At 32.7% G+C, this 144,179-nt stretch overlaps 8 protein-coding genes across 12 annotated transcripts; 5 read left to right on the top strand and 3 right to left on the bottom strand.

Annotated features, from left to right (window-relative positions):
• Window positions 1–296: 296 nt before the first annotated feature.
• Window positions 297–1,937, bottom strand: LOC140435489 (dnaJ homolog subfamily C member 9). The gene is made up of 3 exons (XM_072524222.1): window positions 1,723–1,937; window positions 1,116–1,628; window positions 297–565 (listed from the first exon to the last, which is right to left on the bottom strand). The coding sequence occupies exons 1-3, from the start codon at window positions 1,814–1,816 to the stop codon at window positions 405–407; spliced, it is 768 nt and encodes a 255-aa protein (XP_072380323.1). The 5' UTR covers window positions 1,817–1,937; the 3' UTR covers window positions 297–404.
• A 912-nt stretch (window positions 1,938–2,849) lies between these two features.
• On the top strand, window positions 2,850–31,248 carry LOC140436437 (uncharacterized). Of its 2 annotated transcripts, none has more exons than XM_072525260.1 (6): window positions 2,850–2,977; window positions 12,909–13,233; window positions 20,236–20,446; window positions 23,132–23,315; window positions 26,759–26,914; window positions 30,627–31,248. In XM_072525260.1, the coding sequence occupies exons 2-6, from the start codon at window positions 12,998–13,000 to the stop codon at window positions 30,944–30,946; spliced, it is 1,107 nt and encodes a 368-aa protein (XP_072381361.1). In that variant the 5' UTR covers window positions 2,850–2,977; window positions 12,909–12,997; the 3' UTR covers window positions 30,947–31,248. The 2 variants fall into 2 exon arrangements, with proteins under 2 accessions (XP_072381361.1, XP_072381360.1); XM_072525259.1 differs by lacking the exon at window positions 2,850–2,977 and adding an exon at window positions 3,176–3,292.
• Window positions 31,249–63,461: 32,213 nt separating this feature from the next.
• Window positions 63,462–93,299, top strand: LOC140436449 (trypsin-2-like). Its single transcript, XM_072525279.1, has 5 exons — window positions 63,462–63,564; window positions 65,085–65,172; window positions 88,667–88,894; window positions 91,127–91,373; window positions 93,103–93,299. The coding sequence occupies exons 1-5, from the start codon at window positions 63,534–63,536 to the stop codon at window positions 93,247–93,249; spliced, it is 741 nt and encodes a 246-aa protein (XP_072381380.1). The 5' UTR covers window positions 63,462–63,533; the 3' UTR covers window positions 93,250–93,299.
• LOC140436448 (uncharacterized) lies at window positions 75,917–77,624 on the top strand. The gene has a single exon (XM_072525278.1). It carries the CDS (start codon window positions 75,997–75,999, stop codon window positions 76,933–76,935), a length of 939 nt encoding a protein of 312 aa, XP_072381379.1. The 5' UTR covers window positions 75,917–75,996; the 3' UTR covers window positions 76,936–77,624.
• Window positions 93,300–94,487: 1,188 nt separating the features above from the next.
• Window positions 94,488–95,062, top strand: LOC140435488 (translocon-associated protein subunit delta-like). Its single transcript, XM_072524221.1, has one exon. The coding sequence runs from the start codon at window positions 94,514–94,516 to the stop codon at window positions 95,006–95,008; it is 495 nt and encodes a 164-aa protein (XP_072380322.1). The 5' UTR covers window positions 94,488–94,513; the 3' UTR covers window positions 95,009–95,062.
• A 3,701-nt stretch (window positions 95,063–98,763) lies between these two features.
• On the bottom strand, window positions 98,764–126,117 carry Rilpl (Rab interacting lysosomal protein like). 4 transcript variants are annotated; one of them, XM_072525254.1, is made up of 7 exons: window positions 125,638–126,117; window positions 124,152–124,397; window positions 118,688–118,885; window positions 117,074–117,249; window positions 116,754–116,849; window positions 116,529–116,624; window positions 98,764–108,108 (listed from the first exon to the last, which is right to left on the bottom strand). In XM_072525254.1, exons 1-7 carry the CDS (start codon window positions 125,950–125,952, stop codon window positions 107,997–107,999), a joined length of 1,239 nt encoding a protein of 412 aa, XP_072381355.1. In that variant the 5' UTR covers window positions 125,953–126,117; the 3' UTR covers window positions 98,764–107,996. The 4 variants fall into 4 exon arrangements, with proteins under 4 accessions (XP_072381355.1, XP_072381356.1, XP_072381357.1 ...); XM_072525255.1 differs by having other exon boundaries at window positions 118,694–118,885; XM_072525256.1 differs by lacking the exon at window positions 116,754–116,849.
• Window positions 126,118–126,491: 374 nt separating this feature from the next.
• ND-B17.2 (NADH dehydrogenase (ubiquinone) B17.2 subunit) lies at window positions 126,492–127,705 on the top strand. The gene is made up of 3 exons (XM_072524220.1): window positions 126,492–126,698; window positions 126,756–126,875; window positions 127,423–127,705. The coding sequence occupies exons 1-3, from the start codon at window positions 126,604–126,606 to the stop codon at window positions 127,628–127,630; spliced, it is 423 nt and encodes a 140-aa protein (XP_072380321.1). The 5' UTR covers window positions 126,492–126,603; the 3' UTR covers window positions 127,631–127,705.
• A 3,487-nt stretch (window positions 127,706–131,192) lies between these two features.
• LOC140436433 (uncharacterized) lies at window positions 131,193–143,911 on the bottom strand. Its single transcript, XM_072525253.1, has 9 exons — window positions 143,632–143,911; window positions 140,675–140,813; window positions 140,361–140,619; window positions 139,602–139,993; window positions 135,417–135,759; window positions 134,678–134,879; window positions 133,272–133,426; window positions 131,901–132,158; window positions 131,193–131,770 (listed from the first exon to the last, which is right to left on the bottom strand). The coding sequence occupies exons 1-9, from the start codon at window positions 143,737–143,739 to the stop codon at window positions 131,638–131,640; spliced, it is 1,989 nt and encodes a 662-aa protein (XP_072381354.1). The 5' UTR covers window positions 143,740–143,911; the 3' UTR covers window positions 131,193–131,637.
• Between the last annotated feature and the right edge of the window lie 268 nt (window positions 143,912–144,179).

Here is a 144,179-nt window from a genome sequence, read left to right as displayed (position 1 = left end):
ACACCACAGTGTTGACGTTTTTCAATGTAATTTGGGCAAATGCCATGTCTTACATTTTAAATATCCTTCATTCTACTATTTACATTTTGCTGTTCGGCAGAATAACATCATTAATGTGCAACTGGAGGAAATAATACTTATAAACATGCCAGAGAATGGATTTTTTGTCTATGATGGAGATAGCATACTTATTTATAGCTGAGACGGCATAAAACACAGGCGATTTTCTTGAAATGGACTATTTTGAATTAATCAGTCTCTTCACCAAACCCACAATATGTTAAAAAAAATGTCAATCACTATTAATTAAATTTTTTTATTGAAATACAAATACAGATCATGTATACCAAATATGGTTTATCAAATAAGCAACACAGTTACAATCTAGTTATAAATATAATATATTATTTAGTTTTTCTTTTCTTGTTAGACCTGCTACCATCAGTAATACTTTTTCTTTGTTTACTTTTAGGAGCATATTTTGCTTCCAGATCGTTCATGAAGTTCTCAAAATTGGCTGCTCTTTCTTTCATACTTTTGTCCATTTCTTTTTCTAACTCATTCACTGCAAAAAATTACATGTAGGAGTGATACGAGAATAATGTAATAACAAATACATATAAATATAAAATGACACATTATACATATTACAACATAAGTAATTCTGATTTGACTTAAATTGATGCTTTAATTTTTAATCAAACAATATAGTGCTCCTTGACTTTCAGGAAACATTCCCACAGAAGTGGTTTACAATAAAGCACCTAATATGGTGAACTATAAATAAAACACACCAAAAAAGCAATTTTTTTCTCCAAAATAGAATAGTTAACTATAAAATATTATTAAAACAAATACTAATTTAAAAATGTATTGATGTCAACAAGGAAATAGCAGAAAAAAGCCTTTGGAATGTAAAGCATGACAAGATGGTAGACCTTAAAAGAAATATTAGACAAAAAGACCTTAGATTAATATATTATAAACAAAGTGTTATATGCTAAAAACTGGAATTGACTGACAGATAGGAATACTTCAGTTCATATAACGGATTTCAAAGATCTAGATTAGAATACTTACAAGGTTTTAAAGTTGAATTGTTCACATATACTTACTTTCAACTTTTTCAGCTTCCTTTTTCTCCAATTCCCATTTTCGTCTCCTTCTAAGCTTCCTTTGCTTGCTCTCGTTAAAGAATGTGTTATAACTTTCCACCTCACCATTGTCAACCATCTTCTGAACAGTTTCTATGATTCTAGGCTCACTGTCACAACTGCTGAAGGGTACCATTTCCAAAATAGAATCCATGTTTCCTCTGCTACCTTCGTAAGCTTTCTTTATATCCCTATATTCAGTCTCGGAGCCTACATATTCTTTTTCATATTCTTGAATGTCTTTAAGTTCTATCTTTTTAAACATGTTCCTCCAATAATCCATCCAATTGTAGGATGTATCCAAGTCATAGTCAAATTCCCCAACATCGTCATAGAGCTTGCGTTTTTCTTTGTTTTGTAAAATTGAATGAATTTTACCCAGGACTTTAAACTTCTCTGTTGCTATTTCCTTTTGGTCATGTGTAACCCTATCGGGATGGACATGAAGGGACAATCTATGATACGCTTTTTTTACTGGAAAAATCATAAAATATTAATACAATAGCGAAATATTAATAGTTATAGTTATTGAAAAACAATTTTCCTAATATAATATAAAAATACTTACTCTCTTTTTCAGAAGCATTTGACTTAATTTGAAGTATTTCATAAAAATTATTGCTACCAAAATATTTTTCGCAAAGTGACTTAAAAGACGCCATGATTTCAGTGAAAAAAACAGATCAAATTAGAAACAAATCTGGCATAAAATGAGTAATGTAAAAACGTCCCGCTAAAATTTGACAATATTGTTTTTATACAATCAAAAGTATGTAATCAAGGCTTTTATGGCCTACGATTTCATCAGCTACCAGCTACTTTACTAGAAATGTCATGCATGCTTTCATTTTGATTGAAAAAGTTCCTTCTAAATCCGTGTCTACGTTATATTATTAATAATATATGTATTACATTACTGTCGATTTAATAATACGATAACTGTTTATTTTAAGATATCTTTTGAATTTTCATTATTTTTTTAAAGATACTTTTAACTACAGAACAACTTTCTTACAGTACTCATAAAACAAATATACAACCGGCAACTTCGATGTTGTCATTGTATCTCCGAGATTAACCGATAAAAGATTAATTTTAATCACTTTTAAAATAGGTTGACCATAGGTTAGGGGAGCTTATTTTTAAATTATTGACCTTTAATTGTTTATGAGCAGGAAACGAATCTTTCAATATTTTCTATTTAATATATTTTATATTTGTTAGAAAAAAACTATTTTTGCTGTAAACGTTAATTAATTTGTTTTTTTAATTATTAATAAAGTTTTTTTGTTTGTGTGATACATATTAGTTTGTAAACTCATAAGTTCCCGACAAAATATTGTATATTTTCCAGTTATAATAAATGAGAAACTGCTCAAGTATTTTCAATTACTTTCATGACACACACCCTAATTTTATGTAAATTTCCCGTTGCCACCCCTAAAACAATTGTTTACAGTACAGTCTAAGTCAAACATTCATATTTCAAATAAATGCAATATTAAATGTACGAGATTTTCAGTGTAACCTTCAAATTCTTATGTTGATACTTTTTGTTTTATTAATTTGTACAATAAACAAAAGATTTACATTCCGTTTCATTCAGGCAACAAAGACGAAAATGTTTTTTTCTTATTTTTAGGTTGGTTATGAATGTCTATAGGTCTATACTCCAGACTGTATCAAGCCGGCAGATTGCAAATGGCGGCAATGAAAATCTATAAATAAATATCGTGTTTTCAATCCTTAGAAAGTTTTTATTTAAGAAAAAATTGTGTTTGGATTCGTTTTTATACAATTTAATACGTTTTATGCAAAAATCGGTAAGTACTTAATTCTTCTGTCTTGTGAAATATGATTAAAATCGGGTTGTTTATATTTTAAAATCATTTCTACACCCCCTGTGAGAGCAAGTAAATATTGTATAACGCCGTATCAAGCTAGGACATACGTTTCGTTCCTTACATGCTTCTAACATACGTTCTTAGGCGCACTTTACAGTAGACTCGAGTCTTAGATGAGTTCTGTTAAGCAATATAATTATTTAAGTGATACATTTTGCATTAAAAGTTTTTATCGATCTTTAAGATTTTTTTTCGAGTATTTGAGTGTTTATAAAATTCTCTGTGAATAACGAGGTAATAATATTAAACCGCTATACGTAGAAATAATAAAGTAATGGATTGTTATTGCTGTTATTGTTTTTGTTGTAATATTTTTTCGTGCCATTATTTAAGGGTTAACCAAAATGGCGAGGCGTGCTTTTATATAATGTTTATTTTAATAATCGTTATTTTTAAACACCATACTATCTCTGATTCATATTTATGTGTAATCTTTTGAGCTTGTTTTGTTAAACTTATTTTGTTGAAATGATGTGCTTGAGCTAATTTTAACTAATTAATGTTTATTTTTGTGTTGCTGCGCGGCTTCGCGTATGCCGTGCAAACAATTTATTTAAAACTTGTCTAGTTTTTGTAAACCATATTCCAATATCTAAGAGGTTATGTTTTGAAAAAAAAAATTCAGGTATACCTAGAGTGTTTTTTTTTCATATCTTATTTTGTGTAATCTGTATCTTGATAAGCAGGTACTGCACCCCATGCTAAGAATGATAATTATGGTTCTATTCAGCGAAAGTGTATAACCCATTATTGATTATTATTACTATATATTTTTACAATAATTTTAACAATTTGACTAATGTTATAAAAAATTCCCCACATGTTAAATTGTAAAAGTTTTAGTCAAAATCATAATTTAGCATTTGTATTCATGTATATTTAAAATTTTCATTGATAAATCCACAATTTACAAAATATTTAATTCAGGATTTGCAATTTATTCATATTTTTCAATAATGTTTGAAGGTGAACATTTCAATTATAAAATATGAATGACTTTTTTTGACTTAAGTACAAAATATATGATTTTTACATGGGTATAATGTAGGGGAAATAAAGTAATATGTAAAAGATCTCTTCTGTTAATTTCTGTAATAACCTGTGAGTCATGTTCCATACTATTGAATACTACTGTTAAATTTGGTATGAATTAGAACATGCATAAATGTAGGTTATTTGTGTCAAACTACATTATAGATTTACACAAAATAGAAATTAAATATATCAGCCAGAAAAGAAACATTTAACAAGGCTTATATTACATTATAAAAGTAGCAGATAAAACCAATATGTTGATACAAGAAATTGGTAACAAATCTAATATAATGAATGTAACACTCTTTCAAAACATAAAAATGTACAAAATTGCATGAACTAAATAAAAAATAATTATACTTTTATTATCAATAATTCAAGCAGTTACTATTTGTGGATTAAAATTGAAAAATGACATCTTTTCAATTCATAAAATCATAATAATCAATGGTGCCACCATCTTTAGAATTTTTTTTTTGGGAAACACCTGTTCCAAGTGTAACCCACACATACCAGTCTAAACTATGACATACCATATTACATAAAACTATTAATAAGATCATTAGGCACATATATTGTGGTACATATTGGAAAATTTATTTTTTGGTATTGTTACTTAACTGAAATACTCACCAGTTTACTATTGGGTTTTAATATATAGGGTGCTATACAGGGTGTTTCATTAATAATTGGAAATATTTTAACTAGATTCCTGGGCTCAATATATTAAGTTAACCTAAATCACTTAAATAAAATGTGGCTAATGAGTTATAAGTTAAAAACTATTTGTATCCAGTACTTTAAAACTATTTGACATATCCTTGTCATACTTGACAGAAAGTGTAGGTACTGTTGTACTAAATTATGTTAAATAAACGTTTCTGGCTACTAACAGAGGTGTATGACAGGGGAAAGTGAATGGCTGACCCTTCCCAAATTCACAAATTTTATTCCATTGGTGGAATTGCTATTTCAGTACAATTTTTCTATTCTCCAATAGTTTTTATATTAATAATATCATCATTTGTAACAATAAAGTCATTATTTTTCGAAAAATTTGAAGTTAAAAATGAAGAGGCACAGTTATGTTGAATAGTGTATTAATTATGTCAGTGTTTTTGGGCCATAGGATTGCATTTATTACGCAAATGAAATTTTACTCGCTATTAACAAAAAACATAATATTATTTATTAAAATTTCTTGAAACAAATACACATTTAACATTTGAAAACAAATTGTGATGCTAAAAAGAATCATTTTGTTATAATCTAAATAAAAGAAAAGTTTGTAAAATATAAATGGGTGTCACATTAAACATTTGTTATAAACGATTTAGTTAAAATGTGATTTTTGATATTTTCATGTTATTGTAATTGTTCTTTTATTTCGATTATAGCAAAATTGTTTTATTTTTAGAACCACAATTTGTTTTTAAATGTTGAGTGCATCTATTTGTTTCAAGAAATTTCAATAGACAACTTGTTTTTTTTTGTTAATAGCGATTAAAATTTCATTTATGTAATAAATGCAATCCTATGACCCAAATTACTAACATAATTGATACATTAAGGGGAGGTACGGTTTATTTTCAATATTTTCAACATATTTTTAAGATTTTTTTTTTGAAAAATTGTGTAATAAATTTATTTATAACATTAGTACATTATAGTACATTTCAAGAGTATTATCTAAAATTTTCGTACAAAAATATTAAAAAAGAAAATGAAAGCTAATTTTCCAAGATGAAAAAAAAAGTTACTTTGAAGTTTTCATCGTAACTTATAACTGGATCATCTGTTAATAAAAAACTAAAAAGATTTAGTTACTATATAAGTTTCCCTAGGTCTCAACGTCTAGATATTGTTCATTTTATCATTTTTTTTCAGATTTTAGAAGTAAAAAAAGATTTTTTTGAATATTTGAAATTTTTTGCTAAAATTTGGACAAACAAAATGGACAATATTTCGACGCTGCGACCTAGTAATTGATCTATAAAAGAAGCGTCCACAATTTGAGAAGGATCGAAAAAGTAGTCTTTGAGATACAGTAAACACAGACTTAAAAAAAAAATTAGTTCAAGGAAAACGTGTTTAAAAAAAAGCTTATTCTTTTATATTCATACAGTATGGTCTATTCCGGGCCCATATAGCGACCTGCTTCCAGCTAAAATGTGTAGAGCATCTTTTTGCTCCTGCTTTCGAAAACTCTGTCTTTTTTGTTGCACCTGCAGCCATTATAACCGCTCTAGTAATGGACTACCAAGTCTGACGTCACAATGGGCGGGGCTTTTAAAAACCTTTCTAAAAATTTTTAATTTGTGTGTATTTGTCCGATAAAAAACTGGAAATATTGGTTTTTTAATTGTTTGAAGAATAAATAAGGACTTTTGGTTATGAACCTTCATTCTGTGCAATTGGTATTATTTGTTGTTCGTGAATTTGTGAGGTAAGAATATAAAAGTATTAAGATATTTACTATGAATGTTCATATTTTAAGGTTATGTTATTGTATGATTAAAACTTTAATTATTTTTTTTTACTGTATTTCTAGGTATTTTGTTGTTGTTTTTATCAGGCTTAGTTCAAAATAAATGAATAAATCATTGAATTTATTTATGAAATTGAGAAATACACCTTGAAAATTATAACATTACAACATACAAATTGAATTGAAAATTGAAAGGGACATTACAGAGATTCTGGAAGAACATGTTATGCATACCATGCCAAGGCTTGAAGACGTCGCTTTTATGCAGAACAACGCGCGAACGCACGTTGCCACGATCAGTATGCAATACTTGGACGAGGTTGTAATCACGAGGTTACCCTGGCCAGCTAGGTCTCCGGACCTGAATCCCATCTAACATCTCTGGGATGATTTGAAAAAACGTATTCAACCCCTAACATCTCCTCCTAACGACGCACAGGAGCTTAAGGATCTGTTAGTGAGAGAGTGAAATAACATACCACAACATGTAAAACCGGAGAAAAATTAAGAGTATGTCCCGTCGTCTGCAAGAGGTTATTAGAGCAAGTGGAGGCAATACACGATATTAGTCATTGTAATTTCACTGACATTTTACCACGTTCTGTATTTTCCATTTTTTTCGTATGTCTGTTTCATCAACAATTTGGTTTGTTTTCTGCTATTTCAATAAAAACAATAAAAAACCGTTTTTTTTTTCTTTCCAAACAAACATTGACGACAAATAAAAAATACGTTAGCCTAAAAAAAAAGGTTATTACTGCACCAGAGTTAAAAAATTCAAGAAACTTGAAATTTTCAAGGTGACCCGGATTTTCGCGAGTGTCTTTAAATTAATGTTTAATTCTTTTTTTGTTGCCAGTAATTTTATCCTGTTAAATACTAAAGATATTAGTTTTCTCATAATTTAAGTTGTAATATAGCATTATAAAAATGTTTTTTGGAAGTTGTAATAGTTTTTGAGTTTATTTTTTAGATCTGGACATATAATGGCTAGTAAACACGTGTTGAAGATATCCAGTATTACTGAATTTTTCTGTAATGACAACGAAACTACTATTAACTATTTAAACTATGAGAAAACGAATATATTTAGTCTTTTAGGGGATAAAGTCACTAGGATTTAAAAGGGATTAAAACATTAATTTATCTTGAAATATGAACATTCGTAGTAAATATATTAATCCTTTAATATTCTTACCTCACAAATTCACGAACAGCAAATAATACCAATCGCACAGAATGGATATTCATAACAAAAAGTCCTTATTTATTCTTCAAACAATTAAAAAAACCAATATTTCCAACTTCTTATGGGACAAATACACAAAAATTGGAATTGTTTGGAAAAGTTTTTTAAAACCTTGCCCATTGTGACGTCAAAGCTTAGGTAGTCGATTGTTATCTGCCGCGAGTACACAATTTAGACACTGTACTTATTCAAATTTTTACGTGAGTGCTCACTCACTTCACTCTCTCACTTCACTCACTAACCAAGCTCACTCACCTCATTCACTCACTCCTAAAAGCCTATAATTCCCATCAATTTTGCTCCGATCACTGTGAAATTTTAACTGGATACCCTTGAAGAGTTATACTATTGAATAAAAAAAAAAAAAAAAAATAAAGAAACGCCTCCATTAAAATAACTGCGCCGCTTCATTTTTAACTTCAAATATTTCTAAAAATATTGACTTTATCTTTTTTTCTTTATCACTTTCTTCTGTCGTACGCCTCTGGTAGAAGCTAGTTATGTTTATCTAACATAATTTAGTGGGGGTGTACACTAGTGTACAGTACCTACATTTTCTGCGGAGTATGAGAAGGATATCGCACCCCTAATAATAAAGTGGCACAACTCAAAAAATACGATTTTGCAGAAAACGCAAAAAACGTTTCTATAATTACGGTTATCTCTCTTTTATCGTTGTTAGTGCCGAACCTATAATACTTCTGAGACAGTATATTTCACCGAAAGGAACCTTTTAGGTTTCAGTGTAATCTGTGCAAATTTCGTGTAATGTAATACGTTTGTTATAATTGAAATTTTGATATTTTTAGTAAAAAAAAACTTGTGTCACTTTAGTACTAAAAATTTTTTTTATATGAAAGTATTATTAACAAATGTGTCAATTTATGATTGAAAGTAAAGCTACAACATAAGGACGGTTTCGAAATACTGATGTTTATGATTTTAATTTAAAATTATCTATTGTTATGAAATATAATGTGTCAGTTTACTACTACATCAATGCACTAAAATTAATGTTAGGTTTTTAGTACCTACAAAAATTAATAAAGGTTTTATCATAGGTGCATAAAATAAAAGAAGAAAAGGTTAGACAAACAAAAATTATTTATTTCTGTAGACTAAATAAACATTGGGCATCCACGAAAACAGTGTAAAAAATTGCCAACAGTAAAAAAATTTATAAGATTGTAAAATTCTGCATAATAATTTGGAATCAGATGCTTGGAAATTAACTCTCGGAGATCTTTTTTCTAATAAAACGCAGATATATCACCCCTTGGGCACGGAAGCACTGCCTGCAAGTCATAAATAAACACTTTTTTATTGTCTTCAATATGAAGACAATCAAAATATTTTCCTTTCCTACACAACTCTTTTTCTTCAAGATGTGTTTCGTATTGTTGAAGTATTTTTTTTTTCTTGCTTCCCCATTTGTATTATTATAAAGAAAGACACAGATCACACTGATCTTTCTTGGGCTTAAAAAACCCTATATTAAAAAAACCTTATATGTACAGTATTTGCGTCGCATGTTTGCAGTAGAGTCGATGGCAAAAAAGGAATAGGTAGAAAGATGAAGTCATGGCTGCGAAATATTCGAGACTGGACAAACATGACTGTAGACGAATTATTCCTCGTTGCAAAAGACAGAGAAACTTTTAAAAATGTGGTCGCCAACCTCCGTTAATGGGGATGGCATAGGAAGAAGACAGTATTTCAATGATGTATTTTTCTGTATTTGACTCTCTTTAAAATCTCTGAAAATTTTCTCTGAAAAAATCTCTGAAAACTAATCTCAGAAGACAACGCCCTAACAGCCCGAACAAACAGTTTAACAAGTTAGACGATGGCCGTGAAAGCCTAACGCATTTTACCGACCAATTGATTTACTGAACGTAACATATAAAGTAATGACTGGTATAATTAGAGAAAGACTAACAATATATACAGAACAAAGCATAGAGGATTACCAGTACAGTTTTAGAAAAGAAAGATCCACGATAGACGCTATACATACGCTAAAACAAGTGATACAGAAAACATACGAGTACGACGGAGAAATACATATACTTTTCCTAGGCTTTAAACAGGCGTTTGACAAAGTAAACAAAAGAAAAATGATCCAAGATTTACAAGATGACAGTGTGAGATTCTTAAGCAATAATAGACAGCGGAAGAGAAAGAACAGAAATAATAAATATAAAAATGGAGTAAGACAAGGAGATGCGCTCTCCTTCAGAACAAACAAGAATGCAGTACAAATAATAGCGGACGATATAAATAGTAACAACAGATAAAAAGGCATTAAAGAAAAGCTTTAAAAAATAGAAAACGAAGCCAGACTGAGAGGATTGGAAATAAATGAAAATAAAACAAAATACATGAACGTAAGCAAGAAAAAGAAGACACAAATGACAGAACTGACCATAGATGCACAGTTTCGAAGAGGTTGAAACATTTAAATATTTGGGAGTACTAGTCAACAGAAGAAATGAAAATGTAGATATAAAAAGAAGAATTCAAGAGGGAAATACAGCGTTTTATAGAAATAAAAAAATGTTTAGAGATAACAAGATAAGCCGAAATACAAAAATAAAAATCTACAAAACAACCATAATACCTATAGTAGTATATGCTGCAGAAACATTTACATTAACAGCAAGAGAAGAAGAGCAATTGAAAGTTTTTGAGAGGAAGATCATAGAAAACTACTGGAATGAATCACGAAATACAAGAATGGATGGGTCAAGAGAACATAGAGCAATAAAACCACAAAGAATTAGATGGTATGGACACATAATGAGAAGAAAGAAGAGCAATCTATTAAGAGTTATAACGGAATGGATACCACCAGGTAAAAGAACCAGAGGCAGACCTAAACTGAGATGGAGACAACAAGCAGAAGAAGACTTAGGAGTATGGAAATTAGAAATATAGAAAGGACAATTAAAGAAAGAAAAGAATGGAGAAAAGTAGTGGAAACAGCGAAGCCACACCAGAAACTGTAAAACCAAACCCAGAATGGGATGAAAAATCGAAAATTGTGAAGAACTGGCAGTCGGAGAAGATGAAAATGAACTGCCTGACTTTGCAAGTTTAGTGAACTCAGTTCCTGGGGAGAGAATGTAGACGTAAAAAACTTGCAAGAGGAGTTAGATTGCGACAATTAAGACATCCTCAGAAAATGCCGAGAGAAAACGAAGAGGAAAGTGATGAAGGAGAAGAAAAGTTTGCACCTGTGCGATGGGTGATTCACGAAGCCGCCTTGTGTCACGCGAATGAATTCTAGACTACCTAGAGGACAGTGTGGGTGTAGTTTTAGTAGGGTTAACTTTAGTAACTTTAGTAATTACACTGTCCAGCTGTGGAGACCTGGACAAAGAAGTGAGAGATCAAGTACAAAAAGCAAATAGACTGACAGGATGCCTTAATAACACTATATGTGAAACAGACACATTAACACTGAGATGAAGTCAATCATTCATAAAGCTAGTGTAAAACTATGGTTTGTTACAACAGTGAGCGTCGCATAACTCACAGTCAGTCGAGCACCGCGCACGTTCGTCAAAATCAAAGAAATGGTTCTCTATGAGAACGGTTTGTTAGGTTCTGCTGAGCTGCGCGCACTGCAAACCGATAGCCGTGTACGTCGACTGTCGACGGTGTGCGCTGGAATCAACTGCGATTTGATTTGGACGCAAACGTTCAGCTGAGCTAACAGCGTACACATCTATACCGAAATTATAATTATATTTTTATGTAGTTATTATTATTGTAATAATTAAGTGATGTCTACTAAATTCTCTCCCGAGGAAGATGAAAGACTAGTGGATCTAGTACAAATCCCTGGAAAGTCTAAAATATTCTCGAAATTTTTCCTCGTTTTGAAACAATCTTTCTTCGACTGTTAATTTAAAAGCACTTTCTGTATTAAGACATGAAAAATTTTTTATTTCTGTTATTTAAATTTAACGTTATCAACTCTTCTTCTTCCTCCTCTTCTTGGAGTAATAAAATTATTGCGTTAAGTTTCCGAGAATTCATTTTTTTAAACGTACAACCTTTGAGAGAATAAAATGTGAAACTAATTTCTGAACTTGTTTTCAGAGCGTCAGAATATTTATGCGAATTAATCTAAAGCCGGCCACTCACGATACTGCGACGTCGTTCAATTTTATCGAATTCGACTATTTGACAAACATTTTGATGGTCTGTGACCGTGCATCCAATAAAATCGTTACAATTTTACCACAGAGAAACTGGTTTCTATGATGCAGTACTGCAGAATTGATATCATCGACGATTTTGTCGAACGACATCGCAGTATCGTGAGTAACAGGCTTAACAAACCGACTCACCCAAAACTGCCGTGAGTCGAGTAGAACAGATTCTACTGTACGTATATGCTGTGCGCTGTGCACGGTTCTAACAAACCGTAGCTTAAGACCAATAATGTCATATGCCTAAGAAACAAGACACGATACAGCCATGACGCAAAGGCTACTGGAAACGGCAGAGATAAGAGTACTGAGAGGAATTACAGGAAATACGCTGAGAGATCGAAAGAGAAGTGAAGACATTAGAAGAAAATGGTAACGTACAGTGAATAAATGAATGGGCACAAAATAGCAAAAAAGAGTGGAATAACCACATAAGCAGAATGGAGGAGACCCGTGTCCTCAAAATAGCAAGAGATAAGTCACCAATCGGCAGAAGAAGTATCGGACGACCGCGCAAAAGATGGACGACTGACAACCTTCCATAGATGTATTAATCCCGCCAATGAACAAGTAGATTTGCTTATAAAGAGGAAGAAGAAGAAGAACTTTAGTAACACATACATAAGTTCCACAAAGTGCAGATGTTCATAGTTTGAGTTAAAATTTTAGTTGAAAATAGATTCGATAAAACAATGTCGTGTTTTAAAAGCGTTGACGTGTGAATACATAGTTTTGTTTCGTTTCAATACTTTTTAACAGACATTGATAAATGGTGTTTCAAACGAGGTCTAATATAAATATATAAATTTTAGACATTTACAATTAATAGATAAATTAATCTGATTGCATGTGTTTTAGGTTTGGGACAGTAGAAATCACTCGTATTTTTTAGACCAAGTTCTTTTCATAAATGCCACACTAAAGACTATCCAGAAAGATATTGAAATATGGTTACCACGCCCCCACAACAGTTCTGCGTTCGATGGAACAGTTATCAATCGAATCTACAGAATGCTTTTCCGAAGCTGCTCACATCAGAACATTTTGTAGACGTAACGTTAGCATGCGAGAACGAAATGCTGAAATGTCACAAAGTTGTACTCTCGGCCTGTTCGACGTACTTCGAGAAACTGCTATTGAATAATCCTTGTCAACACCCAATTATTTTTATGAAGGATATGAAGTAAGTCTTGAAACGTTTTATTACTTAATATCGTCATTTATTATTGTGTCTAAATCTAATTTAACTAACTTACTAATTTAAACATTATTAAATATTATTTTTATTATCTATAAAGATAACCAAACGTGAAAACGCTGTTCATTACAAGTAGAGACGTGAATATATGTAACAGAAAGCACAGCAAATATGCGCATATATATGCAAAAAATTGGCGCAAGTATGCAACATTTTTAAAAAATATGTGTAATATATGCAAATATGCAGACGTCTCGTTCATAAATTTTATATTTAAAGACCAATTTATATGATAATAATTGGTGTGGCAAAAGCTAGTTCTACAGGGTGTTTCAAAAAAAGGTAACCCCGTCTCTAGGGTAGGTAAAAAAACTGAAAAATAATTGGGGTTTGCTTAGTAAAAAATTTTTGTAACTCCATCCGTTTTCAAGATACAGGGCGTTGAAGAAAAAAAAATTTTACGCATTTTTTACGATTTTGTCGAAACTACTGGCAACATTGTAATGAAATTTTATACGAATATGTTTTGGAAGCTGATAATCCCGCGGTTCGTAGATTTACTACGGTTGCCTCTTCCGACTGGGGTGGGGTTGCTTGAGTTACGTCACCAGAGTACACAAGAATACAAAACCCATTTATTCGCGATTGAAACTGAATGTAGAGAACAGGTCGATTGCAGTGTTGATTGGTTGAAGGGGAAGAATAACGTCACGAGAGTACAGTTTCGGGCTTAATGTTCATTGGTTAGGCGTAAGAGGCAACCGTAGTAAGTCTACGAACCGTGGATACATCCCATGAATTTGATTTTATATCTGATTCTCATAGAGGGCGCTAGTTACACGGATCATAGTAAGTATTAGTCAATATAACTTTTTTAAGAGTATCATTGTTAATCAAAATTTCAAGTAAACTTAAACATCATTCAATTTTACACGAAAAAGGTACTCTTGGTAAAATTCGATACTGTGTACCGTTTTCGGAATATTTTGATTTGAAAATTATGAAGTAATAATTGATGCTGGTATAAAATAGCTAGTAATTAAACAAAACTCACAAGAAGAAAATTAAATTAATGACTAAGAACATAAAATAAAATTCAATTACAGTAAGTATTCAAAATGCCCTCCGTTTTCGCGAATATTCTGTTTTCTAAAGATTCTATTAACCTTCTAAACGGTAGGGGATCAGCTATGATGTCATTAAATTGACGTTGAATTCTTTCTTCCAATTCTTGGCGTGAATTTACCTCTGTAGCATAGACTTTTTCCTTAATATACGACCAAACTGCGTAGTCCAAAGGGTTAAAATCGCATGACCGAGGAGGCCAATGAATCGGAGCTTCTGCACCTCTACCAATCCATCGATTCGGAAAATGATTATTCAACCAATTACGACACTTTCTATCAGAGTGTGGTGGAGCTCCATCGTGCATAAAAAATAAAGATCTTCGCTCGTTTAGCGTTAAATCTTCTAATATCTCGAATAAGGAATTGTTTAAAAAATCAAGATACATATCACCATTTAAATTTCCAGATAGAATATGATAACCTATTAATTTGTTACCTAAAGTTGCTGCCCAAACATTAACTTTAAATGAATGTTGGTAATGTGATACCCTTTTGACTCGTGGATTCTCATCACACCAGTAGTGTGCATTATGGGAGTTAAACATACCTTGTCGCGTAAAGGTGGCCTAGTCCGTAAAAAGAATGCATTTTAAAAAATTTAGATTGTGGGCTGTCCTTTGTTGCAATGTTTCACAAAAATCCACTCTAACCGGTAGATCATCTGGCAAGAGCTCTTGGACTTGTCTGTAATGATAAGGATGTAATTGCTGTTCTTTCAGTATCCGCCAAGTACTTGAAGAAGAAGTATTTGTTTGTCTTGCTATATTCCTTACGCTAACTGTTGGATCTTGATTAAGTAAATTTAAAATATTATTTTCTTTATTAATTGTTCTTGTTGTTCTTGGTCTACCAGAATTTATTTTATTTGGTCTCACATTCCCAGTTTCTCGACAACATCGTTCAACGGCTCTAAATGTTTTTTTACTTGGTAAGTTTCTTCTAGGAAACTTTTCTGCATAACGTGTTACAGCTGCACTAGAACATCCTAAACATTCGCCTAAGGTTAATAACATGTCAGTGTATTCAACATTTGAGTACATTTTGATTTGATTTTACCAATAACAAGGTTTCAAAACTCTAATTATTGTTGATTTATAGTCATAACAAACAATAAATGTCAGATTTCTATGGCACACTTGGAGAAAATAGAGGTATACCTATTAGAACTTTATCATTACTACCAGCATCAATTATTACTTCATAATTTTCAAATCAAAATATTCCGAAAACGGTACACAGTATCGAGTTTTACCAAGAGTACCTTTTTCGTGTAAAATTGAATGATGTTTAAGTTTACTTGAAATTTTGATTAATAATTATAGTCTTAAAAAAGTTATATTGACTAATACTTAGTACGATCCGTGTAACTAGCGCCCTCTATGAGAATCAGATATAAAAACAAATTCATGGGATGTATCAGCTTCCAAAACATATTCGTATAAAATTTCATTACAATGTTGCCAGTAGTTTCGGCAAAATCGTAATGCGTTTTTCTTCAACGCCCTGTATCTTGAAAACGGATGGCGTTACAAAAATTTTTTACTAAGCAAACCCCAATTATTTTTCAGTTTTTTACCTACCCTAGAGACGGGGTTACCTTTTTTTGAAACACCCTGTATAAAACAAATTTTAAAAGCCGACTGTAATTATATATACAAAATCTTACCTTGTTAAGTGTACTAATAATGGGTACCTCAGCAAACAAACTTGTTTTTCTCGCCTCTAGGTAATGTTGAGGTCTTGATTTTTTTTATTTATTAGATAATCTTTACTTTAAAATATTATGTGACTGCAGTGGTAAAATATTGTCTGATTGATATTTTAGAAAAGAAATTATATGTTGCTCTCATTGTCCCAATAATAGGCATCCAATTTGTCACACCACTATGTTGAGCACCCCTATATTGGGCACCTATAAAATGTAATTAAGGAGGAAATTATCTTATATTTTAATAATACCGAGAGAAATAAAGTATTAAAACAGAAATATGTATGTTCTTGAAAGTTCTTAGATAAAACAATTATCTATTTTTAACTACTTAAGTACACTCCGCGTCATAGAAAACGGCCTACCCCAAATATTTCAAATATTTTCGAAATTATTATTTAATGGGTTGTTGCGAAAGGAAACCGACCTTGTAATTGGATTGAGGATATTCGTAGAACCTATAAAACAAAACAATTTTGAGAAAAAGTTGTTTACAACTTGATCAATTTTCGAGGAAGCGATTGTTTTAAGAAATGTATGATATTGTAAAGGGTTCTAATGAGTTTTAAACGCATCTTAGTATTACAGTAACCGACTTAGTGTGAAGTAGTCTTGAGTTATAACGATGGAGAATTTTCAAAAATCGGTTGAAATTTTAACGTTACTGGGAAGTGGATTAAGTCAAAAACAAGTTGCAAGACAATTGAATGTTAGTCGTTCGACAGTACAAAGGACCAAGCAACGATTTATTGTGACAGGATTTCACCAACGACGACCTGGTACGGGTCCAAAAAGGAAAACAACCGCTAATAGGGAAGACCGCGTCGTCATTCTTGCTGCATTACGGAATCGGACCCAAACCGCTAGAATACTTCAAAGCCATTTACAGTAAGTTCAAGGACCAGCAATCAGCCTTTCTACTATTCGGCGAAGATTAAGGGAGCAAGGTTTGACAGCTTGCAGTCCAGAAACGGGGCCCTTACTTTCCCCAGCTCACGAAAGACGAAGACTCGATTTTGCCCGTGAGCACATCAATTGGACAGCAGACGATTGGAAAAAAGTATTGTTTACGGATGAGTGTAGAATGGCTATTTATGACAAAGTCGGACGCATTAAGGTGTACAGACGGGCTGGAGAACGTTTCGCTGGTTACACCCGGGCACCACGGGTTGCTTTTGTTGGTGGTTCAGTAATGTTTTGGGCAGGGATTTATTTTGATGCGCATACGGATCTCATCGTGATCGACAGAGGTGCGTTAACAGCAGTAAGATACATAAAGGAAATCTTACAACATCATGTGATGCCCTATGCTGGATTTATTGGCAAAAAATTCCTGCTAATGCAGGATAATGTGAGACCACACACGGCAAGGATAGTAACGGAGTACCTTGACGAGGTTGGTATTCCAAAAATAGACTGGCCTGCTCAAAACCTCGATTTAAATTCTATTGAGCATATATGGAGCCTGCTAAAAAGTCGCGTTAGGCGTCGCATACCTGCTCCAACAACACCTGTAGAGCTTCAGATGGCACGCATTGAGGAATGGGCCACTTTTCCCCAAAGAGATATCTAAAACGTTATAAATTCCATGCCAAATCGAATGAGGAGTGTCATCCACAATCTAAGTGGCAATACCCATTACTGAAAATGGATACCAGCTTTTTTTTTAATATACAATTCATTGTTGTTTTAAAAACTGTAAGTTGATTTTTTTCAATAAATTTCCTATTTTTCTTAAATTTTTTATTTTTGATTGATGTTTTACGATAATGATGAAATTTTAGAGTTATTGATTCAATATACAAAAAAATAAATGCTTAATTTTGTAGCAATAAATAATAATTTCGAAAATATTTTAAATATTTAGGATGGCCCGTTTTCTATGACGCGGAGTGTATTTGAGTAAATCATATTGTTAAATAATAATAGACAATAAAAACAAAACTTATTAATAAAGCTATTTTTCTAATACACTTAATTTTTTCTTAAAAGTGATAATCAAATGTCTATCTTTATTAATAATGTCAGAAGTAGAGATTACTCTAATAATTTGTTTAATATTAATTGAGGAAATGTCTTTCTCCACAACCTTAAAAAGTTTTTTAGTTTCGTCTGCAGACCTTAAGCCTTGAACAACAAACTCTCTTGGTTCAGGCCCTTTTTGTTATATTATTCACAAGTATACAATTGCCCCCCGCTTACCCCCTCAAAACTGACCAATTACAAAGTTTTCTTCCTTAATTCGACTCTGGCTGACTAATTCAGCATTTTTGTCCGCACTACTTTCTGAAGCAAGTGAAAACATTCCTGACTCTTCATACATAATTGATGCAGAAAAAGAACTAGAAGGTACTATAACCTTTTCTACCCCTAATCTTCGCTTTTCTTCTGCTTCTTTCTTTTTGGTTTCTCACACTAGTTTTCTCCTTTGCTTCTCAGCCTCTGAGCTGTTTATCTTCAACCTTTTTTTACAAAATATGCAAGCATCTGAGGGGAAGTAACTACCGCTGGCAGCTTTTCTTTTTTCGATCGTTTTTTTTTTAATTTCGGAAGTCTCTCAGGCCAAAGCAGAGTTCTTTTGAATGGGGATGGAATGGGTCTACTTTGGATCCAGATGGGCGAAGGTGTTGACGGAATCACATTAGCATTAATCAAAGTATCTGGTGCTGTAGAAAGGCCCGCGCTAATTGATCATTCTGAACTGAGGATAAACTAGGACCACCTAGTTCCTCCTGTTGTTCGGGATTTCCTTAACTGTCATACATTCCGTAGTTTTTTGAATGCTAGATGTTTTTGCGGTAAGCCACAAGTTGTGCAAAGAATAATCTCTTATATCCCCTCGCTGGTCTCCTACATTTTTTTCAAATTCTTGCATTTTAAAAGGTCCTATTTTTTTCTTAAGTCTATTAAGGAATTTTCATGAGGTGCACCAACGGGCTGTGACTGTTGAACTGGATGCTGGGCCTTCTGTTGTGACACTCCTGGTATTTTAACTACCGCTGGGTCCCATGGTACTAGACCACATGCCTTAAGACCGTTGTGAATGGTTCTTGGTGCAAGTTTGAGTAACATTTGAATTAAAATAGTCAGAAAATTATGTTTTTCTGCTTGTCGATCTTCATACGCCATGCGCCGTTCAGCAACTTCCTGTCTCCATCTGAGCTTAAGGGAATGGAAAACGGCCACGCCCATAGGTTGGAGTATATACGTGGTTTTTGGTAAAAGTGATATTATTTCAATCTTATTGGCTGCACAAAATGTGGCCAATATAACTAGTTTAGAGTAAAAATAAACCAATGTTCTTCTTCCTCTTCTTATATTAAGCCTTAGAGATCTATTCATATCCGATCCTTAGGCTGTATTCGTATGTGTGACGTCTTCCTGGTGGTCTGATGCCCCTTGGTTTTAAAACTCTTACAATTCGGATTAGTCTCTCACCATCCGTCTTCTCTATCTTCCCCATCGTACATATCCTGTCCTTTACAGAGATCTTTCTTTTGGTTATTTGGTATTCTACGTCTTAATGTTTTTCCAGCAATTAATCTCAAGGGTTTCATTTTTACTATTTTTATTTTTTTGTTTTTTACATTTACTCCAGTCGTCAGAGACGAAAATGCCACTGAATCCCTAAAATCATACAAATAAGCTAAATTTTGCTGATAATGTCATTTTGTGATCCCAAAAAATATGCAAAAAGTTTGCCACTCTTACCATGGGCTCCCCCTAAACACTGGGGGAACGAAAAGCATTGATTTACTAAAAATATGTACACCGTAGAAAATGCTTTTAGCACTTTTTCTATAGAATGAACCGTTCTCTCAGAAACAATGATTAAAGCGACCAGTGATTTTGAATGTTAGGTACTCGCGCCCAATCAATTTTTTAAATAAAATTTGTATCAACTCGACTCGGCGAAATCGTGAATAACTCATTCACTTACATCAAGCATGTTTAATATTGCCACCGCGTTCGATTAGTGATATTACTAAGATCGCTCCGTAACGTAAACTGCCCGAACTGCCAAATCGCGAATTATCTTGTCACGCTTACACTCGATGGCTCACGTTTACAGGTCATGTCGTAAATCCCGTTGTTTCACGTAACGCGTCCAACATTATTACAAATACGATTTAATGTAATAAACTTTTTTAGATTTTCCGAAATGCAGTCGCTGGTAGATTTTATGTACAAAGGTGAAGTAAATGTGACTCAGGACGACTTGCCTTCATTACTGAAATCAGCAGAAGCTTTACAAATCAGGGGTCTCTGTGGATCAGATCAGCTCCTCAATCCGACTTACTTTAGCAATATAACAAAAGCTGCATCTTCACAGTATCCGGGTAATCCACCCACGCCCACAACAGTGAGTAAATTTCTTTTATATTCTTATTTTTATTACAAAATGTATTCAAATATTAACATTGTTAATTATTGTTAATTATTGCCACCAATAATTGACTTTCCAATAAAGTCGTCCCAGGAACGCAACTCAAAAATATTGGCAATATCATTTTAAAGTCATCTACTTTAAAATTTATAATATATGTCTGAATTGTCAATATGAATGAGGCAGATAAAATTAAATTATTAGAAGATGTTTAGATTTTTTTTATATAAACAAATAATATATCATTGATATACAGTGGAACTTGGTTATAGCGTCATTGAAGGGTCCAGTAAAAAAATGACGCTATATTAGAGTGAAGTTATAAAAGGGGTAGAAAAAAATGAAATTTTAATGAGGCAAATTTTATTACAGCATTATTTATTATTACAGCTATATTTAGGATAAAAAAATTAAGAAATAAAACATATGATGTATATGAAACTTTCATTTTTTATGAAAAAAATCTCTAATGCTGAAAAAAGTCAGTTATTTTCTGCTGCGCAGCCCTTTCTGAAAAAATAAAGTTTTTGGTGTAGTGTCCTTAATAATCTGATAGTTGTGGATGCCTCACTGAACTGGTAAAACATGGATATGGTCTCAGCAGCTCTCATTGCTTCTTTGATTGTAGGACAATCAACGCCGACTTCTTCTTCTCTTCATTATCTTCATCAACATCCATTTCCACATTTTGCACTTGTTCCACAGTTTCTTTATCACTTAAAACTTGAAATGTTTCTACCTATCGTCTACTGAAATGTAGGAGTCAAGATCAGTTCCAAACTCTCTCTGGTTTACATTAAATTTTTGTATCCACTCTGACAAAGACATTTCGTTATCCCCGTCAACATCCTGAACATTCTGAGAAACTACAGTCAATTTAGCTTGACGAAAGCACTTACAAATTGTCACTGACGTAACCGCATCCACGCATTGTCTAAAAACTGAACTTCATCAAGGATGGTAATGTTCAACAATTTTGCCTCTCCAACAATTTTCGCGAAGGAAATTGAGTGCCGGGCTTTAAACCGATCTAGCCAGGCGTTAGGGCATGTGAAATCTTCACCAAACAGTTTTCCGAACTTTATAGCTTTCTCCTTTAAAAGTGGCCCGGATACAGGAATATCAGAACTGCGACACTGCTTGAACCATTTGAGTAGAGCTGAATCTACATCACCACGAATACACTTCCTAATCTTTTTAACATTTTGTCCCTCCTCATTAATTAAATGCTTTTAAAATTTTGTCCTTGTTTTTTAGGATTGAGTCCAAATTGCCGACTTACATCAGCAATTTTTCGACCACTTTCAAATGCTCTTATAACTCGCACATTATGTTTAATAGGCAAAGCCTTTCTTTTAGTACTACAACTTGCCATATTAAAAAATAAAAAGTTAATTACTAAATTAAAATCGAAAAACAAAACGACCCGAACACAATTTGACGCTAGCAAAAATTTCTTAAACTGACTGTTCTGAAACAGAAAATTTGACTGTTAGGATGGCACTGATAAATGAGAAATCATAGAACTGTCAAGGTCACATAACTGTAATACACAGAAGGGATAATCGGGCTTTCTCACATTCTTGGACGGAACAATGCCACAAAGCCGGAAACGCATTGCACTTTATTCTTCACAAAATAAAAAACGACAACCTACTGTAACATTTTATGACGCTATAGATGCGGATTACTTTATTTTTAGCCGATAAAACCGGGTTTTTACTAATGTTATCGAATAGGTTTTGGTACCGAATAGTTACCGAGGCCGTAATATCCAAGTTCCACTGTATTCCTATTCTTCAAAACTACCATCTGAACTACATATACGTCATGCAGAAATTAGTGTAATAAAAAAGGGATTAGTGTGTGCCTAGAAAGAAATATTTCAAAAGGTATTCTCTTTAGTGATTCTATGAGTGCAATAGATAAATTTAAACAAATTAGATTGAGTGCTGAAATAGATTATGTCACATCATTAACCCGAAGAATAATAGAGGAAGCCAACAACAGCGGCAATACATTCAAACTAACTTAGATCCCAGGACCTAGTGGCATTAGGGAAAATGAATTTGTAGATAAACTAGCAAAAATTGGAAGTAGTCTCAAAGTTATTGCTAGTATAATAGTAAATTATAATGACATACCTTCAAAATTGAAAACCAGGATCGAAGAAAATCACAACAATTTCTGGAAAAACTTCATTCAATTGAAAAGGAAATGGTATGGAAAAATAAAACAATTGAATAATTTGAGAACAGCATTTGCCCATAGATATGTTGATTTAAAAATATAATGGTGATGTCTAAAGATGCTTTTGCCAGTTTTTTTATGTATTTGGATATTTTTTCGTACCAGGGGACTATGTTTTGAGGTGTTTGAGGTTCATTTATTGTGGCACGTACCAGGAATACCTAATAATATATTATTATTGATACAAAAAACTAAAAAATATTAAGGCTTATTACATAAAATTAGCTTGGGACAGGAATTTTCAATTTAGTGGAGAATTAAATAATAATATTTAAAAAACTGATATTTCTTAGTAGACTCGTTTTTACTGATGTCTAGTACTCTCCAACAATCTCCAATACAGATTTTTATTTATAAAAGCGATAGATCATACCTAAAAGTCAACACATTATCGCTTATACATTTTTCTAGCCACAAGTAGGATCTCCCGATCCACTGGAAACCAAATTACAACCAAGCCAGGTTCCGATGAACAAAAGCTGTGATCTACTACCGGTGAAGAAAGAGCCCAACCAGTTGATAGAAGGTTCTGATAGTGGAAACAATCATTCTTCATCAGAATGTGATTCAAATGACGGGATGTTACAAATAAAAGGTGAGATATTTTACTCTATTTTTCTATATAAATTCATCTAGTTATGTACAGGAAATGGTGTGACTATGAAGACTCCGTAATTATGGTTCTTCTTCATCTGTAGTCAGTATTATTAAAAATCCTGTAAGACTCATATCATCTTTATTTTTTATGGTTTTTAATAACTATAATGGTATATAATATACAGGGCGTCCCCGAAAATAGTGCGTTCCTTTAAGAATGGATATAACACACAAGTTGGAACAAAAAAGTCCTCTAACACTTTTTTCTAAACTTAATGTAAAATTTTATTTTCAGAAAATTAAATAATCTGGCAACATCGTACGCAGTGAAAGCGACTTTGAATAAAAACTCGTTTGTGACTTAGGATATTTAACATACCAACCTTTGTTTATTTACTATTCAAGATTTAACTGAATTACATAGTTTACAGTGGAAATCCAATACAACATACACCGTTCAATAATTTTAATTTATTTTCCCCCCTTTACTCGGACTATCAGTAATTTGTTTACTTGTGAACTAAAATTAAATTAGATACTTGTACTTAATCGCGAATTAAGAGTGTACAAGACAATAATTCGTCCCACAATAACGTATGGAAGCGAGACATGGACTCTGAACCAGCGGGAAACGACAAAATTACTGATTCTGGAAAGAAATATACTGCGGACTATCTATGGGCCTTGCAGAGAAAAGACAACAGGAGAATGGAGAAGAAGACACAATATGGAGACACCAGACACCAGTTTTCATCTCCAGACAATATATGGAGATGAAAACAAAGTACGCTACATTAAAGCAAACCGAATAAGATGGGCGGGCCACGTACTAAGATCGAGTGACGAAAGACTCCTGAACGCCACATTCTGGGAAAGGCCCGATGGCAGAAGGTCACTTGCTCGCCCAATAAAGAGATTTTTTTTTTATTAAAAATCGTCTTTGCTTTCTTCATTTTTTTCTGTTTGCATACTATACGAGTTTTTTGTTTCTAGTGGCTTTTGCAGCCAATATTCACTTAATTTTATTTAAAAATTAATTAAAATCCTTTGTAAAAGGTATATATTTAAAAACCCAAACGGGCTATGTTAGACAAAACGTTTTCGGAATCCATAAGAGTTGCTTCCATAAAGTCCTCGTAGACACACCGTCTCAGGACTAGCAACTTCAACGTGGAGTCATATGTCGCCATATTACCTAATCCAATGGTAACTTTAACATCCTAATAATTTATAAGAAATACTGTCAAACAAATGTAACTAATTATTTGTTAACGGGTTTTTACCTATATATTTAGTGGCTACATTCATGTACTCCTAGACACTGATGATGGAATGATGGATTCCGAAAACGTTTTGTCTAACATAGCCCGTTTGAGTTTTTAAATATATACCTTTTACAAAGGATTTTAATTAATTTTTAATATATGGTATACAGCCAACTACAGGAACGTAGATTCCTTGTTAATTTTATTTGTTTCCTGGATATTTCCACTTCGGGACTTCTTATTCTTTTTTTATTTGTTACTGTCTTCCATTTATCTTCAGATTCAGAGTTAGGACCTGCTTGTTCATTCGTGTGTTAGACTACCTGTGGATTTTGTTGATTTTGATATACTAAGTGTGGGGGGAGAGGTAACGGATTTGGTTGTGAAAAATTTTGAGGGAAAATTGGCTGCATTTGAGTAGATGATCCTGGCATTTGCTGATATATGGTCTGTTGATTTTGATCATGGCAACCCGTTTGGGTCTGTGACATTGACGTAGGAAAAAAATATTTTTGATAAGACACATTGTTATTCACCTGGTATCCGGATTGATGAGTTGACACACCATTTCATTTGATATCCCTTTTTAATTCCACTCCGCTGATATGAATTTTTGAATATTTTCTTGTCACTAATTGCCTTCTGATAACTATTTATCGATTCCAAAACACTTATTTACTGTTAAAATGTAATTAAAAATAAAAACTGAATTTGTTTATGAGAACAAGTTTATGGAGATGAAAACATAGTACGCTACATTAAAGCAAACCGAATAAGATGGGCGGGCCACGTACTAAGATCGAGGGACGAAAGACTCCTGAACGCCACATTCTGGGAAAGGCCCGATGGCAGAAGGTCAGTTGGTCGCCCAAGAAAGACATGGAAGGACGCAGTAGCCAGTGATCTACGCAAAATGGGAATACATCAATTGGAAATAGCTGCTCAGGGCCGACAACAATGGAGGGAAATAGTAAACGCGGCCAAGACTCACATAGAGTTGTAGAGCCGAATGATGATGATGACTTAATCGAGAATTGTGATTACTTGAGAACTCCACCTTGCATTGATACAATGAATCCAATTGTTAGTAATGCCATAGTTAACTAAATTATGTCGGATAGTTTCTGCAACATCAAAAGTTCGTTCCCGTAATTCAGCTTCGTTTCGATTTCATCTCGGTTATCATAAACTAACGATTTCAGATGTACCCAAAAATAAAAATCCAGTATATTGCATTCGAGACTTCGTGGTGGTCACAGAATGGGCCCATTCCTACCAATCCAACGACGAGGATAAGTGGTATCAAGAGGATTTTTAACAGCTCAGGTAAAATGCGCTAGGGCTCCGTCGTAAAGAAACCACATTTCACGGCGTGTTTGCAAAGGCATGTCTTCAAGAAGTACCGGCAAAACATTTTGTAAGAAATTATAGGCCTCTTCATTTAGTGTTCTGGGGAATTTATATGGTCCTATCAAACGATTGTTAATTATTCCAGCTCTTAAATTTATGCTAAATTTTCGTTGAAAATCTGTCCTACGTATTAAATAATGGTTCTCGTCACCCCATATGTAGCAATTATGAAAATTATACACATCGTTTCTCGTGAAACATGCTTTATCCGCACATAGCACTTTAGATGGATTCAGGTTCTCGTATAGGATGACGAGTGTATCGTGAAACCACCTACAAAATGTTAATTTTAGAAGATCACCTTGTTGTAAATCTTGTACTCTTTGATAGTGGTATGAATGTAAAGTTGTTCGCTAAATGTTCTATGAACAACGTTTTTTTATATTGCAATATACATAAATTCCAGACATAAATTTAGACAGCTAAATTACTGTTACACTGCGCTTCTCCATAAATAATCAACATATCATGGTACTTACGAATCGAAAACATTTTCGCGATGTTGTTCCAAAATTTCTGTTTACTAAAGTTGTTTACGTTTAGATTTTCGTACTGCACGTAGTTGACAGATTTCTTTTTGCATACCAAATTGTATTTTGGTCAAACGGTTGAATTTAGAAAACATGGTATAAGATTTTTTTTGCTCTACATGGTGCTTTAAGGAACGCACTATTTTCGAGGACACCCTGTATATCGCTTATTGTGGTTTAGTATATACAATTGCATTTTTTTGAAGATGCCATATTTATATTTTTATTTATTACAGAGGACGGAGAAGAAGAAGGAGATGACTCATTTTTCGAAGGTGAAACCGAACTTATGGATCAGGAATTGACAGAAGAAGAAGGAACCATAAATACAGATATCAAACCTCAGTTTTCAGCCATTGCCAATGTTTCTTGCCAATACGATTCATCACCAGGTAATGCATACTCGAATGTAATGGTACTAACACGAAACAATAACATGAAAAAACAAACACATATTTTTTATTTATTGATCTGTTTAAACACTTTATTTATTTAATGGGAATCAATCCTAATTTTAATTAAAATTTCTGCATTTACATTTCCATCTTTTATTGGCCCCAATTTTTGATACTATTTTATTATATTTTGTTCTTACTTTGTCTTTTTAAAACCTTTGATTTCTTCTATTCTGGTTCTTTACTTTTGTTTTCATTTACCATTTATGATAGTAACAATTTTTATAGTTATTTCGCGTCATTACTTTATTTTCTACTGTGTGCATAATACTTTGATATTGTATCACATTCTGCTTATCACTTCAATTTAGATCTCTCCTCATTGCCACTCCAAAGATCATTTGTATACATACATGTATATTTGTGGCTTTTCAGGGTCTCTTTTGGGTCGAGGCCTTGCTTAAACAGGTACTAAACCTTCCTCAGAGCCGCTCACGCTCCCTCGCTAGACTTTTTCGGTTCTTGTTGAGCTACATCGTGGAAATATAGCTTGTAACATAATTTTGAGGCTGAGTTGTTCCGCTTCATTGTTTCCCCTGTTCATGTTCGATTCTTGCCTCACCAGAAGCAAGGAAATATAACGGTGACTGAACACGATTTTCTTAATTTTTTCGATAATTTTGAGGTTATGTGAGAAATGTTTATAACAAAAGTTCTTGATTTTTATATTATAGACAACTTTTGTATTTGAAAATTTCGCTGGAAATACTTACACATGCACAATCGTTTTTTTCTTCTTCTTAAAGTGCCTATCTGTTCCGGATGTTGGCGATCATCACGGCTATCTTTACTTTATTTATTGCAGCGCGGAACAGTTCAGTGGTAGTCGTGTTATACCACTTTCGCAAATTTTGAAGCCAGGAAATGCGTCTTCTTCCCGGTCCTCTCTTACCATTCACTTTCCCTTGGAGAATCAGCTGGAGAAGGCCGTAACGTTCTGGATTTCTCATTACATGTCCTAGATATTCCAACTTTTTAGTTTTGACGGTCATGAGAATTTCACATTCTTTCCCCATTCTACGCAGGACCTCCACATTAGTAACTCTGTCAACCCAGGATATACGTAAGATGCGCCTATAACACCACATCTCGAAAGCTTCGAGCCGATTCATAGATGCAACAGTCAGTGTCCATGCTTCCATTCCGTAGAGCAGAACTGTGAATATGTAGCAGTTCAATAGACGGCATTTTGTTTTTAATGATATGTCTCGACTGTTGAAAATGGTTCTCATTCTAACGAATGCTGCTTTTGCTTTTATTATTCGCTGTTTAATTTCTGTTGAGTGGTCCCATTGGCTATTTAAATTGGTGCCTAGATATGTATATTGCTCGACTCTTTCGATATTCTGTTGGTTGATTGTAAGTTGAGCGTTTAGTATTGGTTTTTTACTAATTGTCATAAATTTGGTTTTCTTTATGTTAAGAGCTAGTCCGTATCTGTTGCTGACTTCTGTTATGCGATTTGTTAATATCTGTAAGTCATTCAGATTATCGGCAAAAACTATAGTGTCATCTGCATATCTAATGTTATTCAACCATTCACCATTTATTAGTATTCCTTTCGCACAACCGTCTAAAGCTTCCTTAAATACCCATTCAGAATAAATGTTGAACAACAATGGAGACAAAATACAGCCCTGTCGTACTCCACGTTCTATTGCAATTTTATCAGTTAACTGGTCTTCTATTTTGATTTTGGCCGTTTGATTGTAGTAAATGTTTCTGATAATTCTAAGATCTTTGTTGTCAATTCCAATTTCTTGCATTAGTCATTAATTTGTCATGTTTTACTCTGTCAAATGCCTTCTGGTAATCTATAAAGCATACGTATATGTCACAATTCACATCTCTGCATCTCTGAAATAGCACCTGTACAGCAAAAAGGGCCTCCCGTGTTCCCAGAGCATCACGAAATCCGAATTGTGTTCTTGTTAGTTGTTCCTCACATTTTGTGTATATTCTTTTGTGAATGACCTTTAGAAATGTTTTAAGTAAATGGCTCATAAGGCTTATTATTCTATAGTCTTCGCACTTTCTCGCGTTGGGTTTTTTTGGAAGATTTATAAAAGTTGACACTAACCACTCTTGGGGAACCACGCCCGTATCATATATACTGTTAAATATATTTGTCAACAATCGTTTTAACCTTGTTTAAGCTTTGTGCTTCGTCAAGGTTGGTCGCTGGAAATAAAAAAAAAAACGGACGTGGCAGTCCGGTGGGACTGCCGGTAGAAGTTACACTTCTATACACGCATTCGCGCTTACAAATTTATTTGGGAGTCAATCTGCACAATCATTACATATGTAATGCTATAGGTAAGTAAGGCATAGCAGAAAGAGAAACAGAATTAATAACAACTTACTAACAATTAATAAACAACATTTGACCTGTAATAGGAGTATAGTAAATGAAGGATTGAATCAATATTTTGATGAAAATGTATATTTTTATTTTCATATATGTATGAAAGGAGTTGAATGCAAAAATTTTTTTACACATACTCTGCAGAAAAATTCATTGTTTATTTTGTTATTAATATAAAAATACGATACAATACACTGCAACATAATTCAATATAATAATACAATAGAAATTAAAATGCAATATTCATAAGTATTTAAAAATGATAATAATATACATAACTTTTCTACTTACGCATATTAATTTACCATGTAATAATATTAATAAAAAAGTCCTCCCCGACTGGGAATCGAACCCCGTTCTCCCGCGTGACAGGCGGGGATACTGACTACTATACTACCGAGGACATGACACAAACGTATTTCAAAATTGACAGTTCTGGGCCATACAGTGATTTATTGAGATTATTATTTTGAAATACAAAAGACTAATATAATTATGAACATTTAATAAATAATACAAAATATATCACATAAGTAATAATATTAATAAATATTTTATTATATATACATAATATTATATGTATATATATATATATATATATATATATATATATATATATATATATATATATAAGAGAAAATTACTGAGTTCTCGGGAAGAACCGCGTTGAGAATTTAAAACTCGACGTTTCGGCACCCATTTTGGAGCCATTATCAAGAGTGATACGGTTCGGTTCGAGTTCGGGGTCTCAATCTGCCTACTCCCCTCACTCGAGACGTACCAGTATCGTGTTCTATATTGCAAGAACTGTCTCTTGGCACTGAGGTCTCAATCTGCCTACTCCTCAGTGTCGAGTGACATAATATATATAATATTAAATTATATATACAAAAGGAACATTTTTATATTCGAGAGAGGAAGAGAGAGAAAATATATCTTCTGTCTCTCTCTTACTCATTATCTTACATATGTAATGATTTCACAGATTCACTCCCATACAAATTTCCAACGTGGAGCGCGCGTATAGAAGTATAACTTCAAAAAAAATTTAACCTCCATTCCCCCATCGCTCACGAAACTTTTCATTTAATTTATTTTTATTTTGTGTATCATACCTCCACCTACCACTTTTTCATCATAAAACTTTAGATACCATTTTGTTCACCTTTTTATAAGCAAGGAAATGATCAATAGCTTTGTGTAAACACAAACTTCTCTGTTTTTGAGTTTATCTGAAGCACAAAAGTATATAACCTGAAAGTAATTTACTATTTTTTTGTTTAGGTTCAGCTAACAGACGAATCCGCAGATCAGATGAAGAGTTGCGGAGGGCGGCAGAATGTATCACACGTGGACAGACTTTCCAAACTGTAAGCGACCAATTTAACATACCTATTTCCACAATTCGATTCTATATGGCTCGAAAAGGAATCTTACCAAGGCGCAAGAGGGGGCGTGCATGTGCGGGTCCTATGGGCATGGGTATGGGTATGAGTGGAATGCCTATTTCTACTTCATATACGTCTCCCGCAAGTCCCATAGGCCCACCTTACCATATCGTCCATTATAAGTTACCAGCCTTAGGTGTATCAAAGTTAAAATAAGTGTAGATCTTTCTACACCCAGTTATCTTAATTTTTCGATTCTATTTTTTTTTGTATTATTTTTAAACACATCATTACTAGATTCGAGAGTATTTTTACCATTGAGTATATAAATTTAACTTGCAGAATTTTATTGTCTGCAAAACTCGAAGAAAATCTCAAATACCAGTAACTTTTAATTTGCTTATCACTTTTATGAACAAATTACTGTATATCAGCCACATACATGAAACAGCAATTCAATTGGGTAATATTAATTGGTTTGGTGGTCTTTATTAGGCTCTGTAGTTTCAAAAACTTTTTATAAAAACTTTCAAAAAATTCGTGACAGAAATTTTTATCACGAATTATTTATTACTTTGGGAATAAAAGACACGTACATTGTGAGTTATACTTAACTTGGTTTTCGCTCAAAACTACTAAAACAGTAATTTGGGGTCAATAAGCCAGATTGTACAGTGTGAATCAAAAGTAACGTGATCTGCTAGTTCAATTTCTGATGATATATAACAAAATTACTAATTAGAGTTCAACTAAGTCAACCAGAAATATGGCGGGTATCGCATTCCTCCACAATAAAGTAAAGATATATATTGTTCTCTGTATATTTATACAATTTTTGGTTGAGTTTACCGAAAGTACAAGCTGATTATAGCCGCAAATGTCAAACATGGAACAAAAAATGTCGGTTTAGCAGTGTTGCCATGTTTTTATAATGTATACACTGTATGCTTCAAATATAAAGAGATAAAGCTTTAGAAAAGTACATTTTGATTATATTATGTTATGAATTCTGCAATTTTTGATTTATATAAAACAAGAATGAGTAAATATTTGTTTCTTTGGAGATTAATTGCAGTTAATTATTAGAATTTTTTTTTGGCAATTGCCCTTTGATAGATTAGGGGATAGATTTAGGGGAATCAGTAGTTGCCAGATTGCAACATATGTTTGCAATTAATCTCGAAAGAGACAAATATTTAATCGTTATTGTTTCATACAAATTAAAAATTGCAGAATTGCAATGTACTTTTGTACTTTTTAAAAGCTTTCTCTCTTTATATTTGAAGCATACAACATACGTTTTATAAAATCATCCAATACTTCCAAACCAAAATATTTTATTTCATGGTTGACATTTGCGGCTATATTCAGCTTGTACTTTCGGTAAACTCAACCTTCATAATCTTAAAATTAAAAGTATGACATTTAACTTAGTCACACAGTCCTAAATTGTTCTTTTCGATGTTATTGAAAAGAGTTTTGCCATAGGAACGTTTTTAAGTCTAAAAATTCTACCTCGGAACCCAACAGACTGGACAAATGGTGACTTTATAGCGACTACTGTCATAGAATTTTATATTTGATCATGGCTGACTTAGGAAAAATATGTATACAAGACATCGAGCAAAAAGACAAAAGAGGGAATCTAATCGTTATGAAAAGGAGACCAAAAAAGTGGCCTCTGATGGCGGACATATCCGGAAATGCGAATGCGCCAAATTTAAATTTCATGACACTTCACAATAATCATACAGTGGTGTAGGGGTTCTAATTTATCTATTTATTTGTTATATTACATCATATTAATATTACATAATATTAATACATAATATACTTTTTTAACACTAGAACATAATAAAGTTTTAATTAAATAATAATAATAGTCTAAAATGTGAAACAATTGTTAAAAAACTTCAATAGAAAATACAAATAATCTTCCATGTGACAGTTGGGACAGACAGTAACATCAGCAATAACATAACCCAACTAAATTTGATTTCTCAAACAAGGAAAGAGTCTCTCTTTCCTTGTTTAATGTGGCCTCTCAAGATGGCACTTCCTGTCTAACAATATTTTTGCCCCCACTACCTTTACATTCCCTCTTTTGTCTTTTTGCTCGATGATACAAGAGCATTTTTATTATAATTGACACTGAACGACTGAACGAATCATCCAAATAGTTCTATCTAAAGGTCAAAGCTTCTCGATACCCACAGCTTTTGTCAGCGAGATAAATCTTTCTATGATGCATAGTTGTCGCCGGTACACGCTATTTTTATGAATGTTACATCCCACATTCTGCTTCAAATGTCACATAAAATATCACGTTTCATATAAACGTCAATTTCTGTGTCAAATGTGACATAAGATCTACATTCTATGTCAAATGTCACATAAAATATCACGTTCCACATAAATGTCACGTTCTGTATCAAATTTAGCCAATAGAAGCGAACATGCGCGGCCCCTTGGACATTGTCTCTGTAATCGTATTCTATTCGTTAAATCCTCTCAAGTGACACCTCGCACGCTCCTATCCGTTGAGCCGTTTGGACACTACAAGTTAAAGACTTTATGTCACGCCGCCATCTTGGATTTTTCTTTGTCATCGTACTCTACATCGTGAAAAATCCTATCTGAAGGTATGCCGCATGCCCTGTAAGTTAAGCCGTTTATGTACAATTTTTGGACTATACCCTGTACATCTAAAAGCAGTGCCTTCACCAAAATACAATTTTCCCAGATCTACTGAAATTGTGGCGTCATTTCCTATGCGGATGCTGAACTGTGACAGTCGGTAGGAGAGTTGACATGTCTCTGTATGATTGTAAATAACAGATATTAAACCAATAGATAAACAACTCATATCTAAAAGGTACAGATTAATTGAAGCCGAGTCAGCCATTTCCATTGAATGTATTGTATAGTTCGTCCCAAACCCTTCTTTCAGTGCGTCATAGTTGATCGAATTCTCTCTAACACATTAAGCTAGAAGTGACAGAAAAAAACGTGAGTCTGTGATTATTATATATAGAACTTAGAAAATTATTTATCGTAAAGCTGGTTCTACTTACGGATGTATAATTGGTTGGAGTTTAGAATACGCTAAATAGATATCCAATCAATGGATCGCATAAATATAATTTGACGCAGATTGTCTCGATCGTGATAGTGCTTTCACAATGTCAACTGATAAAATGATAATTGTCATTCCAGGTTAGTATTATCAGACATTTTACAGTGAAAATTTAATTTTGTATTTATTGTCATAAAAATATTTTAAATGTGCCGAGAAATATCGAGAAAGAACAAAGTCTAATATTAAAATTATTAAATTATTTTCAATTAGATTACGATCCTGCAACTGTCAAATTTAACTAAAATGTCATGCAATAATTCTCGACATTCTTAAAATCCTATATGACGTCAAAATTAGTGACGCACTGAAAGAAGGGTTTGGGACAGACTGTACTTATATTATTTTCAACAAGAAATTAACAAAGTCGAAAAATAATATATTTAATTTTTTGTAATAGAAACAAACAAATTAATAAATAAACAAACCTTCTATATTCAATGAAAATGGCTTCAAAGGTTTCAAAAAATTTGTCAAGTTCGACTTCTATTAGTATGATTGGACATTTTTCACATTTGGTCCTAGTGAATATAGCCTCAAATGAGAGCTGTCAATTAAATTTGACAGAACGAAATATTGTGTTGGCAGTATTGCCATGTGCGTATAATGTATATGTTATATGCTTCAAATACAAAGAGAAAAAGCTTTTAAAACGTACATTTTTATTATATTATTTTGTGGATTCTGCAATTTTCTAACTTATAGAAAACACGAATGAATTAATATTTGTTTCTTTTGACGTTAATTGCAGTTAATTATTAGAATTTTTTTGGCAATTGCCCTTTGATAGGTTAGGGGATACATTTGGCAATAGAGTAAGAACCTTTAAATTTAAGTCAAACCAGTTGACAGATAGCAATTTTTAACTTTATTATTTATAATGACATTTTACCATTTACTTTTAAAAACTGTTTTAAAACTATTTACTTTTTCTTTTTTGGTAATTCCAAAGTATTAATTTTTAAATATATTATTGCTTTTGATTGCATATGTTTCATTTGTAATGCAAATTTTAACACTGCCAAACACAAATATTTCGTTCTGTCAAACTCATTTGAGGCTATGAGAAATGTCTGTTTGATTTCTTTGGTAAATTAATAAATTATGTGGATGACTGGTGGTTAATAGTAAAACTATGGCAGTGTTCCTGACAATGCATATTCGTTATTTGACATGCATTATCACTCAAGCACACGCACTCGCTGCTCGTCTTACTCTTACACGTATCGCATATGTCGCTTTCAAATTTCCCTATATCTACTGAAATTGTGACGTCAGCTATCATCCTTTACATGTAATTGATGTCACAATTACTTCTCCAGACTGCGCCACGGAGCCTGTTGTCTATCTACTACGTGATCAGCACTCAAGATCAAGATATGTAAAACATGTAAATTCTCAATTAGCGGATCAGTTCAGGCGTATCCTCCAAAGTATATTGTAGTCATTTACTAATAACTTGCCAGTTCCATAACAACTGATATCTCTTAGAAACAGTCACAACTAACTTTTTTTAGAATATAAGTAATTCAAATGTCACTTTTGAGTTGCCAAATTAGAAATTGGAAGATATCTGAATAACTTTAAAAACGACATTTTAATCGTTTCTATTTTAGTTTGCAAAGTTCTGGCTGGAGTATCGGTCTAAACAAATAGACATTCTTATGAAACTGTGGCCGCTCGTCCACTGAACCATTGAGCCGACCTAACAGTCTTAATATGGCATGGACTCCTGTAGTTCCATCTAAGAAAGTACCTTTTTTGTGAAATAAAAGTTACTGGTACTTTTTTGAGACACGAGTATTGCTATACAATTAACAATGGTATCAACATTCATTATTTCGAGATAAAATGAACGGTTGTTTTTTATTTTTACTAGGTAATGTTAGTGGACACAAATTATTTATTTTTACTCTTATATGTGCAAAATCAGTGTTAGTACTCTCTTTGATTTTTCGTTTTATTGAATTTTCATGGTATTAATATGTATTATATCGAAAAAACAGAAAAGAAAGCTTAAAAAGGAGAAAAATATTCTTTTTTACGTTTCATAAATTACGAATAAAACATTTTTGTAGTCTAAGGACAATAACTGCGTATTTAAATAATTTAAGATTGATATTATAAAAACTAATATCTTTACTCAGTTACTATTTTAGATCATGCCGGTTTTTAATGCATTAAGCTTTCGATTTGGTCTTTGGAGTCATTTGTTCTTTGGCTGGTGCTTCACAAGTATTCTACGTTTTTATATCTCGTACTACTAGAGTGAAATTCTTAAGAACGGTATTGTGAGTGACGTTCTTTCAAAAAGGCAAACAGTAGTTATTTGCCATAAAACAGTTCAAACTTGAAGTTGACCGAGATAAAGCAGGCAGAGGTAGTTACAGAATACAAGAAGCTGGTGGTTGTGGTCAAATATACCTAACGAGGGCTGTTTCCACACAATCTGATAAAGTTAAGTATTGCAGATAGACGACAGTACCAACATGATACGAATAGCCAATTGCAGCAATAAAAGATAATATGTTGCACGTTGGGCGACAGATAATCCCAATCAGAACGACAAGCAAACAAATGGAAACAAAAGTCTCTAATAATAACGGATAATTTAAATTAGTGGGACGGTTACTAGATAGATAGATAGATATATGGATAATATAACTAAATAAATTTACCAGCCTAGTCGGACTGGCTTGTTCAGGAGCTGCTACATAAGTGAAATAATATCGATAATATTTGGTTAGGGCTTAAATTTTTGTTCAGTTCCGGTGCTCACGCAAGATTAGCCCTAATTATGGGTTAGGACAGCGAACCGTTTCGAATCAAAGTGTTTTTTTAGAAAACGATACATTTGGTAACATAAAAAGATTTAGCAAATGTGCGTTTCGTAATTTGAGGGGCAGAGAATTCATTGTATTAAGTTCTTGGAAGACAAAGCAAGCAAGCAATTTGAATCGTTTATGAGAAGTCAAGATTCTTTCGGACACAATGCGATGCCAAGCTTCGGTTATTTAGAAATCGAGGATATGTGGCGCCCTATGGATTTGTTAGCCATTGGTGTAACAAAAAAAAGTTTGGAAGTACATAATTATGATACATTGAACATGCTTCACTAGAAGTAGTAGTTAACTGAACTAGGGACTTAAGGGAGTGAGGCTCAGGAATAAATACAAGTCCTGAATATGACCCCAGAGATATAGTCGAAAACTCGACACATTAAAAACTGTAAAACTGAGTAAGTTTGATATTAACTTTTATAATATCAATACTTTTAGTGTAAATTTGATTTTACTAAACGTGATATACTTTTCGAACATTTTACTGCAATGAAAAATGAGGTACTAAGCAAAACAAAAATATTTACATATGCCAAATTTAACAAATCGATGAACGTTATTGAGATGTATGTGTACACAATTACGTTAGAAAAGGGAAAAATACCATATTCCTAAGGTTTTTTTTTGTAAATGTACTTATTTGTAACTTTGTGATCTGAATTTGGGAGATCATTATTTTGTGCCTTGGTTTTGGATGGTTAGACTTTCTGCTTAGGATTCTTTTTCGTATATTTGCCAAACTTTAACATAATATGTTTCTTGGCAGCTTTGAACTACTTTTTTATGAATATACTATTGTTTATTTTATTAATCTACTCGAGAATACTGACTTTGTCACAATATGTAAAAGATGCCATTCGAGAATCTAAAATTCGGCAGCTGCTGTGGGTCAATAAATGGAGAGATCAATTTTAAAATAATCAAGAAGGTTACTTAAGATCTGTACATATAGTCGACTCTTCTGATTTTTGTGATACAAAATTATTGATATCTTTTTTAATTTTTTTTATTAATAGTTTTTCTATGCTTTGCATAGCCAAAGAACACTTTTCGTTGCTGTTTAGAATTTGTGGTTTTTCTTCTATTTACAAACTGCTCCAACTCCTTTTTTTTCTTTACAACTGTACAGTTTGTTTATTATAAAAAAAATATTACTAATTTAAACCAATCAACAATTAGTTATAGGCCAATTAAGTTGGTTTTTTACTCGACACAACTCTATAGACGGTTTTGACAGGTAACATGAGATATTACAATAAGACTCTCATCTAGGGATTCATCAATTTTTTAATGGAAATACTTTTAAATAAACAATCAAAACGTCAACTCAATATTTTGCGCATAATTTAAAAACTTGTCTATTTAGAGATTTGACCTCAACAGACGACTTTTTCGGAAAATAAAGATACACAAAATGAAATATGCTAAATTAAAATGAAATATGCGATAATATTTCCCAGTGTGATGTTAATCACATCCTGTTTGGATGTATTAAAAATAAAGTACTCTCATCTACGTTTTATGAAAATCTAGTTAAAAATAATGTGCAACTTCCAGTAAACATAACCCACCTACTGTCACTGAATCAGAAATCTGTATACGAACTCATATGTAATCACTTATATGCATCCGGATATATAATATAAATTTAGTACAGTCAAGTTTTTAATTGATAAACATAACATAAATCATTTAAAAATCTGTGGCAAAAGGACTAGTTTCCATGCCAAACACACTATCATCATCATCATCATAAATTAAAATCCAATAATAAACAAAAAAGTTATTTCAAAATGAACAACAAAATCGCTGTTTTTGAATATTCCTAATAACTCTTTTATCATTTATTAAATTTTGTTTAAACGAACCTGAACTTGACTGTCTTATTCTGTTTGAGTTGTGTGTAAAAGATGAGTCAGATCAGTTGAATAGTTTTTTTCGATTATTCTCGATTATTTATTAGAAAAAGGAATACTTGGTATTGGTACCATTATATATAATCGAATTCCACGAGTACTTAGGAGCAAAATAAAAAAAAAGATTATACTTTACCAAAAGTAAAAAAAAAAATCAAAATAAAGGAAAAAAAATTCAAAGTGCATTCTGCTCCTTGTTCAAATACAATTGCTAAATATAACCAGTCAATGGGAGGCGTGGATTTGTGTGACAGATTTATTTCATATTATAGGATCTGTATGCGCACTAAAAAATGGCCTGTGCGTGCCTTTTGGCACTTTATTGATCTTGCATTGACCATTTCATAGATAGAGTATCGTCAGGATAGTACAGCATTTGACGATAAGAGATCAAGGGTAATACATTTACTGGAATTTAAGTTGTACGTTGAAAGGTCACTAGCTCTAGGTCTTTCTTGCAGTACCGTCTCCTATCGGAGGTTGGCTACCATCACAGCATACTTTACTTTGTTGGCTGCAGCTCTGAACAACTGTATTGAACTGCACCCATACCACTCCCTTAAATTTCGCAACCAGGAAATCCTCATACGTCCCACATTTCTCTTTCCCGAGATTTTTCCTTGGATTATGAGTCTAAGCAGAGAGTACTTTTCTCCTCTCATTATGTGGCCCAGATATTCCAGTTTTTTCGTTTGTATGGTTTTTATGACTTCGCATTCCTTCCCCATCTTCAGCAGAACATCTTGATTTGTTACTCTTTCTGTCCATGGTATTTTCCACATTCTCCTGTAACACCACATCTCGAATGCCTCAATGTTCTAGTAGCTCTAGGTAGTAAGTTGAATAAACTTCTTATATCCATGGCAATCGTAATACTTAAACATGGACTCGTCATAATTTAGGTTCTTTTTCGGAATAAAGCAGTTTAAAAATTTGTTTTTAGTAGATTCATTAGATGTCTTAGTTTATAAACTTTATCAGTTACATACATGTTTTTACTATCTGCACAATGGATGTATTTCATTATTGCAAAAAACGGTTTCTTCTAATTGATTGACTAATAGCCTGATTATTCAAATCGGGTCGTGAATCCCAATAAAATCTTATACCTGGATGTAGATTATAGCCAGACACCAGTAAGATACCCAAGAAACATTTTATTTCATCCTTGGTTACGGCAAAATCAGGTGCATTTTTAGAAGAAACATACCAGATTGGATGAATACCAGAAAAGACATGATAGTTTTAACACACATAAAAAAATTAAAGAATTAACTCACAACAATAGAACAAGAAAACCGGGAATACTGAAAGATGCAAATGGGAAACTTGTGTTGAATACTAACGACAAATTAAAGATTAAAATTGGCAGAATACATCAATGAACTGTTCGAAGACAATAGAACAGAACAGATAGAGATATAAGTAGAAGAGGATATGGTTTTAAAGATATTAAAGGAAGAAATTAAAATGGCATTAAAAAACAGCAAAAATGGTAAAGCCGTATGTCCAGACCAAATCCCTATAGAAACCTTAAAATGCATAAATGATGAAACCTTAGACATTATAGTAGACTTATTTAACTCAGTGTACAAAACAGGATACATACCGAAACAATGGTTACTCTCCACCTTTTGTGCTATCCCTAAAAATACAAACGCTAAATATTGCAGTGAATACAGAACAATATCACTAATAAGTCACATTCTCAAATTATTCCTGAAAATAATACATGGTCGTATAAATAAAAAACTGGAAGAAGGAATAGATGATAGTCAGTTTGGGTTCAGAAGCTAACTAGGAACCAGAGAAGCGTTATATGCTTTTAATGTGTTAGCTCAAAGATGCATGGATATGTATGTTGATGTGCATGTTTGTTACGTTGATTTTGAAAAAGCATTTGACAAAGTAAGACATGAAAAATTAGTCCAAATTCCAAAGACAAAAAACATAGACCATAGGGACTTACGAATAATAACAAACCTCTACTGGAATCAAAGAGCACAAATCGTAATAGATAACAAACCCAGTCCAGAAATTGAAATCATGAGAGGAGTTAGGCAGGGATGTATTATGTCCCCATTAGTATTTAATGTATATAGTGAAGCAATTTTTGAAGAAACATTACTATCTCAAAGTGAAGGAATAATAATTAACGGAAGATCTATTAACAACATAAGATATGCAGATGACACCGTGATTATGGCAAGTTCTGCTGAACAACTCCAATTACTGCCAAACAAAACAAACAGTTTCTGTGAAAAATATGGACTAAAAATGAATATAAAAAAGACCAAATACATGATAACAAATATACCAACAAACATACATTTGGGAAATGTACCGATAGAAAGGGTTGATAAATACAAATACCTAGGAACCTGGATTTCACACAATAATGATCAAACAACCGAAATAAGAGCCAGGATAGAAATAGCAAGAAATGCGTTTGTAAAAATGAAAACAATTCTCTGCAACAAAGACCTTAGATTAGAATTGAGAGTAAGAGCACTGAGATGCTACGTGTTTTCGATACTGCAATATGGACTTGAAAACAGTACATTAAATCAAGAACACATAAGTAAGTTACAGTCCTTTGAAATGTGGTGTTACAGGAGGATGCTTAGAATAGCATGGACACAGAAGAAAACTAACACGGAAGTATTGGGCAAAGGAAGAGAAATGGGCAAAGAATGCGAAATAAACACAATAAAAATAAGAAAGTTACAATATCTGGGACACGTAATGAGGGGACAGCGATATGAACTGCTAAGGCTGATAATACAGGGAAAGATAAGAGGAGGAAGGAGTATAAGAAGAAGGAGAGTGTCGTGGTTGAAGAATTTAAGCGACTGGTTTAAATGCAGTTCTATAAAACTCTTCAGAGCAGCAGTAGATAGAGTAAATATAGTGATGATGATATCCAACCTCCGATCGGGAGACGGCACTTAAAGAAGAAGAACTTGATTGGTATATTCTTACAAACTATCTATGACATCTAAACTAGAACTTACGTGCAAGCACAGAGAATTTGCGACTATTTTGGATTAGAGATGAATGCTTTGATTTAAACGGTCCGCTGTGGTAAGAAAGTTAATAGCAAAGTCTTCCAATATTTGAAGCACTGTCGAAGACAACCAAAAATACGGTTATAACTAATAATGTATTTTACATTCATTTAGAGAAATTGCTTATGAAAAGAGAAATATCTACGCTTATGTTAATCTCTCAGAGCTCACCGATTAGAACTACATTAAATTCATGATAATAACTAATCTGGTTGTAAATATTTTTGCATCTAAATATAAAATAAAAATATGTTTCAAAAATCTAAATATTTTCATAACCTTGTTAATTAACATGGAACTGTCTTTAATGTTGAACAAAAAAGGTTAAACTGCTCGCTGCTCGGCAAACAAACATTTGCGCGTAAAATATGCAGTGTTCATGAAGTATATCAAAGTAAATAACCTCTTATTAATACTGTAAAAAAAGATTTAAAAAGGATGTTTTTTAATTTAATTTATAAATTACTTGGTTCATAATTTCATGACTAGAGCAATTGACTTTCGCATTTCTCATGCTGTTTAGTAGAGTGGACCATTGGCTGTCGAATATGTAGCGATAATCCAAAACAGTCACAAATGTGAAATATACTATACATCTCATTCATCACCTTGACCGGTATCGTCATTGCAGTAAGTTTTTTGCTCTTCGTCTACTTAATTTAATTTAAAACATTCGTACTATGTGCATATACAGTGCTAGTCAAAAGTCCGTTCCCCCCTCGTATCTTTTGAACGGTTATTGTTATAATAGTGAAATTTGGAGGAAGGTAATAAACAGACGTAGGATTCTCAACTAGTCATAGCAGGTGACGTAAAAGTGACAGATGACGTTACAGCGCCACTGTGACAGATAATTTTAAATAGGACCTTATGGCAAGTGATACTGCGTTTAAAAGGTATTAAAAATACCTATTCAGTCATAATAATTTTGTTTGAGTTTAAGCTCATTTTAATAAATAAATTAAATAAATACTAAAATTGTAGCTTCTCAGTTAATTGATAAATATTTAACAACCAGTTCTTATATATAAGTGTTCAAAATGTGCTCCATCTACTTCCTGACAGTAATGCATCCTATTTTTAAACTCTTGCCATACTCGTTCAAATGTGTCGGGGGAAATTGCCCTACATTCTTCAACAATTCGTTGTTTCAAAATGTCAATATTGTCGGTTGCTGTAGCGTAAACTTTAGATTTCAAGTATCCCTACAGAAAAAAAATCTAATGGTGTGAGGTCCGGTGACCGAGCTGGCCATTCTATCGTACCTTGTCGTCCAATCCATCTACCACGACATTCCTCATCTAGGTAATGTCTTAGTGCACCATAATGGTGTGCAGGAGCACCATCTTGTTGAAACGTTATTTCCAAGCTGCCGAATTCATCTGGATTATCCTTCAGATTTTTCAAGTATTAATGGTTCAATTGCATTTTGTAACATCTCCAGATACACTTCATCGGTTAAGTTAGTATTGAGAAAAACAGGCCCAACTATGTGGTTTTCTAAAATACCTGCCCAAACATTTATTTTTTTTGGAAATTGAGTATGTGTTTCACGAAAGACGTGAGGATTTGTTTCATTCCAATATCTCACATTGTGTGTGTTAACATTTCCATTGAGAGAAAAAGTACTTTCATCACTAAAACAAATTGTTTTTATGTAATTGGGCTGTTGGTTAATTTTATTGGACATATTTTCACAGAATTCTAGTCTTCGGTCGGGGTCATCATCTTAACGTTGGTGCACAATTTTTAATTTGTATGGATGAAATTTGTTTTCAGCCAACACTCGGTGTACTGTCTTTTGACTGATTCCATAGATAGATGCAACTTGGGCTGTAGAAGAAGTAGGGTTCACTACCATTTCTGAAATTATGTTAATTTTTTTGTCGTCACTAATTGTTGGTCGACCATATCGTTTGACATCTTGAACACTACCTGTTTGTTTTAACTTCCGAAGAAGCTTCCTCAAATAAGCTCTCGATGTACGGCGATCGGGGTACCTCGCATTAAAAAGACGTTCCGCTGCATGGAAATTATTTCCACATTCACCAATTATTAACACAGCTCCTACTTTGTCGGCTACAGTACGTACCATTCTGCCTTTACACAAACACACAAAAATTTAAACGTCTCGTTAAACAATATTTAAACTAAATATTAACTAAAAACAACTTGACTAAACTTGAATTAAGTAGAAACAGAAACTAAACTAAACTAAGTAGAAACAGAAACTAAATATTGAGCTATAAACGGTTTTGCAAACTAAAAACAACTAGAGAATTGACAACCGTCAAATTTTTGACAAATAACCAAAGGCGGACGTTAGAATTTTTATTAATTAAATGTCAAACCAGAATTTTAATGTTTATTTTCTTTATTTATTCGCCAAAATCATCTTAAATCCAAACAAAATTAGAATGATTGAATAGGTATATTAAAATAATTGTAGTTTCGCATTTAATTAATAAATATTCTAACGTTCGCCTCTAATTAATGGTCAAAGAAGTTGATGTTGACGTACAATTAGAGAAATGAAAAATGTCAAATTTTTGACAAGTAACCAGTGGCGGAGGTTTTAATATTTATTAATTAAATGCGAAACTACAATTTTAGTATTTATTTAATGTATTCGTGAAAATGAGCTTAAACTCAAATAAAATTAGTATGGTTGAATAGGTATTTTCAATACCCTTTAAACGAGGTATCACTTGTCATAAGGTGCTATTTAAAATTATCTGTCACAGTGGCGCTATAACGTCATCTGTCACTATTACGTCACTTGTAATGACAAGTTAAGAAGCCTACGTCTGTTTATTACCTCCCTCCAAATTTCACTATTATAAGTAAAACCGTTCAAAAGATACGAGAGGGTGAACGGACTTCTGACTAGCACTGTATACTTATAAATATTGTGTTTCTGCGTAAAAATGAATATTTTTCTTTTTTATGATTATATTGTTTCGATCGTCTTTTTTTCTGTGTCCCCTACCGAGACGGCATGCTTTATTTTTTGCTCACGGCTTATTTGTTTTAAGCGAATTCTTGTTGGAATGCCAAGAAATGCCATTCTTTATTTATTTAAGTTGATCTCGTTTTTGAATAATTTTCTTTATACATACATCACGCTAGAAGGTAAGTATATTTATGTTAAGAGTTTATTTATTTTTCGTTTCGGTCCCTGAAAAATTGTCTTCTTAATAAAAAATTAACAAAAAATGGTGTTAGAATGATAAATAAACGTAGTATGTGAAATTAGCGAATATATGAATTCAGGTGATTACAAATAATCACTACGATAAGAAAGTATTTGTACAAATTTTGTCTGATATTATACTTAAACAAAAATCTCAATTTGAAACCTGTACTAGTCTATACAATGATTTTTTTTGTAATGTCTTAGAATTTTTGCATTGTACGTTATTAGTTTTTAGATGTGCTGCCATTCTTTAACTATATTATGTAAGTTTTTCTTTTTTTTTTCTTTTTGGATAGCAGATGTATCATTTATATTATTTTGATTTTTGAACTCTACCATTTTATTTCAATGAACAAATACTATTTTAACAACTTACCGACATATCCTATTGAAATACGGACAGATAGGATCGCTTCGTCGGCATATTTTTATATTTTATTGTCGCTAAAATAGAACATTTTAGAGCCTAAGCGACGAAACCTCGCCATAAGTAACATTTTCTATATATAAAGTTTACTAATTAAAGATAAAAGATATTAGAATCTTAAAATAAATACAAAAGTAAATAATACTATTCATAAATAAGCAGGAATTGAGTAACACATCACATACTTCAAACTTTAAAACCCAACTATACATTTTTATACATAATTTAGTGATTTTGCCCATCGCCGTCGACGGGGATCCAATCAATTGCCATTCACTGACAATTTTGTCTGACTTTCTCCTATTTTAACGCTAGGACGACAACAAAAATGATATTTTAGTCTGTTATACAACTTTGGTAACAAATACGTCACTTTTGGAGAATCATTATGTACAAAAACCAGCGTAGCTCGAGTTTGGCAATTTATTTGTTGGGAAAGCTCAAGTTTTGTATTATATTTTTTATGTATCACCACATTCGCTGCCAATATTTTCGGATCAACAAATTTTCAAAAGAATTAAAAAAGTAAACATAAACTAACAAAGCTTTAAATTATTTTGTTTAATAAATCTTAACTTAAAATTACAGCAACCGATATTTTTGACAATTTTGCGAACCAATATTTCGACGCTGTATTGTCGACATATTCTTGGCTGATCTTATTTAGATGTCGCCCATGGGGAGGTTTACTCATCCAGGTGCGTATTTTTCTTGCTTAGTCAGGGGTGGTTTATGCGCATTTCTTGGTTCCACAGTTTAAACGGCGTTGTATCGTCTACTGTGCAAATTGCTTGATGTAAAGTAGATGTTTCAGCCTGCACCTGAAAATAAGTTCTTAAGTTCTTAAATTAGCAATCTCTTTGTCCCGTTGCTCACATATGTCCATAAGTCCTCTTCCCCTTGATACCGCGGCAATGGTGTTCTCTCTACTGCACTGAGTGGATGGTGTTTTTGTGCCTTTGTGAGAAGTGTTGTTACTTTCCTTTGAAGACCCTCTATATCCGTTTTTGACCACTTTATAATACCAAATGAGTAGTTCAGCACGGAACAGACGTACGTATCAAATGCCTTAAAAACAAATTTTTGCATATCGAAACCTCCGGGCTGAACCTTTCCTCTAACTATATTTAGTATACGGCAGTCTTGTCTAGTCCAAATTCATACTGATATCATTTGAGAAAGTTTCTACAGTTTTTAACATCTGATCTAAACTCTATCCACCGAGAAGCGATAGTGCCAGTAAACAACGAAATATACGCGTGTAGGGTTATAAACGTTTTAATTGGCTGGCGTTTAGATCTCTCTCCGCCTATTTCAGATCTGTATTACGAAAATTAAGTGATATTTATGAATATATATTTTTAAATAATAGAACATCTTTGATTCAATGCACATACAAAGTCGGCAATAAATGTTTTTCTCATCCCATATATCATAAAGTTGGGAATAGATATTCATTATACAATTTTTTGTTTGTATTTTTAAATTAAATACTAATACTAAATCAACTGACAACACTGTACACAGCTGTACTGCTGTAACTTCCATTAAATTAGTATTTGAAGAGAAGTCGAACGATAAAGATGCATCCCTAGCCACAGTTAGACGATACTTCTGTTATTGCGCTGTTGCCAATTTGTTATATTTTATTGTGCTACATAGATTTTAAATCCATTTGTTGACAATTATGAAAAATGAGCACATACATTTTGCAATGAATATGGAATGACATTTAAAATAACTTTTTTTTTCAAACCCTTTATATTTTGTGCACTTATTTCTATTTCCGTTAATCAGTCTGGTAAAATTATAATAAATCAAACTTGAGGAAAATGTATGTTATGCATTATTCTTATAAAAAAGATTTACAAATAATAATAGAGATTAGTGGGATAATTATGAAAATAAATACAAACAAACGAGGCTTACATGCCAAAAAAATCGTTCGCCTTCCGTTTTATAGCTAACTTGGGAAAAAAAACGTGGCTACTAAGATGGCTTACCTTGTCGTTAAAAACAATTAGGAAAAACTTGAACTATCACTATCACCATTACTACCAATTTCTATAATAAACGGTTCAACCATGACCTCAATAATATGATCAAGTTCCCAGAACTTTTTTTCTACTGTATTCTGCACATGCTTCACACAGTTTTTCCATTTCTCCTGGGTAATGTTGTTAAGGGCATCATTTAAAAGGATTTTGACATCTGCAAATTTGAAAGTCTTGTTGTTGGCAGCAACAAAATTTTTAGCATCAGCCCAAATCAGCTCAATAGGATTGAGCTCACAATGGTAGGGTGGCAAACGTAAAACGGTTTTATTTTGAGCTTTTGCGAGTTCATCGATAACATATTTGTTATATTCAGCCTTACGCGGTGCCACTAATTGTAAGAGTTCAACTTTAAGCATGTCCTCATCGAAGTCGATATTTTTTGATCGTAACCAGTCTTTTATTTTTTGCTTTATCTATGCTGTAGTCGGTACTTTCTCACTTTTTCGCGAATGGTAAGGAGCATTATCGAGAACTATGACACAGTTGTCTTCTAAAAGGGGCAAAATATTTGCAAACCACTTTTCAAAACCGTCTGAGTTCATTTCCTCGTGATAGTTGCCACTCTTTTTTGATTCAAACGTCCATAGGCCACCTTCTACAAAACCTGTTTCACTCCCAATATGTGTAAGAATCAGTCTTTTTCCTTTGCCAGATGGATTTTTGAGACCTGCTGAGAGACCTGACAAAAACGCCTGCCTGGAAGATTTCACCATTTCGTCAACCCACACATGAGATTTTGTATGTCCTGCATTTACCCACGTTTCATCTAAATAATAAATTTTCCTGTTTTCCTCCCGAAATTTTTTAATGGATTTTAAAAAATTTCGCCTCCATAAAATAATCTCTTCTCGTTCTAATAAAGCACTGTTTCTACCCCTACGTACGTATTTAAAATCTAATGATTTTAGAAATTTATGGAAAGTACTGCGTTTAAAATTTGGCAAGCTTTCGTCGTCGTTAACAGCTGCAAAAACTTTGTCTATAGTTGGTATTTCGTTGCGAAAAAAAAATTGATGTACAATTCGACGAATAGCAGTTTTATCAAAATCGTCTATTTTGTGAAGTATGGTTTTTCTGGGTTTGTTCTTTTTCGGTGAAGAAAATCCTCCTGTACTTTTCTGTTCCCTAATAATTCTGTACACAGAAGCTTCACCTACTTCGCTGGTAAAAGCAGTTTGTTTAATTATTTCCGATATTAAAGCTTCAGGACGCGATTCCGTTGTCGATTTATAAATATTATATATAACGCTTTTTTCCGTACTACTAAATGCACGTAATTTTGAACGCTTTTTTGGAGTTAATTCCTCGGCAGAATCTGTAGAACTCGACATTGTTTGTAAAACTGAAAATTAGACAGCAAACTGTAAACAGTGTAAAAAAATAAATATAAAAGCAAACAATAGAAAGCATAAATAAACACCCACTAAGTTCGATTAAACGCGACGAAATGTACAATTATTACCACGAAAGCTATTTTATCAACTGAACTTATAGCGAGTTTATACAAGCAAGAATTTGCTGACGACAGTATTTTTTGGTTCAAACAAAATCAAACAGTAACTGATGGCAGTGTTAACAGTGGCGGTGTTTTATTTCATTGTAAATAGGAGCGTGTTACAAATTGCTATTTATTTTTAAAATGGAAAAATTTCTTTTGCATAAAACCAACAAGATGAATCCAGATAAGTACAACATATTATTAATTTTGGATTTCCGATTTACCAAAAAAATATGTTTTAAAAAGTATGTATTAGCAAACGTTAAATCCGGACCTGGCAAATTTGGCAACGCCTTGTTGTTTTGGCGCACTATCTCTTCTCGTTGGATAGAGTTTAGGTGGTTTCGAGTGGAAGCCATTAATTTCAAATCATCCATATACAACAGATGATTAAGCTTCACCACAACAGTATTATTATTTTTGATGCTAAATCAAGTGGAGTCAGTGGAGTTTAGCAGCGGTGAATCAGTGGAGTTATTAGTATTATTAATTAAGCGTATGGTTTCAAGAACAAAATATGATAGCTCGTCTGTCGTCCTAGCCTTTTATTAGATTAAATTTGTTTTTATAATTCATTGATACATTGTTTCCCGTGTTTATAGGTCTTGGTTCGAATGATTCTTCCGCAACTGTGCATTATTAAACACAAATCAGAAACGGTTGTAACTGTCTTCCGCTAACTGAGATTGCTCGTCTTATATTTATAGAGCTCTGACAGTTGGAATGAATTTGGAGTAAAGTTTCGTATTTCGTAGCGCCGAGAACCATATCTTGTTAGATGCAGATCTTCTTTACGATTAAAGTATGTTGGATGATCTTACATTTAGATGGCCACTGTGAACATCTGTGGCTAGGGTTTTTTTTACGTTTTAACTTACATTTTTCATGAAAAAAGTTATTTTATACTCTAGTTAAACTTTTTAATATATTTTGGCTTCATTTTTGTCCTGTTCTTTTGGCCGAATTATGCCAGGGAAACTCAGGAACGATTGGAATACTACAACTACTCGCGGTGTACAACATATGATGTCCTTGGAAGATTTTCTTCAGCGATCGTTCTTGTGGAATTCTTTTATCTTACATTTATCTCCGCTACCACTTCAGGTTTTCCATATGTCGTGGCCAGCGTGGTTACTTCTTATATGCCTTATTTTCTTTGGTCATTGACCATTTCGTACACCTTTCTTAAAAATTTTCACTACTAAACTGATTCTCAGCCTTACCTGTAAAGACCAAACGCCACATGTAATACTACTACTATCAATCGGCTTTTTAATACTTGCGATTAGACACCGACGCCAAGCATTTGCTTTTATTTTCTTATATAGTACTTACTCTTGCTGTACAAATGTTCCATAAACTTGTCGAATCGAAGAGTTTTAGTCGTTAATTTTAAAATTGTCAAAAACAAAAATTGTATCGCGACATTTTAAAGTAATACTTAATTGCTGTTGCGTCTATATACCTCATTCGATGCCCATTTCTTTCCTCAAGATTTGCTCAATTATCTAATCGCAGGGCTTGAAATATCCTTACGTAATTATATGGAACTCAGTGAGTATTATTTGTACCAGGAGATCATAATCCACCCTGAAATATCCTAAAAGCTTAACAACTCAAATTAAAGTTCTTGGTTACGCTAGATTTTTTACAAAACATGTATTAGTGGAAATCAGCTTCGACTCATTCACATTTAATAATGACTACCGCAGTCTCAGATAACGTCCGAGAAAGAGACGATTTCAGTTAACGGTCAACCTAGCAGAGCCAATCAATGTATCATTAAAACACACCGGCCATGAAAGTCTACAGTCCTTGATGTATTGAAACCATAGACATATAATACAAATACTGTTGCAATACAGGCCTGTTCCCCCAGTGCGTCAGAGAAAACTGACGCAAATCAGTCGCTGCATCTCTTTCTAATTTGCCAAGTTTATCGACCACGTGATCTAAATAACCAATGAGAAGGTCTCGTGGTCGATAAGCCAGTCCCATTAGAAAGAGATACAGGGACTGCTTTGTGTCAGTTTTCTCTGTCGCATGGGGGAACGGGACTGTATGGCACCAGTTAGTCTATTTGTATTATATGTCTATGATTGACACGGTTATTTAAGGTTATCTATTCCGTTTTGGGAGTGACGTTTTATATTACCTGAAGTTGTTATTTACTGAATAAATTTTGACGTACCTAAGCTGTAAAGCAAAGCAACCTCTAGATACTAGAACGTTTGTCACTTTAGAAGTTCCATTTCATATAACCATAATTATTCTTCTTAGCTTGCCTTTTCGAATCAAACGTTGCTACCAACAGTATTTGGACTTTTTGAAAAGTGTTGAAAATGTTCATTTCAAATATTAGTCTGTATATTAAGCTGAAGCATTTCATCATCATCAGTGGCATTACAGCTCGTTATGAGCCAAAGCCTTCTTCAGAACAATCTTCCATTCGCCCCTGTCTCTGGCAACTCTTCTCAATGCTTTAACTCCGATGGATATTAGATCATCCTCTATGTTATCTTGATACCTAAGTTTTGGTCTTCCTCTGGCTCGTCTTCCCACTGGTCCTCTTCGGTCGAAAATTTTTCTAATCGTTGCATCTTCATCTCGCCTAATTACATGTCCTATCCATCGAAGGCGTGCTAATTTAATACATTTTACAACGTCAGGTTCCCCAAAACTTCTTCAAAGTTGTAGCGCCTACGCCACAAACCCTGTTCTTGGATTACTCCATATATTTTCCTTAGCTGAAGCATTTAGTATTTTGTATTACGCTCTTTGCTGTTGAGTATGATTTATGTTTGTTTGTTCCGTTTTTATATGTGATGTGTATGTATTGGTCTATACAGTTATGTCTTGGATACCGTCCCAGTTTTCACTAAGTATGCAGCCCAAACATTTCTATTACTTAATGTATACTACTCTTCTTCCCACTTCTTTTCTACTCTTGTCGGGCTCGCAGTTTAACAGTTCTTGTTAAGTCTTCCAGTGTGTTCCTTAGACGTAAAATACAGTATGCGTATTTAATGTTAGTTATAACTGTACCGTTAAGAGTAATACTTTGTCTTCTTTCTGAAATTTCTTCAACTCTTCTTACATTTTTATGTCTGTTGTCACTTTTACTGTCTCTGATGCCAGTTGATATTTATTCCTACTCTCATATGTTGTTTTCTTAATATTTCGATCAGTTTTACGAGTTGGACAGCTGCATCCTTAACAAAGCCTCAATATTCTATTTCTGAAACCTAAATGTATAGTGTCTATGTTCTCTTCGCATTTGCCGTACAATTTTAAATGATTCAGTGATACAAAGCTACAAATTTCAGAATCTTTGGGAATTTTATTACTTCGGTAGATCAAATTAAACACGCTCACTACAGCATTTAGTAACTGTTCTTTTAGAAGTAGTTTTAACAGTCCAGAATGTATATATAACCATCCTGTTAAATTATTTCCATATACAATCATGGAATAGTATAATGACACATCCGCTATCCAGTGATATTAACTATAAATACTTTAAAAAATTTATATTATACACAATCAAAAGACTAATTGGGTATCCGTAGAGGTATTCTTTATCAGAAACTATAAATACGGAACATATTATATTAAGGTATTTGATTTAAATTAAACTGTTTTATTATACAGAGCTTATCGAATAAATCCGCGTTATATTTATCCAAATTATACTTTTAAACACCAAAAATTCAACGAATATATATAATAAAAATGTTCAATATTATTTCTTTATGGTAAAGTTTTATTTTACAAAGCCGTACAGTGTCACAAAGCCTCATTTTGAGGTATATGAAATTTTTGCTTGAAAATTTTATTTGATTATCTCTGTATAATTATTAAACACAATAAGGAGGATATTTCACATGCCTTTATTTTTGAGAAACTTAACTAAAATATATAAATTGTACCCTATAAAAAGTATATGAATCGTTTCTACTAAAGTTGGAAACACGGGGAAGAATTTTTCATCATTAATTTAAAAAAAATATTTTTTAAATGTCGTTTGTTCTAGTAGACATTTCTACACTGCAACGTGATATATGTTTTGCATAAGCTCTAATATATTTTTGTATTTCATTGTGGTTTTCTACGACCTTGTCCTAGTCTACTTTTATCTCACTTGTCATTCAGATTATATGCTACAATTAGTGACGATTACTGAGCATGAAGAGCTACCAGTGTCATATAAGTCTACCACGCAACAAGGTCTCACAGCTCTTGGAGGAGTACGAAAATGTAAACAACAGTTAACAAATTTTGCTTGCTACGAAAATTTTCTTGTTACGTGTTTGGAATACAATAAAGAGTTGATCTTTTCTGAATTTGTGGTGTAATTAGTTCTTTAATATAGCATGAAGAAGTTTTCTTCTCATAGTAACGTGCAAAAAGCGACATTCTTTAATGATTTTCGCCTGGTTTGGTATGTGTGCCGGTAAGTTTTAAGCCACGCCCATTGACGTCACGTTACCAATCCAACATGGCGGCTGTCATGGGGGTGTCAACATAATGGCTGTCAGCTGTCAACATGGCGCTTCAGGCTTTCTGCTATTGATATCAATTTTATCATCTGAATGCATTGTCGATAATATCATTACATTTGTCTTTCTATTTGGCACAAATGAAACCAACGTGCAGTCTTTATTGATGTTCTATAAACAACCTCCTTCTGGTATTTCTAGAGTATGGATCAACGCTACTTTCTTATTCATCTTCAGTCTGTAATTATTCTTTAAATCTATAACCAACGGGATACTATCAAACCAGTTATTCCTAGTGATATTTCTGTTTAACAAGTCTGTGGCCATATTTTGCAGGCTTGAAATGTATACATTGCTAGAATTCACAAAGACTAAAGAATTAAATAGTTGTTCGTGAATGTTGAGATAACCTGGCGTTACATGTTGTCAAATCGCAGGCAATATGGCAGAAATCGGAAACGATTTTATGACATTATACAGTACATTGTTCTACGCACGTACCAGTGGCGGATCTAGACATTTGCCTTGGAAGAGGAACTTCCAATGAAACACCGACCAAAAGATATAAAAAATATAAAGCCAAACTACATAAAAGAATAGGTTTTCTTTTATATTGGTCCTACTTGGGGGACAGGCCCGTACCATAAATGTTTCAGAGATCTAATATTTTCTGCCTGAGATTTGTATGTTCCAAAAATATTTTATTTGTCTATTGCATCTCCTCCTGTGCAATATTTTGACTGTATATATTGTATGTAATAATTGGTAGAATCCTTAATTATTTCAATAATTTGTTCAGAGAGAAATCATTCACTGAAATCTCCCTGAGAATTCAGAATTCTGAATTTTCAGTCCCAACCTTTTCTTCAAGTTCTTGTCTGATTTAGAATCGTTTACTCTTAACTACGTTATCTTCGTGTTTATTTTCGTCAAACTGCCATAACACCTCATCTTAATTTTCTTTTAACTTCTTCAACCAGCTTTCTTAAACTTTTGCGCCTCTACTTGCCATTATATTCCTATAAAAGACGCAACTATAGGAACCGAAGACACACGTCGAAAGGAGTAAGTGCCTCATTTCTCGAGTTTTTGCTCGTCCACGTAATATAGGTTAAACAGGTCTTATTCTCAGAAGAGACTTGTTTTATTCTCGTAGAAAAAAACAAATTGTATATCTGAAAATTGTTAGAGATTATATCACGCAGAACTTCATATGATATATATTTAATTTAAGAAATAACATGTTTTTCTTAAAGTTACTAATGAAAAAGTTTTCCGCCCATTCCAGCTGAAGTAGAGACGATATAAAAAGATTCTTAACATCAAAGAGAAATGTTAAAATGAAATATCCCGTGTAAACGTTGGCTTCCATGACTTAATACTTTTCTTCACAGTAATCTAGTGTAAATGCCTTCGTGATATATATAGGTATATTTTTATGATACTCGGTATGTACTTACGTATAAGCGAATGGACTGATCGAGTGGCAGCATTAATCCCTTATACTAGCTGAATAATTATTTTGAAGGTATATTGAATACGTACAGTAGACTCAGTATAGTAATATACAGTTCTTTTACATCACAAATTTGGCGATGCTTTTAACGAAACTTAACTGATCTGATTAATATTATTTTGATAAATCTGAAGATGAATTTTTCGTGTTTCCTATTTAAGACTACTACTATTAATTCAATTGGTTTCACAAAACAATAATTGTAACTGATTGTATAATGCCCATACTTTTTGACGAGCTCCACAAAAACATTTTTTTTCCTGTTCCCGTCTGATACCAAAGATCTTCGTTATCACCGAAACTGAAGCTTACCAGCTTTCAAAGTTTCTGATTCCTTATTGCAGAGTCTGTAGTTAAGGTATCCATTGTAAATGCCTATTTTATTTAGAAATTCTTTTAGTGTTGCCTGCCCAGTCAACATTCCTGTTACTGTTCTCAGTTTATTCCTACCCACATGGAGCAGCTCCTCTGTTCTTTTTGTACATGGTCCACCAATGAAGATTTTCCCATGTGTTTGTTCTGGGATTCTCTTGTAATACCGCTCATGACCGGTTACTGCAGCCTTTGGTACTCACAGGTCACATTTGGCCCTTTTCTCCATAACTACATACACTATTTGTAGATTTTTGTTACTTTCGGAATGTCTTTAGTTGATATTCCTCGAATGGCAATAAGCTTTATTCTTGGTTACTAAAATACAATGTAAGGTTTAGAACCAATCATTTCTCAAGGCTTTTTTAGTAGTATGTACTAAGAACTTTAAACGTAATTAAGAAAATGTTTATTTAGGATGCACTATATAAGCAGTCAGTTATTCTAAGAGACCCGAGGTTTTCTGGCAATATCGTAAAACGACCAATCTTGGAATCAATGATTTTTAAATGGTTTTTAACGCTGTCAAAAGCATTAAGTCCTGAGTCTTTCCTCTTCTTGGCTGCTTCAGTATCTGTCTCAGTGTAGTAATATTATTGGAGATAACAAGTGCATCACCCCCAAAAATCTATGTTAATTAACTTGTAGAGAATGATGAATAGTTTTCTTTTATTGCAAGGTGCGCATTCAATGCATACATATTAAAATAGTCATTCCAATTTTCAAATGTCATATATTCCAGCCCGCTTCATTTAAGTAGATAATATTATTGCTAATTTTTTGTATTGTTTTGTACTCTATTCCCAGTCATATACAGGAAAATCAAGAAATTACTTTATTTTTCTTCTTCTAATTTTAATATCACCATTAGCACATTATCTTGAGAATACACTGTTACAATGTGATAGATAGCAACTTGCAATAATAGTGAGGAAGTCACTGCCTCTGTTTTGACATTGACAATACTGTCAAAAACCAGTGGCTGTATAAACTCTATATTGAAATTTACAGTTAAATAAAATTTCTCATATATTACATTATTTACAAAAAACAGTTCTCTAACAAATAAAATACAAATATTTAACTAAATTCAATGTATCTTTTAAATAATCGTTCATGGCCTAGCTCGAGCAATATACCTGACAGAACGCTTAATGGTTTAGGTGGTTAACCTGTGAATTATTTCCTAGTTTTAAACAAAACTTTTTGCCAGTGATAGACATTATTTTTTGATCTGATACATTCTAATTTTTCATAGAACCGCACTCACCTCATAGAAACAATACAAACTAGTTCTCGTATAAATGTTTTGTCTCAAATACGTACACTTATAATTCAGTTTTATAAACTCTCTCTCTCTCTCTGTCTTTACATATGTACATAATATACAGAGTTGGAACACCAAGAAATGAATATACAAACTATAGATTTTGCAACGTCACACTAATTTGCCTATTCCTATTTATAGCTTTGGCTAGGTCACTGCGACGCTATTTGGTGAGTCGTTCACAAAATATCACAAAACACAACCTTTCATGTTTGCTGTTGATAGATTATGCTGAGAACGATGGATATGATTATACCAATATCCTTTTTTTTTTTAACTCTTCATAATCAACGTGTACAATCGAAATATCCATAACCAAAAATTTTCGATCTTGTATGTATTTGAATAATCAGCGGCGATCGTAACACTCGATAATAATGTATATTACTAACAATTGAATAAAAATACATGATTCGGGCCTGTTTTTTGAACATATGTTTTTGTGTAAGTATGTTATCCTATTTGAAGATATTTTGATCTTTTCCTTATTTGGTACGGCAAGTTTGATCCCTAACTTTAGGTTTAGCAACATCATTATCATGTTTTTGGACATATCGGTTTGTTTGGATATTCTTATATATATTTGTGTATCGAAAATCCGCATTTTTATTTATCTTTAAATAAAAATTTCATTCTTAATTTATTTAGATTTTGTGTATTTGTTAATGTTGTTAAACAATTGGCGCCCAACGTGGGGCCCGTCCGGAGATTACCATACTGTCGTGAAAGACTGACAGGACGCCAGACTATGGGATCCAGTAACCTCACACTATGTGTACTGACAGGAACAATGCTTGATTCACCTCTTCTACCTGAGATGTGTGGATCGAGAAACACGTTTAGACCGGTACGTTTTGTCTAGATAGTGTGACGTTACCGGATCCCATAGTTTGGTAGGTTGTAGTCTTACGCTACAATAATTTTTGTTTTATTTTTGTATTAACACTAATTTTTGCGGTTAGATTTAATTATAGGAATTTGTGAAAATTATTTTTACTCGCTGCATTTAATAGCATAAGGCTTTCGTAGAAGATCTATTAGTTTGTTCCTAATTTTGACATGGATTTTGTTTCTGCTGTATATATTTTTAGTTATGTATGAAATTTGACGGTACACTTTGGTTATATAGACGTTGGTTTACGTTGTTAAGTTCCAGACGGTCATATGCTTTTTGTAGATCTATAAAGCAACAGTATATGATCCATATACTGTTTCTATGTTGATACGTTATATGCCAATGATTTTTCATGATTTGTCTCACGACAAAAACCGTGTTCTTGAACAATCTTCCATGTTGTTCCGTTTTGTTCATTCGCTAGTTCAATTTCGATGGTAATTTTATTATTCTGAAACTATTTTCTTGTGAGATTTTTATATTAACTATTATTTTTATAGGAATAAATCACAATGTTCCCGCACTTCACCATATCTTCCTATCCAAGCATTGATATTCTTCTAAATCTCGGGAGCTCATTCTTTTATCAATGTTTTGTTTGCATGTCGTCCTTGCTGCTTTTCATTTGTTTCTTGACATATATTCCAGTCTTCGACTATCGTTGCAGTTTTGCTCTCTCTCTCTCTCTCTCTCTATGTATATATATATATATATATATATATATATATATATATATATATATAGATTAATATATCCGTGATTGTGTTCTTAATGTAATTCTCAGTGACAGAAGGTGAATATATCTATGTATGTTTCCTTTTTCTGATGATTTTTGGTATTTTTTTTATTATGATTTTGTGATCAATGCTTTCACAAAAGAAAACAAGAAAACAATCACACATAACAACTTTTATGAAGTCCCCAAAGCGTGGTAAACAATTTGAGGGGATTCATTGACCTCTCAGTAGAGTATGAATGACTGATGTAGCGCGATACTTAAGAAAATAGGAAGGTCATAAGTGTATAGTATATAGAGAGTGTGCGAACTGAATTTATTTTAAAGCAACAAACTAATTATGTTGAATTCAACGAAGAAAAGACGCATTTATCATTTTGCGTCGGCCCTTAACTCATATTCTAACATGTAACTAATTATTTTACTAATTTGTTTTTGAAATACAAGATATACAGTGTAAATTATATAGTAACTTACTGATAAGTACATAGAGGCAAAACTATTATATGAGAACTATCAAATAGTAAAGATAATACCACATAGGTGCCAGAAATCTAATCTTTTTAAAAAATAACAATCGTAACGTATAATTAAAACAGAGATTATAGAAAAAATGTTCTTATAACCAAACATTTTTATATATTTTCTGTAATCTCCGTATTCTATAAGACTTTAGCTAAGATAATAGTTTAGATAAATTTTTGTCTGATTTTACTGTGTTATTTTTACATTTTTTTTTAACTTTTGAACAATTTAAGTTATTTTTTTAGTTGTTAGTATTATGTATTGTAATGTTAGTGTAGGTTCCCTATTATTTTTTATTGTAATTACCATTTACATTTTTGTCTTACATTGTGTGTACGTTGGATTTTTTTATTACGACACTTTGTTTTCAGCAGCTCCTTAGTTCCTTTAACTTTGTCCCTTGTAAAGTATATTATGTGTAAAAGTGCCATTTACAATATATTTTTCTAGTTAAATAGAGCGCTTATGTCTTGTGACTTAGACACTATATACAGTATTCAGTCGTAAATATACAAGTATTATACAAAAACTAGTGTTTTTTCTTCATTTCCTTTTCTAGCACTTTTTCCTACCGACGAGAGGACGACACCGCATTAATCGCCGAGACAGAAAACGAGCTCCAAAGATTAATACACATCTTCAATACAACAGCCAAGAAATATAATATGATAATATCAGCAGAAAAAACTAAATGTATAACAACATCTAAATACCCACCCCACTACGATATAAAATCGAAATTGATAGGATGGGAAAATAATAAAGCAGGAAGCAAGGTTTGGATATCTGGGAATAGATATAACTAGTTACGGAGATGTTGAATAAGAAGTACGATAACAAAGCTTAAAAGCAAGGAAAACGGCGGGATCTCTTAATGACACAATCTGGAAGAACAAACTCCTAAGACAAGACACAAAAACAAAAATCTATAAAGCAGCAATTAGGCCTATATTAACATACACGGCGGAGACAAGCCTGACACATCTAAAACGAGACGACTACTAGAAACAACAGAGATGAAAATACTCCGACGAATATCAGGGAAAAGTCTGTTGGATAGGTAGAGAAGCGAAAACATAAGAAGAACATGCAATATAGAAGACATAAATGGATGGGTGAAAAAACGGAAACAGGAGTGGAACGAACACGTTAGTAGAATGGCAGAGGATAGGATAGTACGAATAGCACGAGATAAGTCACCAAATGGACGAAGAAGTATTGACAGACCAAGAAAACGATGGTGCAATAATTTAAACAATTTATTAGCACTTTTTCCTGAATTGAAATACTGATTAGATAAAGAGAAAATAATTAAGTATTTCGATAAATTGTACTGACCAAATTTTAATTTGCTAAAACGTATCGTAAATACCTCTGTTGTTACAGTTGGCTCACTGTAAAGTAGTGACAGATCTAGATATTTGTCTTGCAGCGAGAAACTTCCAATGAAACACCAACCAAAAGACATAAATGATAACTTACATGCATTCAGTTCCCCTAATTTTCCCAACTAGCTAGTTGGCTTATTGGGTTGAAGTTTTTTTTTAATTTTGGACCTTGTTGGGGGAGGGGGATTCCTCCGTGTATTTTCCGCTGCTGTAAAAGACCGCATATTACCCACTAAAATGAACTGAGAGCTATTAACCCGGTATCTGGTTTTGATGCTCTCAGGCAACATCGTCGTTATAAGCTCTTAAATCAATTTCTACTTCATATAGCTGTTATGTGACAATGATAATTGTAAGCAACAAGTCGTGTTAGTTATATAAAACTGGTGGCGACATCTAACATTCAATAGAGATATTTGAAAAAAATAATTTTACTAGAGAGGATACCAGTAGAGACCTACGTGTAAGTGGGTGTGTCATAATTTTTATTATCAACCGTTTGTTAGGAGTACTATGAGGTTGAATTTTTATTTGGTATATAAACAAAGGTTGTTTTAGTGTAATTCTCTGCTATTTTTTGCTGTATACGGTAAGTAATGATATTATTTTGTTGAACAAACATCATGTGGCTCTGAAGCAACATTGTCAGTTTAGTAATTGACTTTTTTTTTCAGTATAAGATTTCAATATGGAAAATTTAAATGAAATATCAACTACCTCCTTTTATGGAAAAAAGCCCAAAATGTCGTGTATTGTTCCTGTTAACCCTGATCTCTCTGATTTGTCTGATATGGAGGAGTATGATGAAGAAATTGAAAACATCAATATAAATGAAATTGCCGCAGAATCAGATGAAAATGATGCACCTCATAATCATCAACTGCTAACTGAAGAGGAGGCTAATCAAACAAATGAAGAAGGCGATCATGAAGAACCACCAAGAAAACGTAAAAAATTAGTGGAGTCAGTAAATTATAACTGGTCTGAAAGTGACATAGAAACCATTCCGTTCGAAAATCCAACTATAGGCAATAATGCAGTAGAGGTAGCCTTGCCTCTTAAGTATTTTACGAGGTTTTTTTCACTAAATCTAATAGAGAATATTGTATACCAGACGAATTTATACGGTACTCAAAAAACTGGGTTAAGTGTCAACACAAATACTTCCGAAATAACAGACTTTTTCTCCATTTTGATTTTTATGGGGGTAATACAGCTGCCAGCAATAGAAGATTATTGGGCTACTTCTTCAAGAATTCCTCTTGTTGCTGATGTTATGTCCCTAAAAAGATTTCAAAAACTGAGAACACTGGTCCATTTCAATGATAACTTAGAAGCAACTTCAGAAAGGAAAGACCGCTATTTCAAAATTCGTCCCCTGTTAGATCATACTTCTACAAATTGTTATAAGTATCAGTTCGAAAACCAATATTCCATAGATGAGGCTATGGTTGCATACAAAGGTACATACAGTGGCAATTTACGACAATACATACAAAATAAGTCTCATAAATGGGGTTACAAGTTCTTTGTAAGGGCAGGTGTTTCAGGATATATTTTTCACAACTACAGGGAACTATCAATCAGATTTCTGAAGAAGAACAATCCTTGGGTGTCGGTGCATCTTCAGTGATTGCACTATGTAAAACATTGGATGACCCCCAGAATTCAATGATTTGTTGTGACAATTGGTTTTCCAGTTTGAGACTATTTGATTACTTGAAGGAAAAGTATAATATCCTTAGCTTGGGCACTATTCGCTCAAATAGAATAGCAGGTTGCACCTTGGATACTGATAAGGTTTTGCTAAAACGTGGCAGGGGTTCCTATGTTTATAAATCCGATGAACAAAAGAATATTATAGTTGTCAAATGGGCAGATAACAAATGTGTACTTCTTCTAGCACTGGTTGTGGGATTGAGCCAGTCAATCATGTACAAAGGTATTCTAAAGAACATAAAAGAAAAATAAACGTGCCATGCCCAAATCTAATCACGCAATACAATAAACACATGGGTGGAGTGGATAAAGCTAACTCTTTATTGGGTCTTTACAGAAGTCCAAGTCGTAGTAAAAGATGGTACTTTCCAATAGTTACCTGGCTCTTAGATGTCTGTATTACAAATGCTTGGATATTATATCAAAATGACAGTAAAGCCAATAATATAAATTTTATGCCTCTCAAGAAGTTTAGAATGGAACTAGCTAGGTCTTTGTTTAACACTGGAAAGAACAAAGTAAAGCGAGGCCGTCCATCAAGTATAGAAAATACAGATAACATTATTCGCCACCCTCCTGTTGTAAGACCTGATGATGCGACCAGAACAGATGCGTTAGGTCACTGGCCACTTTATACCGCTAAAGGAAGATGTAGATTTTGTAAAACTGGCTATACAACTGTGCAGTGTGAAAAATGTAACATGCGGCTTTGTTTTACACCGAACAAAAATTGCTTTTTATCATTCCACCGTTAGAATTAGGCCTATATTTATAATTTTTTAGTCTTAGGTACTTTTAATTTTTTTATTAAATCAATAAAATGTCCTTTAGTTAAACAGTTTTTTATTTATGATTAACAAAATTTTGAGATCTTCATTAGTGAAGTTATCAGTATCAAATAGTGTTTCTTGACTGGCAATGTTGCTTGTAGGCAACGGATTCAAAAACCACTTTCCCCTATCTCCTTCCGGTTTTTTTGTACCACAGTGTGTTTTTGAGAGTTATATAAGATTATATACACAATAAAATAATTTTGCGACATCTATTTTTGGTGTTGCCAGATACCGGGTTAAAATGTTATGAACCGATATTATTTTGATTTTCTACATTCTTACATCTATGATTCACCCTACCCAATTTCTTGTTAAAATAGTTCTGCCAAAAACTGAGCCTAGAATCGACTAAATACCCCTGAGTTTACTAAATACCAGAAGAAAGTAAAAAAATTACTTGAAACGAAAGCTGACTCGAGCGTGAAAGGTGAGTTCCATCTCTTGACATTGGTAAAAATTTTGGATCAAATGATTCTTGCTTGGATAAAGTCGTCTTGCTATCGATAGCAACCTAACAATAGTTGTGGCAAAAATTTAGTCTAGAATCGATTAAATACTCCTGAGTATACAATCACAAGAATCTTACTAACAGTCAAATCCATAAAAATAAATTAGTTCAATCAAAAAAGCTTTAAATCTCTATTTAATGTAATTTTATTTAAAGTTTAAATTTCTCTTGATGCACTTTACTGAATACCGAAAAGGACAGAAAAATAAAGACATTATTTTAAATGTATTTGTATATAATCTACAAAATTATTCATTGATAACAACAACTTGCACGTTTTAACCAAGGTAATGTGATAAAATATATTAATAACCGAGCAAGTATTTGTTAAAAACTTACTAAACGGTATGTTTGTGTTGGTGTTATTTATTTTTCTAAGTAAGTAAGTTATAAATAAGGATTAATCGAATCTTTTGCATTGTATAGTGTTCAACATTATCGTTTAAACAAGCAAAAATTAACACTTACCATATAGTACGCGTTAGGTAATATTATCTTATGGAGACCGGCTTGACTTTTTAAGTCATCTGTCTACTTCATTTGTAATAATATTATGGCTTTTTTATTTACAGGGTCTCCAGTGTAACATCTATCATCTTTTTGTCTGTCTGTCTTTTGGCTTCTTATGCGAATATAACTTTTAAAGCCCCATATTATCCTCCTAAAAGAAACGTGGCTTAATTCTATCCCCGATGCTATTGTAAACAGTGACAATTTTTCTATATTTCGTAGAGACAGTGGTACTCGTCTAGGAGGAGGAGTATGCATTTATTTAGTAAATGAAATTACTCATAGGTACTGTTTCTATCAGCAATAAAACAATAGATATTACGGGTATAATTATCAACTTACTGATTACTGATAAATCTTTTAGATTTAACATATTACATATACCGACCTCCAGATGCAGTAATTACTCAGGACAACATCCTTATTGACAAACTTGAGGAATTATCATACTTTAAAAATCTCATTGTTGTCGGAGATTTTAATTTTCCAGAGATTAGCTGGTCTATTATTTCCAAAACTGATACTACCAATTTAATAGAATAAATTCAAGATTTGTATAAAAACTTTATCATTAACTCAAATTTAATGCAACTGATAACTGAACCTACAAGGTTTAAAGCCAACAATTATCCTTCAATTTTATACTTATTTTTTACAAATGTCGATCAATTAATTTCTACACCTGAAGTGTCCTCTCCTGTGAGCGTTTCTGACAAGTCGATAGCTTACCTATTTTTCTTAATCGCTCAGATCTATCGTCAATGTGGGATCCCTTTGTTCATACTGCTATTACAACTATTTCTGATCGTACAACCCAGTGGCAACTACACAGAAATCGATTAAAACCTTGAATTAATTCGACATAAGCAAAAGCTTTGGTCCCACAAGGATTAGTTCTTCGGCTACTACTCTTTTGTATCACACTTATTTTATCCAGTAAGGTTTCCATTTACAAAAAAAAGGGAAAGACAGTTAAGATTTGATTAAAAAGGAAAAGGCAGTTAAGATTTGATTTCACGTACAGGGCGCTTGCGCATCCGCTTATACGTATTTCGGCCTAATAGGCCTCATCAGAACGGCTTTCGCAATCGCTCTGAACGTGAAAATAAATCTTTTCTGTCTTAGGAAGCAACTCTAACATGGCTTCGTATAGAAGCAATGTAGCGACATCTGATAATAAAATTGTAAACTAATTTTCGAAACCAAATTAGTTTAACCAAAAATTAGTTTACGATTTTGTTTCCATTTACGTTGATAATACCAAATCATATGTGAATCCGATTATTAACCAACATGTTCTTCAACACGATCTTTTATTTTGAGTATGGTATAAGACCGCATTAAGATGTTTAAGTGACGTTGATTCATATTAAATTTCTTCTTTTCAGACATTTTCGACGATTGCTTGGCTCGCGGCAGAATTGTGGGTGGTCGAGCTGCCAAAATTGAAGATTATCCTTACCAATTAAGTTTAAGGTAGGTATATCTATTACATTTAGCTACATTGAGTGTTAACGCTAAATAAGTTACCGTTAACGCTAACTATTCTAAAATTTTATAAAATTATTAAAAAAAAGAACTTGGCACTTGTGGACTGCCCACAGAAGTGGCCCCACCTTCAGACGGGGAATGGGACAGCTTCAGACACGATTAGAAAAATGACAACCTCATATAAATGTTTTAGAAATTATTTATTACAATATTTAAAACTATTAATTTATATTTAAATGGGAATAAGCCACAATTAAAGGTTAAAATACGTTTATTGACGTTTCAATTTCCACTTCGGAAATCGTTCTCAAAATTTTTGAGAACGATTTATTTATTTACTTATTTCGTATTTTGAGAACGATTTCCGAAGTGGAAATTGAAACGTCAATAAACGTATTTTAACCTTTAATTGTGGCTTATTCCCATTTAAATATAAATTAATTTAAAATGCCACAAGAAAATAGCTTCAGAACAATATTTAAAACTATATTATGATACTTAATCAAACCCCTAATGCATATTGAAGTTTTCTAATGAAACTGAAAAAAAAAACAATAATAATTTCTGTCGCTTTGTACCCTGCTCAGAAAGAGTTGGCAAAAGGGCTACAATTTCTGATAAAGAGGCGCTAGAGATATCTGGTACGATGAGGTAGAAAAATTTATAATTTACTTTAGATGACATCCTCATAAATGAAATTTCAACATTCCCATCATCACATTTACCAATGATTCTCCCAACATAGTACACATCTTTTTGTTTTACAGTCCCAAATTTAACCAGCACAAAATCTTCAACTTTCAATTCACTCCTGTCAAAATTTTGCTGTCGTTCTTCTAATACTTTATCATCAGAGTTTTTGCCATTTTCATCATCAGTTGTCTTTTCATTCTTCTCATTTTCAAAAAGTAATTTTCTTTTTATAGATTTAGTACGTTCAGCATTAGAGTTCATGGTTTTCTTTGTTTTTTTATTTGAACATAACAGTGTGCGTTTGTAACTTTCATAGATTCGGCATCGAAATTTTCTTTTGTTTTTTCTTTCTTCCTATTTCTTAACATTTTCAGACAATCTGCAACAAAAAAAAACCCTTTTTAAATAACTAATAATAAATATATATATATATATATATATATATATATATATATATATATATATATATATATATATTGTTGTGATCTGCTTTATGATGTTTTATTATTAATTAATACTAATTTAATTAATCCAATTATTTAATTAATTAATTCACTAATTTATGCAAAGTCATACAATTCAATTACTATTAAAAATTCTCAGGGTGCCTTTTTAATTTTACTTTAATCAGTTTACTTTATATATCTCTTCTAGTGGGTTCAGTATCTCCTAGTTGCTCATAATCGGGATAGAACAGGAAACGGAACTAACATTAAAACAACATAAATATGCACACAAATTATTATTTATTTTCAATAAGCAATACGATGAATGTTAATAAATAACTTTTTGTGGGCAATTATCTTTCCCAACAAACTCCTATACTCTAAATTTAATTTTAATTACAAACTATCTATTGATCTGTTTTATAATAATATCTACTAAAAAAAATGACCATATAAAAATATAATTTATTCACAAAAAAAAATAACTCTTTGAAACTTGGAATCTTAGTTCGTATGCTTATATTTGATTTTATTTTTAGAATATCTTAAAATTTTCTTTCATTCAAATTATTTGACTGACCTTTATTTTTTTTACACTAATGATGTCTCCTCTTGATCAAAACCACAGTTCCTTCCTTGATTGATTATGTCCGGCTACCATCAAATCTTTCCCGTTCTCAGCATCGATCCAAACCGCATACCAGCAAACTACTCCTCCGAAAACACAAGCCCAAGCCTCTTTTGACCGGTATTCTTTATTTACAAATTCTCCTTTCTTTCTCAATTATATCTCGTGGACTATGCAGACTCAAAAGAGGTATTAATCTTCTCAATTTTGATCTGCTCTCAGCTTCCACCTTTTCCACTAACAAACGAAAACACTGGTACTCAGATTGACTACACGAAAACACGTCTTCTCTTCTGGTCTGCCGGTAACATAATAATTCTTTCAATCTCCCCAGACAACCTTCTCAACTCTTTCATTCCCACCATTCCTTTTTAACCAATCATAAGCATTCATCTTTCCCACTTATTTTCGATTTAGAAAATTTCCAACATGATATTTAAAACAAATAAACTACTTTCACTCAAATTACTTTTCAGAAACCATTAACAATTTTACCTTTTTCAACAGAAATTTCCAAATTCTTGTTATCTCATATCTAAATCTAATTCTTATTTACTTTCGAAAAATGCCCAACGCAAAATACAATTACAAAGTTTATTCCTTAAATCTATAATTATACGGGTTCCATTGTCCTTTCACTATTCACTCAGTCTTTCACGGAACAATGTTTTCTCTTATGGTCTATTACAAATAAGTACAGGGTTGTATTTTAACTTATATGCCCGCGGTATATTAAAATAATAACAAAACTCTTTATTCTATTTCTGATCGATAAACTAATCCATAATAATATATATATATATATATATATATATATATATATATATATATGTATATATATATATATATATATATATATATATATATATATATATATATATATATAACTAAATATATATAACTTTTAGCACGTTATTTCAAAAAATGTGTCTCTATTTTACATTGCGTTTATCTGATAGTGCCCCATACCCTTTTGTCTGAAGTTGCCCCACTCGATGTGTCCAGATTAAATGTAAAAATATAACATTAGAGTGCCATCAGTAACAAATGTGAATATTACAGGTTATACAGTAATAAATGGACTTAAAACTGGTAGCAATGTTAATTATGCTAAGTCTTATCTTCTAATAAAAAACTCATCTTACCTTCAATTCAAAAATTTGACTTTCAACCACCAAAAACTAACTTTTCACTTTATGACATGATTTCTTTACTGCACTGTTCTACAGACTGAACTACAATAGTGTGAGTAGTGTGGTAGTAATGGAATGTTTTGATGTCAGTGTTGCCAACCCGAGTCCTTAAATTTACCCACAATATCAATGTCTGAAGCTGCCCCCTGTCTGAAGGAGCCCCCTTCTTCCCTAATTCAAATTTTATGGGATCAAAGGCTCACATCAGCATACCATATACATAAAAGTTTAAGAGTGTGTGAATGATGTATGACTGTGGCACACCCAGGGGGATTTTGGGGGTTAAAACCCCGCCCAGGGCATATAAAGTAAAAAATATATAAAGAATAGTAGTAAACTGTAACTTGTCTTTCACATACAATACAAAAAATCCTAAACGTTAATTTAATAATTAAATTACTACTTTAAATATGTAGAATACAATAATTATTGTATAAATACACAATAATTAATAATACTTTTCTTTATATTTAGATATAGATACCTAATATAAGGCTCATTATAAAAGTAGACAGAACGAATATGTTCTGTCTACTGTAAAAGTACAATTAACTAGTCATGCGAGTAGCATGCGCCTACAGGACTGTATCTGCGGCGGCCTTGTGGACTGTCACGGGTTGTGTTCCTCTGCAAGTGTTAGCAGTCCCGTCATCTTCACGATGTTAGCAGCATCGTGAAGATGACGGGAAGTATGGAGGGATGGAATAGTGTACACAATTACATCTGAGCAGGCATTAAAAAGAAAGAAGAACAGAAATACCAACCGGACCAACGAAAGAGATAAGAGAAGGAAGTGTTCAAAAAATGTCGTCAGCCTTACAGCGGCCATCCCACTTTCGGAGTAAGGTAGACAGTCAACTGCGCACAAGTAGGAGAGGGTGGTTTTAGTCGATAGGCAGGATAACACATACCTGAATCTTTGGCACTGCTATTTTTAATACCTTAAATTAAACTAAAACCCGAATTTTAAGGACTCAAAATGAAGGTAGCATGAAATAAATTTCGGTGCCCAATCAAACCCCCCCAGGCAAATTCTAGGTGCGCCACTGGCATGTGTACGTGCCGATAAGAAATTATGTTAAGATCATAGAGCCATGTCATAGAGCATTGTCTTTTTGCTCGATGGTTAAGATGTTATGGTTTAGGTGTCAAATTACAATTACGAATTTCTGGGAATTCGAATATAACACAAACATATTAGAAATACTACCGAATTTTTTTTATTTAAACAGTAGATTTCCGAATAGAAACAGAAGAACAGTAGATTGCTTTTAAAAACAGTAGATCTCCTGTTAGAACAGGAGAAGTGGTAACACGAGACTAGATCACGTAGTTTTTTAAGAACAGGTCTTTTTTATTCCAACATCGACGAGTTGGGGCGGTATCAAGAAGCAATATTGTTTTCTCTATTTTGCCATTTTTTTATTGATGAGATTTAACAGAGGATATTATAAAAGTTTCTATAAACTATTCCATGGAAATTGTACTGTACATCCAATATCTTTTACGAAGTGTAAGCGATAGGTATCTCAAACATATTTAATGTGTTTGAAACAACGTGGTTTCTTGCTTTTACCAATGAAAACCATGGGTAATCAGTGGCTGCCAGTCGCATTAGCGCAATATAAGGCAGTGATACGATCCTTGCTTATTTTAGGTCCAGGTGCTGCTAATTCACGACGTGACACAAGAGTTTTTCGTGGCAAAGCTTTCCAGTTGAGCCCAGTTTCGTCTGCATTGTAAACGTTTTGGAGGGCGTAATTTTCGTTCTTCAGTAACTCCCTTAATTTAATCTGCTGCTGATGAATCAGCACAGTTTTTATCTTTGTATTTAAAGCTCATGAATGACATGTCTCGACTTAACTCGTTTTAACCAGCCTGTGCTTACATTCAGTTTTATTTGTTGATTTTTATGTTTTTTTTAAGCATAACGAGGATGAAAATGGAAAACTAATGATAAACTTCTGCACTAATAACGAACTAAGAAAATAACTCCATCGAAAATAATCGATGTAAGATGCCTCAACTCAGCAGATGTAGGATTTAAATACTTAAATACTTCCCATCCAAGAGTTGGCGCCAACAGAAACAAAAATCAAAGTCGAAGGAAGGACTAAATACGGAATCCACCGAATACTTATACATTAAAAGAATATCAGAGAAGATCGCTGGGAATGAAATAATAGAGAACGATAACATCGAGGAAAGCTGGAAAAAACTCAAAAATAACATAATTAACGCAGCAACAGAATCACTAGGAGAGAGGAAAGTAACGAACACTAACATATCAAAAAAGACAACGCCATGGTTTAGAGAGGAAGTGAAGACAAAATGTGAAGAAAAGAAAAAAGCCTTTTTACAATACAGAATACAACAAAAACAACAGGCATACAATCACTATAAACTAATCAGAAATGAAACCAATACTTTAGTTCTTCTTCTTTTTATGTTTTTCAATGTGCCTCCAGTAAGTTGTCGTTCCATCGTTTTCGTGGTCTTCCTACTGATCGTCTTCCTATTGGGAAACCGTCTCTTGCCGTCTTTACTACTCTATTTGTTGTCATTCGGCTTATATGATCGTTCCATTCTACTCTTCTATTTCTTACCCAGTTCTTGATGTTCTCCATCTTGCATCTACGTCGTCTATCTGTACTTCTAACTCTGTCTCATAGTGTCTTACCATCAATTTTTCTAAGTGTTTTCTTCTCTGCTTCTTCTAACATCCTTTTTGTCCTCTCTGTATCAGGTCTTGTTTCTGCCGCGTATGTCATTATTGGTCTGATGGCTGTTTTGTAAATTCTGCCTTTCGTTTCTCTCCCGATATTTTTATTTCTCCATATTGTTTCATTCAGTCAACCTGCGGCTCTGTTTGCTCTATTCACTTGATATTTCACTTCCGTTTCGATGTTTCCGTAGCTAGATAATGTGATGTCTAGATATTTAAACTCCATCACTTGCTCTAGTATCTGACCTTCCAGCTCTAATTTACATCTTAGTAAATTTGCTGTTGTAACCATGTATTTTGTCTTTTTTGGGGAAATTAACATGTTAAATTTTCTGGCAGTTATATTAAATTGGTGCAGCATACATTTGGTATCCTTTTTTAGTTCTTACTTTTTTTATTATTTCATCCATAATTAGGTTGAACAATAGAGGACTCAGGGAATCTTCCTGTCTTATCCCATTGCCAGCTTCAATAGGATCGGTTAGTTCTTCTTCTACTTTTACTTTTATTGTGTTCTATTGGTAGATATTTTTAATCGTTTTGATCATTCCTAGAGGTATCTCTCTTGCGTACAATAAGTGGATAACGTCTTTTGATTTGACCCGGTCAAATGCCTTCTTAAGGTCCGCGAAACATAAATATGCCGGTTTGTTGTATTCTAATGATATCCCTTGCACTTGCCTCATTAAAACCTTGTTGTTCTTCTGCTAGTCTTATAATTTCATTAGGTTTATTTGTTGTCACTTTGGTTGTTAATTTTAGTGTTATGTTTATTAAATTAATTCCTCTGTAATTTTCCGTGTCCGATTTGTCTCCCTTTTTGAAGAGGGGTATTAGGATGCTTGATCTCCATTCTTCGTTTCGTCATATTCGTCCGTTTGTCTGTTCTATGTATGTTCGTGGGCAACTGGAACACAGTATCTCATAGACACCATAGTCTTCATTCGTAGACACCATGGTTTTCACCATGTTCTGGCTAGATTGGACAACTTGGAGTGAGTAGTGAAGATGGTTTTGATCTTTAGAGGGTTAAGAGTACTACTGATCTTACCACTGACACCTTTGATAAAAATGTAGAAAGATTTTGGATTAAGCGAACTGCACCAACTTATCTGTCAGCAAAATCCACAGCCTCCTTCGAACCAACAACCTTCTACTATGGTACGCAATTTCTCAGATTTTTACATATCTGATTCAGCTAACAAAGCTCTGTCAAGAAGCTTTAATTTTTCTGTCACTCCTCTTTCCATCCCAACTGAGAAAATTATTTGTCAAACTGAAGAAGCTATTTCTCATCTTCCTTCCAAACCGAAGTTGCCAGACAAGATGTCGCCGGAATTCTCCTTACTTCCAAATCCCCACCGTCAAATATCAGTCTTTCAGAAAGAAGTGCTCTCCAACAACCTTATAACAACGCTGACATTGTCATCCTTGCGGCCGACAAAGGTGATGCCACCGCCATTCTTAATTCTTCTAATTATTTCAACAAAATGTTCGAACTTCTCAATTCCACAAAATACAAATGCGTCCAAAACGATCACACCAACTATCTAGAAAAAACGACCAAATCCATCATAAATAAGTCTACTCTACCTCCAGATATCAAAAAATCTCTTATACCCAGAGAAAAATCATCTCGAATTCCAAGAAAATACGGCCTGCCAAAAATCCATAAGCCCAATGTCCCCCTAAGACCCAGCGACAGTACATTCAACTGCCCCACTTAGAAATTGGCAAAACATCTCGCCTTATCCTTACAATCATTAGCCGAAAACGCCTTGTCCTTTGTCAAAAACTCTTTCTACTGCATCAATCTTCTGAGAAACATTTCTATTTCACCCTCAGATATACTAGTTAGTTTCAGTTAGTTTTGGCATTGTTTCTTTATTCACCAACATTCCTTGATGAAACCATTTCCATCTTGGATTCTAAACATCATATCCCCAAGACACATTATCTCTTATAAAACACAGCATGTCTTATACATACTTTTCGTTCCAAAATCAATCTATCGTCAAATCAAAGGTGCCCCAATGGGATTCCCCCTCTCTTCCGTAATAGCTGATATCTACACGGAACATTTCGAAACAACAGACCTGTCCTCATTAAATCTCAAACCCACCTGCTGGTTACGGTAGGTTGATGACACCTTTGTCATTTGGGCCCATGATAAAGACATGTATTATATGCATCGAGCAAAAAGACAAAAGAGGGAATGTAAAGGTAGTGGGGGCAAAAATATTGTTAGACAGGAAGTGCCATCTTGAGAGGCCAAATTAAACAAGGAAAGAGAGTCTTTCCTTGTTTAAGAAATCAAATTTAGTTGGGTTATGTTATTATTTGTCCCAACTGTCACATGAAATCTTATTTATATTGAAGTTTTTTAACAATTGTTTCACATTTTAGACTGTTATCGTTAATATTTAATTAAAATTTTCTCGTCTAAGACACATTCTGAAAACTATTTTATAGCTACTGTTAATAAGTGTCGGAAAATTTAAATTTGGCGCATTCGCATTTCCGGATATGTCCGCCATCAGAGGCCACTTTTTTGGTCGCCTTTTCATAACGATTAGATTCCCTCTTTTGTCTTTTTGCTCGATGATTATATGTCTATGATTGAATTATAAGTCTTAAAATTTATTTTATAAAGCAACAATACATCGAACAGACGCATCAGTATCTACATAAACGAAGTAGGTACTGCAGTAAAAATAGCATAAAAACCAAATATTACAACCTTGTTTAAGCATTCTTTAGAAAATAATAATTATATCAATATTGAAAATATACAGATTTTGGAGAGTCAAATTATAATAAAAGATGACCAATGGTCCAAGCAAAAAGAAATAATAATTAAACTCTTGTTAAAACATATTTGCTACGGCACTGACATCAACTGTACATTAAGTGAATCCATACGTATTTTGAATGTTCACCATGCCATCTGCATTTTATTACCTGCGTAAAAACTGTTGAGTTCTTTTTACTTAACAATTGTGTGTAATTGACAATTGACAACTTAACCATAAATTTCATTTGTTTGTAAAGTTCTCAGTTCCCAGAGTAAAGTTATATTTTTTTAGTGTTGTTTATCATTTATAAAATGGGTTTACCAAATATTTCCACAGAAAAGCGATATCACTTTACATTGCGCTGGAAGGATTTTCTTCTCAACATGGTGCAGATATTTTCTGATTTAAAACATGAAGGACAACTTGTAGATGTGACACTTATGTGTGAAGAACAGGAAATTAAAGCCCATAAAATAGTGTTGGCGGCTTGCAGTGACTTTTTTATGAACTTGTTTAAAAATATAAGTGAAGTTCATCCTATTATCAAGTTCTCTGATATCTCATTTTCACATTTAAAGAAGATGATTAAATTTATTTATGAAGGAGAAGTAAAAGTTCTTGATAAAGATTTACCTGCTGTCTTATTGTTAGGTGAAATGTTTGGAGTCAAACATTTTCTCAACATGGTGCAGATATTTTCTGATTTAAAACATGAAGGACAACTTGTAGATGTGACACTTATGTGTGAAGAACAGGAAATTAAAGCCCATAAAATAGTGTTGGCGGCTTGCAGTGACTTTTTTATGAACTTGTTTAAAAATATAAGTGAAGTTCATCCTATTATCAAGTTCTCTGATATCTCATTTTCACATTTAAAGAAGATGATTAAATTTATTTATGAAGGAGAAGTAAAAGTTCTTGATAAAGATTTACCTGCTGTCTTATTGTTAGGTGAAATGTTTGGAGTCAAAGGTTTGTCAGCTCTTAAAATGAAAGATCAAGAGAATTCCTCAAATAATCACGTAAATAAACCTGTGAAATATACAATTTTAAATGTATCTTCAGCATTGAAGCCCATTAAAGAGCATAGGCCACCTAGTTTAGATGATCAGATAAATGAACCAACACAAAAGAAAATGAAAGTAGAGTCTTGCGAATCCAATCCAATCCCTATGGAGGAGTCAATTATAGTAAGAGATGATAGTAACTAAATGTTAAAAAATAATAGTGCCTTTCGAACTACCACTGCATATATGGAAAAACCACCAATAATTCAAGCCAACAAAAAAGTAATTATTAGTTGTTAGAACACATTTCCTATCACACTGACATTACAGAATACATACATTTAGCGAATTGCTTTTTTTATAATTCTAGTTTGAAATAAAATACTGTTAACATATTTTTAAGTTATAACGTAATTATTAAGTGTTCATTGAAAATGGCAAATTTTGAAATTCCACATTTATAATAAGTACCTTTTAAACCTTTGTTTATAAAATCATAATTTTGCGATATTTGAAGTTATCACTACAATGTAAATTTCGTTAGTAATAAATAAAAAGAATAAAAAATTAATCCCTACGTCCGCAAAAATTGTAAGACGTTTTTTCTACTCATCAAATCAAATTCTTATTCTTTGGACAAAAGTGTTGGGATAATTCGAATTAAAAATAATCGACCATTCGATTATTGAAATAACTCAAGATATCTCGAGAACTTGAACAAGATCACTCGCATATTGTATTCGGAAAATCCAGTTATTCGAATGGGAAGCGAGCGAGGTGTTAGACGAGTAACGATCAAGGTTAACGATAATAAAATTTATATCGAGACGTAGACAGAATGAAACATTCGGATTATGTATTCACGCATTCCGCGCAACTACACATTAGAAAGGAACAGGAATATTGGAGGACTTCAATTTCAATTAAAAATAAAACATCTGTAAATAAAAAATATGAAACAGGATCAAATTGATTTAATATTGGACAATAATAAAAACAGTATTAAAAATATAAAAAATGACCATGCAATGTTTATTTATAGCATACGAGTGATGCATATGCATAATTCTAATGATAACTCGATTATTAATATCACTCGAACACTCGTTATTCGATTCTTAGATTAGTTCGATTATGCCTATCACTAGGGACAAACATTTTGAGTTCCAGACCACAAAACTTAATTTATATTGACATTGACAATATAGCACATAAACAGAACAAGAAGACATGGACAACTTAACCCTAAATTTTGTTTGTAAAGTTCTCAGACGTCATAATTTGTATTTTTTCAGCTGATAGTGGTTTTAGTGACTTATAGAATGAGTTCCTCGAAAAATTCCAAAGGAGAGCAATATCACCTGCGCTGGAACAATTTTCTTCAGAACATGGTGCAGATATTTTCTGATTTGAAACATGAAGGACAACTTGTAGATGTAACACTTATGTGTGAAGAACAGCCAATCAAAGCCCATAAAATAGTATTGGCGGCTTGCAGTGATTTTTTTATGAATGTATTTACAAATATAAGTGAAGTTCATCATCCTATTATCAAGTTCTCGGATATCTCATTTTCACATTTAAAGAAGATAATTGAATTTATTTATCACGGAGAAGTAAAAGTAGTGGATGAAGATTTACATGCTGTATTAGCGTTAGGTGAAATGTTTCGAGTCAAAGGTTTATCAGCTGTTAAAATGAGAGGGCAAGAGAATTCCTCAAATACACATGTAAATAAACCAGTGAAATATACAATTTTAAACACACATCCAACATTGACGCCCATTAAAAAGCCTAGGCCACTTAGTTTGGATGAGCCTACAAATGAACCAACACAAAAGAAAATAAAAGTAGAGTCTTCCGAACCAAAAAATATAGAAAAGCCAATTATAGTCATAGATGATAATAAAGAATTGTTAAATGATAAGACAAGTAGTCAGACGCAATTGATAAAAAAACCAACAATTTATACTCATGTACAAGGTATGATTAGAAGTTTTCATGAGGATAACTACAAAAATAATGAAAACGAAAATTCTATGCCAATTAAACATAAGCAAAATGATTCAAATGTTAATGAAAAGAGTAAAACTGAACGACCTAACCCATTTATATTATTTTGCAAGGATTGGAGGAAGAAATTAATAATTGAGCATCCAGAAGAAGATTATAAAAGAATATCTGTTCGTTTGGGAAGTTTATGGAGGACACTGACAGCCGAAACTAGAGAATCATACTATGCACTTGCTCGTAAAGCTTAGGTTAAACTATATTAATTTTACTGTGCATTGAATTTTACTATTAATTAGACTGTGTTATTCATTATTAGAACAGCCCCCAAAACCTAATATTTCAGACAACCATATCAAAGTTTAAGATTTTTCATAAATTGAGGATGATATTGATTTTTTTCAGACTTACTGAGATGTTTAGATGTAAGAGGTAGGTGTTTTATTCAGTTTATCATAATTATTGACTATCACAACCATAGCTCACAGGCAAAGTTACTGGATTAACAAACTAGAGCACTCAGGTTCTATTGCTGGCACAGACAAATTTTTCAATTTCTAATTTAACTGATCCACCACCATGCTCCGGAGGGCACGTAAAGCCGTTGGTCCCGGCTACGTAATTGATCGTTGTCATGTTAGGGGTACTTGCGCGACCTAAAATCTTACACCAGACCCTAGTCAGAAAGTTACAGCAACTGTACATTCGTTCCCAAAATACAAACATTAGTAAATTAAATTTGTTTTTTTGTTACTTGGTGAAAAATTCTTCTAATTTTATCTGACTCATTTATATTGACAATTCAGACATACATTATACATTTTAAAGTAGATAACTTTAAAATGATATTGCCATTTTTGTTGAGTTGCATTCCTGGGACGACTTTACTTGTAAGATAGTTTATTCAATTACATGAAATCAACTTTAACTTGAGAATATCCATCAGAAAAAAATCATAGCATGTAATACTTTACTTAATCAGTAGACCCATTTGTACCTTTCGGTGTTGGGCATAGCATGTAATTCGTCTTTAAAAAGACAAACACATGCCATGATAACAGTAAAATTCTCCTATTAGTGATTCCATAGTAAATCATTTAAAGATTGTTTAACAAGTTATCAGAGAAGGTTAATTATACCCCATTGCAGTAACAAAAAAACAATTTTTTTTAATTTACTACTGTTTGTATTTTGAGAACAATTTCCGAAGCGGAAATTGAAAAGTTAATAAACTATTTTGGAAAATAAAATAAGTTATTTAGTTACTTATACACATATTATAGCTACCACATGGTCTTCTGTGATATATCTTCTTCTTTTAGTACCCTATCCTATTATCCAATGTTGGTGATCATATTGGCAATAATAATTTTGTTTACGGCAACTTGAAATAAATTAGCGGATTTCTCTTAATACCACTCTCTGAGATTTCAGAGCCAGGAATTTTCTTCTCTGGCTTGGGCCTCTTCTTCCTCTTGTCCTGTATTATGAGGCATAGAAGGTTATACCTCTTTGGATGTCTCATTACATGGCTGAAATATTATAACTTTCCATTTTTTATGGTTTTTTTTATTTCTGTGCTCTTTTTCATTTGATGTAAAACTATTTCATTTGTTATCTTTTTTCATTTGTGTGGTATATACCTGTTGTAATTTAAGGACAGACTAAATTTAGCAAAAAGTTGTGACCTGAAAACAGGTATTTCATTGTTATTTCAGCTGGCAAGTCCGTTTGAAGAGGTCTACCCTCCGGACGCTGGTACTCACGTGAGGCATGGTTATATGTTGCCTGAAGTTAAATCTAATAAAATCTTAAACATCCTTCATTTTTAACAACAATATGTACATTTTTTGGCAACTTTAACTTCTGTAAAGGGTTTTACCCTAATATTTTGGTGGCTCAGACATGTTAACCTGCTTTTAACCTGATGATGGAATTATTATTCCGAAAACGTTTGTTATTTTAATGTAGCCCTTCTAAGGGTTTTTTAAGTATACCTACTTACAAAGAATTAAACCTCTTTTTTGATCACAATGTCAACAAACAACAATGTCTATGTATGAATCTGAAAAATTTCATGCCAAACAAGCAAACAACTGTCATTGCTCAAGAATAACTGCTTGTGTCCTTTTTCAGCTTTTATGCTTTAAATTAAATTTACCCTAAAATGTCTTTAACTAGAAAGAGATACTAGATTGTCTATATCTTATAATAACACTTCTGATGCGAGATTAACTTCCAGAATTTTTTTATTTATTATGTTTGATGACTTGCTGAACATGTTTTTCGTCACTTTTCTTATGATCGGATCAAATAGCATCGTAGCTACTGAAGGAAGGGGAGACGCATTACTAAAAACAATACATGACCTGATAACAAAGATACGGTTGAATAAGCAGTTACCAGCGGAATGTAATGGCGGCAATATTGTACCATTACACAAAAAAGGAGACCAGTTAGAATGTGGAAACTACTGTGGAATCGCGCTGTTGAACGCAGCATACAAAATAATGTCAGGTCAAGAAGAGAAGTGATAAAGACATTCAATCAAACAAAATGAGCTGCGCAAAATAGTGGCCTTAAAATTAATCAAGCCTAAACAATGCATGTAAGTAAAAATGCAGAAATAACGCAGCTACAAAATCTAACAATAGGAGAATACAATATTGAAGGTGTAAAAAACTAGGATCCCTAGAACAATGTTGCAGAGGATGTGAAGAGGTGAATATTTAATGACAATAAATATTACCATGACTTAATAATTAGACAACTAAGATCAGATATTGTCGCCAGAAAAACAAGGTACCAAATATACAAAACCTTAATCAGACTGGTACTCACATATGGTTTTGAAACCTGGACACTCTGTAAAAGCGAAGGAAGATTATTAGCCACCTTTGAACTATACAAAATATACCAGGATATGGATATCATAACATTGATTAAAATAGGATGGCTGCATTGGATGGGACATGTGAAAAGAATTAAAGGAGAATAAGAAGAATACTGAAGCTTAGATACATAAAACAAAGAGAAAATTATATAACAACCTTAAAAATAAAACTGAAGAACAATAGCACCAAATAGACCAGAACAGAGACGAATCCTGGAACAGGCCAAGACTCAAAAAGGGTTGTCGAGCCAGTGGTAATGATGATTTGATGATCTCTTGCATATGCTCCGCATATCTCAGATATTACAGCTTGAAATCCTGAAAGGCAGCATGAAAAAATCTTGCAAACCACCACACAACAAACTTGATAAATTCTGCTTCTCTTCTTTTAAGTTGTTCACCGATTTTCATTTAATTTCTACTTCTTTAACAACTGTACCAATTAAGACAATCTTGCTTAAGATGTTCTTCACCTATTCTGACAAAACAATTACATTTGCATAAATACTGGAGAAATTTCTTCCCTTTTTGTAATTTTGCACGTTGGTCAACATATCATTTACATATATTTTTTTTTCTTTGTTCACGATTTTTCCTGGAAACTTTCTTTTCCAACCATTTTTAGGTTTTTATCTTATTAGTTAGACACGCACCAATATCTTTGTCAGTTCCTTTTGGCCTTCATAATGAATTTGATCATCAGGTGATATCTCAATAGCTTTGTTATTGTCGCCATGAAGCTCATGGGGTTTCTTATTTTCATGAGCAGTTAATTCAGAAATTTCTGAATTGGAAATCGAAACTTCAACTTCTACATTTTTTAAGCTTTCTATCGACATATTATTAATAATAGTTTTAATTAACTGTATGGCAGTAGTACTCAGGATAGGAGAACTATTTTCCGCCCTCACCTTTACTTTGCCTCGATGCCACATAATATGCTCAATAGGGCTAAATACACAATGGTACGGCGTTACCATTACACAAAACTACTACAACATTTTGTTATAATGGTCGAGCTGTGATTTGAAAAGCGAACACTACCACTACAATCTCCTTCACGGTTTCCGTTTTCCTCTCTTTCTCACTGCTTCTTCACCGCTACAAACATTCGTGCCCATTTTCCAATTGGCTGCCTTCCATTAATTTGTATTCCAATGTTATTAGAGATCTCTCCGTCGGATTCTGTGGCGCCTAAGTGAATTTTTTATTGTGGGAACCTCCTTTTAAACTACTTGTTATTTGTTTTCAAGTCTATATACATGTTCTGCCCATCTTAGGTCGTTGCAATTAATTCTCCTGGACATTATCGTTATAAAGTTCTTTTATTCCTATATTTGTTCTTGTGGGGTGAGATCCGAAAATGTTTCTTTCAAATCACTGTTTTTATTCATTTGCTTTGGCCATTATCAATGCTTTGCATCTAAATGTTAATAAAAAGTCTGACAATGGATGTATAGATTTGGCTTTTGATATCCTTGTTAGGTTTTTCGATTGTATAAGCTTTGAGAATTTATATTTCTTCTTCCTCTTTATAAGCAATTCTGTTTGTTCATTGGCGGATTAATACTTCTATGAACGGTTGTCACTCCATCTTTTGCGCGGTCGTCCGATACTTCTTCTGCCGATTGGTGACTAATCTCTTGCTATTTTGACAACACGGGTCTTCTCCATTCTGCTTATGTGGTTATTCCATTGTTTTTTTCTATTTTGTGTCCATTCATTTATACATTGTATGTTAAATTTTCTTCTAATGTCTTCACTTCTCTTTCAATCTCTCAGCCAGCGTATTTCCTGTAATTCTCCTCAGTACTCTCATCTCTGCCGTTTCCAGTAACCTTTGCGTTGTGGCTGTATCGGGTCTTGTTTCTGAGGCATATGCCATTATTGGTCTTACATTGGCTTTATAAATTCTTGACTTCATCTCAGTGTTAATGTTTCCTGTTAATGCATCCTGCCGGTCTATTTGCTTTATGTAATTGATCTCTCACTTCTTTGTCCAGGTCTCCATAGCTAGACAGTGTAATTCCCAGATATTTTATTTCCATTACTTGTTCAATACTGATGCCATCAATTTCTATTTTACATCTGGTTGGTTCTTTGCTGACTACTATTGTTTTAGTTTTCAGAGATGAGATTGTCATATTAAATTCTTTTGCTCTTGTGTTAAATCTGTGGACCAGTCTTTGCAGACTATCTTCATCTTGGGCTATCAATATTGCGTCGTCTGCGTAACATAGTATTTTTATTTCTTTGTTTCCCATTCTGTATCCTCTTCCTGTGTTAACGCTTTTGATGATTTATATTTCTTCGTTCATTATTATTTTCTACAATTCAATGTAATAAAGACATTAGTTCAATAAGCAAAAATGTAATATTATGTAGGTATTATAGTAATTAAAATGTATGTATATATTGTAATAAATAAATACAATTTAATTATAAATTCAATAAATAAAATTTACAAAAAACTGTTTTATATATATTTATTTGTTCTGTATATAAAAATCTATGGTGTGATGGTGACAGAACAAGGATTTAGGCATCCAAATATTTTTAGCTGCTGAAAAACTTGTACTTGAACCAAAACGGCAGAACAAGGATCGAGGGTTCCTCATTCGCACAAATGAAACTAGAAGAGGGGTCAGATAGGGAAGTGTTTTATCACCCCTACTGTTAAATGTATATTCCGATTTCCTATCTAAAAAGGCTCTAAGGACGGAGTCAAGATGAATGGCGTACAGATCAACAGCAGATTCCGACTTAGGTCTACAATGACTCATCGACAGAGAAAAACTTCTAGAAAAGGTAATGCATGATCTTCAAATAAATTTCCTAGATGATGGGTCACCTACAAGATTGACCATCTGCACTGGAGAATCCTCCGTGATAGATTTAAGTTTGTGCGATCGAGGTCTAGCTCCACGTCTCTCTTGGAATCTTCTCGAGTATCCTTATCGTATTGACCTATATTATCATTTAAAATCTCTCAGGTCAGCCTTGCCCAAATGGAATATAAATGCTGCTAAGTGGGTCAATTTTAAAAATGATATAAAAAGGGCTTTGGAAAATCTTGTAATGAACGATATTATAAATGATTCTTTGGTGAGTGCTTTTAATAGTTTAAAAGCTCTTCATCAGAAAAAACAAAGCCCATCAAAAATTATGTTCCTAAGCCTTGGTGGAATTTGGAGTGTAAAGAAGCCGTACGTACCATCAGAACAGCTTTTAATAGATTTCAAAAGCATAAAACGCTCGAAAATAAAATTAACTACAAAAAAATGAAGGTTGGAGCTCAATGTTTAATAAACCAACCAAAAAAACCAGTTGGGCCCAATATGTTTCTAGCATTAACAGTTCCACTGTTAGTCAGTGGAACTGACTAAGATCTGGAAAGATCTATAAAAAATTATCAAGTCAAGGCTGATTTGGCATCTAGAAAATTTAAATTTACTTATAAACGAACAAAATGGATTTTGACAAAACAGATCTCTGATAGACAACATATTCGACCTGGAAAGTGATATTCACGAATCACTGGCATCAAAACAACATTGTATCGAAGTATATTTTGACTTAAGAAAAGCATTCGATACAATGTTGGAGATATATCTTAAAAAAGTAGTCATGGAATATTCGTGGACATTGCTTTTATTTTATTAAGAGCTTTCTAGAAAATAGATCATAACAACTAGGTACTATTCCGAAAAATAGGAGGGAGAAAATGGGACCCTCAAGGCTCAATTATTAGCCCTACATTCTTCTTAATCGCCATTAAAGACATTTAAACAAAAACCTTTAAAAACACGTTTAGATGCAAATGACTTTTTTTTTTCAAGTTTTTACAAAAACTCAGAGTGGTCTCTCGATACAGGTTTTTAATTTTAGGTTACAAAATCGTAGGTATGGTGTTCTCTAAGAAGAACTTTACAAATAATCCCAATTTCAAAATTTTTAACACATCGCTATCCTTCAAATTATATGTGAAATTCTTAGATATGTAGTTTATCAAACAGTTTACTTGAAAAGAATACATTAGGCTGTGACGGGTAGCTCTTTCGGGGCGACAGACTCAGTAAAACACAGGTTGAACTAAAAAATAAATCTATTAATTTAGCGTATATACAATAAATAAAATAAAATGAATTCTACGCCGCATATACAATGAATAAAAATGAAGTGAATTCTACGTCTCCGTCTGCGTCCCGCGATGAATGAACTCCCCGGCGAACGTCTATAAAAGAAAAGAAATTAATTATTACTCATAAAGAAATGAAATAGGTGAAGTCGATCATACGCAGACTTATGCTCGCTTCCGCTTCAATTCAGCGGGAGCTCCGAACGCACTCGCAAATAAAATATTCGGCTGTGCAGACACACGGTAATGTTCAATGCACAATACCGATGGGTTCCGCTTGGTTAAGGACAGAATACGATCCTCAATAAGGAAATCCCTCTGTCCGGGTTGGCTCGCAGGTTCACTACACCGGCGAGTCAGGGAGCCTAGAGCGCTAGCTACAAGACTGTCTAATTCCGCTACTCACACGCCTTAAATAGCCGTTCCGAATCCCACTTCGTCGTCTCGTTGTAGAAGTGGATGCGCAAATATTGACACTCCCACGGTTCGAACTGTTAAACGATCAGAACATCGTTACAAGGCAGTTAGTATTGACAAGTAATAAGAAACTTAATCTAATGAGAACATTGTCAAATTCTTACTGGGGCTCTGATTGCTTTACCCTGCTAACAATCTACAGTACTTTAATTAGATCAAAAATTGATTATAGATCAATTACTTACGCCTTTGCATCTCCCATGTTGTTAAAACAGCTAAATTCTACACAACACAGCACTTATAACTAGACTTCGGCAAATATGCAAATAAAAATGTAGAAAATATGCGCATAAATATGCACGTCTTTACCCGAAAATATGCAAATATTTTACAAAATATGCATACAAATAAATAAAAAAATCGTAAAATAGTAACAATTTTATTTAAAAAAAAAAGTGTACATAACTAAATATTTCCTACTATTCATTAAGATTTACATTTATTTTAAGTAACTACATCATTTTTAAGTATGAATAAACTTATTTAGAATTATGGTAACAATAAATGACCAAGTGGTGTTCAAAATTTTCTAACAAAAACTTGTGGCTTCTGTCTGAGTACATATATTTATATATGGAAAAACTTCGTTCAACATCAACTGATGTAACGGGAGCATTTTTCAAACTAACCAAAACATTTGGTTCTAAATTAATTGTTTCCGAAATATTTCCAGCTAGAACACTGACTACTTCAGAAAGAATATGGTAACCTTTATTTTTTTCCATAGTAGCTTCAAATTTTTTTAAAATATCTTTTCCAATATTACCTCTAACGTTCCGACAACATGACGCAAATTCTTTTATTAATGCTGTACTTTCGAACAATGACAGTTTTGGTGATTCTAACTGAGTAATTGTTTTTTGAACAAAACTAAAATTTGATTTTATAAATGAAAGTTCTTGTTGAAGCAAGTTACTCTGAAAAGTTTGTTTAGAATCCAAAAGAGATTGGGAACTTTCATCTGTTAACGTATCAATTATGTTCTTTATTTTAACAAAATGATCTGCATAAAAATTAGCTGCTTCTAACCATGTTCCCCATCGCGTTAAAATAGGTTGTGGTGGAAGAGGAATGTTAGGTAGCATTTCTTTATAAAGTTGAATTCTTATAGGAGATTTAAGAAATACTTTTTTGACACTGGATATCATGGTATTTACAAGAGGAAACTTTTTTCGTATTTCCTCTGCAACTCTGTTTAATCCATGCGCTACACAAGTAACATGTATTAAATCTGGGAAAAATATTTTTAAATTTTGTCCTGCTTTCACCATATAAGGAGCAGCATCCGATAAAATAAGCAGTAATTTATTAGAAGGAATAGTTGTCGGAAGAAAAAAAGTTGCTAATGTTTCTTGTATAAAACGCAAAATTGTTAAAGCATTTGTTTTCTCAAGTTGCTGGCATGAAATAAGATGAGATTTTGGTAAGGTATCTTCTTTAAGAACACCAATCAATAAATGAGCAATATACTTTCCTGAGGAATCAGTGGTTTCGTCTACAGATATGTAAAAATAATTATCTGCAATTTCTTCCTTAATATTAATTAACACCGACGAGTATAGCCCGTTCACATTATTTCTTCTTAGAGACCGATCACTTGGAACATTAAGTTTGCAATATTTTTTTAGAAACGAACTAAAATTTACATTTGCTAATTTTGAAAGCGGTATGTTTGCAGACACTAATGCGCGACACAAGTCTTCATTAAAAGTTTCTTGCTCATCTAATTTTTTTTGAAGTAGATTGGAAACATTTAGCCATTGAAGTTTGATGTTTTCCTCCTATTTTTCCTTTTTTTGCAATGTGTGAAGCAGTTCTCACATGTTGGTGTATCTGAAATTTCTTCTCACATGCTATCTATAAATAAAAATAAAAACCTTTATTTTAACCCAACCTTTAAAATATAAAAATATACAAGGTGTTTTTGGTTAATCAAATAACTGGTTTGGAAAAAAAAACACTCGCTAAGTGTTTTAAATGCAGTATTAATCCACAAATTAGTTTTTGTTACTAACCATTAGTACATCATATAACTTATTTTAAAATTCAACAAAAGTTTTTTTTTTTGTTAATTCAATTACAATAAAAATAATTGTGTTTTAGAATAGCTGACTTCATAAAAAAAAGTAAAGGTGAAAAATTTTTCTAAATACACACCATTGTATTGTACCATGGACAATTTTTTCTCACTAAAGGAAGCTATTTTTCATTTAAAAACAACCTACGAGTACTAAATTTCAAGTAAATACGTTTATTGGTTTTAAAGTTATTGTTGTTATTAACTAAAAGAATTTAATTTTTTTTAATTTTAACACCCTGTATCTCGAAAAGTAAATAAGTTTGACCCCTCATTAACTATACCATTTTGTTCAATTTTTCGAGAAGTATCTACAGTCAAACGTTGTAAGTGTCATTTGGAAACACCCTGTATGTATGAAATATTAGATATTTAATAGAAAATATTAGATACTTACAATTTTGCCACAGACTGAACAGTAGATTTTTCCCATATCCATAGACAGCTCTTTATAAGGTTTAATCCAAGTTGAAGCACTGGTTGTTTTAGGCATTATAAAATCACAATCTTCCTTTTTGTTACGCACAACGAGTGTTTACGCTTTGAATATCAAAACAAAAATGATTTACAAATCTGAGCATCAAATTAGAAATGTTTAGGTACCTAATTCAATAAACTGGGAGATTTTGGAAAATCACTAAATTAGGAACAAAACTATTAGCCGTTTACCTGCTGTTAAGATACAATAAATTGTAGCTAGATTTGGGGATTAGATCATAAAATGCAAATGAGCGAACCCTTAGCGATTATCCAATAACTGAATGCCTCAGTGACCGAGACTTTCTAAGAATGTTGAGGGCTACTTAAATTGATCTTCTTTGAAATTGTAAATGTTTTGTACCTGTAGAGATTACGTACTTAGATCATTTCTTGATTAAAATGACTACAAAATTTTATACAAGAATTGAAATAAATTGGCATGTTTAAAAATTTTCAAATACAGTATAAAAATCTGAACTTTTATGCACTTTATGCAAACTTTTATACAAATATGCCAAAATATGAAATATTTGCATAAAATATGCACAATATGCATATTTGCCGAAGTCTACTTATAACATTTCAAACATCACCTGTAGAAAGTTTATAGTGTGAAAGAGGAGAGCCTTCATTATATCATCGTCGAATTTCCTTAACACTATCACATGCTACTCCTATAGTTTCAAATATAAACACACCTCTATTTAATAACACATTCACTAATAAATATGTAAATCTCTTTAAACCAATAGTATCAAATATAAATCTTACTACGAGCGAGTACGGTGAGATGGCTTGACATCCAATTCCCAGATACGTTTCCAAACAATATTACAAAACTCCCACCTTGGATAATTAATAGTCAAATATAAATACTGGCCTAACCCAATTTGACAAACATATTCATAGTAATGCAGAGATCAAGCATAATTTAAATTTAATTCTCAGTCAGCGATAGGAGTATTGTTATAAAATGTTTACATATGCATTCTAGAGGGACAGAGCTGCATTCGTTACCCCAAGCGATACATATCAATTTCGTCTCCCAACCTACTTCACGATTTCCTCCGCTGAGTTTTACACGGTGTTCAAAGCTATACTACATATCAATTCTAATAACATTCTTAAGTCACTCACTAGCGCCCTTGAAACCCTTAAACAGATCTATCCCAAAGGTTCCCTTAAGAAACTTATAAAACTCAAACGCATGCAGGCTCAAGAAAACTAGACGATTCAGATTTATATGAATACCATCCCACATTGGCATTACAGGCAACAGGCAACGAAAGAGCTGACCAATGCGCGAGTAAAATTGCTGTATGTGCTGATATACCGCGAAAATACCGCGAGTAATACAAAAGCTTTCATTAAGAATCGAGTTTTATGCAAGTGGAAAAACGAATAGCAATCTTCTCAAACGTCACTAAGCAAATTAAAAATGACGTTACATCTTGGTAACCATCAACTAGTAAGAGAAAAGAACAGCTGTTGATAACTCGATTACGAATTGGACACAAGAGAATTTAATTTTGTATTCCGAAATCGCCGCTAATAACCATTATGGTGCATGCGGCTGTATTTTCTAAATAAAAAAACCTACCTCAGATCAAAGGACTCAAAAGAACTAACCGTTTGAGCTTGTGTGAGTAATAAATAAGTAGGTGGCATAGAAGTGAACAATTTTACTGGTGATATACAAACGATTTTTTTATAGATTAAAATATGGGATAGACTTAAATCTGATATTAATAGTATTTCGTTTGAATTTGTTGAATAAAAATAGCTTAAAGCTTTTAAATATTAAATAACTGTATTTATAAACAAAATTACACCGTAATCCTAATATAACTGATAAATTCTTTTATCATCTTTAAATCATAATTCGTTTGAAAGTAGTAATTTCAAATTTCGTTTCAGATTCCGGAATATACATATATGTGGAGCAACTCTGATAGACAATAACGTCGCAATTACAGCAGCTCATTGTATTCAAATGTCTGGTTCCTACACAGTGAAAGGTGGATCGACCAAACTTTATGATGGCGGCGTAATAATACCCGTTAAAACAGCTATATTACATCCAATGCACAAGTCGGAAAACGAGGATTACGACTTGGCTATTCTTAAACTCAACAAGCCTTTTAAGTAATATACAGAGATACAGACAATGTCTTATATGTCGCTACTTCTGCACCCTAAAAATAAACAAAACTGACTAACTAAATTTGATATTTATGCACAAAGTATCTATGTTTTTTTATTTATTTGTTCGCTGCAAACACAGGGGTTATTATTGACATAAAATAGAATACAAATAATGTTATAACAACTTATATAAACCAGTGTCTTCAAAATAACCTCTTGTTTTTTGAACATTTATGTTTTCGCCTAAGGCTTCCTTTATATACATTGATTTGAATATATGTCGTATCGTTTCTTCTTCTCATGGCGCCGTCTCCTTTCTAAGGTTGGCGATCCAAATGGCAATAGTAGTTTTGGAAACTGCTGCGCGAAAGATCTCTGCGGATGAGTGGTCGAACCATCTCCTCAGGTCTTACAGCCACGAGTTCTGGCGTCTTCCTACTGATCTTTTGCCATGTACTTTTCCTTCCAGTATAACTTGAAGTAATTCGTATCTTTCGCCTCTAAACACATGACCCAAATATTGCATTTTCCTCTCTTTGATTATTTTTAGTAATTCTTTTTGTTTACACATGCGACGCGAAGTACCTCAACATTAGTAACTCTTTGTACCCATAGAATCCTCAACATTCGTCTGTATAGTTTACACCCAGTTAATATAATATGTTTCACGGAAAGGGTTGTTTGGTACTCTTCGCACTTCGCACATTGGTGACAGTTCACATAAAGAAGTAGGTACAGTATTGCCCAAAATAAACACAACTGAAACATAGATGTCTCTTTGTGCGCGCTGTCATATTCAAATTAACTAGTATAGACCTGTCAAGTAATCCTTAAACAATTAATTATTTAGGCCTAATTGTTAAAAATGGTTTGAAATACAAAGACGAACGTGTTTCTTGTTGAGCAATATTTTCGTTCATACGGAATCGGCCGACGTAATAGTGCAAGTCTGCAATACGTGTGTGATCAATTGTGACAGTCCAGCTTCCTCCTGAAGTTCGTAACTTAGTGATTTTCTGTGATTCGTGTGGAGGCCAAAATAAAAATTGGACGGTATTCTGGTTTATACATTATTTAGTCCATAAAATAAACAGATTTGACTCTATTTTAGTGACTTTTCCTATAAGAGGTCACTCCTACATGGAGACGGATAAATATTTTGGTATAGTTAACCAAAAAAGTGCAGTAGAAACCCCAGAAGATTGGGAAGCAGTGTTACGATTGGGTTGTCAAAAACCAGCGACTTATAAAGTAGAAGTGGTTGATAACTACTTGGTGCGTAGCTGCGACACTTTTCTTGCATCTATGTATGCTACAAAAGCACCTTTTAAAACTAGACCAATAAGAGAATTAATCATTTCAAAGAAACATCGCAGACTAATTTATTTCAGAGACACCTACAATGGAACAATGGTTTCTGCTGTCATTACCAACCACCGTATACTGGAAAAGAATTCGTTTTTCCTTCTCGATCCTATACTCAGTCACTGCCCATTCCAATGGCAAAATACAAAGATCTTCAAGTTTTAAAAAAATTTTGTTCAGAAAAAGGAAGAATGTATTTTGATCAGCTAAAAAAACATGACTTATTTTTTATCTTAAGAATTTTACGATGTTATTGATTCATTTGACAGATAATATTAATGTTTTCAGTTTTAATGTTAAGTCAAACAAGTCTAGACAGCGTTTTTGTCTTTTTCCTCCAGACCTTTGGTTGTTTTTTTTTTTAATTTCTCTTGTTACCTACTGTACATGACAATTTCAGTTTTATATTATCATACTCTGTATATATGAGTTGTCAAATACTCAATACAACAGTGTTTTATCAGGGCAGTCGCTGTAACTTCTACCTAACATTTATTTTAGATTCCATACAGCTGGAATAACAAAAGTTATGGAAATTCATCCAAATTTTTAATGTTAAAACTATATATTTTGTCAAAAATGAAAAAAATCAGTTAGTTGATTGAAAAACCTTTAAAATGAGCTATGGTAAAAGTTTTTTATGCACTTATTGATTAATAAACACGTAAAAATTTTAAAATGGAATAAATTTGCAGTTGAAATAAAACGTTAATTCTATACAGAAAAGTATAGTTAAAATAACAAAAGAAGAAAAAAATAAATTTTCATTTCCCTGAGCTAACATATTGTTGTTTTACTATTTACGCCTTTTAATAATGTTGTTTTTAAAAAACTATTAGTATTAATAATTAATTGTTTTTCTTTAAGCTTATCGTCATCAATTCAACCTGCAAAACTACCAAAAGGAAACGAACGGCCAACCGTGGGTTGGGTAGGTACTGTTACCGGTTGGGGTGCCATTTCTAATAATTTCCCTGATATGTCAGATACACTTAGAGTGATTGAACTGCCAGTACTACCGATCGAATGGTGTCAGTCGAGATATATTAGTGTTCCATTAACCCCACGAATGTTTTGTGCCGGGTTCAAAGAAGGCGGAAGAGATTCCTGTCAGGTTAGTAATGATTTAATGAAATAATAAAAGATTGTAAAATAATTATAACAAATTTACCACGACACTAACAAGGAATATCTTGAGCAACTTTTGCAAAATACAGAACAGAGCGAACAGCTGCTTACAATGTTAGATACTGATATCAGTAAATATATGAAGGGTACAAGGAAAAAAGGAGGTATCTCAGAAATAACACATTCTGAAATAAAGCGATTTTAATACTTCAAAACGGCACAAAGATTATAGTCTTGTCATTAACATTGAGTTGTCTTGTCATTAACATTGTCTCCCAAGTTCCATTGAATGTTGTTCTGTAGTACAAAAAACGAGGATGATCTCTAACAGCTTTTACTACGCGGATGGGAAAGGGCATTTATTTTTATAATGCTTGCGTAAATATTCAGTCCACTTTCGAAAATACTCTTAAGGACTTTCTTCAACATGGAACGGTGATGGTTTTAGTCTATCGTTTTATACACTTCTGTCCAGTCTTGAAAAAGTTCGGTCTTTGATTTTTGATAGACATAGACAAGTCCAAAATTTTTGTCACATTCAAGGTAGGAATGTCCCCTAACAGGAAAAGTTATTTGGATAGAGTCCAGTCTCTTCTCATTTACAACTTGATAACTCTCCTTTCAGGTTCAGTAAACAAACATACATATCTCTAAATACCTCTGAACCACGTACAAACTAAACGTATTAACCTCTTCGTCGGGATCGGTTACATTGACATCCCTCCTTTTTTCCCTGTAGCGCTCGGACATGTCTCCTTTTTTACTCTGCATAACAAACATAAAAATATGTGTTACGTTCTGATTAACCTCTTTCATCAATCTGAATTTTTTACATGAAATAGTATTCAGTTTGTGCCACTATATGGTCTAATTATCTCATTTTCGCCCGTCATTTGGCATACCTCCTTTTTTCCCTGTACCCTTCATATTAGCTAGAAATACCTGAGTTAGTACACAATAAAAACAGCTGTACAGTGGCTTTGCAATATTAAACAATTTGGAAAGAATATTTTATATTTAAAACTGAAAAATATTGTAAAATTCACAAAAACAATAAATGAAAGATGCTTTTACAAAGATTAAATAAAAAATAAAAAATATACAAAAACCTAAATACAAATAATGACTAGAATGATTAGAAACTATTTTATAGAATGGAGACGACTGTTGCCATCTAGAATCCATTCGGATAAGGTCTGAGAGTCAGCAACAACCCCTATTGGGAGTCTTAAGTTGCCATGCAGGGTATCTGTTAAATACTTAAATAACATCACAACACATTTTTAATAAGAATGTAACACACAACAAACTTTGTAACTTTTTAAGGGTTTTTACTCAGATATTTAGTGGCTTGGCCGATGTATATCTGGTAATAATACATGGATGGTGGACTTTTTAGTCCGAAAACGTTCTGTGATGTAGCCCGAAAGGGTCTTTTAGTTATATACCTTTTATAAAGGATTTTAAAATAAAACTTTTTAGAGCAGAAGGGTGTAACTACTTTTGACGAAGGATTATGTTCAATACTGGATGCAACAGGCTGAATAATGATGATGATATAATTTATCGCATATTTTTACCTGCCATAATATTAGTAATTATAGTAAGATTACATTTTGACAAAATACCTTTATAAACTATTTAAGAATAATTTCTAATAATTTTTAGCAATTTCTAACCATATACTCAATTATAACTTATATGTTCAATTTCAGGGCGATTCCGGTGGCCCTTTCGTAATCAATGGAACCCTTTATGGTGTGGTGTCCTGGGGATTCAATTGTGCTACGCCCGGTTATCCTGGAATATACGTAAATGTACCTGCTCTTCGGGATTATATACACCAAAATTCTGGGATTTAAAATAGTTAAAACAAATTTGGTGAATAAAATAAAATTCTTTTTTTAATGTGTGTTATGTTTAACTATATAGTATTAACATTAACTATAACCTTAACTATAACCTTTACTATTAACCTTTCACAAAAATTATCAAAAAAAGAATGGACGCTAAATTAGACTTCTATCAGCCTAGAGAACAAGCCCAGCAGTGGATGCATACAGGTTAATGATGATGATAACCTTATGATAGTAGATTCAGACTATGAGAGAAAATTCTACCTATTGCATTAACGTTCATCAACTGAACCATAATTTGATACAGTCTTTTCATGCTTACTTTACGTTTTCAATATTTTTAGACATTAAAATCTAAAACTAAGATATCTGAACAAGAAACCCTAATAATTTTTTTGGGGGTGTATACGAAAATAGTGGATGCCATTAAAGCACTGAAGAATATTAAAGCTCCAGGCACAGAATAAATAACAATCAGAATGCCCACTCTCAGATGCCGCCTTTGAAGTTTGTCAGCACGCCATCGCCATATTTTAAACGGAAACATAGACTCGAATTGAGAAATTTGTGACAAGCTACGGCAGAACTGTAATTTAAATTTTTTGGAGATTAATAATTTAGTACATTTGAAATAATTTAATCTATTCTTCAACTAAAAGTACGAATAAAATAGTGCATATTATGTCTATAGTTGCCGTAAATAAATTAAACCGGGTTAATTTTTCTATGCACACCAGATAAAATGTCACTGAACAGCACTGGTTCCGTTTAAAACAACGGATTCCGTCTGCGCGAACGAGATGCGCGTACTTATTTTTTCAAGCAGAGTGGACATTCTGATTGTTTATTATTCTGTGTCCAGGTATTGATAACATATCAGCCAAAATTTTCAAAACTGGAGGACACACATTAATAAAATTCATAAAATACTAACATAATAAAAAAAGAAACAAATCACCTAAAAATGAGATGTGGGATACAAAATATCAGGAAATAGACGGATATTTAATTACCTATTTAATTTTGACAGAAAAATATAGGTTTTTATTAAAAAAAACAAGCGAATGGTGTCAGCTGATGTTATCACAGTCGCTATCCAAATATCCAAAATAAAGGCAAAACTAAATTTAAAGATCATTCGTGTGTTTCTTATATTCTATCAAAAATTGCCTAAATAATTGTATCTGCGCTGTATTCGTCTGCGCATCATGCGTCAAGCTCAAATATTGATCGCGGTTAACATTCAAATTATAGTGAACTGTTAACCTATATGATGTTGCTATTATTCTTAAATTTACTTATTGTCGCAATAAATGGACAACACTGTGATAGTCCACAAGTAATATCAACACCTTATACTACTCAAGATGGAACAATTTTAAAACACGTGGCTTACATTTCTAATTTCTTTGTAAAATGTAAAGACGGCGAACCTGGACATTTATACGCTTTATTAGGTGAAGGTTTGTCACCGGTGGCCTCCGTTGGACCCAACAAATACCAAATTAGTTGGACTGAAGATGTGAAAACCGCAAAAACGGGCAATATTGCTATAAAAATTTATAACGAAACTGGATACATTGCTTTAAAAAAGGCAGTACGAGCTGGTGAAACGTTTGCTCATGTTCCAGTGTTTACTATAATAAACATTAACCACACTGGTGTATACGGGGGACCTTGGATATCTTGTGAACTTTTAGCAGCAGTATTTTCAATCGTGGTGGCTTATATTGCTATTCATTTTAGAACTAAACTTTTAAATTAATTACAAATATAAACGATTTTATATGAATTTTACAATAAAAATGTAATCTTGAAATTGCTTTCATTCAAATTCAGCAAATAATACTGTCATTGTTTTCTGAATACTCTTTTGCATTTTTTTAAATCATAGCAAACTCGTCTTGATAGTTTCCCGTTATTATGATAGGTATTACTAATAGTGTTTATATGTTTTCGTTTGATGTTTGCTAGTTCTTTCTTTTCTATTTTAGTAGTAGTAGTTTCTTTTTAGTAGTAGTGTATCTATTTATTTTATCAAATGCGTTTTTGAAGTGTAGGAAGCCAATGTGTTTCTTGATTGAATTCCGCCGGCGGTTTTTATTACCTATTGTAATGCAAATACCCCATCAATATCAATAGTCAATCTGTCCTTTCAGAATGTCATGTTTTCTTTCATCGTCGATTATTTCAACGTTGAAGCCAATTAATTCTGTTACTTTTCTACGTTTTGTAGAGCTTGTTTCAGTTACCCTGTATCAATTTTCTTTAATTCTTTTAGCTGGATTTTTCCTTGTTTCTATTTTCAATAATTTGTATTAGTATATTGCCAATTCTGGTATTAAAGTCTGCGATTAATGTAAGGTAATCTCTTTTATTTATTACATCTTGTAGATCTTCGAAAAAGGATTTTAATTCGCCAACTTTTCCTACTGCAGCATAGACGGCTATTATAGTTCGACTGGTCCAACGAAGGAGTAAAACATATTTAAGACAGAAATGGTCATAAGTGACTGAGTTACTGAGTTTCCGATGGAGATATTTTTAAAGTAATAAATACCAGAATTATTTGCTTCTTAACTTTTTTATATATAATACATTTTGAAGAAGTTACTGATCTAATTTGTAGTTTTGTATTTTAATTCAATTTTCCTCCTCTGACTGTTCTTCGGTCTCAACTGATTCACGTTTAAGATTTTTATATAATCCATGGTACGTTGTGGGTAATTTGCCGGTATTACACAGCCACAGTAATCCTTTTAGCTTTTTTTCTTCAATTGGTAATGGTGCATTATACAGTTTCGGTGGAAATTTGATGATAGTGGAAGGCCGTCCTCTTTATTTTCGATTTAATTTTATGTCACAACTTTTTAAACCATCATCGAATTCGTATTTAAACATTATAGAATTTTGGTGTTCACGCGAAAATTTTATTTCTCGTATTTTGCTAATTTTTACTGATTTTTTTCGTTGTCAACTTTCCAATTCTTGGTATCAGTCAGTTGTAAAAATTATCTTGGGACATTTTCGTAATATCATAAACTCTTCCTGTAATTTTATCCATTCTGATTAATGTGACTCACTGTTCTGGCACATATGCAACCGATTGCCTTTTATTTGCATTTTCGATAACAGCGTGCATGTCACCTTTCTTCTGAGTGTGGCCTTTTTCCAGAAATCTGTGAACAATATCAATGTGCAGCAGCAAAAGCAAACATCGAAAACACAAATCGATTCTTATTTTATCCCCCACAGTTTTCTGAGTAGAATATTATCGTTTTAATACTATGTTTTGCCTTGAGATCTAAAAATAGGCAACTGGCAATTTTATTTTTACCTCTTTTATGTCAGATATAGCAGTAACCCTGATTATTGCCAACAACATAAACTGTAAAGTTATATGTAGAGTATTTGCTTTTGTAGTAAAAATCACTTACGTTAGACAAAGGGGTAGCTAAAACCTTTTGAAGGTGAAAGCAAGCCACACAAAAGCTCTTATCATTTAGTGCAAGCTGTTTGCTTATGTCTTTTAAGTTTCTGATAACTTCTTTTTTTTTCATATGGGACTCAAAGGTTTCGAGCAATTTTGCTTTTTCAGTATCTCTAGCCAGAACAAAAGGTACACTGGCTCTTTTTTGGTTTAAAGAAGCCAATATTGAACTGTTCATTGAAAATATCTCTATACTGGCGTGACATGGCAACTGTAGTGATGTTATTTTGTTTACAATACTCGTACAATCGGTACATTTTCTGGATATTTAGCCCTTCTTCAAGGTACATCTACGTCGCATTCTTACGCGTATAATAGGAAGGGACTACAGGATACTGATTTATGTGATTTTTTACGTTGTCTATAAGTTGTGGTAATAGTTTATGTGGTCTGTTCGTGTGTTTTCCACGTTTATCTTCCTCTAATGATCCACCATCTTTCAGTTTTCTTAATGCTGTAGTGATCCAAGTTTTTGAAACGTTAAAGGTTTCCATGAACATAGTTTTGCAAACACCTTGTTTTTCATTGCGAATGTAGAAGTAATATTTTCGAGAGTAATTTCTTCAAGACCGTTGTTCTGCACTAATACTTACTTGTTTTTTGGCAACCTGTCTCACATGATGAGCACTAAATCCCACTTTTTCATAAATATTGCATAAATGTTGCATAAATATATTTACTGGCATACGATTCTTTTCTGGGGAAGAGAGATCATGTTTTATTGTTTTTGCTGTCGTAACTCATAAAGTGGAAAATTTGAGTTACTACAGTTTTCCTTGGACCCTAGTGAGTATTAGGTACCTCACAATGTGCTCGTTGATCTATTCATAATCTTTCTACCATCTTCTGTGTATAAAGAAACCTGTTTATTTTTTTAACCTCACTATACAGAGTGGAGCAACTTAAATAAATTCAAGTAATTGTACAGAGTAAACCAAAAGTCTGGAAACGCCTAATTGTGTCTTAAATGGAAGGTCCGAATTGTACAAAAACCGGAATACGACTATTCTGTAATATGTAGATTTCAAATTTGATGCTTACAATGTTGCCAAATTTACCATTTTCTGATATTTTTCGAAATTTCTGACACTAGTCACTTTGGTTTTTTTAAATAAAACACCTTGTATATTGTACCTTTATTGAAATCTCCACTTCAATACCAGTTCAGCGTATACAATACTTTCGATATCTAATCAAGAAGTGTTCAAGATGTCATCTGTTGTTAGTTTGACAGTATCTAAAATGATAGTAGAATCTATTATATTTCCCTATGTTTCTCTATAAATTAGTATTAACGAAATTGAAATTTAAAACTGTTTATTAATTAATAATGGCAATAATATCACTAATCCTTTAAAGACGAGAAAGCCAAGATGATATATTTTGAGACAAGCTCCACCTTTTTCATTTTGTTAAACGCATTTATTGCCATCTCATTTTTGCATTAATTTCTTCCGTGTCCTTGTTATTTTCATTAATTAGTTATATTTATACTTTCTTTATTTGTTCTCCATGTATTCCTAAACTACCTAGATGATCATCATAAAAAGAAATGTCTTTTTATTCACTGACTTTTTTCACTTCGGTAACCATTTGTTGTACATCCTGGGCTTTTTAGGAATCTAGTAATTCTTTCTTATTAATTATTATTATAATAATATTAATTTTGCGATAGCTGGTGAATATATGTTAAAAAGTATAAAAGATCTCACACAACGCTGCCTGAGAACCTTTAAATCTTCATTTCTACTGAAAATTCGTCCTCATTCTTTGGCACCGCTTTCTGATTGTAATGGCTAGCTGACGATTCGAATATTTCATTAAGCATGTCTTTATAAATTCGTTGAATGTCATTCAATTTTCACATTGTCACTTTCCCAGAGTTCTCGGGATAGTTCACAGAATTATGAAATAAGAAAATCGTTAAGTTAAGGTTACTATTTGTCACTTTTCTCACAGCAGACTCCATCGAAAAAAGATTTAAATAACCAAAGAAGATAATTTGGGTATAATAATACAAAACGAACAAGTACAGTAACGTAAGTAATATATTTAAAATAAAAACAATATAAAATGAGTATAAAAGGTAATAATACAAATAATGTTAATATATCAACAAAAAAAAAACATGTTATATCGAATAAGGGCCAAAGATCTTTAAACAAATTTGCCTTCTGTACTTCAGATTCGAAAAAGATACAAAATAAAAATGAAATAATATAAATAATACTCCTAACTAATTAATTATTGGTATAAACATTATAATTAATCAAACTAATACAATCAGTTCCTATTTGTTTGAAAATAAAAATAATGTCACTCAGAATAAAACGATGTTTTAAAAAACATGACCACAACAACTAGTATGGTGACACGGCAAACTGCTTGAAAATTATATAAACTAAAACAATATAAATTGAATAACTGGAAGTACGAGCATGTTTTTAAAGTATGTCAAGTTTTAAAAATATACCGTTGTAGCGCTGCAGTAGGTATTTGGCGCAGGCGCAAAATGTAACTTGACTTGCGATTAAGAATCCTCTATGATTAAGAATGCTGTTCTGTTAGTGTTAAAACGGCTGATATTTATCGTGACTAATGATGCTGATCGAGAAATCACTAAGGGTAAAGAAATAGTAGGTAAATAGAAAAAAAGCTGTTCAAAACAGTCGCATGAAGACGATAGAAGCGGACAATGTCCTTTCATGACAAAAAAATTTGTTATTGGAAAACAAAACAGTGGAAAGGAGCAGACAATAACACGCTGCTCAATTTCCTCAATCAGTATGCTCAACTCTACACAGTTCCGTTATAGCTCCACCATAAGAGTTTACTATATTTTATAATAAAGTCTTTAATACAGTTTGGCATAGAGAAGTCTTGTACAAAAATCTGTTAATCAAATAATTGTAGTGCGTCACTCTTTCTACTGGGGTTTGGTTGACGTACAGTTGACATAATCAAAGAACGAAGTGTCAACCATTATGAGAGACTCTGTTTCATCCCAATGTCCTACTGCAATAATTTCTAGGACCAAAATAGGATAGAAGACCCAAAAGTCACTGGATAGCAGATCTCAGAAGGGTTTTTTCATTGTGAAAGTTACTCATAACGCCACTAGGCAGACACAGTCTTCTTTTAAATCAGAAAATTCTGATTCACTTTTTCAGACATCTCTACGCTTGAATACCTAATGAATAGATAGTTAGGGCCAGTTCTGGATCACTTTTTAAGATGGCAGCCGTGACATCAGCATAATGCAGGTTTACGTATCCTCGTGTCTCAAAGCCACGTCCCCCTGACCAATGTTGACATGTGAACATGCCCCTGAACAGTGGTGAGATAACACTTCTGACAACACTTCTTTCGAAATGCTAAGAGCGTTAATAAGGAGACAACTCTTTTTTGCGGATTTTTAACTGGTTGAGAATGACAATGACTCAAGATAGGCATTCAAATTTGGCTTTGTTGTATATAGAAAAAGATATAGACATAGACTTGGAGAGTGTTGTAAATTCGTTTAGTGAACAAAGTAGTAAGTTTCTCTTGTAAGTAATATTTTGTTTTTGTAAATATTTATGGCAGTGTATATTATATGTATCAGGTATATTAAAAAAATAAAACCAGTATACTATTATAACGCATTTTTTCTATTTATTTTTTTATTGCACGACAAATAAAAAAAATGTAATCCACCGTACACTAGGGCCTAGGCCCCCCTGAAAACTGAGGCTAGCTACGCCGATGGAGCCGGTCCTACGTCACCATTGTAAGGGGCCGTGGCCTTGTGGCACAATGATAAGAAGTAAACTTGTATTCTGCTGATGTCACGGCCGTTATCTTGAAAAGTGGTCCAGAACCGACCCTATCTATCTACTCTGATGACATGAGTATAGGTCTTTTATATAGTGTCTTTTTATTCTGGTCTATATTCAGATGACCCACCATTATAGGTAATAAAGTAAACCCAGAGACTTACTTTAAAAACATGCCAGTACCATGTGTATAAAAAATTCAATCATATAGCAATTGTGCTGCAGCCAAATGATATACTAGGAAGATATTGTAGCCAGCTTCTTGACTGGCTCTTACTACTCAATAGTTTTAATTTCCGGTAATCGTTTTACCGAGTTGAGTCAAGCTTTAAGCTATTCTAACATTTAGTAGACCATAAGACTAAACTTACAGACTCACCTAATTTGAAATGTATAGATTCAAACAATGAAAAAATAAACATAAACAAACTATGATGTTTCAAACAAAATAACACATCTAGTTTTGATAGTAATACTTATAAATATGTCTTCATCAAACGGCACTAATGTTTATTACATACAATTCTTAGTGAATAGTGTTTCTTTATAAAATTCCAACTTTTCTATAAATATTTTTATAATTGCCTTCCAAATATTTCATAATCTCTTCGTTAATATGGATAATATATAACCATATAAATATTTACCAATGCTTGGCATTGTATTTTGGTGAAATCAAGTTTTAACAAAACAACAGGAAAGATTGTTTACCTAATCATCTACGAAGACTGATTTTAAGTTAAAAAACTTAAAGAAAAAATGGGTTTGGCTGTCACCTGATGGGGGTTGATCGAATTACCGAAACTTTCCGAATTTTGTTTATTTTTAAAATAAACGAATTGACTTTTTACTCTCACTTTATATGATTTATCGTTCGTATACAGGGTGTTTCAAAAATAGGTAACCCCGTCTCTAGGGTAAGTAAAAAACTGAAAAATAATTGGGGTTTGCTTAGTAAAAAATTTTTGTAACGCCATCCGTTTTGAAGGTACAGGGCGTTGAAGAAAAAAAAATTTTACGCATTTTTTACGATTTTGCCGAAACTACTGGCAACATTGTAATGAAATTTTATACGAATATGTTTTGGAAGCTGATACATCCCATGAATTTGTTTTTATATCTGATTCTCATAGAGGGCGCTAGTTACACGGATCGTACTAAGTATTAGTCAATATAAGTTTTTTAAGAGGATAATTAATAATCAAAATTTCAAGTAAACTTAAAAATCATCCAATTTTACACGAAAAAGGTACCGAGTTTTACCAAGAGTACCTTTTTCGCGTAAAATTGAATGTTTAAGTTTACTTGAAATTTTGATTAATAATTATCCTCTTAAAAAAGTTATATTGACTAATACTTAGTACGATCCGTGTAACTAGCGCCCTCTATGAGAATCAGATATAAAAACAAATTCATGGGATGTATCAGCTTCCAAAACATATTCGTATAAAATTTCACGACAAGTGACAAAGGAAATATTAAAAAGTAAGTTTTCTATTATTATGAGATATAAAGAACTTTTGATTAATATAAAAAAATCAAACAGTGACGAAAATATTGACACAATTTATAAAATTTAATATCGTCACCCTAAAGTGCTAACCTGCTAAGTCCACTTTTAATGTAAAATAATATTTTTGCATGGTTAGAAAGCTATTTTGCCTTTTTCCATGAGCTGTTAACCACCCAACTCCTAATTATGCCAAAAATACCATCTATTACCTGATACGAAAACCTGCTATCTGTAAGAATCTGGATTCTTAAAGGTAAATAGACATTTCATGTCTAGACTCGGTACAGCACGGTCGCAAATTTTTGTCGAAAGTATCAAGTGATAATTATTTATTATTTTGAAAGTTACACTTAGTGAAGTAATACAAGGTAAGTTATTTTTATACTAATAAATTTTAATAGTATGATATTATTGTGGATTAAAATTAATTCTCATAAAATCTGTCAGGTATCTTGTTAATTGCTTTGTAAGACCTGAAAGTTGGGTTAAGTTCTACTCAAATGCTTAAAAATAATTATAACGTATTTTTACAGCACCCAAAACATTGTTTAAAAGGTTAATCAAATATCATTGTATATTAAAAAATAAATAAAGCAAGCAATAAAATACAGTGTTCAGACTGTGCAACTTTAATTTCAAGCATCAATTTTTTAACCCAACTTTTATAAGGTATGCCTTATTACTCCGTTCCCTTATATCCAACCTTATTTCAATGAGTCCCTAATACCTGTTTCTTTTTAATTACAGATGCAGCGAGTTCAAAAAATGTTTAGATATATTGACAGAGTGTGAAAAAATCAACGCAGGAAAAAATTTGAATAAAAATATCACCACCATTAACGACACCAGCATGCCAATTAATAATCGGAAATTGTGAACCACGAGCTGTCATCAATAATAATTGGGTCCAACATAAAAAATAACAGTTTAGTAACAATTGAGAATGTTAAACTTGAGGTTATTGATATGTTATCTGATATTGAAAAACCTTTTTTTCCTGATCTAAATACATCCAATGATCTAGGTGAGAATCAGGGTACGCTTTATTATGAATTACAGCCATTGTCCATTGAACCAAAAACTCACGATGATAACCAAATTTGTAGCACCTCTAATAATAACAATTACAATGATATTGATGATAGCAATGTCCAGCTGCCACACAGTGTTAAAATTCCTGTGTCTGATATCTCTGACAGTGACACCAGCAGGAGCTACAAGATTGTCGATTGCTCTGATACAGAGTCAAGTAGCATCACTGAATACCCAGCAAAGAGTAAGAAAAGGAAAAAAACGTTTTTAAGTGCAGGAATCAACTTTGTTTGCACAAAAAAATAAACGATTACAGGAAACCGAAAAAGAATATTTAGACAAGAGAAAAAAAGAAGGAAAATAGAACTATGAAGAACCAAGGGAATGCAAAAAAGACACAGGTGCTATAAAATGTCTGTCCTTGACAGAAAAAGACAGACGTCAGATATTTGAAGCATTTTGGAAAATGACCTGGGGGAAAAAAGACATTTTTAAAAACAGTCATGTTGTTTTTCTAGCTCCCAAAAAGGCAAGAAATCGAAAAAAAAACTGAGCAGACAAAAAGGAGACAAACGCTGCAATATTGTGTAAAACCATGTTTTGAATACGCTGGGAGAGGGAGGTGGACAGTTCATCATTGGAAAAACATTTCTGAAGCTCGCGCTCCAAGTATTTTAAGAAAAAACTCTTTTGGGCCAGAAAAACCATCTCTCTACGAGTTCTATGTTAACGAGTGGTGCAAATTAAAAAAAAAAAGTGAACCGATATCAATAGAGACTTTTTCCCATACCATTGACAACGAGAATTTTGCCTTGTTCCACCTGAAAAAGGGCGAGTGTTAAAAATGCATCTGTTTCAAGAATGGAAGTATTTCGGAAGATGAATATAAAGCACACATTTTAAGAAAAACAGAAGCCAGAGAAGAAAAGGAAAAGGACAAAAAGATGGGAAAGTATGTGTTTACAGCCGATTTACAAGCAGTGTTGATGGCTCAAAAATCAAACGTCAGTTCACTTTATTATAGAACAAAACTACAAGTGCACAAACTATGCTTCTACACTCTAATAAATAGTAATTTATTTTTTTATGTTTGCAATAAAGCCGAAGGTGATCTAAACGCCGAAGAATTTGCGAGTATTTGGGTATCATTTTTGGAAACCCACATTCTTCTCCAAATTGCTAAGCAAGAGAATGAGAATGGGGAGACCATTACTATTTTCACTGATGGCTGTAGCTATCAAAATCGCAATTGTGTTATGGCCAATGCCCTACTGAATTTAGCAATAAATTATAATATAACAATACAACAGAAATTTCTTGAGCCTGGCCATACACAAATGTAAGTGGATTCTGTCTACTCAGTGATAGAACAAAAGCTAAAAGATAGGATAATAAACGTACCTGCCGATTATGTCACCGTCTGCCAGCAGGCAAGAAAGAAACCAGCTCCAAATAATGGAACTTATTTAAGTTTTGACTTCTTTAAGAAATTCGATGCAGTTCAGTTTTACAAAAGTATCCGACCAGGGAGGGTAAAGGGCGATGCAAAAGTTACCGATGTTCGTGCTATTCGATATTCATCCGAATGTAAATTCACTATAAATATATATTTTACAGAAGAATGGACAATCATTCCTCAAAGAAAATCACTAAATATTCATTCATGTTCCTGGAATCAACTACAAAATCTACACTCAGAAAGGCGTAAAATAACCGCGCGAAAATATGAAAATCTACAAATGATTAAGAAGACTTTGCCCGTTGATTTTACGACGATCTTCCTCATGAATAGTGACAAAACGTTCAAAACGTCAAAACTTTGATTTAAGACTTGGTTCTCGTTTTGTATTAATAACCTCATTTTATTTTAAAGCAACAAGATCTAGTTTTATTTTAAAAGGTCCTTGAAAACCTGTCAAGCGAAAATTAGCACTTTTCAACTAATAACCAAAATATATCTTTATATAAATTTCATCAGCATATTGTAAATAAAGACATTTCTAAATGAATACAGTTATTAGATTAATATTTTAAACATAATTGTATTTTTGCAAGGTTTTTTTGCTCTCCTGTAAAATTAGTTAAAATGGACTTTAACACTTTTAGGGTGACGATATTAAAAAAAATTAGAAATTTCAAAATTGTTAGTCTATTGAAAGCACTTTAGATTGCATGAAACAGCCAAAAAGAGACAGACAAACAGTAAGACTGATTTTTTAAAGTTGCAGAATAAGATACATATCAAATAGGAATATCTGATTATTGTTTTTACTTTTTACACCGGTTTTTGATTTTAATATCTAAAGGTTAAAAACAATCTTCTTGATTAGAATATTTGCAAAAATTACCCTTAGAAAACTAAAGTTCTATGTGCTTTGGGACTTGCAAAGAGTTTGGTATTTGTATTTTAGTTTGGTATTTGTAAGGAATACTCAATGGAAGTGAAGGAGTGGATCGACATAATGTATGTTGTTGGAAGAGGAGTTTGGAAGTTGGAGATTTTGAAATTACCTATAAAATTATTTTCAACTATAGTTTTCATTTAAAAAATGGAAGACAATTACGAGGCATATTTTTTGAAGTAAGTATAGTTTTGAAATAAAAAAAAAACGGCCTTGTTGTACTAATTGTTTCGTTAGACGGCAAAAATATGAAAATAAGATATTACAATATAAACTTTCATGTAAAAATAATATTGGAAAACGTCAATTGTGATTAGGTGCGCCAAATGACCTATTTTCGTCTCAAATCTGGACTTCTTCCACCGGCAATACGATTAGAAGCTGAAAAATTTATTCTGTAGGGTATCTGCGATGCTACAAGCTTGGACAATGAGTAATTTGATACCATTACTATGGATGAGTAGAAAATACGAGGCATGTTTTTTAAGTAAGTACCGTTTTGCGATTCCGCCGCCGCAGCGCTACGGTCGGCGTTCCGCGCATGAGCGCTGGTTACCTACATCTCTTGCCTACGCACTGACGCCATTACAGTCTGATTCTTCATTGTATACTTGTTTACTCCAATGTTTAAGATGCCTCCAACAATCGTGAGTCACGCTGATTGTGAAGTACGGGCTGTTATACGATTTCTTAGTGCTAAAGGCGTAAAACCGATCGATATTCATCGTGAGATCGTTGAAGTTTACGGACAAAACATTATGAGTGATGGAATGGTAAGGAAATGGGTGAGAGCATTTAAAGATGGCCGCACAAATGTGCATGATGAAGAACGGAGAGGGCGTCCATCGGTCATTAATGAAAATTTGGTGCAGAAAGTGGACGAAAAGGTGAGAAAACAGACGCTTTACAATTTCATCATTGTCCGACTGCTTTCCTCAGTATTCTCGTAGTGTTTTGTATCGCATTGTTACCGAGAACTTGAATTTCCGGAAATAGTGTTCACGTTGGGTTCCAAAAATGTTGACGGATTTGCACAAAACCCAACGTTTAGGCAGTGCATTGACTTTCCTTGAGCGGTACCACAGTGAAGGTGAAGATTTTTTAGACCAAATTGTTACTGGTGAGGAAACGTGGGTGGCCTACGTCACACCAGAATCGAAACAACAATCCATGGAATGGCGACATTCATCATCACCCAAAAGAGTGAAGTTTCAGCAAACAATTTCTGCCCGGAAAATCATGTGCACAGTTTTTTGGGACAGAACAGGAGTATTGCTAGTGGAGTTTCTGCCTCGTAATGAGACAATCAATGCAGCGTCTTATTGTGAGACATTGAAAAATCTGCGTCGTGCAATCCAGAACAAAAGACGTGGCAAGTTGAGTAAGGGTATCGTTTTGCTGCATGACAATGCCCGTCCACATGTGGCTAATCAGACCAAAGATCTTATCAAATCATTTAAATGGGAAACTCTAGATCATCCTCCATACAGCCCTGATCTGGCGCCCAGCGACTACCATTTGTTCCTGCACTTGAAGAAACACCTGGGCGGTCAGCGTAACGAAGTCAAAACATTTGTGATGCAGTGGTTAACAAGTCAGGCGGCAGAATTTTATCAGGAGGGTATTCAAAAACTGGTGCCACGTTATGACAAGTGCCTCAATATTCACGGAAATTATGTAGAAAAGTAGATTAAGGTACAGGCTTTCATGCAAAAATAAAATTATTGCCATATCTTTGCACGTCTTTTTTTAATTCCAAAACGGTACTTACTTAAAAAACACGCTTCGTATCATGTAAAACTTGTAATTTTATTATTATTATTATTATTAAAATCAAGGTTGATTACCAAGAGGGGAAGAACTGAAATAGGCAAAAAAAGTCATGTGAATCCTCTAATTATAAACTTAAATAGCTGAAATGATGGAATTCATAATAATAAAAATAATTCAATCAATTCAATTATTTTTATGTAACACAGGTATACCGAAACTATTCTAATAATAATATTTGTTCAGCAAAAAATCAATTAAATGAGTTTTTTCTAACAGTATTATCGTTATTCCTACGAAATGGGTAACTAACAATTGTACAATTCATCTACGATGCTTAGTTTGATCCCTAAAGGGTTAGAATTGCAATCGACACTGTCTAGTTTGCATGATTTACCACCAAATGCGATAAAATGAGATGATTAAAAGCTGCCTGGCGAAACCTTACCATAATTTACGTTTACTGTATAGTTTTTTTTCATTTTTTTCTTATTTTAAAACGATACTTACTTCAAAAATATGCTAGTACCAATAAATACTGTTTCAAAAGATCCCCCTAACTGCTTTACCGTTAACTTATCACAATATTCAAAATTATACTTGATCTAGTTGTCTATGTAATTAAAGTGCAATGGTTCTTCTGTTACATAGAATGATGTACATAACCTGTTCCTAAGTGAGATTCGATAATGGCACTACACAATGATCCACACGATGAAACCGATTCAAATTTATATAGACACTGGTTCGCTAGTTGAAGACAGAGCCATCTTAGACAGTGTGGAGAGACTACGCTTTGGAAAACTGCTACCGTTACTGCCCTCCGAAAAGAGCTTCCGAAAACTAGAAAAGAAAAAATTGTTTAAAACCAAACCGAAATCCTAGTTAACTGTAGTAATAAAAATAAAACATAATATGGTAATGAAGAGTGGTGTATGAAAAAAAAGTAATTCATTTTTCTACAAAAATTTTACTTCGTTCATTTATTTTTTAAATAATATACGCTGTTATATGCTGACATAAGGTTGTCTGAGAAAAATGGTCGCAACGTAGGGTTGCCAGCTGTTAAAAACGCGAGGTATCAAAGACAAAGTAAAAGACAGCTAGCGCGCAACGTTACTGGTTTAACGTATCAGTTGTGTGAGTTTTTAAAGCATGCGTCGATAAATATTTATTTATTTAATACTCGAGATAATCCCATTAACAGTTTAAATTACAATATACAATATCACAGTTAGGATTCAAAACTTGAAATTACTTAATATACAATCAATATTAAAAAGTTTAAAAAACGAGACTAAAAATCTTACATACTAAAAAAAACAAACAAAACATAAAAAAGAACAAAATTCAACAATCCCAATATACATATCACAAAGCAAGAGATCTTTTTAACTGAGTTAAAGATATATTGAAAATATCAAAATCGAGAACATTTAATAGCCCCATGTATCTATCCAATGTGTTGTGAATACCATAGGTTGTTATGTGGAAAGGAATATTCAAAACATTGTGGTAACGTAGAGCTTGATGGGGAACATTAAAGTTAATCTGGCTTAACAGGTTTGGACAATCAATAAATCCATGTATGATCTTATATATAAATATAGCTCCTGACATATCACGACGGTTCTCGAGTGAGGGTAAAGATAATTGTTGTTCGATACGGAAATAATCATGATTTTTAATAGTAGTGTGGACATGGTAAGACCAACATCTTAAAAATTTATGCTGGACCCTTTCTATGGTATCAATATTGTTCTGAAAATAGGATGACCAAATAACTGAACAGTATTCCAAAATAGTTCTAACTAAGCAACAATACACTAATCTTGTTGAATCAATGGAGAAATATTTGCAATTCCTAGTAACGAAACCAAGAAGTTTAGATGCCTTTATTGAAATAGAGTTTATATGGTCACAGAAAGTAAGCTTCTCATCGAAAATAACACCCAAATCCCGAATAGAAGAAACATAATTCAGTGGCTGATTATTAATAGTATAGCTTGTTCCAATTCTATTGAATTTACGAGAAAAACTTATAAAACAACATTTAAGTGGAGTTTGTTCTGATTGCACCAATTTTGTAGTCGGTCTAAGTCATCTTGTAGCAAGGCTTGATCTTTTAAGCTATGTATAATTTGCCAAAATTTCAAGTCATCTGCCAACATTAGACACGTGCTATTTAGGAAACAGGAAGAGATGCCGTTAAAGAGGATATTTAAAACAAGTGGAGAAGTGTGGTCTTCTTGAGGAATTCCAAATGTTACTGAGATACTGTCAGACAGACCTATCTTAACTCTTTGACTTCTCCCAGATGTAGAGTTTTTAATCCATTCAACAAACCTGACATGAAAGCCTACATTAATTAATTTGCCCAAAAGTATTTGGTGATCTACACGATCAAATGCTTTGGAAAAATCTATGTATATTGCATCAACCTGTTTATGGTCTTCCATATTTTTTTTTTTTTTTTTTTTTTTTTTTTTTTTTTTTTATTTATTGTTAATTTACAATCTACTTCAATACAGTAATAAGTAAATATGTTGTATGTTCTTGGCTTGTGGCAGGTGTCGTCCATTGACGACTCTCTGGAATTTACCTAGCAGCTAGATCTTCTGGCCAAAGTCTTTTTAGACGTCTGTCAACCAGTGGGGGGCTGAATAATTCGTCTATGAGATGGTTTGGATGGTCTGCGCTGCGATTCATGTATCTTCTGGAGTGGTCGGCAATCACATCATTGATGAAGGGGATGTTGAGGTCTGCATGAAGGGTTTGGTTTGACACATACCATGGGGCTTTAGCTAACATACGAATAGTTTTTGACTGGAATGTCTGTAGTATCTTGGTGTTGGATGGTTTGCTATAGCCCCACAGCTCAATTCCGTATGTCCACACTGGTTTGAGTATTGTTTTATAGATGGTCAGTTTGTTTTCTAATGAAAGTTGCGATCTTCTGTTGATTAGCCAGCTCATATTTTTAACTTTTAGGTCGAGGTGTCGTCGTTTGGCTGCAATATGTGATTTCCAAGTAAGTTTTTCATCTAGATGAAGACCCAGGTACTTTACTTCTGTTTTTATAGGTATAGGTGAATTATTTAGTTGTAGTTGTGGACATCTAATTCTTCGATTTGTGAAATTTACTTGACAAGACTTGTTTGTGTTGACGTTTATTTTCCAGCATTTAAGCCAGTCTTCTAGTTCATTGAGATGATTTTGCAATTTGTTAAATGCTAATATTTCGTTGATGTCTGATGCTAGTATACCAGTGTCATCCGCAAATGTTGCCATTAGTGTATTTTCGGTAATAGGAATATCAGCAGTGAAGATTTGATAAAGGAATGGGCCAAGTACACTGCCTTGAGGTACTCCGGATTTTATTTGGTGGTAGTTGGATAGAGCACCTTCGAATTTAACTTGGAAGTATCTGTCGGACAAGTATGATTTAAGGAGGAGGTAGATTTGGTCAGTTAGCTGAGCTTTTATTTTAAAGAGAAGACCCTCATGCCACACTCTATCAAATGCTTGCTGTATATCGAGGAATGCTGATAGACAGATTTGTTTCCCTTCTAGGCTCTCTTTTATTTTGTTGACTAACCTATGGCACTGTTGTATGGTTGAGTGATTTGACCGAAAACCAAACTGATGATCTGGGATAAGGTTTTCTATAGGTATTATTGTTTCTATTCTGTTAAGGATTAACCTTTCGAAGACTTTTGATAAAGTCGGAAGGAGACTTATTGGTCTGTACGAACTGGCTTCAGTTAGAGGTTTACCAGGTTTAGGTATCATTATAATTTGTGCATACTTCCATTGTACTGGAAAATAGCATAGTCTCAGGAGGCTATTAAAAATAATGGTTATTAAGACGACACCTTTTCTTGGGAGTTTTTTTAAGATTTCGCCAGTTATAAGGTCAAATCCTGGAGCTTTATGAGGGTTAAGCAGGTTGATTTCGTTAAGGACTTCGTTTGGTGAGAAGTATTTTAGTGGTAATGATAGCTGACAGGGTGCATTAAGGAAGTCTCTAATTTTCCCGTCGTTAATATCGTTGGCCTGTGGGGTGGAGAAGACGGTTGATAGATGTTCTGCAAATCTGTTGGATTTTTCTATATCTGATCGAGCCCAGGTTCCATCATTTTTCCGAATTGGTGATTTCATTACTACCGGCCTTTTGAATTTCTTTGTGGCTTTCCAAAGAGAGCTGTCGTCAAGAGAAAGGTTTGTGACATATCTTTCAAAAGATTCGTTTTTGGCTGTTTGGATAGCGGAATGAAGTCTGTGTGTGAGCCTGTTTAGATTTGTTTTATCTATCGCGTTTCTTGTTCTTTGCCATTTGCGACGGGCTCTTCTTCTTTCTTCTACTAGTGTTCTAGTATGGAGGGGTATACTATACCTTTCATCAATGGTTTTTTCCTTTTCAGGAGTAGCTTTCCAAGCGGCTTGTTGTATTTGTTCCGTTAGATATTTTACAGCTTCTTCAATATCGTTTTTGTGTTTCAGTCGAATGTCAAGAGATATTTTTTCATTGATTTCTTCTTTGAATTGATTCCAATTCGTGTTACTGGAACATAGCCTTGGTGCAAGAGTTTTCCAAATTATATTGGTACTTAAAGTAATCAAGATGGGACTGTGGTCCGAATGTAGATCAAAACTGGGGGTGATGTCGCTGTGTATTTCAGGTATTCCCTTAGTTATAGCAAAGTCTAGCAGATCAGGAATTTTGTTGTTATCAGTGGGCCAGTATGTGGGGGTACCAGTTGTTAGGTATTTCAGGTTATTATCTTGTATGATCTTTAATAGATTTCTGCCTTTTGGAGATATCAGTCTTGCTCCCCAGGTTGTATGTTTTGCATTCCAGTCCCCTGCCACTAGGAAATGTGAACCAAGTTGTTCAAAAAACTCTCTGTATTCCTCCAGATTGATGGTATGGCGTGGTGGGCTGTAGATAGAAGCTATTGTTAATGGGAAGGTGAGCGCTTGTACTTTTATGATACTACTCTGAATTTTGTTGGTGATATATGGAGCAAGTTCATAGTGTTTTATAGCTGTACGGATTATTACAACTGAACCAGCACGGGCTGTTCCATCTGGATGGTTTGCGTAATAGACAGAGTAGTGTGGAATTTTTATAAAAGACCTCTCAGTTGTGTGACTCTCAGATATAAGTAGGATATCTATTTTGTTTAATTTTAGAAATAGTATAATTTCTTGCACATGGTTTGTTAGACCATTTGCGTTCCACTCTGCTATTCTAAGTGAGTTAGCCATTACGACGTTCTATTTATCACTGTTGTAAGCATGCTTAGTATCATGCTGTTTTGGTTTATCAATTGTGCAAACATATTTTTAAATTCGTTGAGGAATTCTGTAAGTTTATTTGAAAGGTCTGAATTATTGTTGTTGTCTTGTGAAGAAGTATTAGTTGCTGCAACTTGAGCATATGTTACATGTGATTGGCGTGTGTGGTGAGCATTAGTGTTATTACTATTTAGGCTTGCAACTCTAGGAATGCTGCTTGTTATATTTTTATTTTTCGAATTTACTAGGTCTTTATATATAGCACATCCTTTATAGTTTGCTGGATGATTGCCATTACATAAGGCACATGTTGCTGGTGTGTCGCGTGATTTTTTGCAGGTTTTTGTATCATGTGATCCACCGCATTTAACACAGGCGAATGGCCTCAGGCAGTAACTTTTTGAGTGCCCGTATTTTTGACACCTTGTGCATTGTACTATTGTATTTTTTATTCTAGGTGGTTCTACTGTTATTATGCAGTTTCGTAGGACTTGCATTTTAAATATGTTTTTGTTGTTTTCATTTGGCTCTATATCGACAAAGAATAAGGGCAATGGTTCTTTGGTAACTCTATGTCTAACATTAATTATGTTGCGAACTTTAAAACCCTTATTATTTAATTCATGCGAGATATCTCCTGTGGGTGTTGAATGATGTAATCCTCTTATGACAACTCTATAGGCCCTCTCTTGTTTCGGTTGGTAAGTGTGATGTACAAGGTTTTCTTTTCTAAGGTGCTGTATGAGTCTCCTGTAGGTGTCTGAGTTTGTAGGGTTAATTTTTACTGTATTATTTGAAATGGTTTTGGTGTAATAGGTTTCGGCCGCAGTTGCAGTTGAAAGGTTTGCTATCATAGCACTATAGTCAGTAACTCCATAAATATAGATTGGTGGCGGTGAGGGATCTTTTTTGGTTATATTTGTGTTTGGTGTATTTGATAAATTGTCTGTTTGTTCATCTAGATTTTCTTTTGAGAGGGAATCAAATCTGTTTTGTGTTTGGATTTGGTTTGGAATTTCTGAAGTTGTTTGTCTTTTCATCCTTTTTCTCTTATTGCCAACTTCTTGCCAAGGATGTTTATTTTCGTTTTCTGTTTCATTAAGTTCTACGTCGCTATCGCTATCCGTGTAGTTATTGGTGTTTTGTGATGATGGGAGTGAGCATTGAGGGTTTGTGGATACTGTTGTGTATTGGGACTGAATAGGGGTTTGACTGTTATGAATATTTTGTGCACTTGATTGACTAGGAAATTGTACTTGGTTTGGCATAGCTATTTGGGTTGGAATAGGTATTTGGTTTAGGCATGACATTTGATTTGTTGTGTGGTTAGATGGTGTTTGATTAAAATACAAAAATGGTACTTGCGGTTTTACTGCTGTTTGGTTTGACTGGTTCTGGTTATTTATTGTTGGGACATCCTGTATAGTATTCATTTGTTGATAAATTGGTTGGCCATTATTATCAAATCCTAATAAGTTCCCCGAAGGGAACATATTTCTTTTGTTTGTTTGACTAATCACTTAGTTTTTGTTACTTTTCACTTTAACAATTTTTTGATGCTGATAAGATAATTACTAGTTAATTAGTTAATTAGGTAGTTTTACGATAAGTTCTCTAGCGCTTTGAATGACGGTACGTGTTCACGCTTCGAGAATCAGATTGCTACTTGGAAATTATTTCGTCTTCCATATGAGATAATATATCAGATTGATAGCAAACCAAGTTTGTTGCAGTGGATTTTTTGCTAAGAAAACCAGGTTGTGATTGAGATATTAAGCCTTTACATAACCAAGAAAGTTTCTTTGGTATAAGACAGTCGAAGAGCTTAGGGATTGCAGATTGTATACAAATGCTACGATAATTTTCAATATTCTCTTTCTGACCATTTTTAAATATAGGAACAACATTACTTTCTTTTCATGAAGAAGGAAACATAGAGGTTTCCGGAGATCTGTTAAACAATATAACAAATAGTATTACAAGGGTACAGACACACTTTTTAAATAAAAAATTAGGCACTCCATATGGACCAGCAGAAAGCTTATTGGGAAGCTCATTTATGCCATTAAAAATATCAGTCATGGTAATCTTAGAAGGACAAATATTTGTACTCAAGTTGCTATTTAATGGATGGATAGGTACGTAAAGGTCGTTGCTATTTGGTGAATACACAGTTCGCAGACCCATGCTTTAAAAACTCGCACAACTGACACTTCGAACCAATAGGGTTGCTCGCTAGCTGTCTTTTAGTTTATCTTAGATACTTCGCGTTTTTAACAGCTGGTAACCCTAATTTGAGACCATTTTTTCCCAGGCAACATTATATCATCATATTAAGGAAAAAATTAGCTTTAATTTGATATAAAAACATGCATATACGTCATGAGCGCATTTTATTCCAAGTATAAAGGAACGAAAAAAATTTTTGTTCAAAAGTGACCACTGTTTGACTGGCAACTTATTATCAATATATTCTCCTAATTTTAAATCTATGTAAAAATATTAACTACGTTATGAGCGTAGTGATCCTGCAGTGGGATGTTGTACTATAAGGATGGAATGAACCTATGAATAAATATTTGCATCCTAAGTAGTTAAAAAATTCTTTTGGTACATATATATGTATAATAATTATTTATTTTCGTTATTATTTACATTTGAATAAATGATGTAATGGCGTGTAATATTGTAAAATTAAAAAATATTATTTTTGTAACATAAAAACATACAAAACATACATATTTTACAGGTAAGTATTTCCGCATCACACGCCACTGATGTAACTGGATGCAAAATATTAAAAATTTAACGATTTTATTGATTTATCAAAAAGAATACATTAAATTATTGATTTAACGCAGAATGTTACCTATTTCACATTAAAATATCGTGGATATTCTCACTAATCGCCTGTCAAATTCACGTTGGGCATTGTAGCTGACAAAGTGACGTCAGTTCCGTCGTTGATCAACTACATGTAAAAATATCAACATGTTCCAACCTTAGTATATTACATCGTTGGTCGCCAAAGATATAATTATTGGATGATTTGATGTCATTGGTCTTGTTTATTAAAATAAATACTTTTGATGAAAAAGAAAAAAAAATTACCCGAATCAGTACTATTTCTCGGTTCACTGATCCCAGTTCCAACTGTCAAATAAATAGTCCAGTATATTTAGTAATTAAGAAAACGTTCTGTGATGTAGCCCGAAAGAGTCTTTTTAATTATATAACTTATATACAAGATTTTTAAACAAAACTTTTGTGATTTATAGTATACAGCCAACTACAGGAATTTTATTTCCCTTGTGGATATATATTTGTGTTCTGCGCAATATCAAAATGAACATACCCGAGATCTTTCTATCTTGAACGAAATTTCTCCACGGCGGCGTTGCCATTTATATCATAAAAGACAATTTCATATGAAAATAAAAATATATTTTGCATTTAAGTGTACTATAGATTTGGAATATTTATGCAAACATCTAAATTTGGCAATTGAGTTTGAGATATTGATTGAGCCATGCAGATTCAAACCATTTTTTATTTGCTCGAATTCTCAAACAATTTTTTATTTGCTCGGCATTGAAGAAAGATATTATGATGCGTGTTGTATGTTTAGTGAGGTTTACCTAAAGTTTTAACAATTTAAATACACAGAATGTGCACAAATTTATGATAAAATATGGAGCAACGAAAGACAAAACAGTGCGTCGATGCTGTTGTGTAAGTTATCTTGCCGAATTTTACTTCAAAAGAATGGCGTAGCATTAAATTGAATTAAATTTAATTTATTGCCTAGCATCTTCTTAAAAAACTGTTTCCCAATTTTGTGAAGCACTGTATAAAGGCATCAATTAAGTCAAATTCTAAATATTGTTAAAAACCGGATGTAAACATGAAATTATAAGTAAAAGTAGAATTATACATATATCATTGATTAAAAGAGTACTTACAACTTCCTAATACCGGATTCGGTTGTTTTTTTCCAAGGAGCATCGTCAGGTTCGTATGGAAGTGGACCTTGCACTGGGGCATCTTCATCCAAGGGGCTGCAAAACGGACAAAGTTACCAGAAATACTCAAGAAATATAAATTGAAACTTAACAAAAAAAAAAGAAAGAAAGTGAATAATTGATTAAAATAAATAAAATTCCAACAGAAAAAAAAAATAAACTTACGGTTCATCTAAAACTGGACTAGTATTTTGTTTTGGACCTACTACATTTTCATATATCATCTCAATTTGTTCCATTAATGGAATCAGTATTTTGATGCTATGAATAAAAATAAACAAAAATTTAACAAAAAACATACAAAAATAAACAAAAAAGTAAATAAATGAAGACAGAAAATAAAATTATTAACTAAATATGAACTTCAAGGTACAAAGTATCACAAATTCTTTGGATTTATTTGTTAGTTGAACCAAATTATCGAAATAAAAAGTGTTAAAACAGAGTCTAGACGTTAGTATCCTATTATTTTTTATTTAACCTACGTTTCCTCTTTTTTCTTTGGTCGATATGTTTCCAATTCATCCTCTAAATCACTAACTTTAGCTTTAAGTTCGTTGCGTTCGTGTAAAATATCTTTCAATTCTTGCGTTGTAAATCTTGGTCTATTTGGGTCGTCTAAATCGAACATCGCCATATTGCTCGGTATTGGCACATCACTCTAAAAATGATTACATAATATAAGGGTTATTGTGAGTAAAAATAAAGTTTCTAAGATTTCTAATCCGAAAATTGTTCTAAAAAAATTCTGAAATAAAAATTATGGACGTAGAAAATTTCAAGAACCAGTCACAAATTGAAGATATAAAAACTACACAAGTACCTAACCAAATCCCTGGGGAACAAAATATACAGAACATTATCTAAATTTAAGTGATACCTGACCGACTACCAAAGAACATTAACACTTTCGTTGCGGAAGCCACCATATGGTGTCTTTCGTATTTTTTAGTCTGTATGGACGACCCCATTTGGCGTTATCGGCCAAACAAACAAAAATCGGTAAAGTATTAACATCCCATTATAGTCTATAGTGTATTACACCTATAAAGAGTCCCAAAAATACATAATGACATCATACTCATCAGACCAATTTGCAGCATAATGGATTCTCCTTGCATCAAACTGACAACTAGACAATAGCTCATAGTAAAACGAACATCTGCATAGTAACGAACACTATAGGACAAACAGTAACATATAGAAAAGAGATCGTTGAGACAGTGGAAACATTTTACAGAGAATCAAAAACACTAAGAAGACATGACGATCATCACAATATCCCAAGTCATGATCCAAGGATCAGACAATACCTCTATGACTCTGTCTAAGATAATTATGAAAACCTTATACAAACTCTTCATATTTTGAAAACATATATTCAAAAATGCTTCATTTAAAAGCACAACTTTAGTTCATTCCGTTGTTCTGACTGACCCTGAATAATCAAAAATAATTTTAAAGTATAGACGTCTTTGATATAAATTAGATTTGTTTGAAACATTTTTCTATATACTCCATAGTATAGCCGTCATAAAAGAAAGCTTGAGGTTTGGAGTACTCTGCATACATAAAAAATGAGATATAACAAACCAAACTACCAACTCACACGTGTGTTATCACATATTTACAAACTTTACACAAGGATTATTAATAACAGACTAAATTCCAAGCTAGATATATACCAATCGCACGAGCTGGTAGGATTTAGGGAAGGATATGGTGCTAATAATCATTTTTTAGTTCTAAAGAGGCTTGCAGAGAAAACTAAGGAGTACAATAATTAACATGTTCTAATATTTGTGGATTATTCGAAAACAGTTAAGACAGTCAATCAATATAAATGCTTGAAGTTTTAGCAGATTGTATAATAGATCACCGATATATTAAAATGATCAAACATATCTAAGAAAACGCAACAGCAAGTTGCTGTTTTGCTTTTCTAAGTTTATCTAGAATATATTAAACAGATACTGTCCAAGCCATTCATTAAGATAATTACTCTTGTTGACACACTCCGTTAGAACACCTAACCCAATGTTTAGAACAAGATTTGTAAATATTGATTATTATTAAAAATATAAAGATGATAAATATACCTTTACCAGATCTTCGTTTTCTTTTTGAGCAAGACCTAATCTTTGCCTAAGTGCTGATATGTCTCTCTGTTGGTCCTGTAATTGCACAAGGAAGTCCGCCCTTTCATCACAAAGCGTTCTCACTTGATTCTGCATCGATTTATGTTTTCGTCGTAGCTCTTTACTGGAACTGGTCAATTTTTCAACTTGTGTCTTTAACTGAAAAATATATTATTTATAAACATAAAATCCGCTATCAGATTGGTAAAACATAACTGACCATGCACTACATGGCCATATTTTTTTATCCATCTTATTAGGAGCGGATATAACACTGAACATCAAACACTACCTTGTCATACATCTGAGGTATATGCCTCATCTTGAAAGAAATTTAAATATTCCTAAAAACTATTCTCAATAGATAGAATAGAATAGAAAAAGCTTTATTCTCAGGATTCACAAGTTACACACAAATATAAATTGTCAATAGAGATAATGGTGTCAATTACAATTTATAATGGTTGCTGTAACAACCTACACTTAACATAAAAGTAATACAGTATACTCTCTCTATAACGAACACGGTTATTACGAGTTTTCGCTTATAACGAGGTTCATTAGACGTAACGTGAAATTTCTATTGAACTATAACCCTCTATAGCGAGGTAAATTTGCTTATAACGAGAAAACATAAGATTGAAAAACGTGTTTTTTACGTTTTGGCCCGACCGTAGCTATAAATAAATACCCTTTTTAACGCCGTCCGCAATAAACTTCTTACAATTTACGATTCTTAGTCGGAAATTTACAATTTATGATTCACAAGTGTCATTGTAGGGGGTTGACCATTCACACCTAATAATATAGGTTCTAATAGACAAGATGTGGAAAGTGTTTTAAAGGTTGTCAGAAACTTTATCCAAAGAAAAAACGCAAATAAAGAAGCATAAAACTGTTTCACATTTTTAGAAAATATGATAGATAGAATACTGAACAATTAAAAGCAGTCAATAATGACAGACTTCTTCCAATTGCAGACGCAGTAGTTTATGTTTTTCTTGAAAATACGCTTTATACAGATTTACAGAATACAAATTTTTTGTTTTAGCGTATATCATTGACAATAAAAGTAAACAACTCTTTTTTGTTTTAATGTATTTTATTGACAATAAAAGTAAACAACTTTTTTTCAAAAACGCCATTTAAAAAATATTTATTAGCATCTTATATTACTCTGAATGGCTTCACTAAAGAAAGTTAATGTTTTAGAAAACTACATATTCATATGTATGCACAGTATTATTGTTGTTGGATATAACGAGATCCGCTTATAACGAGGTAATTAGTCTGCCATTTCCGTTCTCGTTGTAGAGGGAGTCTACTGTATTAAAATATAATAATAATAACAGTGACATTTAGATTCAGATAAGAGTCCTCAATCTCTCTGCAGGTCAGCTTGAAGGTATTCTTCCACTTTGTATGGTTCAAGGTGTATCAGCAACTGTTGAACAGACTTTCTATATTTATTTATGTCAGTTTCTATTTTGATGCTGTAAGGCAGTCTATGAAAGAATTTAATACAAGCATATTCTGTGTTTTTCTTAGATGCTGTTAATCTATGTATTGGTATATTATAGTTTATGAGATTGTTTCGTGTATTAGTATTATGGTTTGTTATGTGCTTCAAGAATTTATGTCTATTTTAAAAAATGAAAAGTAAGCATTCATATATCGCACCCTCAGTGCAAGACTGCAGTAAGTCAGAATAAGTAAGTTTCGAGATAAAGACGATTTTGTTTATTTTCGTGCTAATATCGGTGAAATAAGACACAAGTTTGAAGAAAAATTAACATTTAATTATTATTTTGCATGCTTTTTAGCCTATATTACATTAACGAAAAATAAAAATTTAAATAAAATAGTATTAATGCTAAAAAAAATTAGGAATTTCAAAGTTACAACACTTTTGCACGGAGAAAATTGTTAATCACTACACATTTTAGTATTGGAATTTTAAAGTTACAACACTTTTGCACGGAAAAAATTGTAAAAAGACACAACACACTTTCTACAATGAAACAATCTCTGTAAATAAGTAGTAATATTGTTATCGTGCGGTTTCGAATATAAAATTATTTTGATAAATAAACTTTAGTATTATTGTTTCTCTAATACATTGTGTCTATGTACTTTTAATCATTTTGCTTAAATCAGAAGTATTTTTTTGAACGCCCCTATTTCGTTCAGTTTACACTAGTCGTAGAAGTTCTCACCATTGAATTTGAAAACAAGAGTAGATAAATAGATTATAATACAACGATTAATTTAAATTCAACTTACTCTGCATGTCGTTGCTATCCTCACTTGTCTGCGCACACAGGGATAAAATCCTCAATGTTCTGGAACTATTAAATTTTGACATTTTCGAAATCGTTAATTCTGCATCTATCACTTGCAAGGGCTAATAACAGATTATATTAAAAACTACACTACTAAAATGTACCTACTCGTACTTCTTCCCTGAGAACTTGTTTCTAATGAGTTAATAGGGTAGGTAAAGAGAAATTAATCTCCAACAACGATAGGAATAGTACTAAACATTACATTTAATGTATTCACAGAAATCACCTGGTAGATAAAGGGAAAGTAATTCCCGGGGTTTAGTATATACGTTTAATAAATTCCAATAAATCATCGGGTAAGTAAAGAAAAAATAATCCCCAACATCAATCGTGGTTTAGTATGGTAATAAACTTTACATTTAATAGAGTCCAAGAAATCAGATAGCTACCTAGAATAAATAGGTATTATACCTAATAAAACGGCTTATTGTTAGCGGCAATTTCATATTTTTATTTCTGCACATGTTTCTGATAGCCACAAATCCTTCGCTTTGTAATGACAATGCCATAACAAGGTAGAAACATTATTTGTAAAACTTTGAATATTTTTATTTAAATTCAAAACAAAAGGACTATAATAAAAATATGCAAATCAGGCTACCTTGAGTAAAGTGATTAACAAAAGGATTAGAATTCACTACCTTAGTAAAAGTTGGGAATTACGTGGGGACAATAATATGACGACAATCGCCCCGGAAGGTTACATGAAGATTTAATATAGTTTGGGATTTAGTTTTTATAGAACAAGTTTTCTGAGAATAGATATTTTTAACCTGTCAGTATTGTTAATACACAAGTTTTAAGATAACTGTTTTTCCTTTCATAAAAAAAATACTTTTTGGCTGTAAATAATTAGTCTTAATTTATGTGTTTTTAATCCAATCTAATAAATAAATGGTCAAACGACATCGCAAACATTTTATGGAAAATATAATGACACACAAAGGACATAAAACTTACATGAATAGATTGGTCTCGTTAATCTTTGTTTATTGTCTCGACCGTTAATGGATTACGTAGACACACTGTATATTAATATTAAACACCACAGATATACATATTAAAATAACAAATATGACAAATATCTCACTTTTTTCGTGCTTTTTATTGCTTGTTATCGAAACCATTGCAATGTTCCGTGCAAAACTGTTGTAACTTTGTTACATTAGAGTTACAACAGTTTTGCACGAAACTTATGTACAAAAACGCAAAATAGTTAAACTGTTGTTGTCGTAATATTTAGCCGGTTAAGCATTTGAAAGTTACTAAAGTTTTACAGGGGATAGATATGCATGTTTACAATCGAATTCCATGATTACTTCATTTTCATAAAATTTTGAGTTACTGCAGTCTTGCACTGAGGGTGCGATATGTATGTGCCAGCCATTGTTAGTATGTTTAGCTTTTTGAAATTACCTCTACATGAATACCTGTAGTTCAAGTTAAGTAGAGTTCTGATTGCTCTTTTTTATAGTATATATAGATATACATCCAGATATTAACATATTGTTTTGAAATACAGGAATAATTAATTCAGTCTGAAAACTTATATATACAAGCTGAGCGTGTCTTTCATATTTTGACTACTGGGACATAGAGGAAGCAGCCAATCAAATGTCATCAATAAAAATTATTATCTGTCTTTAGTTAACCTAAATCCAAAATTTCACTATGGTACGTGCAAAGATTATAACTTTTGGAAGCCAAGTATCCCAAAAATCCAAAAAAGGAATCACCATATCAATAAACAATTTCTTAAGGCTATAAATAATTCAAATGTGGACAGATTATTCTTAGCGACGATCCAAGAGCACCAAAAGTGCTTACCTATGAAGAACAACATATGAAATATCGCCAATTACAGGCTTGACAAGGATTCAAAGACCTCAATTCAAAAATTTTTGCACAAAGAATTGTGGATAAAAATTGGTTTGCCATTAGATACCGCATCTGTTGATCAAATCAAAAATCAAACAGAAAGCAGTCGGGGTGAATTGATGTTAAAAAACTGTAGACCTCTTCAACGCGGGAAACAAAAAAACATAGATCATGAGTGGTAATGAATCATGGATTTATTCGTAACAGCCAGAAACTAACGCCAGTCTTATATTTGTCTCGAAAATAGATCACGTTGCAACAACTCCTTTACAATCTAAATTTAACTGATCTAGCAGGTTCTGTATTTTGTGATCCAAAATTGACTGTATCTGGGAACTATTCTCGTGACTGGCTGGTTCTAAAGTAAACAAAAACTGTCTTATCAGTATTAAGCAACAGCTTATTACCAATGAAACACTGTTCAGCATTTGTTAGAGTTTGGTCTGCCACCATAAAGAGTGTTTCTCTAATGTTTTTCCCAGAGCAGCGCATTTGAGTCATCAGCGAAATTTACAAGGTTTGAGGAACCACTAACCATCGCATTTGGAAGGTCGTTTATATAAACCAAGAAAAGAAAAAGCCCCAATATGCTCCTCTGTGGTATGCCTAATTTTAAGTTGACCAGTTCAGAGTAAATCTTACATCCCTATTTCTCCAAGCATACTTTTTGTGACCTAACTGTGAGAAATGATTTTATCCATGTAAATTTACCTCTTATTCTATAACGATGAAATTTTTGTAATAATAGAACATGATCAAGGCTATCGAAGACGAAAGCCTGAGATAGGTCTAAAAAAGCACCTAGTGTTTTCATCTTTGCTTCTAGTTTTTTTTAAGATTTTTGATATAAAATCATAGGTAGCTGTCTCAACAGATGTCCCAAAAAGTCTTTACAAGCTATCCACTGTTTTATTCCAACTCTATAGCAAAATATAAATAATGCCTAGTATCAATGCTTGGGAAATGTTTAGAAAAAGTATTTAAAATAGTAAAATTTCTCCAAGTACATTTTCCAAAAGCCACTTTAAAATTTCCTCTGAGTTACAAGAGTATATGGATAACATATGGATAACAACATGGATATGCTTGTAATCTTTAATCTGTGAAAATTATTTTGAAAAGCTTTTAAATACTGTAAGAAAATATACTGACTTAGCATTGTGCTTTCCAGAAATAGACTGCCTTAGAATATAAATACTTACATTATCTACATCAAGGTTTTTTTCTTGTAATAATTTTTCTTTAAACCTAATTTCGTCTCTCTGCTTTTCGACAGAATCCTTTAACCTCTGCAAAATATCATTTTCTGTGGTAGGGGTTAAATTTGCTGGTGTATGATTTGGACTATGTTCCTTGACAAGACGTCGATTTTCTTCTTGTAATTTGGAAACCATGGAAACCAATTCCTTGGTTTCAGATCTCCATTGTTCTTCGATGATTTCCAACTCCTAAAAAGTGTTTTTAATAAGTCTATTACATGCAATGTGAGTAATAAATAAAGAATAGGCCAAATCGTTAGGTGTATATTCAGAATCAAAAAAGTATTTTTGGTAACCACAATCACAATGGGTCTAAGATTGCTTGTTTTTGAGCTAAAATGTGTTAAATCAAAAACTTAGATTTAATTAATAAACTTTATATGCCAATGTGTTCAATTTACACATACCAAGTAGTCACTATTGGTCATGATTCTGGTTGTGATCAGAGAGGAAACAGCTGTCACTAGATTCTGGTTAAATGACCAAAACCTGACCACAACCAACAAAACACACTATAGCTAGTGAGCACCATTTCATTTGATTCAATGCTAAAACTGATCACAGCAGTCTGATAGTGGTCATACTAATGTGCCATAGCCCTTAAAGTGAGGGTTAAGCAGAGAAAATATCTTGACGGAACTGAATTGATTTGATATTAGTTATTGATTTGATATTAGTTGACCAGCAGTTTAACTGATCCCAATTCTTCCCAGTCTTAGTTTCACTTTATTCAGTCTATTGAATGCAATATGTCTCTGCATTATTTTAGAATAAAACAAAAAAAACAGAGATAGAAACTGTTTTAACTTGAAAATCTTTTTGTGTTCTAAGAGTCCATTCAGAATCTTCTTTTACAATTAATACTGTGTTCTTGTATTTTTCAATATTTTTGTCAATTGTTTTGTATATTGTAAGTCCAGTACTTTTTTGATTATCATATCCAGCCTATTGTAGCTCAAAAGATATCTGTCCTCCCTCTTCTTAATAGTTGGCCTTTGTGTTCTTATTAATTCATTTTCATCATCTCAACTCATTTCATTTATATGATGTGTTCAATTTAAATAGTATATCATGGTATTTATTTTATATCATTGGTCCTACTAATATTCTTCCAAACATTGTTAAACTATAACTAGCCATCTCCAGTTTAAGTAAAATTTGTTTAACATAGCAAAACATTAACTAATAAATTTGATAGAAAGTTGAGACTTGGTTCAGTGGACAGAGTATACCAATAGTTTATTTTTAAACAAAGTTTCATTTGTTTTTTCAAAAAGTCAATAATATCCTAAATACCAAGATACTTTCTGATGCCATATATCTTGCATATTTCCTATCCAAACCCATTTTCTACCACATTTGACCTGTTATATTGTGATAAAAATACTGTCCAGACAGTAAATTTTAACTATTGCTAAATATATGTTACCTTTTCAAACTTCTTTCTGTATTCAGCCTTTTCAAGTTTGTCATTTTCTAACTGAGATATTTTAGCCTGTAGTTCATGCAACAACATATTTTCTCTTTCATTTCTTGTAGCCAAGTTTTCCAAAAGTTCCAATGCATTTATTACTTTAGGCATTAAAGCAGTCATGGCATCAGCCCCATGCTGATCTATAATTTTTTCGCATTCCTTTCCAATATCAGATGCAATATCATACACATCCACTACTGTAACCTCCCCTGACAAATCACTTCCATCCTCCATTTTACTAAAAAGAATAATATGACTCTCTTGAGGCATGAATTAATCGTTGAATTTATTTAAATGTACTTGACTAATATTATTTTCTCATCACTCATATTATGAATCGATTTTCAAGGATTGTAAACCTAAGCTTTGAAGAAAATGTCAGTCTATCATTTAAACTTTAAACAAGTGTTAAAGGTTGAAGTTTAGCTGCTGGGCTGATATACATACATGATACATGACACATACAGAAGGTATGATTCATCTGTCACACTTCGTGACGTCAGAGTAAGATCGTAAATAAATATCATGTTAATAATTATTCCATTTTCTTTTAATTTTAGTCATTTGTTAACCTTCTGTTTTGTTTTGCTAAGTATTTTTCTTATAAAAATATTTGCCACTCAACTTTTTAATCAACTACATATTCACTTTAATCACAGAACAAATAATAATTGCTTTCCTATTCTGTGCTTTTATCGTTATTATTCTGTGGTTTTAATATCCAATTTTTCATTCGTGTTCTGTGATGTCCTTAGTTCTATGTCACATTTTTTGAAGCGAGAACGCGAGAAGTATATGGACAAATGACAGATTCACTGACATAAGATAGATCTATGATAGTTATTTATCCATTTTAACATTTTTGGAAAAAATAAATCTATTTAATTTCAATTTTTCAATTGAAGAGCGAAACGAATTAAAATGGCCAAATACTTTGGCATTGATAAATTTTTTGTTTTTTTAAAAACAATCAAAGAAGCTGGAGGAATAAGAGCTTCGTTGTATAAACTTTATAGGTAAGAAATAAATTTAAAAATTATATAACAGATTGTTTTAACAATATCTTATTTTAGGATGGATAATTTGAGACCGGGAACACTTGTCGGTACAGACAAATACGGAAATAAATATTACGAAAACCCTCATTACTTTTATGGCAGAAATCGATGGATTGAATATGCACCTTACTATGGAAAGTAATTTTTTATAGGTTATCTATAAAGCTTTAACTGAATATTTTTTGAGACTTTGTTCTATGCCAGTCCACTCCAAAACTAGACAGTACTATTTTATAAGCAACACATGATTTTGTGGATGTTAAAAACACAACAGCAATTAAATGTTTGGTATGAAACATGAATACAGTGGTTGTGGCAGTTGACCCAAAATATATTAGTTTGGCACTCCAGTTAGATGATTTCTAGGCATCTAAGAAACTTTTAGAATACCTTAGTTTACGACAGTTATTTTGAATTGCAAAATAGCTCTGGTTCTAGTCCCTAACCAAAGAAATATTTTAGAGACTTTAAGTTTTATGCCTGTCAATATTATCTTATATCTTCTATTTGCACAATATTTGGTTTGTCACACTTTCTGTTTTTACACTTACATTTTATAAGTATAATGTACTGTAAAATTAATTGCTAAATATTACAAGGTCCTTATCAAGAAAACCAATAAATAAAACAACTTATTTCTGTTTATATTATTTCTTTTTATTAGATTATTATTTCTTTCAGGTGTGGAATATGATGGAAGCCAGGTTCCTGCTGAATGGTTTGGCTGGTTACATTACAAAACTGATCTTACCCCAGATAAGGATCCATCTAGACCAAAGTATAAATGGATGGCAGATCACACAGAAAATTTAAGTGGAACACCAGGACAGTATATGCCATATTCCACTACTAGGCCCAAAATTGAAGCATGGGTCCCCCAAGGAAAATAGAAAATATTATTTTGTGTAGTATATTGTGAATTATATGTATAAACAAATTAAAATAAATTTAAAAAGTCAAACATCTTTCACAATTAGCTATATATTTTTACCAGAAGTAGGATTCAACTAGGTCTAATACAGTACCATAGTCTGTCTCATCTTGATTTTGCATTACAGATTATGGTCAACACTGATGCCAAATTTCATCAAAAAATGTGCATATTTGTAGTATAGTAAATAATATTGAATGAAGAGTTTTATGAAATTATATTGTTTACATTTTGTCACTGCCAGAGGTTCTAAACCACATGAAATATACTTGTTTTTATAAATATACATTTAAAAACACTCACCTGCCGTTTAAAGATATGCATTTGTAATCGGTGCTAATTGCATTAATCTAGACTCTAAAACTACTTAAAATAAAAGAAATTCACTTGAAATGAAGAGAACAAAATACAAACCACAGACTACCCTACTCAGTGGAAAATGTTTTTGTGTTTTTTATTTCTTGTGGAATTTCTATAATTCTTTTTTAGTCGTTTATCAGTGTCATGATCAAAATAGAGTAAAAGTAAGTCTTTTTAAAAGGTATATTTGGATAATCCAGTGTGTGGCAAGATTTTAGTTGAATATTCTGTTATAAAGTATTACTGACTGGTATTTCTTCTCTCGAAAGGTCTTTGAAAGTTTTGCTATGAACAATTTTGAGCAATTGGGAGGAAAGGATATCATTATCGACATCAATGAAGCAAAATTCGGGCGAAGAAAATACAACAGGCTCATCTATATATCAAACAGTGGATTTTTGGTGGAGTGGAACGAAGCTCCAATGAATTCTTTTTAGTTATAAAAGGGATAAAGACACTTATCCCTTATCTGTCATTTTTTTATCAGTAGTTTTTTCTATAAGACTTTGATCTTTTTCTTTGAGATGTACCTGATATTCTCCTTTTAAACTTTATCTGTTATTTCTGCATTCTTATAGGCTGTGCAAAGGTCGCACAGATCTTTTTTGGGTACAAAGAAACTTATATTAAATTCTAACTTGAAAATGTTCCTATAATTATGTATTTTCAAAAACTGAACATTTTAATTAATACACTCTTCCTTGTAACACCGGTACCAATCAGAGAGGGTTTTATCCCCATCTATAAATTCCTTTGAAGTTTGTTTACGTAAGTAGTGACTTTCTACTCTGGGTATCCTATTTATATGGTGTTTAACATCAACTATTAATTGTTCTGAAATACATATTTTCGGTACGGTATTTATATGTACTTTTAATTTCATATGATTTTTTAGACAGTTTCATATTTTGATAACACTTTCTGTTAATAATTTCCAAGCTTTAATTAGTTTTTATTATTTTTTTTTATAGTTTTCGTCATAAAACCCTTGAAAAAAAGGCATTTTTTCACTTTTCAGACTAAGTAAAAAAAATTGAATTTTTAACAATCCCTGGTTAGCTGGCAATTTACCAAAACAAGAATTTTGTCATTAAATACTTGATTTTTATTGTGAAAATAACGATTTTATTGCATTGTTGTTTTAGTTAATTAATATTTATATTTAAATTAACAAAAAAATCCATAAATTTTTTCAATAAACAAGAAATGCTTTATGCCTCTTACACACAATCCCGTAAAACACGAACGCCACTGGCAAACTGGGTAACTTATAGATGTGTCCATTTGAATGAACTCTTTATGCTCATTGCTGGGCTTTTATCCTGTAAAGCTGTAACATTATTGTTAATATTTCCTGTGTAATTAAAATTGGAACAACTATTATTTATTATCAAATAAATCAATTTACAAAAGTTTATACAGAAGTAAATAAAAACATAATTTTTTAAATCCAAATTGCAATAAAATACCATCTAAATTTTATAACAATTGCACATTTGGCTGGTATAATTCTAGTAAATGTTATGTTACATAAAGTGCATCAAATATTTATCTAGAACTGCCCAAAACACAAGAATACAACACGACTGAAAGCAGGTTGTAAGAAAAAGATACCAACAATTTTAAAACTAACTCAGTCACAGGTTGAAAGTATTTTTAAACATTATTTTAAAATGTAAATATCAAAAATGAATAAGAACAAAGCGTAAATTTATTTTAGAGATTTTATCAACAAAAAAAGTTCTCCTTTTAGCAAATAAACTCCCTTGTTTGTAAATAAAAATAAAATTGTCATACAAAAAGAAAAATAGCTATGCCAGAAAACGCCTACCGTAAAATGGGGTGAATAAGAACAAAACTTCACTAAATAATAACAATAATTTTCCCAAACATATATTATTTTCGTTGGGCTATTTAAGTTTTGCAGGTTGGCTAATGTGATATGGCATTGGGAAATTTAGGTTTGTGTTGTTGGCGTCACTGGTTCCTATGTTTTCGGTGTGCAAACAAAGTCATTAATTTTGAGGTTATTTCTCATCATAAATACTTTCTCGGTAAGTACAAAATCTCTGTCAAAACAGATTTACGAGTACTCTTTATTTATATATTCTAACCTTTACAACAATCTAACATGAATGTATTTTGATTTATATGTTAACGTTATTTGTTAAATTTTATTGTTCACGTCATGAATTTGAGATATGTGGGGTAAATAGGAAAATAATATTTACCTTGTTCCCATTCACCCCACACATTAGAAATTACTTTTGTTTATCTAATACCTCCATGGAGTACGATTTGTTTTTGTCAGTGACTGCTCAATTTACTTTTTTATTGTAATGAGTGTTTTATTACATTTAAACCTACAAGAAGCCCTAAATGAAATAAAAGAAGGTATTCGTTACAGACAGTGTTCCCTTAAGTATAATATACCCACTACGGTCTTACACAAATTTACAAAAAATGTTAATACAAAGCAAAAAGGAAGTCAGACCTCTCTTGACGAAGATGTAGAGTTAGTTCTCGTTAACAGACTAGCAGTTTGTGGTGACTGGGGATACCCAATAGATTCTCGCACCTTACGGTATACGTACGAGAATATTTGGAGCGCCAGGGCAAAGTTATTTCCATGTTCAAGAACAACACCCCTGGTCAGGATTGCGTGCATTCGTTTCTTACTCGGCACAAACAATCACTCTCAAACAGAATGTGTCAGAACATTCGAGTCGAGGTCAGCTGTGCCCCTTGACACTTCACCCCACTTGGTGGGGTGAATAGGAACACCAGGTTTTGATTTTTTTGTGATTAGAGTATTAACTTTCTAATTTTTAACACCTAAATATCAAAAGACGAAGGTAAGACCCAAATAACAATGCAGAAGTTTTATGTTTGCAACATGTGTTAGTGGCTTTTTTTTTAGTTAAACGTTGGAAATCGTTCCTATTTCCCCCATTTTACGGTAATGCATTTGTAATTTGTGACAAAACAATACTATATTCATTAATTTAATTAAAGAAAAATTATATTTTTCGAGATATTGCACGTTTGAATAACAGTATGAACAATGTTTGACAGGCTGCCAGCGTTGCCACATTGTTCCGGTCTGGAGATTTAATGGGTCACGCGTAGACAAAATTTAATCACAAATGAACGTATTTAAAATGATTTTAACATACAATTATATTCGCAAAAATAACAAATAAATATAATATAACATGTCATTTTTACTTATTCTTAATATAAAATCACTTAATCTACGGAAAATGTCCTTTAAATCGAATTATTACAGATTTGTCATTAACAGTGCAACCAACATAAATTTGCTTAATCATAGATTACCTAAAAGCAGCCTTTGGTGTTTTTATACTAATAAATTTTAATACATTCTTAGTAAAGTTTTATGGACCTCTTACTACTATCCGAATACAACTGATAAATCAAAAATCTAAACACTGTTTTTATGCCTTTCTAGTCTTACATCCCTAGTTTGTTATATTCCGAGCGAAAACTATCAGCTGCCCAACAGAAATTGAAACATGGTGAATTTTAAGCGTTCTGTTAAAGTTTCTTCTTGCGTATCCATATTTCCTATTGCATTAATTTAAATCAAAGCATCACTGCTATAGAATTTTCTTCTTCGCTGGGAGCAACATCCGGTCTTTTCAATTGTACATGGTTTTTGACGATATGACGAGTTAAAGATGATGAAAAGTGATACGAACAACCACAAATTGTACACCTAGAATTAAAAACAGAAATTCTGGTATACAAATTAAATATTTACTTAAATCGATGTGATGAAAACATGGAGATTTGAAAATAAGAGGTTTGGTAAAAAATTAAAGTAACAATAAAAAAAAAGTACTTACGTAAAGAGCTTATCCGTTTTCTTGTGTATTTCCAGATGTCTATGCAAATTCGCTTGCCGGGAAAATGTGTGATTACATATTTCACATACATATAGCTTAGTTATTACTACTTTTTTATGTCTACTGGTTTCATTTGACAAGTGAATCTGCTGCTTATGGGCCACTAATTCTGCTTCGTTGAAAAAAACAAAGTTGCAGACGTCACAACTTGACGGATGAGTCGAAGAGTGAGCTTTAAAGTCAGCTTCATTTACTCCACTACAAATTAAAAGAAAAAAATTGTAATAATGCACGACTATGACCAATTTTAACATTGAATCCGATCGCACGATTAATGCTTTCAGAAATAACACACTCCGTAATGACGCACTGAATATTGCTCCGATCCCAACCAGTAGTGACAGTGACTGAGTGAACAGTTATGTTATAACGTTCAAACATAGAATCGAATCGTTTTCTTTAACGACTGCTAGTTTCTTGACAAGTTATACTGAACACTCTCCGTATAATAAATTCCCTGAAATAATTTTTAACTCCAGCCCCAAAAATAAATAATCCTATTGACAGAACACGCTTTGGCGGGTAGCACTTGTCCTTCGCCGCGAGTTATATCAATCTGGTTGGTAGAGCGTGCCCCAATGACTGAAAGACAACGAGTCATCAAGGTTTTTCGCGGTAATTTCCCAAAATCTTTTACTCGTTTGTGGAATGTGAAAGCAACAAGTCCATTTGTTGGTGAATTGTAAGGAACACGCTGGAAGTACTTTCCATTTTACATAAATCTTTCTTATTTTTATTTTAAATTATTTTATCATCGTTCTTATTTTTATTTTAAATCATTTTATCATCTTTCTTATTTAAATAGAATTTTTTTAATAGTTCACACGAGACACCGACATCCACATATGATTCAGTGGGTGCCGTCATGTGGTTTCGACCATTTTTGTTTCCCTTTTCCACGTGTAAAGTAAGCTGTTTCATTTACTAAGCTTTCTTGCCGTGTGGACGACTTCTCCAGCGGTCTACAGTTTCGTTTTATGGTTGCAAACTGGATACCGGTAGGGCGTGGCCCCTAGATGTCTTTATCGTTCTACTTCCAAGCGGTGAAGTGCTCTTTTTTATATAGACATTGAATAACAGGGAATATATTTCTATGTCGGTTGGTATAATGTATTAAATTTGTATAAAGTAAATTTGTGTAAATATAGTAAAAGCACTAATAAAACTGTTTCTCCTTTTGATTTTTAATAAAGAAATGTATAAATTTAGTACTCATATTAACCTAACTTCTTATAAGTCAATACTTAAAATTCAATCAAAAGAAAAATATTTGTTTACTTAAAAATCTTTAAAGTTATACATATATCTTACCTGTAAGAGCACAGTGAACATTTAAAAGATTCCAACCTGTGCGACTCAGTGTGTTTTTTTAAAGCCAGATCTGTCACAAAATACTTTTTGCAGTTGTTCTTAGGACATATTTTAAAGGCAGCAGTATTGTGGCTCTGTTTGTGAGTCATCAACTCCTGAAAAAGTACAACTTTCAATTAAAAAATAAGAATTGCTCGAATAGTGCTGAATTAAAAATGGGACAGTTAAATTTTTAACATATTTGATCCTGCTAAATATACACTACTGCCCAAAATTAACGCACCACCTTAAATATACCATAAGTTTGAAGCTACTTTTCTTCTGAACGGACGATCGGATTTTAATGATTTTTTTCTCTTATTATGGGTCTATTTCTAATAAATCAATATATTAATGTTTTCTAAAAAATATTAACGTTTTACCCGTATACGGGGTGTAAAAATAAAGTTGTGTTTTTTCATCGTATTTTTCAATACCATGTGAAATTTATTAGATCTTATTATTATTTTGAGATAGTTTCATCCTTTTTCAAGATTTCCGTAAAAAAATTATCTACATATCTCTAGTATTAAAGATTATACAGAACTTTAAATATAACAAGTTTTTATTAACATTAAAAGTAAAGAAAACACTACTTACATAATCTTTATGAACATTTAATACAACTAAAGCCTAAGAAAAAAAAACGGGTGTGGCAGTCCAGTGGGACTGCCGGTGGAAGTTACACTTCTATACACGCATTCGCCGTTATAAATTTATTTGGGAGTCAATCTGCACAATCATTACATATGTAATGCTATGGGTAAGACAGCAGAAAGAGAAACAGAATTAATAACAACTTACTAACAATTAATAAACAACTTTTGACATGTAATAGGAGTATAGTAAATGAAGGATTGAATCAATATTTTGATGAAAATGTATATTTTTATTTTCATATATATATGAAAGGAGTTGAACGCAAAAGTTTTTTTACACATACTCTGCAGTAAAATTCATTGTTTATTTTGTTATTAATATAATAATACAATACAAATTAAAATGCAATATTCATAAGTATTTAAAAATGACAATAATATACATAACTTTTCTACTTACGCATATATGTTTAGTTTACCATGTAATAATATTAATAACAAAGTCCTCTCCGACTGGGAATCGAACCCCGGTCTCGTTGTGTTTAGATATTCTTATATTAATTACAATTTCGGGAAAAGTGCAGATGGAATCCCAATTGATGATATTTCGTGTGTTTGTAGTAAAATACAAAAATGATAACTAATAACAAATAAGTTTACTACGAAAAATAAAAACTCTTCAGAAAATTGGTCAGCGATATAAACGTCTGCTATTTATTTTGACAGATATTATAGTTTATTATAGTTAATTATAACTAAATTACGTACCCTCAAACTTGGATAAACTTCATTGCAATCTTCGCATGCGTTATGGTCTTTATTAACATGCTTTACCATATTTTCTTTTGATCCAAACATCTGCTCACAATAACGACAATCAACGTTTTTCGAATCGATAATTATTTTAATAATACTTTTGCTACTGCTGTAATGCGTTGTTATTATCGTTAGATGTAAGTAGTTTGAATATCTGCAATAAAAATATGTTAAATTAACTTAAGAGGTTAAGTTTACTCAATAAACACCAGACACTTTCACAAACACGTTTTTTATATGGGCGATAAAACGATATCAAAATCGACAGTGGCGCACCCAGAATTTGTCTGAGGGGGAGGGATTTAAAATTTTTTTATGCTACCTCCATTTTGAGTCCCTAAAATTTGGGTTTTAGTTTAGTTTAAAGTACTAAAGATAGCAGTGCCAAAGATTCAGGTATCTATTATCCTGCCTACCAACTAAAACCGTTGGTCCGCAACCTTGCCTCATCAGCGTCAATTAAACGATTAAATCGTTTTTGTTTATGGCCATCAAAGTAGATGTAGCTATACATTTCAAGCGAGAAACAAGCAGGGATATTCGCCGATGTGTGAATTTGTACTCGAATCACTGACGAAACAGGGTTATGCAGAAATAACGTCATAAGATCCTATCCACAAATCTAAAGAATTGAAATTTAAAAAAAAATATGTTGATTCAACTACTTAGTTACTGAAATCACTGTACTTACTCTTTTTGTGACTTGAGTTTAGCATAATTCTCCTCTGTTATAACATCATCAGATACAAAAGTCCAGTCTTCTAAATACTCATTATTTTCAACTGGTGCTAATTTCGGCTCCATGCACCCCCTAATCCACGATACGTTTTTGGTACTCACACTTGCTTTCGTTCGATATTTCTCTACGACTTTTATCCAAAGTCTTCTTTGTCTAATTTTCGCTTTAAAATTTTCTTTGCGCATTAAATCCGATAGAACTTTCGAAATGTGCTGAAATTGATCGGATTCTTTAGTAATGTTTTTTGGTTGATAGTTGGTAATCAAATTATTTCCCAACATGTTTGCCGGTGGTTCTAAAACAAATTGTACATGGAATAATTGATTATATTTAGGTACACGTTCCTTGATAATCTAGTTGAACTTTTTAACAACATATATAATAGCGGTAAAATCCCGGAGAACTGGCTGCAGTCAACATTTATTACAATCCCGAAGAAACCAAAGGCTCAGATCTGTGATGACTACCGGCTTATAAGCTTGATTAATCATGTCACTAAAGCGTTCACTAAGATCATTCATAGAAGAATATATGATAAATGTGAGTCAAATATTGATAGATCGCAGTTTGGCTTTCGGAAAGCACTTGGAACTAGAGAAGCAATTTTCGCTCTCCAGGTGCTTATACAGCGGTGTAGAGACGTTGATAAGGACGTGTATTTGTGCTTTGTGGATTTTAGAAAAGCATTTGACAATGTCAATCATGAACAATTGATAGATATTCTGCGAAAGACAGGTATTGACGACAAGGACATTCGAATTGTGGCAAACCTATACTGGGGTCAAACAGCAAGAGCAAAAATTGGCAACGAACTCACTAAAAGTGTGCAGATCAAAAGAGGTGTCCGTCAGGGTTGTATATTATCCCCACTCCTATTCAATATTTATTCCGAAGAAATATTTAATAAATGTATGGAAAATGCAAATGAGGGCATAAAAATAAACGGCGAGTTAACAAACAATATAAGATATGCCGACGACACGGTGATCCTTGCCAGTACCATAGACGAATTACAGCAGGTAATGGAAAGAGTTTATTCAGTTAGTGAGGAATACGGCCTGAGCCTCAACTTCAAGAAGACAAAGTGGATGCTGATAAGCAGGAAGCAACAGCCTGCTCGACAGTTACGGATAAGTAACATGCTAATTGACCATGTAGAATCTTATGTGTACCTTGGCACCAACGTAAATGCAAAATGGGAACAGGCCACAGAAATTAAGGCGAGAATAGAACGAGCTAGAGCAGCATTTAGCAATATGAAAAAGCTCCTCATAAGCAGGGATTTGTCTCTTCCCCTAAAACTACGTCTAGTTAAATGCTACATTTTTCCGATCTTACTGTATGGTGTGGAGGCCTGGACGCTGACGGAGACGCTCACGAGAAAACTAGAAGCATTCGAAATGTGGGTGTACCGACGCATTCTTCGTATATCCTGGACCGAACATGTCACCAACACAGAGGTAATCCAAAGAATCGGAAAGGAGAAAGAAATCGTGAATACAATTAAACAAAGAAAGCTTGAATATCTAGGCCACATATTGAGACACGATAAGTACCGTCTACTGCAATTGATTGTCCAGGGAAAAATAGACAGTAAGCGAGGGCCAGGCAGGAGAAGACACTCGTGGCTCCAAAATCTGAGGAAGTGGTTCGGGCTCACATCGGTCGAACTATTCAGAAGCGCCGCAAATAAGATCAGAATTGCCATGTTAATAGCCAACGTTCGCAACGGACAGGGCACTTGAAGAAGAAGAAGAAGGTACACGTTCAAAAAAAATTTTATGTTCATAAATACATCCTATTAAAAAGCACAGGGAAGTAAATTAATATGAATATAGTAGAGCTAAAGCAGGTTGAGTGAAATAGAAGGAGCCAGTAGTATGTGTCATTAATTAAATACTCTACAATGCTCTGTTTTTTAATATCTCTGTATGGATCAGAAGCTACGTCATTCAATGGCACAGGTTGCCGACTTCTGCAAATGCCCGGGTGTATTGTGGGTTATCTACATTTAGTACTTAGTAAGTTTATTACTATTTTAGTTGGCAACGATGATCAAGGTTAGGTTTTGATATCAGAAAAACGTGTTAATTGTATGTATTCTTGTATTCTTAACTGACTAAATAAATGGTGCCGCAAAAACGATCTGTCTATTAATGTCTTCCAGCAATAATTTCTTTAGTAATTATTTAGACAGTTAGACGGAAAAGTGGAAATATGAAAATAAAGTTTTTGAGGCTCTTTGGAAGGTTGTGAAATTTAGACAATCGAGAAAATGGAGGACAAGCAGCAGTTATTTTATGTAAAACCATTTGACGGAGGCTCTTTCTCAAATTGGGAATTCAGAATGAAGCTACTTTTAGAACAAGATGTAGATTGGCGATATGTAATAAAAATGATGTTCTCGGACGATTATAATACAGTGTGTAGCAGATAACATACTGGAATCATTAAAATTAAAATGCACTGCTAAACACAAAATTGAATCCGAAAATTTAGAGGTGGTAATATATCCCTGTTTCTCATTAAGTTTGACCATACCTTACGTGAGTTAAGAGCAGCAGGATGAACATGGATTTATTCTGCAACTTACCTCAGCAGTGCCGGAAGCATAACAATCATCGATCAGAGCCATTGACATAATGTCTTATCAAAAGCAAGATACAATCACCCTGGATTTTGTGAAAGGCAAACTATTGGTAGAGGAGGCAAGACAACACAGAAACCAAGAGGCAACAACTTCAAGCGGCATTGATGCTGGTTTGTATGGATAAAAGCAGTAGACAAGGACATAAGAACTGGTCATACAATGATATTTTTTTTCAGTGTCATCTATGCAAGAAAGTGGGACACAAAAGAACTGAGTGTCCCAGCAACACCCATGGAAATTTTGAGCCACTATGGAAAGGAAAATTTTGGATCTCGAGGTAATTCTAGAGTTAGTTCCAGAGGACGCTGAGGATGTATTGCATAACATAAATATAGCAAAAGAAGGTGAACATATTATTGCTAGGAAAGAGGGAAATTTACTATTTAAAAGTAAAGAGAGAAAAATTAATATTAAAAATGTATGGGTTTGTGATCAATTATTTTATAATTTATTATTATCAGTCAGGAAATTAGAGGAACATGTATTACAGCTTATTTTCAAAAATTATAAGGTCATAATTATGAAAGAGAATGAAAATATATTAGAAGGTAATCTAATTAATAAATTGTTATACTCTTACTTCAAGTTTATTTAATGACAGTTTTGATTTTGCAAATAGCACTGTTGGTGAACAAATATTTCAACATCACATATGGGGACACTCTTTCCTATTCCCAGCACCAGGTTCTTATAAGGTATGCCTTCAGGGAAAGCAATGTAAATTACTTTTAATCTTAACATCCTTAACAATCAAGGGGAAGAGAAAAACAAACTTCTCAAGCAAATTTGTTCATTAACATACTGGAGCAAGCACTTAATGAGGCTGCTATCGGAGATCAAAATGAACTTCTGCAGTTCCATAAAACATCGTTTAGTGAAGGGACCATGTGGGTGAACTGTGTTAACGAGTACACAAAAAAATGAATGACTGAAGTGGTGAAGACTATTAAGGGCCTGTGAGAGGGACTGAGGGAGCAAGCTTAAATATAATTGATCCAAATAATATGCACAAGCGCGTCATGGTCCTCATCCGCGTCCCCGAGAAAGAGCTTGATGAATAAACCATCAGGACCCATCTAGAGAGGCAAAATCAAGACCTTATCACAGAAGACTGGTTGTGATCTCTGTTCCACAGACTGAACGACAGTAAAGATAAAGGACATAAAGAAAGGAGGTATGAAGGAGATAGTTCTCAGATTAGCATACCTTAGGTGAGTGGGGCCATTATTGCAAAGCATGGACTGGATATAAAACAACTTAGAAGGGCAAAAAGAGAATCATGGAGAAGGCATTACTAGGACATTGAACAGACTGCAGAAATGTCAAGGCTCCATAACTTCCACTTCCCCCTAATTATATCATTCATGATGGTTTTAAGCCGACGGTCACGGTTTGAGTTTATGCAGTCGCCCTCTTAAGGAGTGGTTTTAATAATCGTAACCAAATTGCCCATTTGCATACTTTAATATAAATTAAAAAAAAAATACCTGTATAAAGCATATCTTCATTTTTATTATCTGAATCATCTTCTGTAACTCGAACTCCAATCCCTTTCTTGCCTTTGGAGCCTACATGAATTATCTTTCCCATCAGCTTTTTCCCGCCAACCGTAAGACCCAAATTGAGTTTTTTATTCAAATAAGCATTTAAATTATGCTTTCTTTTCGAAGATTTAATTGATGGATTCGATTTCATTCGTGTTAATATTTTGTCCATATAACTATCCAAACTGAGCACTTGACCGGTTAAAAGATTTTTTCCTGTAATGGCAGTTAAATCGACTTTTTGTGGGACATCGCTAGTATCTGTTGTATTTTCATTATTATCAGTTGGAGGAATGGTTATATGTATATTTCCATCTTTGGAGATATTTAGATACCTAGAAATAATACATTATGTATTATGTAGTAAAGATGCAGACAAATAAGAACAGCATATATGGGTGAGTCACGAATGATATTTTAAGATCATTTTGAAATATACAAGTGGCTCAAAAATATGTGACATTTAAAACTATTTTATTTTTAGCTTGGGGATTAGAAGTTTAATGAGCTTTATAACACTATTCCTATATATAAAGATTGTGCTTTCTTGGATAAAATAAAATACACTTTAATTTTTTGATGTACAATCTAAAAATGCAATATAATACAGTTTACGCATAATATACTGTCCCCTCAACAGTGACTCACCCTGTTCATGGATCTATATATGCTGTTCTTTTATTTTACTAACTACAGTCTTACCAATTTGTATCATTAATATCAACAAATGCATCTGCATCCTGATCTCCCACATAGTATTCACTAGTATTAATTGTATCTTGATCTTCATTACAAACATTAGGAACAGAGTCCATAAAGTCTGTCAAATAATACTGAGGAGATATGCTTTGGGTACCTAAAGGAACACCTTCTTTATCTATATAGAAAATATTAGAGGCTTCTGATAAATTACCTTCCTCATCAACATATTTAATAACTGGCTGGTTCTCTTGGTATAGATCTAAAATAGCATCTTGTGTTTAAGTTAAGTCTCTTTTAAGATTTAAATTTTATACCTTGTTTATCATTCATTAAGTATTGATCCATAATTTCTTCTCCATCTTGTACCAACACAGTATCTCCTTCTTCACCTACTTCTTGTACAATATGGCCATTTGTCCAAATGTATGCTTGATTTCCATCTGTGTATATGATCTAGAAAGTAATATATTGGTGGTTAAAGACTGGATATGCACCTCGGGGGTAATATGAGATGTCGACTTATATTGCAATAAAACTCTAAGAAATGTCCACCCGTTTCCCAACGAAAGTGTTGGGGGTTCTGGAAGCAGAACTCGGCTCTGCCAGTAAATCCTACTCTCACGTCCTCGAAGGCATATATGTTGCGTAATGGATGTGCGTTATATAGCAGCAGAGAGAGGGTGAAAGGCGAGTTTCTGGCGCCTTAAAACTGGTACATGTCGAAAAAGGGAAGAAACTCCTGGTCCTCCAAGCTTGGAGCGATGGGCCAGTACCTAATCATCTGGAAAAAACTCTTTTGACTAAAAATTCTAACGCCGAGCCTCGGAATATGGATGGAAACTTACGATGATACCTGGCAAAGAAAAGGACTTTGAAAATTGGTACTTGGACACTCAAGGCATGACTCACAAGACAACGGAAGTTTGAACTGAAATGACGAAGCAAAAAATGGACATCATAGTGCTCTCTGAAACCAAAAATGAAGGCCAAGGAAATGAGCAGATTAAACTACATTCATATATGGTCAGGAGTAGAGAAACACGTACACGCTAAATCAAGGGTCTCAATTCTTATAAAAAAAATCGTTAAAAAAATATATAAAAGACAATGCGTACATCTCTGTTAGAATTCTGACAATGATTGTCACACTATACGGCATCGAAACAATAGGTGTTGGAGTCTATGCGCCAACAGACGATTCAAATCAACAAGTTAAAGATTTCTTTCATAAAGAGTAGGTTCTCAAATAGATGATAACGTGGTGGGACGGCACGAAGAAATAGTTAAAAACGGTTCAGGGGACGGCTTAACTGAGTTCTGTCAATTTTTTGGTTTAAAAATAATGAATACCCAATTCGATGGAATCGAGAGGTTTGGAGGAGGAGCATGCCTTGGACCGGAGGATTGGCGAAGGAGAACGGGAATACGGCTATAGCCGTCTCCAAAATGTATTTTATTTACAAGTTGTGTAATATATATATATATATATATATATATATATATATATATATATATAAATAAGTAATATATTCAGATATAGGTGGATTTAAAACAACATATCTTAAATTAATTTATTCAGTATAGTTCAGCCCAGGCATGTCAATAAATTTTCCTCAATATTTTGATCTTTAACTACATTATTGTTGATTCTTATCCTTCCAGTCCGGAATTCCTTTCACCTTACGGAATTGGGTTGTCAAGAATGGTTCAATACATAATAAAAACACAGATAGTGACCTGATCATAACATTTATATATTTTATACTATATTTATAGAGAAAAACTTTATAAATTCTAAATTTTTGACTAACAAAAATAAATACAGAAATAAATACAACTTTATTACTACATTTTCAACATTTCCAAGAATTATCTAATAAACTGGTTTTAATTTTTCAAACACAGCTGGAATGCCAAACTACTCTGCAAAAACAAAGTAATCATTTTATCTTTGCATCATTGTTTTGGAGATAACTTCAAATTTTTGATACCAAACTTTCAAAAGCTTAAGTTTTTCATTTTCTAATACGCAAATTTTTTTATAACTTTCTTTCATAAATGTTCACTTTTATGCACTATAATCTTTTTTACAATTTCACAAGCATAGACGAGATAAAAAATTTACAGCTTTAAAATTAGGGATCTGCATATTCGATTTTTGGTTCTAAACATTTGCCTGATTTTTCAAGCTGGAGCATATCAAAAACCTGGCTACATTTCTACAAAAATCTAAGTTAGAGTGCACTACAGCCAACTTAAGCTATTTTTGTGTATATCCAGACTTGAATATATCAAATTTTAAACCATTCCTTGTTGCTTGAATCTTGAAATCATACTTTTTACTGTCTTCAATATACTGTCTAGTATGAATTTGTTTTGAAAGTAGTTTTTTTTTGGAATAACAGCTGAATAATTAGAGCAGATATCAGTTGTGTAATGTTTAGAAATATTTGTTGATATCTGTATTATAACTTCACTTTTAGGATTGACTGCAAAAGTGCAAGAAATACCCCCTCATACTGTTACGTAAATTTTCTATAAATCATTGCAAAACATGCTAAATATTTGTTCATCCAGTGTTAATGTAACCTACTTAAAGATACAACAGATAGTAGTACATTTAGATAGGTTTTGAAAGCAACAGATAAAATGCTATTGCTTTCAGTTGCTCTTCCTTTTAATATTTCTTCATTGGTCCTTAATTCAGTCTTATTTATCTATAGTACTCATTGGTACAGCACATTTAAATACCTCAAGGAGTGTTATTAGGGTTCTATTTCATAAGGATCTGATCACGGAATTTAGAAATAATCATTATTTTTGTGTTCTGCGATTAATCAAAGGAAATATAATTGAGCATATGTTTATAGATACCTACTTCATTGTTGAAAATGAAAGATAAAGTAATTGACTAGTATATCCAGGAGTTTATAATTAATAAAAGAACACCGGGACGTCCATATGAATAGCTAAATAAGACTTTAACATTCAATTACAAAACAAAAATATGAATTATGTATGAGCTGAATTATAAAAGCCTGCTTAAAAAACAGCATAAAGGATACAATTTTGGAACTTACAAACGTCCTATTTACTGAAAAACATTTACGCAAATGCCAACCATTAATTCATATGAAAGATAATATAAGTACTTTAATATGTTTGAAAATAAAAAATAAAGCAAACAAAAAAATATTTTCGATAAAAATATACTGAATTTTTACATTTTTTACCAATTTTGAATTATATTAGTATGTTTTGAATAACTCACGTCATTAATTTCTTCACTTAAATCCGAAGAATCAAATATAAATTCTGTATTATTTAGAATGTACTGGATTTCTGGTTCTTCCGTCTTGGTAATTATATCTTCAGACATTTTATCTGGATATTAAGTATGATGTATTTCTAATTATCTCTTTCTATTTAAGTTTTTATCTGAAAACCTAAATATAAAATTTTAAATTTAAATTTTTTAAATAAATGTACAATCTGTACGATCGGTAAATAAAATTGCAAAGAGAAACTTTGACAGTGACATTAAAATGGCGTTTAACAGAAATCCAAACTCTCAAGAATAGTTATATTTGTGTTCTATGGAGAGAATCATAGAGCAGAAAATGTCATATGACAGTTGTTTTTTCATGTTCAGTTATTAGTTTATTTAACAGTAAAATAAAGGGTTGCTTAAACAAAAAAAATTGCTAAAGCTGTGCCATAACTGTAACATCACAGGATGTTGATTCAAGCTTTTAGTATTATGCCTTAAATCTATTATTATTATTATTATTAAATTATGGAATTTTAAATTACACCGAT

The sequence above is a fragment of the Diabrotica undecimpunctata genome, chromosome 3 (genome assembly GCF_040954645.1).
Source record: "Diabrotica undecimpunctata isolate CICGRU chromosome 3, icDiaUnde3, whole genome shotgun sequence".
NCBI lineage: Eukaryota > Metazoa > Arthropoda > Insecta > Coleoptera > Chrysomelidae > Diabrotica > Diabrotica undecimpunctata.
Note: the sequence above shows the minus strand (reverse complement) of the source record. Positions and strands in the feature narration are given on the sequence as shown.

Coding starts and splice junctions, on each gene's coding strand:
- LOC140435488 (XM_072524221.1), top strand. CDS start 94,514: ATGATGTTGCTATTATTCTTAAATTTACTTATTGTCGCAATAAATGGA.
- ND-B17.2 (XM_072524220.1), top strand. CDS start 126,604: ATGGCCAAATACTTTGGCATTGATAAATTTTTTGTTTTTTTAAAAACA. Junction 126,699..126,755: donor TCGTTGTATAAACTTTATAG/GTAAGAAATAAA, acceptor ATCTTATTTTAG/GATGGATAATTTGAGACCGG. Junction 126,876..127,422: donor GAATATGCACCTTACTATGG/AAAGTAATTTTT, acceptor ATTTCTTTCAGG/TGTGGAATATGATGGAAGCC.
- Rilpl (XM_072525254.1), bottom strand. CDS start 125,952: ATGCCTCAAGAGAGTCATATTATTCTTTTTAGTAAAATGGAGGATGGA. Junction 118,886..124,151: donor AAAACCTTGATGTAGATAAT/GTAAGTATTTAT, acceptor TATATTTTTCAG/TTAAAGACACAAGTTGAAAA. Junction 116,625..116,753: donor AGTCCAGTTTTAGATGAACC/GTAAGTTTATTT, acceptor TCCGTTTTGCAG/CCCCTTGGATGAAGATGCCC.
- LOC140436437 (XM_072525260.1), top strand. CDS start 12,998: ATGGTTACCACGCCCCCACAACAGTTCTGCGTTCGATGGAACAGTTAT. Junction 20,447..23,131: donor ATCCACCCACGCCCACAACA/GTGAGTAAATTT, acceptor ACATTTTTCTAG/CCACAAGTAGGATCTCCCGA. Junction 26,915..30,626: donor CCAATACGATTCATCACCAG/GTAATGCATACT, acceptor TTTTTTGTTTAG/GTTCAGCTAACAGACGAATC.
- LOC140436433 (XM_072525253.1), bottom strand. CDS start 143,739: ATGTCTGAAGATATAATTACCAAGACGGAAGAACCAGAAATCCAGTAC. Junction 139,994..140,360: donor GATATTAATGATACAAATTG/GTAAGACTGTAG, acceptor TATTATTTCTAG/GTATCTAAATATCTCCAAAG. Junction 133,427..134,677: donor AAGTTTATCCAAGTTTGAGG/GTACGTAATTTA, acceptor GTACTTTTTCAG/GAGTTGATGACTCACAAACA.
- LOC140436448 (XM_072525278.1), top strand. CDS start 75,997: ATGAGTTCCTCGAAAAATTCCAAAGGAGAGCAATATCACCTGCGCTGG.
- LOC140435489 (XM_072524222.1), bottom strand. CDS start 1,816: ATGGCGTCTTTTAAGTCACTTTGCGAAAAATATTTTGGTAGCAATAAT. Junction 1,629..1,722: donor AAATGCTTCTGAAAAAGAGA/GTAAGTATTTTT, acceptor TGATTTTTCCAG/TAAAAAAAGCGTATCATAGA. Junction 566..1,115: donor GGAAGCTGAAAAAGTTGAAA/GTAAGTATATGT, acceptor AATTTTTTGCAG/TGAATGAGTTAGAAAAAGAA.
- LOC140436449 (XM_072525279.1), top strand. CDS start 63,534: ATGTTTGTGTTGGTGTTATTTATTTTTCTAA. Junction 63,565..65,084: donor GGTGTTATTTATTTTTCTAA/GTAAGTAAGTTA, acceptor TCTTCTTTTCAG/ACATTTTCGACGATTGCTTG. Junction 65,173..88,666: donor CCTTACCAATTAAGTTTAAG/GTAGGTATATCT, acceptor ATTTCGTTTCAG/ATTCCGGAATATACATATAT.